We start from the raw sequence: 144,179 nt of genomic DNA, 5'->3' as shown, positions 1-144,179 counted from the left end.
CACCGTTTGTAATAGCTAAAGCTTGGAAACAGCCCAAGTGCCCATCAACTGGAAACTGGATAAAGAAGATGTGGTTTTTTATAAAATGGAGTACTGCTCAGCCATAAAGAATGAGAAACTAGAGTCATTTATAACTAAATGGATGCATATTGAGGCCATACTCTTAAGTGAAATAAATAGCATACACATATGTAAATACCGAATAGTTTCTCTGGTGTGAGAAACTGAAAGTGTAAATAAGGATGAAAATGATTAAAACAAATAATTGACAATTTGAAATAGGAAAAGGTCCAAAGGGGTAGAGGTGGCGGGAGGGAAAGGGGAAAGGGAAGAAGGGAAAGGAAAAATTATGAGAAAGAAAAAAAAATGGAAACAAAGTCTATGTAAATAGGGAAGGGTGGTGGGGGTGAAGGCCACATAGGTAATGGGGAAAAAATAAGAACTAAGATACATCACATACAAGTACAAACACCCAATGATAAATGTAAATGTATTGTATACCTAAAATGTACCAATTAATATATAAATTTTTAAAAAGAGAGTAATTTTCCAATGTGTTTCTCTTTGTATATTGTATTCCTTTCAGAATAAGCTTTGAAGTTTCAGGAAGTAACTTCTGTAGCCTAATTTTCCTAGTTCCTAAGACCATTTGGCAGCCTTCCTTGGTATGTGTTTAGTAGGTCTGTTTTTGGTCTTCTCTTCTGTCCACAATGCTCACCCGATCCAGCTTGTTGACTCTTATTTATGATTGGCCAAGTGACCTACCCAAAACTAGGAAATATTTTATTCTCATATTTCATGTATTTTAAACTTTGCTTTGGACCAGGGTAGTTTCTTTCCAAGGGTAATATTTTAATTACTGAGTAATTCCTCAGCACAGACACTGATCATATGAAACATCAACCATAAACAACAGTTACGTCTATCTCAGAACATCCAGATAAGTATCTGATTGTATATTAGCATTTTCTGGGTAATTATAGAGCTAATTGCAAATACTGATAGTCCAGAAGACCTATAATGAAGAGTTACACCCAATCCTTTAAAATCTGTGTTAAAACGAGATGGAAAATAAAATGTAATCCATTGCCCTTCACTGAATTTCCAAAGGTTACTAGTGCCAGGCCTCTGACTACTGATCCACTGCTTGCCTTCCTAGGCAAGGTAGGAAATAGTCTTAAAAATATTAAGATGCGGTACACCTCCTCAACCTGGCTTTTCTCCCTTTCACATGGAGTCCCTCCCCCCGGTACTTTTGAGATGCTCTGGAGGAAAGAAGTAAACTTGCCACCACTCCTTATCCTGCTGCTTTCCACTCTCACAGCCCAGAGCACCATAACCTTGACCCAGGGAAGCTGTGTTTCATGACGACCTGGCCTGCCTTTTATTAATGCCCAAGAGTATCTGCTCCTTCTTTTATTTGAAAGATCCAAATAATTTTAAATACCACCCATAAGGTTGCAGCTGTCGCTAAAAATGGAATTCTAAGTGAATTCCTACTGCTCCTTTAAGAGCCAACTTAAATGTCACCTCTAAATAATAACTGCTGACATTTACTCAGCGCTTACTCTGAGTCAGGCACTTTGCTAAGGGCTTCTCAGGGATTTTCGTATTTCATCCTGAAGGAGAAAAAAACACTCTGAGGTGGGTGCTAGTATCGTCCCCATTTTACAGATGTGGAAACTGGGAGGTTAAATAATCTGCTCAACACAGCATAGCTGGTAAGTAGAAGAGGCAGCCCTCCAACTGCATCCTAGCACTATTACATAGTAGACATTCAATAAACAGCCTGAATAGTGGATACAGGCTGTTTCTCTTTGCACTGCATCCTAAGCATTCCTGTACAGCAGCCTTCACATTTGCAAGGACTTACACAGCACCTATCTTCCTAAATTTAACGAGGCCACCACAATATGGTGGTACTGTGCCTGGCATATTGTAGGTTGCAGTAAGTATTTTCAGAAGGAAGAGATAAAGGGGGGAAAGAAGAAAAGAACAAAAATGCTTTCTAGTTTGAAATTTGAAAACTACAGTGACCAGAAATATACTTTTGAATGAAAAGAAGCTATGTTACTGATGGTTGCACTGGCCTCAGGCTAAACCCCCGAGTTGCAACCCCAGCTCCACCATTTACTAGCTAAGTGATCCCATACACATTATCTGACTTTGAGCCTCAGTTTCCACATCTCATAAAATGCTTTTATATTTTGTAGTTATAAAAGTTAAATGAGATAACATACATGTATGAGCATAGCAAAGCGCCTACTCCTCAATAATTGTTGATTGTGAACTGTCAAGAGATCCAGGGATGAAGTTGGCATATTTCACATCATATAGAGGGAAATACAGCCATCACTTATATATAGCATATTGCAGGAGACCGGTCTCTGTTTAGTTCAAATGTCTATATGTCTAAACATTAAAGAATGACTTATGGAAGTATCATCAGGAACATCTGTTTGTGTCTCTGTGTCAGTTCCATAGAGTATCTGTTTATATTTATAATGCAGATGCATTATGCTATTCCTGGTCAGAATAGTTCAAACATCTCTTTTTTTCTCCCCACCTCTCTGTCTCCCAAGAGTACTATTCTTTCCCCATGCTCTCCCACCTACACCCTTCATCTGCCTGTCACTTTTCAAAGACAAGCTTCTCAGAATGAGATCTCTGCTTTCTTTGTTTTCCTGGTTTCCATTTTGTATCCTAAAATATTCACTCCAAGTTCCGCTTGACAGACGTCCCTAATCTAATCTTCACGTCTGCTTTCTAATTTTCACAGTCAGGATAAAACAAATAGGTTGGAGTTAATTGCTGGAGCAGCGGCCAGAGCTCTGAGCTGTGATTTATGAGCTGAGTGCAGGCGCTCTGCAACACATTTTTCTTAATTTATTTTTAATGAGTCTCTCAATTAATTTTCTTGGAAACATCTTAATGATGTTGGAGGCGGGTGTTAATGAGGTCTGTACTAGCTCCTAATTTTGCATATTTGAAAGTGCCTAAAGTCATCTTGCACCCTTTCTTTCCATTTCAAAAAGAGATGAGGGGTGAGATTATTGTTAAATGGAGAATTTTCACTTTTCATGCCTCAGTCTTTGCTTAACCTTTCAGACTTTATGGGATTATGGTGTGTCTCAGAACAACCACATGCTCCCTGCTCCCCTCCCCCACCCCAGCTCCTAGGCATGCTAATCTGAAGAGCTGCAGCAAGCAAGGGAGGGGAAAGGCACAGTCCCCAGGAAAGTTGAGTTCTGGGTAACAGTAGCCCTGTATAACAATGTCTAGGGTGTATATTTTAATTTATTTTTTATTAGTACATGTTTACAATATATAATGATTACATTTATCATGGGAAGTTGGTACATGTTCATAATATGTGTTAATTCCTTTTTTTTTAATCCCATACCCCTCTACTCCTTCCTGCTCCTTCCATGTCTTGGTCTCCTTTCCATTTGCAAACTTTACTTACTGTCCTAACCTTTCCTAAAGCAGACAGTGAATAGAGCGAAGTACAAGTGGAAGAGGCAACTCATAGAATGTCTTATTAGCATATGGCCATTTGTTCAAAGCCTCAGATCCTAAATGTCTCTGCAGAGCTTGGACACCAGATCTGCAGGGTTGCACCCCTGTCCGTGTTGTGTTCTTCTAAGGCCTGGAGAACAGTACCAGAGCCCTACTACTGTGTCTTAGACCTCTCTGATACCTTCCAATCCAAAGTCAGTCACCAGTAAGTCTTCATCGATCTTCTTTCTGTATTTGTTAGTTAGAGCTTATTTTTCCAACTAGTTATTAAATGCTTATATAGAAAAATTGGGCAATGCAAAGAATAGATCAAATAAGGGAAAAGTAAGTTTACTGCCTAAAGACAGTTATGGTTAAAATTGTGCTGTTTCCTTCTAGACATTTTTCTTTTCCTCTTCATAGACTTTTGGTTTTATGTACTTACGATGATACTGAATATCAATTTTTTCCACTTAATATTATAACATAAGTAACAATTCCTTTCAAACATCATTTTAAAAGTCTATTTAATATTGTATCTAGCAAATTTATGAAGCTAACTAAACCATTCCACTGTAGCTGAGCTAAGCTTAGTGGGTAAGCTAATTCTTAAACTTATCACAAATAATTTGTGATGTTTTTATACAGAAAGTTTTAAAAAAATAATTAGGAGTTATTCTCTATGGAATAGTTGAAGAATTAATGATTTAAAGATTATAATTCTTTGTAAGCCTCTTAATCTATATGTCCAAGTTACTTTCCAAAAGGTTATGCCAGCTTACTTTCAACCGTAAAACATGAGTATATCTGTTTCTTTAATCATGGAGTACTACAATTATAAAATATTATTTGCTAAACTGAGTTTTAAATGCATGTCTTTAATTTCTTCATAAGTCTCCTCTTAGGGTATGTTTCAGTAAACCCTTCACAGGCCTTGAATGGAAGGGAACACATCATCAGAAGTCTAAGGCCAAATGACTCATCCATTCTGCACTGTTTTCTGTCTTAGCTGAATACTCTCTGCACCCCATCACCTCTCTGCTGATGACTCCAAAATTATAATTCACCTTTGTTCTTTATCTAGAATGCTAGCATCAAATCTCATCTCTATCTGGATACTCCCAGTGGCCTCTCTGCCCTGGTGTTTCCCAAACTGAGTGTATATCTCCTCTCACATTTTCCATCTGGATTGAAGATGCTCCCATTGAGCAGCTGCCGTAGCTTCAGACAGGGGAGTCTCCTGCAGAACAGCCCCCAACACATGATTGTTCAGTCCATGAGCAGTCCCTCGGCACCCTTCCATTCCTGCATCCCCACTTCAGACTCTTTTCTCCTCACTAGGGTAGTGAAAAAGCCTCTAGCGGTCCGGGGATTTAGCTCAGTGGTTCCACCGCCTGCCTCACAAGCGCAAGGACCCAAGTTCAATCCCCCGTACCAAAAAAAAAAAAGAAAGAAAAAGCCTCTAGTCTTCTGCTTACATTATTTCTTTTCCTGTATGTGTTAGCACTTTACAGTGACCAAGTGTTGTCTTTCTAATATAACCAAGAAGCCACATAAGATCTTCTCCTCTTGGTATGTAAAATGTACTCCTTTTCTCAAATATGCATGTACTTTGTTCAGATTCTTTCTTAATCTTGGATGCCCTTTTCCATTCCTATGCAGCCATTCTAGGCCACCTCCTCTGCAATTGCCTATTCACCACTGGGACTTCCCTATGCTTAGTGCATACTTTGCACATGGCAGATGGCTAGTGAACATTTGGCAGATGAATGTAGGACTAGAATGTGCTGTTGTCATTATATGAGGTGTGATCAAAAACTACAGTGAATATCTAAATTTTAAAATATTTATTACAATAAAAAACACATTGTCATTATTCCCTCTCAAAACACTCCCCTTTGCTTTGAATATACTTATCACATCATTCTTTCCATTTTCTAAAGCAGTTAGGCAGTCCTGTTTCTTTATGAAGGGTTTTGGTTTTTTGTTCTTTTGCATAATCATGGCTGCCTCAATGTCCTGAATCAATTCAAAATATTTACTTTTTGTGGTCATTTTGATTTAAGGAAAGAGCCAGAAGTTACATAGTGCCAGATCCAATGACTACAGTGGACAAAGACACACTATAATGTTTTCACTAGCCTACCTTTCCATTTGATAGCACTTGACAGCAGCATTCACTATATTTTTTTATCATACTTTGTAAAGACACTTAAGAAAGAGGACTTCCAGAATTGCATCAGAAGGTAGCAAGAATAATGGGGTAAGTGTATTTGAAGCAAGGGGAAGTATTTTGAAGATTAATAGCAATGTGTCTTTTACTGTAATAAATTTTTATTTAAATATTTATTGTACATTTTGATCACACAATGTATTTTCTGGAATGTTTTACACACTAAGATTTTTTTCCCCTGCTATGGGGAATCGAACTCAGGACTTTGCACTTGCCAGGCATGTGTGGTGCCACTGAGCTAAATCCCCAGCCCATGACACTAAGTTAAATGCTTATGTTTGAAATTTAAAAGAACCCTTCAATTGGGGTTAGATGTTTATATTTAGAATTTTAAAGATGACATCAACCCGCTAAAAACTTTTCTCAAAACAGTTCTGTTTTCCTGTGGATCCCATTGAGATGATCATATGGTTTTTGTCCTTGACTCTGTTAATATAGTGTATTACATTTATTGATTTATGAATGTTGAACCATCCTTGGATCCCTATGATAAATCTGACTTGGTCAGGGTATATGATCTTCTTGATGACCCTCTGTATTGTTTGCCAGTATCTTGTTGGGGATTTTTGCATCTATGTTCATTAGGGAGATTGGCCTATATTTCTCTTTTTGGGTTGGGTCTTTCCCTGGTTATGGAATCAAAGTAACACTTGCTTCCAGGAATGAATTTGGAAGTATTACTTCCCTTTCAATTTCACTGATGAGTTTAAAGAATAATGGTGATAGTTCTTCTTTAAATGTCTTGTAGAATTCAGCAGTGAAGCCATCAGGACCTGGGCTTTTCTTTGTTGGTAAATTTTTAATTATGTTTTCAATTTCACTCATTGTAATCGGGGTGTTCAGAATTTCTATATCTTCTTCATTTAACTTTGGCAATTTGTATGTATCTAGGAATCTGTCCATTTCTTCTGTCTTTTCCATTTTATTAGAGTACAGGTTCTCAAAGTAGGTATTGATGATCCTCTGGATTTCTGCTGGATCTGTTGTGACTTCACCTTTTTCATTCTTATTTACATGGATTTGGGCCTTTTCTTTCCTTTTTTTTTGATAAGGTTGGCTAAAGGTTTATTGATTTTATTTATTATTTCAAAGAACCAAGTCTTTGATTCATTAATTTTTTGTATCACTCTCTTAGTCTCCATTGCATTGATTTCTGCTCTGATCTTTATAATTTCCTTTCTTGTATGAGCTTTGGTTTGTCATGCTCTTCTTTTTCTAGGAGCTTGATGTTCAGCATTAGGTTGTTTATTTGAGCTCTGTTTTCCTAATATGGACCTTCACTGCTATGAATTTCCCATGTATAACTGCTTTCATTCTGTCCCATAGATTCCTGTATGTTGTACTGGGATTATTATTTACTTGTAGAAATTGTCTGATTTCTTCTTTAATTTCCTCTGTGACTGATTGGTTGTTCAGGAGAGTGTTATTCGAATAATTTCCATGTGTTTGGGGTGGTTTTGTGGTTTCTTATGCTATTGATCTCCAATTTTATTGCATTATGGTCTGATAATATACAGGGAGTAACTTCAATTCCTTCACATTTACTTAGACATGTCCTATGAGCTAGCATGTGGTCTATTCTGGAGAATGACCTGTGTGCAGCTGAAAAGAATGTGTATTCTGATTTTGTGGGGTGGAACACTGTGTAAACATCTATTAAGTCCATTTGTTCAATAGCTTGGTTCAGTTCTAGAATTTCCTTGTTACTTTTTTGTATAGATGATCTGTCTATTTGTGATAGTGGGGTATTGAGGTCCCCCACTACAATTGTGTTAGTGCTTATTTGGTTTTTCATGTTTATTAATATTTGTTTTGTATAGTTGGGGGCATTCGTATTTGGTGCATATGTATTTAGGATTGTCATCTCTTCCTCTTGGATTGTTCCCTTCACAAGGATGTAGTGACCATCTTTGTCTCTCTTAATTAGTTTTGGTTTGAAATCTACTTTGTCTGCAAATAATATTGCTACCCCTGCTTTTATCTGGGTTCCTGTCATGTGGAGAACTGTTTTCCATCCTTTTACTTTCAGTCTATGAATTTCTTTTTGAGTTAGGTGTGTTTCTTGTATACAGCATATTGCTGGGTTTTGGTTCTTAATCCATTCTGTCAGTCTGTTTCTTTTGATTGGTGAATTGAGGCCATTTACATTGATGGTTATAACTGATAGATATTGACTCATCCTTGTCATGATGTTTTACTTTTGTTGGCTCTTTTATTTATTTTTCCCCCTTTCCCTTTAGTTTCTTACCTTGCCTGGTGGCTTCCCTCTGTTGGGCCTCATGGAGTTGTGACCTTCACTCTCTTTTTCTGGGATATTGTTTAGAGTTGCTTGTAGTGCTGGTTTGGTGTTCATGAAATTTCTCAGGTGTTCTTTGTTGTGGAAGTATCTAATTTCCCCATCGATTTTGAAAGATGATTTTGCAGGATACAACAGTCTACCCTGGAAGTTATTTTCTTTTAGGGCTTGAAAAACTTCACTCCAGGATCTCCTTGACTTGAAGGTTTGTGTTGAGAAGTGCGCTGTAATTCTGATGGGCTTTCCTTTGTAGGTGATTTGTTTCTTTTCTCCAACTACCTGTAGGATTTTGTTCTTCTGTTGGGTTTCTGGGATCTTGACTATTATATGTCTAGATGTAAATTTTTTTTTGATCATGGCTAGTTGGAGTTCTATATGCCTCTCTTATCTGTATGTCCAATTCTCTACCTCTGTCTGGGAAGTTTTCTACTGTTACTTCTGTGAACAGTTTTTTATGTCATTTGTACTTTCTCCTGCTTTTTCGTAGACTCCTATCAGTCTTATGTTACTCTTCTTTGCATCACTTAGCAGCTGCTGGATTGTTTTCTCATGGTCCCTTACTATTCTTAAGAAATCTCTGTTTTCATGGTCCTTAACTGCAATCCTACCATCTATATCTGATATTCTATCTTCACATTCCTTTAATCTGCTGTGAATACTTTCAATGGAGTTTTTAATCTCCTGAATATCTGTTTGAATCAGTTTCATGGATTCCATTTCTTTCTTATGTTGGGTGATCGTGGTTTCCATTTCTTTCTTATGCTGGGCATTCATGGCTTCCAGCATGGTTCTGAGCTCATCTATTTTTTTATCTGTTTCTGTTCTAGAGCGTCTAATCATGTCTTTCATTCTGCTCACCATCTCTGTAGTTATCTGGGAGATTCTTTCTGCTTTGAAGTTTTCTAGAGCCTCATTCATCTGTTTTGTTACTTCCTGTATTATCAGTTCAGGGTGTCCAGGTGGTTGATTATCAGAGTTTTCCACCTCATTTCCCCCAGAGTTTACCCTTGGTGGGGTGGAAGTCTGAGTTTGGGCCTTACTTAAATGTCTTCTCATTTTTGTTTTTGGTACTGTCCTTGGTTTAATTCCTGGGTTGATACTTCAAAATTGCTTATTGTAAATATCTTTGTTGCTTGTAATTAGAACCCTTATGGAATGATTGCTTCTCAGAAGTGTCTTCCAGATATTGCTGGTCTTTAGGATTTGAGTCTCTAATGACTCTGAGGCTATCTCATTTTCATTACACCAGGAAAGACCCCTGACTAGATCAATAACAACACCTTAGCCCAAGTGATACAATCAGCAACACCATAGCATCAAGTACATCTTAGAAAATGACAATTTGTGGTAGTTATTAATCTATCACCTTTAACTGTGTGAATTAAATTAAAATCGAGGACCGACCCAACATAGGTTTATAGCGAATAAACTCTTTAATATGGCAGCTTTACCCTTCAGGATGGGTAGTTATAAGGAGTTGGGGAGGGAGGGATAGGTAAAAGGATAGGGGAAGGTTAGCAGTGAAGCCAGAGGACACAGGCAAGAGAAGGAAAAAGAGAATAAAAGAAAAATAAAGAAGAAATCTGAATTAGGGCCAGAACTGGAACAAAAAGGGAGATGAAGAACAATGTGGGACAGCAAGAGAGTGAGTGTGAGAGAGGGAGAAAGGAAAGAGAAAAGAAAGAGGAGAAAAACAAAAATTTTCAAAGAGTAGGGAAAAAATAAAAATAAGAGAGGGAAAAAAACCAAATCAATAATACTAAGTTTGGAAATAAAAAATAAAAATGAAAATGAAGGGCCTCCTTCAGGGTATGTCTCTGCTGTCACAATAGACAACATGGACAGCAGTATGCAGCAGATTTTAGTCAATGAGTCTCACCAAGCCAGTCGCAGACCCGTGAGATTCAGGCAGTTTTCTGGCTGCAAGTCCCAAGTTGAGCTCCCTGTCCTCCTGTAGGGTTGAACTCTGCAAGGTTGTACTGCAGGTTCCAGCTGCCCTTCCCCTGACGATGGTCCAGGTTCCGATGGGAGGTGATGATCCCTCCAACTTACCCAGTATGGTGGTCTAGTGGTCTGGTGTCCCCTGTGTCTTTGTAGTGTCGAACTAGGTGGCGGTACAGCCAAGAGGCTGGGGCGGGGCGGGGGGAGGGTTCTGCAAGGGCTAAGTGTATCGCAGCTGTGGGCGCAGGCTGAATGGGGCAGGGCTCCCTGCGACCCGGGACCTCTCTCTCTCTCTTTCTGGAGTCCCGAGGATGTGCCTGGCACGGGCTGGATGGGGCGGGGAATTCCATTGATTTATTGCTGGACATTTGTTAAATTTCATTAGAGGGTCTTTTGAGTGTTTTCTCACTAATTCCTTGTGCTTAGTGTAACTATTGTCAGAATATTCCCTGAAAAAAATTCCACAGATTCTAACTTTAGGGACTGTTGGCTTAACTAAGATTTGTACCCAGATATGGACCTAAATATCCAGTAGTCTTACAGTTAAGACAGAATCTTTCAAGAGTTGTCTTAAAGCTAAAGGATACTTTTAAAAGCTTGAGACCAACAGCAACAATTCAACTACAGCTGTGTAATTCTGGTCTTTGGCCTCAAACATTTATCAGATAAATCAATAAGCTACCAGTGAAGCTCTGACATCAGAGATACTGTTTTTGAGATACTTTTAAGTCCTGGATTTATACAGGAAAATTGGGGGGCTGGAAGAAAGCCCAAATGAGATAGCAAAGGTAAAACCCATAGGATTAAATGTGATGTTAAAAATAGTTGGCTTTGAATATAATACATAATGTTACCGTTATTTCTGGTATTGGCCACTGTGCTTTAGTTACTTTCAAAACTCCCATTAAATGAATCTTTCACTTCATTTTTGTTTTAAATTTTTCTAGCGAAGTATATTAGTCATGACAGGTTTTACAATAACGGCCTCCAATTTCAAAGACTTGACACAACAAGAAAAATTATTTCTTGGTTACACAAAGTTTAAGGTAGATATTTGTAGTAAGATGATGCTCTGAGCATCTCCCCAGTGAGTCAGGGATTCAGGCTCGAATATCCCCTTGGGTATTCTTTCTTTTTCTTTTTCTTTTTTCTGGCCTTTTGAGACAGGGTCTTACTATGTAGTCCAGGCTACACAGCCTTGAACTCACTATGTAGCCCATCTTAGCCTTAAAGTCATTATGATCCTCCTGACTCAGCCTCCAGAGTGCTGGGATTACAGTGTATGTTACCATACATGGCACCCCTGGGGCATTCTTGATGTCGTCCCTGGATCCTCTTGTGTTGAGCTGGCCCAGAGATGGGATGGGGATCTGAGAAAATAGGAAGAAGAGAAGTGGGGAGCAGGGAGTAAGTAAAAATGACCAGGATACAATATGTGTATGTATAAATCCCCCAAGCTGAATGTGATCTGTATGTATCACAAACATATACTAATAAAAAATGTTTAAGTGAAAAATTATATGAGAGGGAGAGAGAGACTATGAAGATCATACTTCGTGTCTTAGGGACCAAGCATGGAAGTGGCTTACTTTATCTTAGTGGTGTGCTAGGGCTAAGTCATCACAGCTCACAAGAGTGGCTTATTAAATTTTCAGGCATTTTTCAAGCTGGTGGTCAAACATAGACATTATTTGAAATTGAATTATATAAGCATACAATTAAATAAAAACAAATCCAATGAAAAACAAAGGTAATAATTATTCAAACCTCATCTTTTCTTTTTCTATTTTACCTTTGTGTAAACTAGAGATTATTTATGTCTCTTGATCTGTAGATCAACAGAAAACATTATATGATGATGATTACAGTGCATCTTTTCCTGACCCTCTGTTTTTTGGTACCAGGAATTGAACTCAGGACCTTGTGCTTGGGAGGTAGGCATGGTGCCAGTGAGCTAAATCCCCAGCTCTTCCTGACTCTCTTTAGTGACAGCATGTTAGTAGTTTGAAATCAACCATGTGGAGGTATTTACACCATTGAAATTGGCAAACACTATAAATGGGAGCTTGATTTAGTGTTTTATTGATTTTTCTGGAGATTTTTAAGTTATAAAGTTTTAGTTAAAATATGGCTGTATCTGTAGCCATTATATTGAGAACAGCACAAAATACTGAGGAAATAGTCTTCTAGTATTTAAAAACTGCTGATTTAGCGAAGAAGTTACTCATGTTGTGGATAAACAAGTAAATTTTGACATTTATCTTCATTATTTCACTTATTAATGTAAAACCAATGTAAAAAGCCAATATTCATGTGAATACACTCATTTATCTACACTCATCCATCAATTGTAAGCATATGCTGGCTACAGTGCAAGGACTGGTAAAAATCAATGACAGCATTCTAAACAAATCAATCAACTACATGGTATTGTATATTTTAAATGTAATTATATTATTAATTGAAAATAATGTGCTGCTCAACTCTTTTATCAGCAAATTTATCATACCATCAAGTATATAGGCGTATATTGTTTTCTGGAGAGCCACCTGTTAAACATTTACCAGCACACCATTGCCTCCACCTATGTTACATTAGCCAAAACTCAAAACATGGTTTCATGTAGATCCAAGGATTGCAGAGTTATTAGGTTAGCTGTGTGTCCAGGAAGGAGATAACCTGATATAATGAATACTACCCATCTCTTTCATAGTCCACCCTCCTGGTCACCAAATAGTCTTCCTACATGCAGAGCACACTCACCTCTTCACTGCATTTCTGCTCAAAATCCAGAATCTCTGGATGATGCAAATATTTCTCTATTATGGCATGACAGCCAATGGACTAAAAGAAGAAGCTATCTCTCTCTCCAACCTATGTATTATAATAAAGTAAATGACTCAAATAATTGCAAATTTCATTATAAAAAGAATGAAAAGGGAGAATACTATAGTCACTCATTCTTAAACTCTGTATTCTTATGGACAGGAAGTGTGAATGTCCTCCATCCTGATAAAAACCCAATTCTAAACAAAAACAAAACAAAACAAAAAAACAATTCTGTTCTCTGAAAAGAAATCCTTTTGCCTGTAGGTCACATCTCAAATGAGCATTGGAAAGTTCTCTTTCCTTCAAGAGTTGTATAAATTTAAAGACTACGGTCTGCTTTCTGCAGAGGAGATTAAATATATTTTATGTCTCAAACAAAAGCTTCTTTAATCCAGACTAACTTTTTAGCAGTATAATCCTCTCAAAAATTAGCATAAGTTTTAGGTCTGTTTGCTTCCTGGCCAGTAGCGTGTGACAGTAACTACATCAAGTTGTATCCTAGACACGGTTTTCAACCCTGCCTCATTTCTCTTTTCTGGTACTGGGGATTGAACTCGGGACCTTGTGCTTACAAGGCAGGCGGCAGAACCACTGAGCTAAATCCCTGGCATCCCTGCCTCATTTCTGTTTGCCATTTATCTTCTGTTGTCTGGGGTCTGGAAGCAGTGAAGTTTTTCAACCTTTTGACTCTGCAAATGTCTAGACTCTTTTTAATCCCATTTATTTCTGCTTACAAACTTGCTAATTTTCTCCTGAGTTCATCTCCTTAATGGCTTAGCAAAGGCTGCCAATAAAAACAAACACACATCACTAATAGTCTGCTTCCTAGACTCTTCCTCTATAGCTGCCAGCTTGCGAGGAGACCTTGTGACTACTGAATTACCACAAGAGAATTTCCCCACTCCATACCATGAGCCTCATCCTTCTAGCCACCTGTAACAGTGTCCTGGCCTCCCTCCCACTGCCTGACCACTAAGCCAGTGCCATAAATTTAAGGTTATTCAGGCATCACCTCACTGCAAGACACCAATTTCTGTATCATTCACATACAATAGACTAAGCTGTGAAAGCAATGAAATTCTAGCCTCTTAATGTAATAAAATAAGCAGCTTTAACCCAATTATATCATTTCCACCTAATGGAAAGCTTATGCAGACTTTCATGATAGGGAAACTTTTTTTTTTCCACATAATGATTCTGGAAAAGACGCTTCTTCCACTGAGTAGCATCATGTCCTCTGGGTTCTCCTTGGAGTCCTGAACACTGGATCCCCTGTACTCAGGAAACCAACAAGCAAAGAAAGAGCATGGAGGAGCATGGAGGGCATTTTAGGGGCAAGACCCAGCAGGAGTATACATCACCACCCTGATACCACTGGCCATGACTCAGTTACATGGTTCCATGTACATACAAGGGAGCTATGTGCCTTAGTAGAACACCAGAAAGAGAAAAAATAGACACTGGTTAGCAATAACATCTATATATACACAGAGAATAGAGTTAATTAGTATCTTTATCCTCTTCCTGAACAGACCGAAGTTCTTTAAAATGCCTGAACAGCCAGATGTGGTGGCATACATTTGCATCCCTAGCACTCTGGAAGTCTGAAGCAAGAGGATTACAAGTTAAAGCCCAGCATGGGTGACTTAGTAAGATCCTTTCTCAAAATAAGAAATTAAAAAAGAGCTGGAGATGTAGCTCCATATAAAGGCCCTAGGTTCAATCCCCACTACCACCAACAAAACAACGACAAAAACAACCAAAAAAGGCCTGAACTTTCTAACTTCTTCCACTCATCTGCTCTTTTACAATTTTGTCATATTTTAGTTACACCATCCTTTTCATAAGCCAAATGTTTTTGGCTAGATGAATGCTTGTTTTTGCAGTTAACACTTATTTAGTGTACTGAAATGTTTCGCCTATTTCTTTTTTTCATTGTTTTTTCCTGCATTCCCTTCTCTTCTGACTTAATTTTTCTTCTTGAAACTGTTTCTTCTATTTGCTCTTTCAGCAAGAGTCTAAGAAAAATTGACTCTTCATTTTTATATATCTGGAAATCGGGGGTATTTCTACATAATTTGGGGGAAATTTATTTCACAATTAAAATTATGATTAGGCCTAGTTGTCCTGCCTACAGGCCAGCTATGGCATGTCCAGACATAACTCCATTTTCGCCTCTGTTTGCAGCTAAAACCTCACTGTTCGGGTAATACTTTCATTCTCCACGGCAAGTTTACACCAGCTGAAGACATCCTGGGGAGGAACAAAATCTTCATCTGCATAGTTCCTCATTGTTCTAGGATTTGCCCAGCCGCTTCCTTCTGAATCACCTTTTACATTTGTTACTCCAGATGTACCAAACCCACTGCCCTCTGAGTCACCTCTTACATTTGTTTCTCCCTGTGTACCAAATAAAGGTGTGGTAAGCTCAGGTCTTTCCTCTTTGCCTCCCAGAGCAACATTGATCAGCCGCAAAGCTCAGCTTCTTCTCTAAGTCTCATTTTTGTATCTTTTCTGTCTAATTAATTAATTCATCTTATTCTGTTGTGGCTAGGACTTACTGCATAGATTCTAGTAACATCCTCTTTCCCTGTTCCCTACAGGAAATGTCTTTATATCATCTCACTTTTTGATGATAATTTAGTTGGGTAGAGAAGTCAAGGTTGTCAATTATTTTTCTTAAGTATTTTGAAAATTGTTTTATTATCTTTTTGATAAATATTCAGATTAATGACTGCTCTTTGTAAACTAACTACAAGGAGTTAATAGCTTCTGACCAATTTTTGTGGCAGTTTGTAGATTCCAAATTTCCATACATCGTGGTTCGTAAGGGAATTTCCCCTCACTACAGTCTCCCTCTCACACACACCCATGCTGGAGGTACTGATTTCTCAGAGTTCTTTCTATCCACTGTCCATCAACACTGCATCCTGAGGCTGACAATTTTTCTGACTATACCATTTTTTTCACTGTTTTCAAGGAATCTCATTCCAAATCATCTTAGCAGCTATGCACAAGTAGGTTAAACTCGAGGTCTTAAGGCATATTTTTTCCACTCCTTTTTGCCTATGTGTTCAATATTTACATTTTTATTTATTCTAGCGTTTCTTTGTGTTTCCACACCAATTGAGGTAGCCAAGTTGACATCAAAGAAATACATGCAGAGTTAAATACTCAATAGTAGCAAAAACTTACAATGAAAAACAAGTCTCCTTCCTACCCCTCTTCTACATACTACTATAGTTCTGCTCCATAATGGTGATCAGTTTCAACACCTCTAGCTTATTCTTCTGATAACTGCCTATATACTTATACATCATATATTTAAACTGCTATTGTAGCATGAGAAATTAACCAGTGACTTCATATTATGATAAATTCAAACTTAGTTATCATATTCCACCTTATATTATTTGTCTTGTTAGTTACATATTCAATTTTTATACCAATACTATTATGTTGGTACTGTTGAACCCAATAGTGAACTTGATTGTATTTTTTTCTAGTACAACTTGGAAATTCTGTAATTTACTATTTGTTCTTTATTTACAAACAATGTTATTTACATACAGTGTTCCTACTCATCTTTTCCCCCCAAATACTTCATTATATCAAGTTTTTACTGAACTCTTTTATATTACCTATGGCTGTGTAACAAACTGCGCCCAAACTTTGCACCTTAACACAATGAACATTGATTATCTCACAATTTCTATGGAAAACCAATCAGACTTGGATTAGCTGGGTCCTCTAAGTCAGACTTTCTCACAAGACTGCAATTAAGGTGGCACTAGGGCAATTGTGAACTCAAGGTTCAACTAGAAGATCTGCTTCCACTGTCACTTGAGTAATTCGTAGGAAGATTTGGTTCCTCCTAAGTTTGCGGAGGGACCTCCCTCACTTTATTGCCATATGGCAGTCTATTTATCCTTCTCCACAGGGCAACTCACAACGTGGCAGCTGGCTTACATCACAGTAAGCGAGAGAAAGCAAGCAACATGGAAGCCAGTCTCTTTTTAAATTCTCACCATGGGATTGATATCCTATCACTTTTACCATATTATATTTATTACAAGCAAATCACTAAGTCTAGCTGCAGAGGAGAGCACTATATAAAAGCATGACTACAAGGAGTCTAAAATCATTAGAAATCATTTAAGAAGATATTTACCACACCCTTTTGATTTTTCTGAGAGCTCTTGCTCTCTCTCGCTCTCTCGCTCTCTCTCACTCTCTCTAATCTGGACCAGTTAATTTCTAGTCCTGTTCTCAGTTGACATCCTGAGAATTCCCTTCACCATTCTCCTGAGTTGGAATCTGTGACCATTAACTTTGACAGTCAACTTGACTGGATTAAGATATGCTAGCAGATTAATAACACATGTTTCTGGGTATGTCTAGGTGGAGCAATAGGCATGACCCTGAGGGCTGTATCTACTTCTTAGCCCTTTCCTCTCTGGCACTCTTTCCAGCCTACTCTGCTTCCCAGCCACCATGAAATATGTAGCTTTTCCCCATTTCTGGTACTGGACACTCCATATGCCTTTTCAGCCAGAGGTTTGTGCTCTTAGATTTTGCAAATTACTCACATCAAATTACTCTTGTATATTTTCCTTGATAACGTCCTCTTTTCATTGTATCTCTTCTCTCTTTAAAATGGGATATTGGATTGTCCAGATCAGGGGTCAGCAAATATTTTTTATAAGGGGCCAGGTAGTAAATGTGGGCCACAAGTGGTCTCTGCCTCATATTCTTCTTCTTCTCATTCTCATTCTCTTTCTCTTTCTCCTTCTTCTTGTAAATACAGCCCTTTGTGAATTTAAAAGCATTCCTACATGCCTTGCTACTAGGGTTCTATGAATTGAGATTGAGAATTGAGAGAAAGATCAAACATTCTGGTCACTGATCTTATCCATACCTTTGCCCTGACCCCAAGTCCTTCATTCATATCACTTCCTAAAGGAACTTCAGGGCTGTGAATTCTTTACTAGTTATCTGCCTTCTAATCTCCAAAAATCTGTTAAACTTCTTTATCCAGTAAGTCACCTCTTTCATTCTCTCTTTTTTTTATTAATTTTATTGGTACATTTTAGGTATGCAATATAATGACATTCATCATTGAAAATTTGCACCTTTACATACTCTCTTGGTTCTTATTTTCCCCCCTTTCCCTACCCTCCCTTCAACCCCTCCAATCCTCCCTATTTACAAAGACTTTGTTTCCATTTTTTCACTTTCTCATATTACTTTCATTCCCTTCTTTCCTTTCCCCTACCTCTCCTGCTTCCCCTTCCCCTTTGCCCTTTTCTCCCTATTTCACATTATCTGTTATAACTTTTAGTCCTTATTTACACTTTCAGTTTCTCACACTAGAGAAACTATTTGGTATTTACACATGAAATGTGTGCTATTTATTTCCCTTAAGAGTATCGCCTAAATGTGCATCCATTTAGCTATAAATGTCTCAAATTTCTGATTTTTTATGGCTGTGTAGTACTCCATTTGATAAAAGACACACACACACACACACACACACACACACACACACACACCATTTTCTTTATCCAGTCTCCAGTTGATGGGCACTTGGGCTGCTTCCAAATTTTAGCTATTACAAATTGTGCTGCTATAAACATGGGTGCACATATATCACTGTGGTATGATTCTTTTAATTCTTTGGGGAAGATACTCAACAGGGGAATAGCTGGGTCAAATGGGACTTCCAGTCCTAGTTCTTTGAGGTATGTCCATACTGATTTCCACAGTGGTTGCACCAGTCTACCCTCCCACCCCCAGTGGAGCAGTGTTCCTCTTTCCCCACAGCCCTGCCAGCATTTGTTATTGGTTGATTTCAAGATAGCAGCCATTCTTTCTTGGGATGAGTTGGAATCTCAGTGTTCTCATTTGCATCTCTCGAATGACCAGAGATGTTGAACATTTTTTCATATGTTTATTTGCTATTTCTACTTCTTTGTCTAAGAAATGTCTGTTCATTTCAGATGCTTATTTTTGGATTGGGTCTTTAAATTTGGGGGGTCTGATTTTTTTAAGTTCTTTATAGATTCTAGATAGCAGACCTTTGTTTGAGGAACACCAGGTGAAAAATTTTTCCCACATTGTGGATTGTCTCTTCACATTGTTGGTGGTTTCTCTTGCTGTGCAGAAGCTTTTTAATAAGAAGAGATCCCACTTGTTCATTGTTTGCATTAGTTCACAGGCAACTGAGGTTTTGTTCATACAATCTTTTCCTACACCAATGTCTTCAAGAGTTCTACCTAACCACTGTTCGAGCCAATTCAGTGATTCTGTTTTAATATTTAGATCTTTGATCCATTTCAATTTTAGTTGAGTGCATAGTGAGAGATATAGGTCTAGTTTTAATCTTTGGCAAGTTGAAACCCAATTTTTTCAGCACCATTTATTAAAGAGGCTATCATTCCTCCAGTGAGGGTGTTTGGCTCCTTTGTCAAAGATGAGGTGGCTGAGTGTGTCTGGCATTGTTTCTGCATCTTCTAATCTGTTCCACTGGTCCTCAGGTCTGTTTCTTTGCCAGTACCATGCTGTTTTTATCACAGTAGCTTTGTAGTATAGTTGGGGGTCCTGATAGCCCCTGACATGTCTCTGTTGCCTAGGATTGCTTTTGCTATTCTAGGTCTATTCTTTTTTCTTCTTCTTCTTCTTTGGTACCAGGGATCAAACTCAGGTCCTTGCACTTGCACAGCAGGCAGTGAAACCACTGAGCTAAATCCCCAGCCTCTAGGTCTATTCTTGTTCCAAATGAATTTTTGGATTGTTTTCTCAAGGCCCATGAAGTATGCTGCTGGGATTTCAATTGGGATTGCATTGAATCTATGTAGCAGTTATGGAACTATGGCCATTTTCACTATGTTGATTCTTCCTACCCAGGAGCAAGGGATGTCTTTCCATTTTCTGATATCATCTTCAATCTCTCTTTTCAGAGTGCTATAGTTTTCAGAGAAGAGGTCTTTGATTTCTTTCGTTAGGTTGATTCCTAGGTATTTCAGGGTTTTTTAATGCTATTATGAAAGGAATTGTTTGCTTTATTTCTCTCTCAGTGAGCCTGCTGTTCATATAGAGGAAAGCTATTGATTTTTGTGTGTTGACCTTGTATTCAGCTACTTTACTGATTTTGGTTATTAAGTCTAGAAGACTTTTGGTGGAGTTCTTGGGGGCTTCTATATAGAGTATCATGTCATCTGCAAATAGTGACAATTTGACTTCTTCGTTTTCTGGTCTTATTCCTTTTACTTCTTTCTCTTGTCTAATTGTCTTGGCTAATGTTTCCAAAACTATATTGAACAAGAGTGGTGATAGTGGACTTCCTTGTCTTGTTCCTGATTTTAGTGTGAAGGATTTCAGTCTTTGACCATTTAGTATGATACTGGCTGCTGGTTTTTCATAGATGGCTTTTATCAGATTGAGGTAGAGATCATCTATTCCAATCTTTTGTAGGGTTTTTATCATAAATGCATGTTGGATTTTGTCAAATGCTTTTGCTGTGTCTTTGGAGATAATCATATGGTTTTTGTCCTTGGCTCTATTGATATAGTGTATTACATTGATTGATTTGCGTATGTTGAACCATCCCTGCATCCCTGGGATGAATCCCCCTTGGTCATGTTGTATGATCTTCTTGATGATCTTCTGCATTCTATTTGCCAGTATCTTATTAAGGATTTTTGCATCTATGTTCATTAGTGAGATTGGCCTATTCTCTTTTTTGGTTGGGTCTTTCTCTGCTTTGGGGATCAAGGTGATGCTTGCTTCCAGGAATGAATTCAGGAGTATTTCTTCCCTTTCAATTTCATTGAAGAGTTTAAACAGTAGTGACACTAGTTCCTCTCTAAATGTCTTGTAGAATTCAGCAGTGAAGCCATCAGGACCTGGGCTTTTCTTAGTTGATAAGTTTTTAATTATGTTTTCAATTTCATTGATTGATATTGGGTTGTTTAGAATTTTTAAGTCTTCTTCATTCAACTTTGTTAATTCATACATATCTAAGAACCTGTCCATTTCTTCTGTTTTCCATCTTATTGGCATATAGGTTCTAGAAGTAGGTATTGATGATCCTCTGGATTTCTGCTGGGTCCATTGTAATTTCATCCTTTTCATTCCTAATTGCATGGATTTGGGCCTTTTCTTTCCTTTTTCTGATAAGGTTGGCTAAGGGTTTGTCAATTTTGTTTTTTGTTGTTTTTGTTTTTGTTTTTGTTTTTTGGTACTGGGGATCAAACTCAGGACCTTGTGCTTGCAAGGCAGGCACCGGAACCACTGAGCTAAATCCCCGGCCCAATTTTGCTTATTCTTTCAAAGAACCAACTCTTGGCTTCACTGATTTTTTGCTTTCTTAGTCTCCATTGCATTGTTTTCTGCTCTGATCTTTATAATTTCCTCCCTTGTATGAGCTTTGGGTTTCTCCCAAGCTTCTTTTTCTAGAAGCTTGAGGTTCAGGATCAGGTTGTTTAATTGGGCTCACTCTGTTTTCCCAATATGAGTATTCACTGCTATGAATTTCCCTCATAAGACTGCTTTCATTGTGTCCCATAGATTCCAATATGTTGTATTGCCATTGTCATTTAATTGTAGGAACTGTCTGATTTCTTCATTAATTTCCTCTCTGACCCATTGTTTATTCAGAAGTATGTTGTTCAATTTCCATGTGTTTATGAAATTTTTGTGGTTTCTTTTGCTATGGATCTCCAATTTCATCACACTATGGTCTGATAATATATAGGGGATAATTTCAGTTCCTTTGCAGTTACTTAAACATGTTCTATGAGCGAGTCTGTGGTCTATTTTGGAGAACGACCCATGTGCAGCTGAAAAGAATGTGTATTCTGATTTTGTGGGGTGGAACACTCTGTAAACATCTGTTAAGTTCATTTGTTCAAGAGTTTGATTGAGTTCTAATATTTTGTTGCTTTTTTTTTTGTCTAGTTGTTGTATCTATTTGTGACAGTGGGTATTGATGTCCCCCACAACTATTGTATTAGTGTTTATTTGATTTTTCATGTCCATTAGTATTTGTTTTATATAATTGGGTGCACTAGTGTTTGGTGCATATATGTTTATGACTGTCATCTCTTCCTGTTGGATTGTTCCCTTTACAAGGATGTAGTGTCCTTCTTTGTCTCTCTTAATCAGTGTTGGTTTGAAATCCACTTGATCTGCAAAGAGGATAGATACTCCTGCTTTTTTTCGGGTTCCTGTCACATGGAGTATTGTTTTCCACCCTTTACCTTTCAGTCTATGAGTTTCTTTTTGAATTAAGTGTGTTTCTTTTATGCAGAATATTGTTGGATTTTGCTTCTTGACCCATTCTGCCAGTCTATTTCTTTTGATTGGTGAATTGAGACCATTAACATTGATGGTTATAACTGATACATATTGACTTATCATTCTCATGACTTTTTCTTTTTGTTGGATTCTCCCCCTTTGCATTTAATTTCTTGTGACACCCAACAGATTCATTCTGCTGTACTTCCTGGGGTTGTGATCCTCATTGTCTTTTCCTAGTATACGGTCTAAAATTTTTTGGAGTGCTGGTTTGGTATTCATGAAGTTCTTAAGGTGCTCTTTGTTATGAAAATATCTTACTCCTCCATCAATTTTGAAAGATAGTTTTGCAGAGTACATCAATCTGAGTTGGAGGCTGTTTTCCTTTAGGGCTGGAAATATATCACTCCAAGCTCTTCTTGCCTTGAAGGTTTGTGTTGAGAAGTCTGCTGTGATTCTGATGGGCTTTCCTTTGTATGTGATTTGTTTCTTTTCTCTCACTGCTTGTAGAATTTTGTTCTTCTGTTGGGTTTCTGGAATCTTAACTATTATATGCCTATGTGTAGATTTTTTTTGATCATGGCTAATTGGAGTCCTATACGCCTCACTTATCTGTATTTCAAGTTCTTTTCTCCTGCTTGGGAAGTTTTCTGCCGTCACTTCTGTGAATGGTTTTTTAATGTCATCTGCACTCTCTCCTGTTTCTTCTTTGACTCTTATCAGTCTTATGTTATTCTTCTTTGCATCATCTAGCAGCTGCTGGATTGATTTCTCATGGTTCCTTACAGTTTTAAAGCAATTTTTCTTTTCCTGGTCACTAATTGCAATCTTATCTTCTATATCTGAAATTCTGTCCTCACATTGGCTCATTCTGCTGCCTAGACCTTCAGTGGAGTTTTTAATCTCCTGGAAATCTGTTTGCATCTGTTTTATGGATTCCATTTGTTTCCTATGTTGGGATTCCATCATGTTCCTCAGCTCCTCCATTTTTTATCTGTGTCCTCTCTAGATTTATTAATCATGTCTTGCACTATGAGCACAATCTCTGCTGTTATCTGAGAAATTATTTCTGATTTCATTTTTTCCAGATCCTCTTTTGTTGCCAGTTCAGGAAGTCCAGGTGGTTGAGTATCAAATTATTCCATCTCATTTCCCTTTGGGGTTGCTTTAGGAGATCTGGGAGTGTGGTTTTGAGACTTGTTTACGTGTCTTCTCATTTCAATTGGAGGGGATGCTCCTGGCACCTGCACGGCTCACCTCCTCAGCACTGGGGCAGCTCTGCTCCTTGGCACTGGGGGCAGCTGAAATCTTTAGTCTACTTCTGTTATGAAAGCTGATGTTGACATGTCATTTGAATATCACCTTTAGTATTAGAGCAAGTGAGAATTTGCAAAATTTGTCTTGCCCTGAGATTTACTCTCAATATTGCTACCATTTCCAGGAAAGCACATTGTTAGAAGATTGGATTATTTAGATATTTTGTAGTACTCTCTATACAAAATCTTTTGTGAGAATAAAAATATTTAACACTTAAATTTCATATCATATCATTATAAAATTAATTCAGTAAACACTGATTGAGTACCTACTATGTACTGGGTACTGTTGTAGACATCAAGGGATCCATAGTGAATAAAACAGGCATAACCTCTTCCCTCTCAGGGATGATAAAGAATAAACTAATCATTATAAGTCAGGTGTTAGTAACAACTATGAAGAAAAATAAACCAGAATAAGGTAGGATGAGTGATAGAGTGCTATTTTTAAGGTGATCAGGGAAACCATCTCTGATTATGTGGCACTTGAGAAGTGACCTAAATGATTTTAACTTCTTATGACATTACCAAAGAGAATGTATAATCATGAATTAACCCCTAACACATACACACTAAAGTATTATAGTTGATAAGAGCTTTTAAATTTTTGTCATTCGTTGTTCTTCAGGTTGATATTGTCACTATTTGAGTATTCATCTATGTCATTTTCTCCTGTGTTTAACCCACATGATTTCATTTCATTTTATTCACATTAATAATTGTTGTTTCCTGACAGAGACTGAAATTTTCATCCAAAGAAATCAGTGTGCTTAAATTAATTAGCTCTCAGGAGGATTTGCATTATTTTCACTTGATATATGAGGAAACTGAGACACAGAAGTCTAAAAGCCCAGAAGTCTGTGATAAACCACATATAAACTGAGCCTGAGCCCAGTTTGTTTCATAAGACCTCAGTCACCATGTTACTGTAGGGCTTGAGTAAAACAACTTCTCTGAAAGCACCTGGCACTCACTTGAGAGGATTGTAGAATTTCTTTCTCCTTCAGTATCTTTTTGTTAATATCTAGCTTCTATGGTAATAAAACCACACCTTACCATCATTAACCACCTATAAAAGATTTTTTTCGGCTGTTTCTAGCTCCTCACAGCGTATGGTAGAAGATATCTCGGTCATTTTGGGCTACTGATGAGTTAGTTACTGGACCATTTTCATGAATATGGCCATAAGACTAACTTAACATGTCACTTGTCTCCTGAACTACTGGCTAGCACTGCTCCTGCTATAGTAGAAAAGACTTCGTCTCCTCGACACTCTTTGTTTTGCTTTGAGTCAACCATTGGTGACCCAGTAACCACAGAAGTGAAATTGTCCCTCATTTCCTCACAGCCTGTCAATCTTTGTTAAATCAGAAAAGGGTGAATAATGAGCTCTTTGTTGTCCCTGTCCAAATGTGGCAGCTGTTTAATTTCAATTAGCAAAGCTTGAAGAAGAATATTATGCCAGAAGTAATTAAAACAGGAGGGAGTTCCTTGCTCTCCTCTACACTTCCTCCTAATTGAGGATCTGTGGTATCCCCCAGCAGAGCTGTGAAGTTTGGGCTCTAGGGAATTCTGGCACCCAGGGCTTTGATATAGCTCTCTCTTCAAACAAGTGACAAACACAGGAAGCACAACCCTCCAGGAAGGATTCATTTCACTTTTTAAAGTCTAAAAATTAGCTGTACAGATCAGACTTCCCTATACCAAAACGCTAACTTGATCAGTTCAAGCCCTCGCTTTTCCCTCTCTGCAAGTAGTCTATTTTCAAAGCTCCTCTTCCTCTCCTGCTAGGGCATGCCAATCCCATTCTCCTCTATCAAACAAGTATTTGTTCAGGTTGACACATTTGAATCTCTACCAACAACCAAACCCCCTACCTGCAACTTCTTAAGTTTCATGGTGCCAGTCGGGGTCCCTCCAGGAAACAGAATTCACCTATAAAGGTACAGATGAAGAGAATATAAAGAAGGAGCTACTGACAGAGAAGTGGATGGGCTAAAAGAACAAGCAAGGGAAGGCCCCCAGAGATAGCAACAGCAGGAAGCTGTTACTACCCTTAGGATGGAAGGAAAAACAAAGACCACAGTGTTATTAGAGCCAATGAGAGCTCAACGCTGGGTGGCTCAGCAGAAGCTGTAGTCATGGAAGGATATGACCCACCCAGGAAAACCAAAATGGGGTAAAAATAGGGGGGGAAATGCCCTCCAGTCTCTCAGTCTCCTACATGTGCCTCTAGTGGCCAAACCGCCTTTAACAACTCATTGTCATTTCTTGTGTATAAGTCTTGTATTCCCAGTTTGTATGTGGTCAACCTGAGGGCCAATAATATGTTTTATATTCATTGATGTCCCATGGAGCTTAACCTAATACTAATACTGAGCATATGAGTGCGCAACAAATGTTCTTATTAGATTATTTGAATATAATTATTATGTTGTAAAAAACTGAGAAGAGAGATGTCACTGTATATTTTATTATACATATATGTTAATATATAGTGATAACTATGAAAATATGAAAGGTAACAGTGTAATCAGTCAGCATGTCTCAACTGGAAATATAGAGAGGACCTTCTCTTAAATAAAAGTAAGGAAATAGTAAAGCCAATGTGAAATGACAGTTAATGAGTGTTTGGCAACAGCTTATACAATACGCAAAGCCAACCTACATAAGATGCTTAGAGTATGTACTGATGCCCTATGCTCCTGATTTTCTGGATATACAAGTGTTACATGAGGGGTATTCTGAGGTCCTCTTTAAGAGGTTAAGTGATGAAAGAAATGTGGTTCCCAGGAAAAAGGCTCCCCAGGGCTGAGTGCCCAGGCTCAGCTGGCTATGTGGTATCTATTTAAGAGCAGAGGTATTGAGGGGATGGGGACAGCACTGGTGAAGCATGAAACCAGGATTCTAGCAAGTGGTCTGCAAGCTCAAAAAGAACTTCATAGCTGGGCATGGTGGCACATGCCTGTAATCTCAGCATTTGGCAGTCTGAGGCAGGAGGATTGCCATGAGTTTGAGGCCAGCTTGGGCTACACAGTGAGTCCGAGGCCAGCCTGAACTGCATCAGCCAGCTCATCATTTGACCCAGCTGATTAAACTGCAGGTTTCTTTACCCCTTCCAACCCATCTGCCACCAGTGCCTGAAAGGTGTACTTCCCTATATTTCATTAAATAAACTCTAAGACAGTCAGCACACTGGTAAGAAATAGATACATTCTGCATGAATGATAGAAAGCTGTAGATAATGCAGAGCAGTTAATTTTGTCCTTCTAAGCAGCATGCACCTTTATCCACAGCACATTTTAGGTGATGAGCTAGACTTTTTTTTGCCTCAAATTATTTCTGAACCACCTGCCTCTGCCAATAGTTGGTATAGCTGCCAAAATGCAAAGTATCTTACATTTACCTTTAAACAAATATAATTAGAATGGAAAATTGTGTATTCAATTTAATAACATTCTGGGGAGAGAATAACAGAATGAGTGTCTTTATGGATGGATTGGTAAAGAAAAGTTAAGTGAGTTTTCCTTTGTCATTTAAAGAAATATTAGTTGACCCTGCTGCCCCTTCAGATTATGATGGGATTTTTCCCCCATTTCTGCCTGCCAACATTCCCAAGTGTGTAGTTTGCGTCTTCTGCATTCTTTCCCCCAACATACATTTCTTCCTAAGCCCTCAAGAAGCTGACTTCATGGCATTTACAGTGTTTATTTTATGTGTCAACTTGACTGGGCCATGGAGTGTCCAGGCAGTTGGCCAGACATTATTTTGGGTGTATCTTCGAGGCTGTTTCTGGGTGAGATTAACATTTGAATTGGTAGATTGAATAAAGATCATTGTTTCCCCAGTGTAGGTGGGCCTCATCTAATCAGTTGAAGGCCTGAATAGAACAAAAAGGCTAAGAGACAGTTCCTCCTGGTGGTCATTTGAGCTGAAACAGCCTTTGAACTTAGCTTGAAGCCTTGGTACTTCTTGGGCCATACGTATGTCAGCTTTTGTACTAAAATTTATGTCATCAATTCTCCTAATGTTCAGATCTTCAGACTTCCACTGAAACTACACATTGGCTTTCCTGGGTCTTCTGCTTGCTGACTACAGATCTTGGGGCTTCTCAACCTCCATTATCATGTGAGCCCATTCCTTATAATAAAGCTCTTTACATATATGCAAATATATGACACACACCTACTGGTTCTCTTACTCTGGAGAACCCTGACCGTATGCTCAGATGTTACCAATGATCTGCTGGCTCTCTGGCTGGTCTCCGGGTTCACCCTGACTGATGCTCTTGGCTCTCAGTTCTTCTCTCATAGCTTTTCCTAATTCTCACCACTGCAGTTCTTCCATTTCTCTAGTAAATCACAAGCCTGAGTTGTTCTCTCCCTTTCAGCACAGGTCCTCCTACCATCTTTTAGCTATCACAACTTAATGCCCCTGTCTCATCTAAAATTCAATGAGTCTCAATCTTCTTTCCTTTCAAATTGTCTCTTCTTTCTCTTACTTCTTACTTCTGGTGAAAATTTTCAATATCTGCTTTTCCCTGGGTCTAATTAATCATAAGTCCTACTGGTTTTCCTGTCATTTCCTGACATTCATTTCTTTTCATTTCCCTCTACTTCTGCCCTGACATAGCCCTCATCCTCAGAAGCAATAGCCTTATTACCACCACCCCCTTCAGTCCATTTGTCATCTGCTTCCCCCTGCATACCATTGCCACACTGACTGAAGCAGAATATCATTGCAATCTATATTTCCCCTCCCAAAAACCTCCAGTGACTCATGGAAGAACTCAAGCTTCATTACTGAGCCTCTAAGCCTGTCTGCTACTGGCCCACAGTTCCAGGCTGGCTATCAAGACAAAATAGGGCTCCAGATAATTGGAGCCACATTGCATAGCACTGCCTTCTTCACCTACCTTGCTTTCCTTCCAATACTAAATATTAAAAAAGTAAAGAACTCTAGCAAGTTAAAGCTGGGTATTAAATGACTTATAAAATTTGTTGAGAAAGCTAACAAAACAGATACTAGTTTGAGCTTTCAGGAATGACTCTAAGCAACAGGCCACCAAGGAAATTGCTGCTTCCTTTGTGATCAGAAAGCCACCATAATCAGCCACCATGAAAATTTAATATTTTCAAATTAAATATTCTTCTCAATATACTTTTTCAAAAAACCGAGATCACATACCTTCTGCATGAAGAATGATCCACATGAAGTCCTCTATAAAACTTCTAGAGACCTAAACATTTCCTAGCCTGCTTTAGATGTTATTAATATTAGTCATCATTACCCCCATTGAATTTAGCTAAATGCAGTGCTCTGGAAGGCAAGAGTTAACAGTGTGGTCTCTCAAACCAAACACCCTGGATTTGGGTCGCAGCTCTACAACACATAGTCATTGTGGCCTTAGGCGAGTTGTTTAACCGCATGGGCCCTTAATCATCTACAAGTTGGAAATAACAATAATCACAACCATAGAATTGCTGTGAGGTTTCACAAAAAAAAAAAAAAAACCCTTTCACAAAAAGGGTTTAGACCAGTGTAAATGTTCATAATAAAGGCTACATGTATTTTATCTATTATCACACTATAACTCATAGTGAGCTACAAGCAATGCTGGAATTACCTTATCCCATGGAACTGCCTCCTAGAATGCAATGCCATGGCCATGCATGAGTGAGTGGCAGTCTGCCTCTGTGCTACCACAGCCCCACACCAGCCTTTTATGGCTACAGGAAGTAGGGAATGTCCTTCATTTCTAAGAAGTCACATCACTTTTAGAAATTAAAGGAAAGAATATTTGAAAGCTAGTCTCCCCATGAAGCTTCCACTTCTCTGTCTTTCTCCTGAGCTGTAAGGTCCTGTCCTGGGGCAGGCAAAGTCCCAGCCCAGAAATACCAAGGATGACATCTAAGGCATCCTGGCTTGCCACAATGAAGTGAATAGTTAGTGAAGAGGACCTCTGTGTCCACCAACTAGTGCGTGCTCTCTCTAGTATGGTACCCCACTGACCACGGAGGCTACCCTGATTTAAATTAAACAAAATTTAAAATCCAGTTTCTCAATAGCCCAAGCTACCTTTCAAGTGCTCAACAGTCACCTGTGGCTGGGGGTTACCTCCATCATTACAAAGAAAGTCGTCGTAGGCAGCACTGCTGCTCCAGTGCCATCATTTAAACTGGCATAAAGTCTTTTAAAGACCCTCAAAACCACTTGAAGGCAAATGATTAAAACTGGTGCATCTGTATGTACATCTCTTCCTCTGTTCATTCATTTATGTCATGAGTGTTGTTGTGCGCCTGTATACACAAAGCCTGACCAGGATTGGGACTCTTGAGACCTACCAAAACAATTCAGACTCAGCTTCTGCTTCTAAAGGGATGACAATTTTGTTCAGGAGATAAGAAATGCACGTAAGTAACAATAATGAGTAGAAAGTGATTGCTTCCAAAGAGAAGTGTGCTGCTCAAAGAATTCAGAGAAGGAAAAACTGCTTCCAGCTGGGTGAAAGGAGTAGTTCTCAAAGGGGCTTAGCACAGGTGGAGGAAAGACCATCCCAAGCAGCAGGAAGGGCATGAGTAAGGCACAGAGGCAGACAGGGTCCTCCTCTCTTGGAACATCCAGCCTGAGGCTCTGTGTAGGACCCCTGCTGACTGGCTGATTACCTCAGTACACCCTGCTGAGCGCTGGGGGATTAATGTCCTAGCCCAATTGCACTCTGCTTTGATTAAGGGTCAGTGTAGGGAAGAGAATTCACTCTAGCAAGTTAAAGGAGGGTATTAAATGACTTACAAAATTTGCCACGAAAGCTAAAGAAACAGACACTAGGTTAAGCTTTCAGGACTGACTCTGAGCACCAGGCCACCAAGGAAAAACTGCTGCCTCGTTTGTGCTCAGAAAGCCACCATGATCAGGAGGAAGTATAATCAGGAAGTGGCTACCATCCATGATTGCCACAGAAAATTCCTACACAGCCATGATGGTGCTTTTGGAGAAATAGCCCCATGAGTTCTGACTCACTTTTCACCTTCCATGTTTCACTTGGATATCTCTGACTGCCAGAACTATAAGTACAAAAAGCACCTGGGTCACAGTACTGAAGAAAAAGTACATGGAAAATAAAAGTGTAGAAAACAATGGTTGCTAGCTTTCTGGCTCCAAAGTACAGAAAGGAATGTTAGAAGTGGGAATCCATTCCACTGCCAACCTGCCACATACTAATTCACTGCACCACTACCACCACCACCACTCCAGCCCAGTGGTGGAGGATTACGTGACTCCAGGGTGACAAGGTAAGCTTTCACAGGTCAGAAGCTGAGACCTTTTCAGCTAAAAGCAAACAGCAGGAGACACAATCACATAAACACATTAACAAGAAAGAAAAATCTAGAAAATATTTTAAGGAGACTGGGTTTTCTTTATACATCAAGGGTTCAAGAAGTGCACAACATCTTCATTTCAGTGCAGCCATTGCAATTCCCATTTGCAAAGAACTACAGGAATGGGTGGAGTTGTAGAATATCCTACCTAGCTGCACACACATGCAGACTGTGGGAGACTATTTTTAGGGTGAATTTCCAATTCCAAAAAAATGCCAGAAAACCAAAAGAAAGAGACATTAGATTGAGTTTTCAGGAGTGACTCTGAAAGTTGGCACCCAGCTCCAGGTTTTGTTTGTCATTTCAGTCCCTGTTGAGGAAAGCAAACAGCAGGTAACTGTAGAACACACCTGTCTGTAGCAGCTGTTTGATGTTATCAGGCTTTGATTGTGAACTGAGCAATTTGCTTAGGATTTGGAAACAAAGGAAGGAGATTGTCATAAGCCAGAGGAGCAGGTGACACGCAGCATGTCCATGTGCTTCCAGCAGTCTGGAGGAGAATGCATCAGTGAGAGATTGGCACCATAGGTGCTACTCTTTGGGAAATTGACAGCCTCCTATGGGGCAGCAAGGGGATCTCTGCAATAAAGCACCAACTCCCTATTGTTATGAAGTTTTGATGTTGCTAAAGACCATGCTACCAGTAAATAAGAATAACTGGTGTCAGGGTAGGACCTGAGGGTGGAAGGGAGTTGTTTGGTCCTTAGCATGGTCAGAGAAAAACATCAGCAAGGAGTTCATGGTTTCAGGGCAAAATAGTTTATAGTGACCGATGTATTACTGAAGAGTGTCTACCTCCCTGTTCCTCAAATTCCAGCTCCAGCCCCAGTGTCAATTCATTCATCCATCCTTTCATTCAAAGGTGTCTGTTCAGTACCTTCTACGTATAAGATGTGTAATAAACCATGCCAGTCATGAGGACTACAGGGAGATGAATGAAAGAGATATCTTAAAAATAAGTTTGGTCTACTAGGGAGATAGGATACAAATAAATAACTCTAGTACAAGGTACCCAGTGAAATAAAATGATGTGAAAATTCCAGGATGGGAAGGTTGCTTCAGTTTGGAGAGAAATGAAGATAAGAATCTGGAAGAGTTTCCAGAGAAAGAAATAATCTCAGTGAGTTTGGTTTTTTTGTTTTGTTTTGTTTTGGTACCAGGGATCAGACTCAGGACCTTACGGTGGCAAGGCAGGTGGCGGCACCACTGAGCTAAATCACCAGCCCCTCAGTGAGTTTTGGTAAGCAACGGTTGTTAGGTAGTCAGTCCCTTTGAAGTACTAGGATAGTCTGCCATGTAGCCAGCACCTACTCTACACCACACTGCATTGTAGAGTAAGTTGTTCAATATGTCTGATTTTTTTTAACTTATATTTGACTTAAATAATAGGCTTCAAAAATGTTTTACTGAGAAACTCACCCTGTCCCAGTACCCGGAAGGAAGCTCCCCCGCTGCCATCCCAGGCTCCTAGGGCCAAGAAGGTGAGCCGGTCCCAGCACCCGGAAGGAAGCTCCCCGCCTCCATCCCATACTCCTAGGGCAGTGAAGCTCAGCCGGTCCCAGCACCCAGAAGGAAGCTCCCTGCTTCCATCCCAGGCTCCTATGGCAGAGAAGCTCAGCCAGTCCCAGCACCCGGAAGGAAGCTCCCTGGCTGCCATCCAAGGCTCCTAGGGCCAAGAAGGTAAGCTGATCCCTGCAACCAGAGGGAAGCTCCCAAGCCTCCATCACAGGCTCCTAGGGCAGTGAAGCTCAGCCGGTCCCAGCACCGGAAGGAAGCTGGGACAGAGGCGTCAGGGCCCTGAGCAGCAGACCAAGCCAGTGTATGCAGAGTGCAGCCTCAGAAGACTCACCTGAGTCGGTGCTCACTTTCTGTGCCGGGTATTGGAAGTGTGGGCTCGCTGTCTCCCCCAAGGCTGAGTGAGCTGCTTCTGGGGTTGTTGGGCAGCCAGTGACCAGCAAGCTCTCCGTGTGTTTGCACCCGGCTGTGTGCAGAGCAAAGGGCTCCGACATTTCGCATCACTGTTGTCCCAAGCTTGGCCACAGAGATCCCAGCAGATGCATTTGGCTTCTGAGGTTGCCACTTGGTTCCCCGGGCTCGCCTCACCTGCCGCACCCCGGCTGGCAGCTGGAGGGCCATGTGGCCCTGAAGAGTTTCACTTCACTTCCCTCTGTTTTGGTTTTGCCGTCAGGGCCTCATTTCCTCTTATTGCTTATAATTCGCTGTGTTATTTCATCAGTGCATGGTGAGGTCAGTACATTTAAAGCATGAAATGCAAATCAGACCCCACCTGGGGCTTTGTGGGGAAATCTGTAAACTGTGGATTGCTCTCAAAGTCACTTCTATGGAGCACACAGTCCCTGTACCCTGGCGTTGCCAGCTCAAGGCCCGGCTCTGTCTGGATGATCCTTTCTTTGTGGCCAGTGCTGTGGGCGGTGGGGCACAGTGTGAGGGCCCAGCAGCATCTGGCCAGGATGGGGTGCGTGTGTACAGTCAGGGAGGGATTCCAGGACAATCTGGTGCAGTCAGGAGCCGCAGCTGTGCGTGGACACCGGAAAGATGGTTCCCGTAGCTTTGCAGGCACAGCTCCGGCGTGGGGCTGTGTGCAGCTTGCAGCCTGGTGCAGGATTTGGGGCCCCAGGAGTGAGGTCACCCAGGGACAGACTCACCCTGCTCTCTGCCCAGCTCAGCATGTGGAGAGGAGGAAAGCACTTGGGGACTGTGCACACCAAGGCAGTGTGGGAGGGAGGTCAGGTCTCAGCCTGTGGTCACCTGCCCGTGGTCACCCGCCCAGAATGACGTCACTCACCTGGCACGAGGCAGCGACTCACTGGCCTCTCAGGGAGCAGCACCCCTTCTGGTGGAGCCCATAGCCCTAGCCAGGGATGCTGAGCTGACCCAAGCATTAATGGTGGACACCCAGCCATCGGGATCCATTCGTTTTTCAGAGCCACTCAGTGAAGCCAGGTGAGGTGGTGCAGCTCTGCTACCCAGCACTCTGGGAGGCCCAGGCTGGGTGATGACGACTTAATGAGAAGACTGTGACAATCACAATCACACATTAAATGGGCTGCTGATGTGGCTCAGTGAGAAGGTCCTGAATTTAATCCCCAGTATTGAAAATAAGTTTTACTGATTTGTAAAGACCTCAGTCCACGGGCAGGGCTGGACCATACACCCCCAGGAACCTCCAGCCTCTGCTGTCCAGGATGCTCTATGGTTTCATATTTTAAAAGTAAAATTTAATAGAGATGGAGAGAATATTTGTCCATCTCCAAGTAGGCAGGCTGGGGCTGTGCTGTCCTGTCCCTCTGCCCTCTGAGCAGAGACAGACAGCAGCCAGAGCAGACTGTCCCCGGGTGAGCCCCAAGACCTGCAGAGCTGATGTCCGGGAGGTCACCTGGAGCTCGGCCAGGATGGCGTGCTCTGCCCTGCAGACTCCGCAGAAGGAGCCCATCGCTGGCCCCACTCCTGTGACTATGACCCAGGCTCCCACCCTAAAAAGCAGCATGGATGACACAGACACCGGGGACCCTGGAACCAGGAGGGCAGAGGCTGCTGAGCCAACCGTGTCACTGGGGCCCTGAATGTGTGGGGTTGAGCTTGACAGGCCAGGTCCCCATGCACGTAATGAGATGGTAGGAGAGCTGAGGCCTGGCACACCCCCTCCCAGCAGGGAAGACACAGACTGAACCCCGAGATGCAGACAGGGAGGGGGCGCCTAGGGGAGGCCATGGCTCAGTGGGTTTCCTGCGACGGTGCCCTTTGCCTGTCCTTCATTCAGACTGCACATGTTATCTTACTGTGATAAATACATCCTGTCTGGCAACACAACCTGGATTACCTACTGAAGAAGCCAATGAAAAATGGCCGGGATCTTTCTAGGGTTTCCCCTTCTGCATAGCGCAAGATTCATCAGCCCCTCCCACAACTGTGTGGCTAAAGGCAAGTCCGACTGCACTGGTGTGAACCCTGTAGGCCAGGTGCCCGTGGGGACACGAGAGGAGCAGTGGCCAGGGGCGTGGGCAGGAGCCACCAAGCACAGTGCTCTGGGGATGGGCGCACACGGAAGAAGGCACTTCAGGCCACCACGCTGACCCTTTTAAACACTAAAATTTTAAGTTTTATTAAAAGCTAGTTCTATTACTTATATAAATCCAAGAAATACCAAAACAAGAGCCAGCATAAGTGAGGGAAACAGTGGGAGGGGCCAGGAGCTGGCCCCAGGCGGAGCTCAGGAGGTGACACCAACCGCCGTGCAACCACCAGGTGCCCCAGCACTGCAGCAGGTGAAGAGGCTGCCACGGACTCTGGCTGTGGTCCCAGCCTGGGCAGGAAGCTGCAGGTGGAGCTGGCTCGGGCTCCGCACGTGGGACTTCAGCTGGGGCTGGAGCTGGTCCTGCAGTTCCAAGAGAAGAAAAAGTCACCAACTGTCCATGTTCCCTCCCAGGGCAAAACCTCCCCACTGCCCATCAGACAGCTCTGCGCACAAAGCCTCCCCAGGAAGTCCTCCCAGACCGTGATGGCTGAGCTCTCAGTGATCCCAGGTCACCCCAGCACCCGGAAGCTGTCTCTGTGTCTAAAGGCCCATCCCTCCCCTCATGCCCACAGGCCCACACCCCGTCCTCCTCACCCGTGGGCTGTGCCTCAGTGGACTCAGCTTGCTCCAGCTGGGCCAGGAGTTCAGCTGGTGGATTCTCCTGGGAGTGCAGCTCCACCAAGAAGTGGAGGACAAAAAAGGAGGACCTGGAAAGGCAGGAAGGAGGCAGAGTGAGAGGCCTGGCCTTTCCTCCCATGCTGCCTGCCCAGAGAACATGCGGAGATGGCCAAGTAGGCCTACTGCCCTGGCTGCACGTGCTCCAGCCCCACCCTCTCCATGCCCAGTGGGGCAGTGCTGGGCCAGGCAGCCTGAGAGCCTAACAGGAGGCTCCGTGCTCTGCGGTGCGACCACCTCTGCCTTGTTCAGGGCAGCCCAACACACCGTCTCCCCACCCGTCCCCACTGTCAGCTGCATGAGGACAGAGTCTGGTGTCTGCTGCGTGTTACACTCAAGGGCACAGGGCCACTGCTCTGTAACGATCTGAGACGTGGGGGACAGTGGGCATCTGTCCCTCCCACCTCTCCTCAGGCTTTAGCTCTGTAGCACTGTGCTGCCCGGTGTCTATGCTGCTCCTGGGCTCCTCTTGCACTGCTGTGGATCCACATCTAGGGAGACCGGGAAAGTGCCATCTACTGCAGTGCGAGGAATGCTTGCTCAGCTGTCCAGGGTGACTGAGGACCCCAAATAGCACTGAAGCCCCAGAGGGCAGGGGTTGCATCTGCTCTGGCTACTGGCGATCACAGCCGACCCCTGGGAAAGGTCTGCACACAGTGTGTCTTCACATACGCCCATGGAATGGGGACCCCACCTGCTCTTCCCTGATGTCAGTGGGCCTGGGCCCTTCACATCCCCACAGACTCCTGCTCTGGGAAGACCAGAGGCCTGCCGAGTCACTCTGTGGTCTCCTTTACAGGGAACGGACAGCCTTCCCCTGTGCAGGGCTCAGTGGGGCAAAGCACAGCCGGCCAGGGATAGAAGGGAATCCGGCAGGCCCGGGTCAGCACTGCCCTGGAGACCCCAGTTCTGCCCCGCAGTGATGCCAAGAGCCCGATTTTCTCAGCACCCTGCTGCTCAGAGTTGCAAGCAGGCTGAGGCAGGGCTCATACCTTCCAAAGACTTGGGGCCACAGTGGCCAAGTGCCCCTGGGTGCCGACCACAGAGCTCGCCTTCGCACCATTCCCTCCTGCAGGGCGGGAATGCAGGCCCCAGAGGGGTCCAGGAGGGAGTCTGTGCGGATGGGGCGGCTGTCCAGGAAGTCCCGTTCCGGGGGCTCCCTCAGGGGCCGCTGCATGCCTGCCAGCGCCGTCCTCACCATGCAGTCCTCTGCCCGGCTCTCCTCCCGTTGGGCCCCAATCTGTGACGGAACAGAGGGGAGACATGGAACTGGGGCCCACCCAGGCCATCAGGAGGGCTGGAGGCCGAAACCCAGACCACTCTGCAAGTTGCCATCATGGCTCGTACCAGAAGGGGCACAAGTGGGCCCGGCAGAAAAGCGATGCATGTTAGAAGATAATTTCATAAGGGACACACAGAAATGCTACCGATTCATGGCTCATTAACAAGGAGAGGTCATGGCCTGGGGCATGAAGAGCCCACCCAACCTCAGGTCCTGTGGTAGAGAGAGAAACCGAGGCTCAGCCTGGCTCCAGTCTTCCAGGCCAGGCCAGCATGTCCCTGGTGTCTGTTAACGGCTCAGAAACAGTCAGGCCCACTTCCTAGTCCTGAGAGGCTGCCCAGCTGTGCTCACTGCCACCTTTGCAGGTCGTGTAGCCCCTGTGGGTACCACATGGCCCCTGGCCAGGAGTTGCCCTGAGGTGACACGGCAGAATAAAGCCATGACAGGACAGAAGTGACACAGTGTCCTGTGTGCAGCTCTGTGGGGACAGTGCCCAGCAGCTGGCAGCAAGCACAAGGCTCTGCCTAACCACGGTTTGTGCTGTTTCTGCCCTGGGTAACCTTGTGCTCCTGAAACACAAACAGCTCTGTCTCAGGCTTCTACCCCAGAGGACAGGAGAAGGCCCTGCGGGCTGCGGATCATCCCTGGGCACTGCCCTTCTCCTCCTCTCAGCCCCGTCCTGGGGGCACAGGCCAGGGCCCTGGGCTCACAGCCTCCCACACCTGCCCCTGCCCAGGAGGGGCCTCCCTCATGACCTCGTCCCCCACCCTCCTCAAAGTGAGGAAGAAGGGCGGGAGTTACACAGGGGACTCACAGTGGTGGCCAGGCCTAACTGGACCTGTCCTGGACTCGGTGGGCCCAAGTGTCTGGTGTCCAGGTCCAGGGAAATCTGCCCTGGGCTCCCGCTCATCTCAGGTCCCCAGGTCTCCGGGTCTGGTGAGACCCGCCCTGTGCTGCCCCTGATGGCCAGGCAGTTCCTGGTGAGTGGCCTGAAGCACGGGGACTTAGCGATCCATCCTCTCTCTCACGCCCAAGTGCTTTCCCTGCGCAGGGTCCTGTTGCTGCAGCTTCAAGGCCTGGGAAAGCAGCACAGCATGATTGCTGCTGACTCTCTCCAGCCAAGTGACTGTTAGGCAGCCGTCACTGGACTGTGGTGCTCAGTGACTCCAGGGTTCCGAGTTCTGTTTGGACCTGTCGCCAAGGAAGTGAGGTTGCAATGCTAGGGTCATAAGCCAAACCACCCCCTCTGATGAGAAGACCCCAGGGCATAGTGGAACACATCTATCTGTATGCTCCTTAGAAACAGCAATGAGAAACCAGAAAAGCTGCCTGTGATGTTAGAGTTTGATGAATCAGAAGTTTTAATTTGGCACATGTGTAGATGCTTAAGATGCAGCAGGCACAGGGAGAAGTGTGCTTTCCCATCCAAAGGGTCCATTCTCTCTCAAGACAGTGCTCATGTCAGCACTTAGAGATCTGATGGATTTGAGGATGATTTTCTTTCCTGGGTTGACTTCAATTGCCTTTCAATTCCAAAAGGGACTATGGAGATGATCCCAAAAATGTCCAATATAATTTTCTTTAAAGGATACAAAAGTTTCAGCTGATAACCCCTGGGTGGCCAGGAATGGAGGATTCACAGCAGGTCATAACTTTCAAGTGAACATGGATAGCTACGTAAGCACAGATACCGAACTCAACACAAAGTGCAGTATGCAGTGCAGAGACAGTGTGAGGGGACAGCAGTCTTTGTGAAACCTCCCACCCAGAGGCGGTGCAGAACACTTTCACACATCACTTGGGATCGTCTCTTGTGGTGCTGCTATCCCCTCCTGTCCTCTCATCCCAAGCTGACCACGTGCTTTTTGTCCCTGGTGGAGTAGAGAGGGTGGAGCTGGAACCATTCAGTATAAATGTTTCCGGCAGGTCTTCGTCAAGCAGTAACACCAGGCTGGGATCCCTGGGTGCTGCTCCTCCTCAGTGGTGGCACCGTCATGGGGGTGGAGCACAGCTGTCCTGCATCCTCTGCTGATGGCCATTCATTCGGCTCCCAGGGTTGACCACTGAGCAGTTCCCACCAGCATCACCCAGGCAGGTGTCTTTTCAACCATGGATTCTTCTTCCAGGAGACACATTTGCATGTCTGTTTATTTGCTTTATATCACTACTTTTTGCCTACTTTTTTATTTACAAACTTTCATTCCCCTTTGATGTTTCTAATGAAATCTAATAATAAATTTGGGTTATTATCTTTTAAAAAAATCTTTTACTGAATTGAGATAATGTATAAAAAAGGGTGTTATGCCCTTTAACGGATACTTAATAAATAGTAATTATCCCATTTTTGAGGTAGAAATAGGCCTACAGGGAAAGGCATATGTTGGTTAAATATAAGCTGAAAATACAGTGAGATCTCTTGAACAACTTAGATGTTAAAGAATTGGGATTGGCAGCTTTGTTTACATTCCTTATTTGTTTAGAACCAGGCCGTCTGTACCATGGGAATGGGTTCATTATCAGGTTCAGGAGAATTACTCTGCAAAATCACTGTTTCTAGCTATGATTTTCAGAGGAAGGATACATGATCTTAATTGAATTAAAAACCAAATGTAATGTGGGAGTTGTTGAAGATCTAACTATTGGGACTGAAAAGAATCTATAATGAAAATGTGAACATGGTTCCTATAATTTTTGTACCTCTTAAACCCTACTTTAAACTAAAATCCAAAAATGTATTATTCTAAGAATAATTGTTCAGGAATCACCCCACTGCAGACAGGCAGGTCTGCCCACACCCTACCGAGGTCCCCAGTCCCGCGGAACACGCCGAATCAGCCCGCTGCAGACGGTCAGGTCTGTGCGTGCCCTGCGGGTCACGCGCAAGACGCCGAGTCACCCCACTGCAGACAGGCAGCCACCTGATTCCACGTTACCAAGGCGCAGAGGACACCAGACCACCAGAACAAGGTACTCAGTCCCACTGTTCCCGGCCCAGAGGTAGGGGCTTCTGAGCCATCGTCCCACTGCTCCTGGTCCAGAGGAGGGGGCTTCCCGGTCACCATCCCTCCCGCTGCTCCCAGCCCAGAGGAAGGGGCTTTTGGGCCACCTTCTGTCCCGCTGCTCCTGGCCCAGAGGAAGGGGCTTCCGGGCCACCATACCTCCTACCACGCCTGGACCAGAGGGAGGGGCTTCTGAGCCACCATCCCACTGCTGCTGGTCCAGAGGAAGGGGTTTGCCGGCCACCATCCCTCCGGCTGCTCCCAGCCCACAGGAAAGAGCTTTTAGGTCACCATCCCTACCGCTGCTCCCGGCCCCTGTCCCACCTCACCCAGCTCAGAGGAGGTAATTCATGCAGGCGCTAACAGCCCCCAGCCCCAGTGGAAATGAGAAAACACATAAATAAGTCTCAAAGCCAGACTTCCAGATCACCTACAGCAACCCCAAAGGGAAATGAGATGGAACACTCTGATACTCAACCACCTGGACCCACTGAACTGGCAACAAAAGGGGATCTGGAAAAAATGAAATCAGAAATAACTTCTCAGATAACAGGAGAAATTGTGCCCCTATTGCAAGACATGATTGATTAATAAATCTAGAGAGGAGCTCAGGAACATGATGGAATCCCAACATAAGAAACAAATGGAATCCATAAAACAGATGCAAATAGATTTCCAGGACATGAAAAACTCCATTGAAACTCTACACAGCAGAATGAGCCAGTGTGAGGACAGAATTTCAGATATAGAAGATAAGATTGCAATTAGTGACCAGGAAAAGAAAATTTGCTTCAAAATTATAAGGGAACATGAGAAATCAATCCAGCAGCTGCTAGATGATGCAAAGAAGAATAACATAAGACTGATTGGGCTCATTGAAGAAACAGGAGAGAGTGCAGATGACATAAAAAATCTCTTCACAGAAATAATGGCAGAAAACTTCCCAAGCAGGGGAAAAGAGCTTGACATACAGATAAGTGAGGCATATAGGACTCCAAATAGCCTTGATCAAAAAAATTCTACACATAGGCATATAATTGTTAAGATTCCAGAAACACAACAGAAGAACAAAGTTCTCCAAGCAGTCAGAGAAAAGAAACAAATCACATACAAAGGAAAGCCCATCAGAATCACAGCAGACTTCTCAACACAAACCGTCAAGGCAAGAAGAGCTTGGAGTGACATATTCCAAGCCCTAAAAGAAAACAGCCTCCAACCCAGATTGATGTACCCTGCAAAACTATCTTTCAAAATGGATGGAGAAATAAGATACTTTCATGACAAAGAGCACCTTAGGAACTTTGTGAATACCAAACCAGCACTCCAAAGAATTTTACACAATATCCTAGGAACAGACATTGAGGATCACAACCCCAGGAAGCAAAGCAGAATGAACCCATCTGGCATGACAAGAAATTAAATGTAAAGGGGGAGAACCCAACAAAAACAAAAAGTCATGGCAATGACAAGTCAATACATTTCAGTTATAACCATCAATGTTAATGGTCTCAATTCACCAATCAAAAGAAATAGACTGGCAGAATGGGTCAAGAAGCAAAATCCAACAATATGCTGCATACAAGAAACATACTTCATTCAAAAGGAAACTCATAGACTGAAAGTTAAAGGGTGGAAAACAATACTGTATGCCCCAGGAACCCGAAAAAAAGCAGGAGTAGCTATCCTCTTGGCAGATCAAGTAGATTTCAAACCAACACTAATTAAGAGAGATGAAGAAGGACACTACATCCTTGTAAAGGGAAGAATCCAAGAGGAAGAGATGACAATCATAAATATCAATGCACCAAACACTAGTGCACCCAACTACATAAAACAAATACTAACGGACATGAAAAGCCATATATGCACTAATACAATTGTAGAGGGGGACCTCAACACCCCACTGTCACAAATAGATAGATCAACTAGACTAAAAATAAGTAATGAAATACTAGAACTCAATTGAACTCTTGAACAAATGAACTTAACAGATGTTTACAGAGTCTTCCACCCCACAAAATCAGAATACACATTCTTCTCAGCTGCACATGGGTCATTCTCCAAAATAGACCACATACTCACACATAGAACATGTTTAAGTAAATGCAAAGGAATTGAAGTTATCCCCTGTATATTATCAGACCATAGTGCCATGAAATTGGAGAGCCATAGCAAAAGAAACCACAAAAATTTCATAAACACGTGGAAATTGAACAACACACTTCTGAATAACCAATGGGTCACAGAGGAAATTAAAGAAGAAATCAGACAGTTCCTTCAATTAGATGACAATGACAATACAACATATGGGAATCTATGGGACACAATGAAAGCAGTCTTACAAGGGAAATTCATAGCAGTGAATATGCATATTAGGAAAACAGAACGAGCCCAATTAAACAACCTGATGCTGAACCTCAAGCTTCGAGATAAAGCAGAGCAGGACAACCCCAAAGCTCATACAAGGGAAGAAATTATAAAGATCAGAGGAGAAATCAATGCAATGGAGACTAAGAGAACAATACAAAAAATCAATGAAGCCAAGAGTTGGTTCTTTGAAAGAATCAACAAAGTTGACAAACCTTTAGTCAACCTTGTCAGAAAAAGGAAAGAAAAGGCCCAAATCCATGCAAATAGGAATGAAAAGGGTGAAACTACAACAGACCCAGCAGAAATACAGAGGATCATCAATACCTACTTCCAGAACCTATACGCCAATAAGATGGACAACACAGAAGAAATGGACAGATTCCTAGATACATATGAATTACCAAAGTTGAATGAAGAAGACCTAAAAATTCTGAACAACCCAATATCAACCAATGAAATTGAAAATGTACTTAAAAACTTATCACCTAAGAAAAGCCCGGGCCCTGATGGCTTCACTGATGAATTCTACAAGACATTTAGAGAGGAACTGCTGCCACTACTGTTTAAACTCTTCAGTGAAATTGAAAGGGAAGAAATACTCCTGAATTCATTCCTGGAAGCAAGCATCACCTTGATCCCCAAAGCAGAGAAAGACCCAACTGAAAAAGAGAACTATAGGCCAATCTCACTAATGAACATAGATGCAAAAATCCTTAATAAGATACTGGCAAACAATGCAGAAGATCATCAAGAAGATCATACAACATGACCAAGGGGGATTCATCCCAGGGATGCAGGGATGGTTCAATATACAAAAATCAATTAATGTAATACACTATATCAATAGAGCCAAGGACAAAAACCATATGATTATCTCCATAGATGCAGAAAAAGCATTTGACAAAATCCAACATGCATTTATGATAAAAACCCTACAAAAAATTGGAATAGATGGTCTCTACCTCAAACTGACAGAAGCCATCTATGAAAAACCAACAGCCAATATCATACTAAATGGTCAAAAACTGAAATCCTTCACACTAAAATCAGGAACAAGACAAGGATGTCCACTATCACCATTCTTGTTCAATATAGTTCTGGAAACATTAGCCACAGAAATTAGACAAGAGAAAGAAATAAAAGGAATAAAGATAAGAAATGAAGAAGTCAAATTGTCATTATTTGCAGATGACATGATACTCTATATAGAAGACCCCAAGAATAATTGTCCAGCATAATTTATGTGTACAAATTAGCATTTCATCATCCTCTCAAAGAAAGGTCTGAAAACTGAGGACTAAATTTTAGCTTTCCCAACAGACACCTCGCCATCAGTGTTAAAGCATTAGAGGAAATAGCTGAAAAAGCAACAATATAGACACAAAGTATGTGTCTAGGGCAGGCTTGAGAGTTCTGTAAATCTATCTCAGAGGGAGGGTAGACACAGGGAGTTATTTAGGCTGCAAAACATAAATTGAGGAAGAATAAATGCATAGTTATCCAGACATAGGTTTATTAGCCAGTTAAAGCACCCACAAAGACAGTCTCTATATATGTTACCAGCAGCATGCAGCAGAATCTAGGCCCACAGATAACTCCTCTCTTCCCCAGGAAGATTGCTGTTCCCCAAGGCCTAGTAGAAAATACCCAAGAAGACATGACAGTTTTGCTCAGGCAGAGCCCATCACTAAATGGATTTTGGCCTTTGCCTCCCCTGTATAGAAGAGAAAGGAGAGCACCAGATATTATGCTAAATCTGGGATGCATTTAATCTTTATGTGTATTCCACTAAAGCCAAAACCTTGTGCTTTCAGACACAAGTAGACTGAGAGGAACCTCCCAGAGGAACCTACTCTTGGAGATGTATTAACACTGCTTCCTTTAAAGTGTCCCATCTGGTTCCACTGCTCCCAGCACAGAGGTAGGGGCTTCTGGGTCGCTGTTCCACCTCTCCCAGCACAGAGAAAGGGGCTTCTGGGCCACTGTTCCATGGCTCACAGCAGAGGAAGGGGCTTCCAGGCTGCAATTTCACTGCTCCCAGCACAGAGGAAGGGGCTTCTGGGCCACTGTTCCACTGCTCCCAGGGCAGAGGAAGGTGCTTCCGGACTGCCATTCCACTGCTCCCAATGCAGAGGAGGTGAGCCATGCAAGCGCCAACAGCAACCCCCTACCCCCATTGAAAAGAGAAGACGCATAAACAAGTCTCAAAACCAGACATCCAGATCACCTACAGCAACCCCAAAGGGAAATGAGATGGAACACTCTGATACTCAACCACCTGGACTCCCTGAAGTGGCAACAAAAGAGCATCTGGAAAAAATGAAATCAGAAATAACTTCTCAGACAACAGCAGAGATTGTGCTCATAGTGCAAGACATGATTAATAAATCTAGAAAGGAGCTGAGGAACATGATGGAATCTCAACATAGGAAAAAAATGGAATCCACAAAACAGATGCAAACAGATTTCCAGGAGATTAAAAACTGCATTGAAAGTCTACCCAGCAGAATGAACCAATGTGAGGACAGAATTTCAGATATACAAGATAAGATTGGAATTAGTGACCAGGAAAAGAAAAATTGCTTTAAAATTTAAGGGACCATGAGAAATCAATCCAGCACCTGCTAGATGATGCAAAGGAGAATAACATAAGACTGATCAGAGTCAACAAAGAAACAGGAGAGAGTGCAGATGACATAAAAAAACTGTTCACAGAAGTGATGGCAGAAAACTTCCCAAGCAGGGGAAAAGAAATTGACATACAGATAAGTGAGGCATATAGGACTCCAAATAGCCTTGATCAAAAAAAACGACACATAGGAATATAATTGTTAACATTCCAGAAACCTAATAGAAGAACAAAGTTCTACAAGCAGTTAGACAAAAGAAACAAATCACATACAAAGGAAAGCCCATCAGAATCACAGCAGACTTCTCAATGCAAACCCCCAAGGTAAGAAGAGCTTGGGGTGACATATTCCAAGCCCTAAAGGAAAACAGCCTCCAACTCAGATTGATGTACTCTGCAAAACTATCTTTCAAAATTGATGGAGGAATAAGACACTTTCATAACAAAGAGCACCTTAAGAACTTCATGAATACCAAACCAGCCCTCCAAAAAATTTTAAACAGTATCCTAGGAAAAGACAATGAGGATCACAACCCCAGGAAGTACAGCAGAATGAATCCATTGGGTGCCACAAGAAATTAAATGCAAAGGGGGAGAATCCAACAAAAGGAAAAAGTCATGACAATGATAACTCAATACGTATCAGTTATAATCATCAATGTTAATGGTCTCAATTCACCAATCAAAAGAAATAGACTGGCAGAATGGGTCAAGAAGCAAAATCCAACAATATTCTGCATACAAGAAACACACTTAATTCAAAAAGAAACTCATAGACTGAAAGGTAAAGGGTGGAAAACAATACTCCATGCGACAGGAACCCAAAAAAAAGCAGGAGTATCTATCCTCTTTGCAGATCAAGTGGATTTCAAACCAACACTGATTAAGAGAGACAAAGAAGGACACTACATCCTTGTAAAGGGAACAATCCAAAAGGAAGAGATGACAGTCAAAAATATCTATGCACCAAACGCTAGTGCACCCAACTATATAAAACAAACACTAATGGACATGAAAAGTCATATATGCACTAGTACAATAGTAGTGGGGGACATCAATACCCCACTGTCACAAATAGATAGATCAACTAGACAAAAAATAAGTAATGAAATACTAGAACTCAATCAAACCCTTGAACAAATGAACTTAACAGATGTCTACAGAGTGTTCCACCCCACAAAATCAGAATACACATTCTTTTCACCTGCACATGGGTCATTCTCCAAAATAGAACACATACTAGTTCATAGAACATGTTTAAGTAAATGCAAAGGAATTGAAGTTATCCCCTGTATATTATCAGACCATAGTGCAATGAAATTGGACATCAATAGCGAAAGAAACGGCAAAACTTTCATAAACACATGGAAACTGAACAACACACTTCTGAGTAACCAATGGGTCACAGAGGAAATTAAAGAAGAAATGACAGTTCCTTCAATTAGATGACAATGACAGTACAACATATCAGAATCTATGGGACAGAATGAAAGCAGTATTATGTGGGAAATTCATAGCAATGAATACTCATATTAGGAAAACAGAGTGAGCCCAATTAAACAACCAGATGCTGAACCTCAAGCTTCTAGAAAAAGAATAGAAGGACAAACCCAAAGCTCATACAAGGGAGGAAATTATAAAGTTCAGAGCAGAAATCAATGCAATGGAGACTAAGAGAACAATACAAAAAAATCAGTGAAGCCAAGAGTTGATTCTTTGAAAGAATAAATAAAATTGACAAACCCTTAGCCAACCTTATCTGAAAAAGGAAAGAAAAAGCCCAAATCCATGCAATTAGGAATGAAAAGGGTGAAAGTACAACGGACCCAGAAGAAATCCAGAGGATCATCAATATGTACTTCAAGAACCTATACACAAATAAGATGGAAAACACAGAAGAAATGGACAGATTCCTAGATACATATGAATTACCAAAGTTGAATGAAGAAGACCTAAAAATTCTAAACAACCCAATATCAATCAATGAAATTGACAACATAATTAAAAACTGACCAACTAAGAAAAGCCCAGGTCCTGATGGCTTCACTGCTAAATTCTACAAGACATTTAGAGAGGAACTACTGCCACTATTGTTTAAACTCTCCAATGAAATTGAAAGGGAAGCAATACTCCCAAATTCATTCCTGGAAGCAAGCATCATCTTGATCCCCAAAGCAGAGAAAGACCCAACCCAAAAAGAGAGCTATAGGCCCTTCTCATTATAGAACATAGATGTAAAAATCCTTAATAAGATCCTGGCATATAGAATGCAGAAGATCATCAAGAAGATCATACACCATGACCAAGGGGGATTCATCCCAGGGATGCAGGGATGGTTCAACATACACAAATCAATCAATGTGATACACTAAATCAATAGAGCCAAGGACAAAAACCATATGATTATCTCCATAGATGCAGAAAAAGCATTTGACAAAATCCAACATGCATTTATAATAAAACCCTTAAAAAATTGGAATAGATGGTCTCTACCTCAAACTGATAAAAGCCATCTATGAAAAACCAAAAACCAACATCATACTAAATGGTCAAAAACTGAAATCCTTCACACTAAAATCAGGAACAAGACAAGGATGTCCACTATCACCACTCTTGTTCAATATAGTTTTGGAAACATTAGCAACAGCACTTAGGCCAGAGAAAGAAGTAAAAGGAATAAAGATAGGAAATGAAGAAGTCAAATTGTCTTTATTTGCGGATGACACGGTACTCTATATGGAAGACCCCAAGAACTCCACCAAAAGTCTTCTAGACTTAATAACCAATATCAGTAGAGTAGCTGTATACAAGGTCAACACACAAAAATCAATAGCTTTCCTCTACAAGAATGACAGGCTTACTGAGACAGAAATAGGGCAAACAATTCCTTTCACAATAGCATCCAAAAAACTGAAATACCTTGGAATCAACCTAACAAAAGAAATCAAAGACCCTTCTCTGAAAACTATAGCACTCTGAAAAGAGAGATTGAAGATGATATCAGAAAATGAAAAGACATCCCCTGCTCCTCAGTGGGAAGGATCAACATAGTGAAAATGACCATACTTCCAAAACTGCTATATAGATTCAATGCAATACCAGTTGAAATTCCAGCAGCATACTTCATGGACCTTGAGAAAACAATCCAAAAATTCATTTGGAACAGGAAGAGACCCAGAATAGCAAAAGCAATTCTAGGCAAAAGAGACATGGCAGGGGGTATCACAATCCCCAACTTGAAACTATACTACAAAGCTACTGTGATAAAAACAGCATAGTATTGACAAAGAAACAGACCTGAAGACCAATGAAACAGATTAGAAGATGCCGAAACAACTCCAGACACAGTCATCTCATCTTCAATAAAGGAGCCAAACACCCTCACTGGAGGAAAACTATCCTCTTTAATAAATAGTGCTGGAAAAATTGAGTTTCAACATGCCAAAGATTAAAACTAGACCTATATCTCTCACTATGCACTCAACTAAAATCAAAATGGATTAAAGATCTAAATATTAAAATAGAAATGCTGACTTGGCTGGAACAGAGGTTAGATAGAACTCTTGAAGACATTGGTATAGGAAAAGATTTTATGAACAAAACCTCCGTTGCCTGTGAACTAGCTCAAACAATCAACAAGTGGGATCTCTTCTTACTAAAAAGCTTCTGCACAGCAAGAGAAACCACCAGCAATGTGAAGAGACAACCCACAATGTGGGAAAAAATCTTCACCTGCTCTTCCTCAGACAAAGGTCTACTATCTCGAATCTATAAAGAACTTAAAAAATCAGACCGCCCAAATTTAAAGACCCAATCCGAAAATGGGCATCTGAAATGAACAGACATTTCTTAGACAAAGAAGTAGAAATAGCAAATAAACATATGAAAAAATGTTCAACACACTGGTCATTTGAGAGATGCAAATGAAAACAACGCTGAGATTCCACCTCACTCCAGAAAGAATGGCTGCTATCATGAAATCAACCAATAACAAATGCTGGCAGGGCTGTGGGGAAAGAGGAACCCTGCTCCACTGCTGGTGGGAGTGTTGACTGGTGCAACCACTGTGGAAATCAGTATGGAGATACTGATATCAAAGAACTAGCACTGAAAGTCCCATTTGACCCAGCTATTCCCCTGCTGGGTATCTTCCCCAAAGAATTAAAAGAATCATACCACAGTGATATATGTGCACCCATGTTCATAGCAGCACAATTTGTAATAACTAAAACTTGGAAGCAGCCTAATTGCCCATCAACTGGATAAAGAAAATGTGGGGTTTTTTATAAAATGGAGTACTACTCAGCCATAAAAAATGAGAAATTAGAGACATTTATAGTTAAATGGATGCATATTGAGCCAGTACTCTTAAGTGAAATAAATGGGACACATGTAAATACTGAATAGTTTCTCTAGTGTGAGAAACTGAAAGTGTAAATAAGGACTAAAAGGTATAATAGATAATGTGAAATAGGAAGAAAAAGGCCAAAGGAGAAGGGGAAGTGGGAGGGGTAGGGGAAAGGAAAGAAGGGAATGGAATTAATATGATAAAATGAAAAAATGGAAACGAAGTCTTTGTAGCTAGAGAGGGATGGAGGGGTTGAAGGGAGGGCAGGGAAAGGGGGAAAAATAAGAACCAAGAGAGACTATGTAAAGGTACAAATTTTCAATGATGAATGTCATTATATTGTATACCTAAAATGTACCAATAAAATAAAATTTTTAAAAAATAAAAATAAAAATAAAGTGGCCCACCTATTTTTGTCAGCTCATCAAGTCCTCTCATTTGAGCAATGCTTGTCAATTATAGAAACATTAGTATCATAGGAAACTTTAAAACTCCTTAAGCCTTAGAAAGTGTGCACTAGGCAACTTGGCTGAAATAAAGGAAAATGTTGCCAAGGTAAGGCCTTATAGGCGAGAAAAGCACAGTCCTGTGCTCAAATGCTGGCTCTATCATTTACTAATATGTAACCTTGTATAAATTTCTTAGTCTCTTAATGCCTCAGTTTACTCATCTGTAAAATGGAGTTCTGCCTACTTTATAGGGTAATAGGACTAAATGAATAAAATTTATAATGTGATTAGAGTGGTGTCTGGCCCCTAGTGAGCATCATAGAAGAGTTAACTATTATGACTGCTGCTATTGCTATTGTTGCTGTTGTCACTGTACGCCTTCTATAGGCAACTGAGTTTGTAACAGAGGATCCCAACTGAGAAGTTTGCCATGTCCTCCCTGTCACCACCCCCCAAAATTTGTAATGCAATGTGGGGAGACATTTTTAGTGACTGTGACTGGTTGGGGGGTGTGGTGCAGGGCACCATTAGCATGTAGTGCATAGAGATCACAAATGCTACTAAAGCATCTTACAATGCACTGGATAATCCTCACTAGAAATAATTATATTAACTATGCTGAGGTTGAGAAATGCTGGCCTAGATGCTCCAGGCATGCATTTCATTCTGTTGTCTTGCCATTCACCTAGACCTGTTGAAAATCTCAGATTTCAAATCCCCTCTGCAGTCAAGAATTCCAGGCTTTCTCTCCTCTTCACCTCCTCCTTTTCTCTTCATTCACCCTTTCCAACTTTGGGGAATCTCTTTGAGGCCCTGGGGAATTCTTCTGCCTTCATCTTTCTTCAAATTAAGTGATACCACACCTATTTGGAGGACAGATCATAGTGTTTAACTGTCTATTCACTGTTACATATTTAGCATTACCAGCCCCTAGGGAATAAAATACCAATAGTACCTCCCATTACTTTGAACTACGAGTAAAACCAATCATATACATTTCCAAATCCCCCTTTGGGCCTGGTATCACCCCTTTTGGAACCATTTTCCTAAGAACTTAAGCTTTAGTAATACGGAAGCATGAAAGACTTTTGATGTGCCCTGCTGCATACTTCTTCAGAGCCAATGACCAATCTAACTGTTCATCAAAACAGAGAAAAAATAGATTTATATAGTTCGATACTATTCAGCCACCTTCAGGTTACGTTCTGTAATAGACATCAGCACCAGTATCCATGGAAACTTCAGGTAGTACAGGGACATTTTGTCTATCAGCCAAATAATCCTTAAGCTTGATGTTTTGATGATGCTGTTTCCAAGAAGCCTTTTTCATGTATCCGCATTCCAACGTTCTACTAGGTTAACGTGTCTATCAGAGATCCCTGACTCTCAATCCAGCCTGATTCCTTCCCTATATCACCAAGGACAGGTTAAGGAAGAGAGGTTGGAACTGGGGGAGACCCACCAAAAAGTAAGAATATCTATTTCCTTCAATATTTTGCAGATGAAAATGCAATGCAACTTGATAGAGTTGAGATGGCATAATTTTTTTTGCTTAAATTCTTTTATTGGTACATTTTAGGTGTACGATACATTTACATTTATCACTGGGGGCTTGTACCTGTACATGATGTACCTTGGTTATTTTTTTCCCCATTACCTGTGTGCCCTTCACCCCCTCCACCCTTCCTTATTTACATAGACTTTATTTCCATTTTTTTTCTTTTCTCATAATTTTTCCTTTCCATTCTTTCCTTTCCCCATCTCCTCCCACCACCCCTACCCCTTTGGACCTTTTCCTATTTCAAAGTATCAATTATTAGTTATTAATCCTCTTAATCCTTATTTACACTCTCAGTTCCTCACACTAGAGAAACTATTCAGTATTTACACATGTGTGTCCTATTTATTTCACTTAAGAGTATGGTCTCAATATGCATCCATTTAGCTATAAATGACTCTAGTTTCTCATTCTTTATGGCTGAGTAGTACTCCGTTTTATTAAAAAACCACATCTTTATCCAGTTTCCAGTCGATGGGCACTTGGGCTACTTCCAAGCTTTAGCTATTATAAACTGTGTCGCTATAAACATGGGTGTGAGATGGCATATTTTTTTTAAAAAATTTTAGTACATGGGCTGGGGATTTAGCTCAGTGGTTTCGCCGCCTGCTGCACAAGCGCAAGGACCTGAGTTCAATCCCCGGTACAAAAAAAAAATTTAGTACATGTATGCAGTACCTAATGATTACATTCATCATGGGAATTGATACATGTACATGACATATCTTAATTATTTTACTCCCTTCCTTTCCTTCCCTCTCCTCCCTTGTTCCCTTCCAATTGAGCATTTCCTTCCTACATCCAATATCTATTATCCATTTTGGTCTTTATTTGTGCTTTTGGTTTCTCACACAAGAGAAACAATGTGATATTTAAACATCCATGTCTGATTTATTTCACTTAAAAATATGGTCTCAAGGTTCATCTGTTTACCTAAAAATGTCTCAAGTTTAACCTTCTTTATGGTAGAGTAGTACTCCACTGTATGTAAAAACTATGCTTTCTTTATCTATTCATCTGTTATGGGCATCTGGGTTGTTTCCAAGATTTAGCTATTATAAATTGTGCTGCTATAAACATGGTTGTGCATATGTCACTGTGTTATGATGCTTTTAACTCTTTCAGGAAGATACCAAGAAGGGGAATACAGGGTCAAATGGAACCTCTACTTTCAATTTTTTGAGGAATTTCCATATTGATTTCCATATTGGTTGCCAGTTTGCACTCCCACCAACACTGAAGAAGGATTCTTTTTTCCCACAGCCTCACCAGCATTTGTTATTGGTTGATTTCTGGATGATAGCCATTCTTTCAGGAGTGAGGTAGAATTTCAGTGTTGTTTTAATTTGCATTTCTCAAATGACTAGTGATGTTAAACATTTTTTCATATATTTATTTGCTGTTTGTACTTCTTCATCTGAGAAATGTCTATTCATTTCAGATACCCATTTTTGGATTGGTCTTTAAATGGGGAGGTCTGATTTTTTAGAGTTCTTTTTATATTCTAGATATTAGTCCTTTTCTGAGGAATAGCTGGCAAAAAAAAAATTTCCTGCCCTGTGGGTTGTCTCTTCACTCTGTTGGTGGTTTCTTTTGCTATGCAAATGCTTTTTAATATGATGAGATTCCACTTGTTGATTCTTTGTAATATTTCCTAAGCAGTCAGAGTTTTGTTCATGAAGTCTTTGCCTTCACCTATGTCTTCAATAGTTTTACCTATTTTATCTTCCAGCAGATTCTTTCAGTTTTACTATTTAGATCTTTGATTCATTTTGATCTTCGTTTAGTGTGTGGTGAGAGATATGGGTCTACTTTTAATCTTCAGCATGGAAAGCCACTTTTCCCGGTACTGTTTATTAAGGAGGCTATCTTTCTTCCAGTAAAGGTGTTTGGCCCCTTTGTCAAAGACAAGGTACCTGAGTGTGTTTGGAGTTATTTCTACATCTTCTATTCTGTTCCATTGATCCTTGAGTCTGTTTTCTTGCCAGTACTGTGTTGTTTTTATCACAGTAGCTTTGTAGTATAATTTCAAATCAGGAATTGTGATGCCCCTTGCCTTGCCTTTGCTGCCTAGGACTGCTTTTGCTATTCTAGGACTCTTCTGGTTCCAAACAAATTTAAGGATTGTTTTCTCTAGTTCTGTGGGTATGCTGTTGGTATTTTGATTGGGATTGCATTAAATTTGCAAAACAGTTTTGAAAGTATGGCCATTTTCACTGTATTGGTTCTGCCTATCCAAGAACAAGACATATCTTTACATTTTCTGATATCCTCTTTGATCTCCTTTTTCAGAGCACTATAGTTTTCAGTATAAAGGTTTTTTTACTTCCTTCATTAGATTGATTCCCAAGTATTTTGTTTCTTTTGATACTATTCTTAAAGGTGTTATTTCCCTAATTTCTCCCTCAGTGAGTTTGTTATTTGTGTACAGGAATGCTATTGATTTTTGAGTGTTGGCTTTGTATCCTGCTATGCTACTGAATTTGGTTATTAAATCTAAGAGTCTTTTGGTGAAGTTTTTGGAGTCTTCTATGTAGAGTATCATGACATGATATATTAGTCACTTTCTTATGGCTGGGACAAAATATCTAACACCCTCAACTTAAAGGAGGAGAGGTTTATTTTAGCTCACCTTTTCAGAGAGTTCCGCCCATGGTTGACTGGCTCCAAGGCAAAAACAGTATGATACAGGGGCATGGCAGAGGAAAGCTGCTCCTGGGAGCTAGGAAGGAGGAAGATGGGGGAGAGAAGAGAAGAAGAAAGGGGGTGGGCTAGAGATAAGAATATACCCTTCTGGGCAGGGCATTTAGCTCAGTGGTGCCACTGCCTGCCTTGCAAGCTCAGGGACCAGAGTTGGATCCCCGGTACCAAAAAAAAAAAGAATATACCCTTCCACATCATGTCCCCAGTGACCTACCTCCTTCAACCAGATCCACCTCCTAACAGCATATTCAACTATGAACTTATCAATTGTTCAAGAATCAATGGTTCAACTTATCAGTGTTATCAATGAACTATACGCTGATGAGTATAGACTTTGGGGGACATTTGAACACATGAGACTTTGGGAGACATTTTAGATTTAAAACTTACCACATTTTTACATCAAAACCACAAATTCCACCTTCACTCCAAGTCCCACTCCTTCTGAGGTAGGTTTGTACAGCAAGCTTCTTGTAAAGAACGAGACCTGCCTTCCATTTTGCTAACAAGATTCAAACTTCCCAAAAGTGTAAATTGGGTTGAGTTGCTTCCATTTAATCTGGAAAACTCTATTGGGCAACTGGTCCTTTCATGATCAAACCACAGATAATTAGCCTCTGCTCTAGCACCAATCTCCTTCCATTCACTCATGAACTAGTTCTTTCCAAAACAGAACTAAAGCAAATCATGCAGGAAAGAGCTTCTTTGGGCTGTTTTGTTCAGAACAGACTGTAAATGGCAGGCACTTTCTGTGTTAGCTTTTTGTCATTGTAACCAAATAGCTAAGAAAAACTAAGGGAGGAAATATTTATTTTGGCTCATGGTTTCAGAGACTTCAGTCCATGGTTGGCCAACTCCATTGTTTTTAGGCCAGTCAGAAACATCATGGTAAAAGGGCATAGTGGAGGAAAGCTGCTCACTTTGTGGCAGCCAAAAAGCAGATAAGGCTGGAAAGAGCCAGAGAGGAAGGGGCCAGGTCAAAATATCGTCCCCAAGGTCATGCCCCCATGACCCACTCTCTTGATTAGGCCCCATCTCCTAAGTTTCTATTACCCCTCCCCAACAATGCCATCAAATTATGATTTTCTCAATGGAATAAACCACTTGGTGAAGTTAGAGCCCTCATGATACAATCACTTCCCTAAAAGTTCATCAGCTGGCAACCAAGCACATGGCACATGAGTTTTGGGGGACATTTCAAATCTAAACCAAAACGACACCCTACCCCTCTGTTTTTTCAATATGTCATGATGGTAGAAAGAGCACTGAACCAAGTATCTTGAAATCTAGCTCTTGTCCTTTAATCTATGAGAATTTGTCCTAGCCCCAACCTTTCTAGATCTTAATTTTGTCATTTGTAAAACGCACTCCACCTATATCATAGAGTTGCTCTGTAGTTCAAATAAGGTAGTAGTTACAAAAGTACTTTGAGAAGCTGTAAGAATTGTAATAATGTTATTCCTTGACTACAGATTAATGAACATAATAAAATTGCTATTGCCAGTATTAGCATAATAGCACAGATTGTCCTTCCCTTTAATGAAATTCATCAGAGATAAAATGCTCCAGCTTTTTCCTGACATTCTCTTTCTTCAGTAGGAGCCCATGAGGCTCAGTGTTCCCAGGCATGTACCCTGAATTGGTGTAGTTTCCAGAAGGTCTCTTTAACTAGGGACATTGCTTAGATGCAGATTAGACACCCTATGGTACTCTATGGCGCTACCTGCCTGAACAGCTCTGTGAGAGATCTGCAAGTAGTTTAGACTAGTGAGTGTCAAAATGATGCTTTGGTATAAATCAAATCAGTTTTGACAAAAAAAATTCAGTTTTGTGAAAGGCCAGACAATTTGCCAGTTTAAGGACAGTGCTTCCTTGTCCTAGCTGGAGGGAGCATCTACTAGCTTAAAGGGTAGGAGCTAGAAGGCTGGCTACACCTGAGGGTGCCCTGTAGCTCAACTCTGTGGATGGTCAGAGGTGGGGCGAGGTTGTGTAAAAAAGGCCTTCCAGAGGCTCCGTCACAGCAGGCCAGGCACAGAGCTGTGTACACTATCAACAGTTTCCCATGTGGTTTTCTCTCTCCAGATCCAAATGTCACGCTGCTGATATAAAATTCATTACAAGGCTTCTCTTCATTTCCTCTCTGGCTGCTTCTCTCTCACAGGCTCCATGAAGATTTCCATAGTTACCAAGCTCTCTGTGCAGCATCAGCTCTGACCAGCAGCAGCAGTTTCCTCTTCTCTGAACGTTTCCACATTTCCTATTCCTACACAGTGTTGGAACAATGGCTTGGTACTAGCTGAGTAAGTGATTTGCAACTATACCCCCACCTCCCATAGAGGAACCTCGCTAATAAAGAAGGCCACTGCAGAAACTACTCTTTTTCTTTCTCAAAAGACCTTTCCAATAATCTCCTTATGTTTTTAAGGTTCCTTTTGCCTGGCCTTCAACATGGACTTTCTGAGACCTGGACTCTGCTTTGTCTCCCTTTAGCTATTCATGCAGGTTTTTTGTCTTTTTTTTAAGTGGCATTCATAAAGAGAGGAAGTAAGTAGAGGGCTAGAGTCACGCAGACTGTCAGCCAGGAAGGACATTGCCTCCTGCCTCAGAACACAGGCAGACTGCTGACAACACCTGAACCAATGGGCGAGAGGTGACCTTGGGTTGGAAACAAAGGGCAAACCCCTAGAAGCATGCTTCCTAGTTCCCTGCAACAACACAGCAACTCACCCTGGGCAGCACAAGAGTGCGGAAAACAAAGGCTCATTTGGCATCTCTGATATCATCTTTGCAAGTGAATAAGACAAATAACTTAAAAGGGGCAGGGGAGATCGATGATGCTGCTAACTTGAGACTGTCCATATGAGAGTCTCTGATTTATCAGCCTTCATAGGAGCTGATAAGCTCTCGAAATGAGTGTTCTGTGATCAGCGGCTGTACCTCCTAGTAGTCTGGGTTGCTTTCCAGGTTGGGGGAAGGGGGGAGGTGACTATGACAAGGGACAGAAAATAACTCATTATTCACTGATCCATGGGTTTGTCTTATTATGATGGAGCTGCTAATTGTGGTATTCCAAAGTGCAGTCCAAAGCTACCAGGAATTTTATTTCAGAATAGGTTTGGGGTAAGGGAAACAAACTATTGCTGAAAGTGGAGACGTGTCATGTTTTTATTGGTATTATTATAAAGGCTGTGTTCCTTGCATTAGCAGACAATCAGAGAAACCGTGCAGCCATTCGGAAAGGAGGAGGGCAGTTCTCCCCAGGGCATGGGGATGTATGGGATCCAGCAGGGAGAGGGAAGCTATTATTAAAAATAAGAATAAGAAAATAGAGCTGTAAAGTGGGCAAGTAGCCAGGCTGAATATTGGTACCGAACAGTGTCTGAGCACAAGCTGAGGCTGCCTGAGTAAGATTAAAATCTGCAAGGAAATTTTGTTCCTTAGCACTGGCAGAAATTAGGAATAAATTCAATTGCATTCTGCACAATAGCTGGAAGCGATTGAGGTTAAGTGGCCTCGCTCTCTGATGTGTTAGTATTACTGAGCACTCTCCACTCACGTGACTTGGTGCGATCTGCTCTTGGAACACGTCGCCATAGCAACTGATGATTTCTATTACAGTACATTCAAGTTCACATTCTAGGCCTGTCATATGCTTGGAAATTTCCAGTTAAAATATTTATTTATGAAAAAGGCAAAAGAAAGAAAAGAAAAGAAAAGAAAAAGAAAGAAAGAAAGAAAGAAAGAAAGAAAGAAAGAAAGAAAGAAAGAAAGAAAGAAAGAAAGAAAGAAAGAAAGGCAAAGCTACTCCCAGACTCTTTCAGGGATAGAAAACAAAAAGATGGCCCTCATACAAAATGATTTATCTGTTGGCAAAAAGAGAACGTTGCATATTCTCTTAGCTATTGCCAGCAAATAAAAAATTTCCCATGGGGTGGCCAAGTTTGTTGCGGACAGGGTAAATTGGAACCTTGCCTACTGTGGTTTGGTGTGCAGGTATGCTATCAGACTGAATACAGAGTGACAGAAGCAGCCTAGAAAAGCTGCAGATCAGAGTTCCCATTTGACTCTCTGAGGCACATGGTTCCAATTTCAGCTTCCCACTAAGGTTCTATACCACTTTCTCTTTGTCAACCCTCAGCTAGAAAAGAGCTGTCCTTACATACCAGCCCCACAGAAGGGGTGGTGGGAACTCTCATTGGATGGGTCAATATTCTCAGGTCCCAAGGGATTTCTCAAGGCTGCCCCTGGTAGAAGTAGAGGGCAGCCTGAGCCATAGCATGGCAGACTGCTCTCTCATGAAAGCCAAAACCTTGTCCCATAATGAAGTTCCATGAGGCTTCCTATGCATCCCTCTAGGCACACCCATGGGGGTCTCAGAGATCCCTAGCCTTTTTAGGATGGCTTATACATGTCAATTGGCTTCTCCCTGGAGAAAGACAGCCAAGGGTTAAATTAAACCTTTCCTGAGACAGAAATCATTATTTCTGGGCCATGCACTATGCAGGGATGAGTTGCTAACAAGGCCTCCTAGGTTCATATATTTTTTCCCCTTGGTCAAGCATATTAAATATGTTAATAAAAGATTCCCCAGTGCTTTCTCTATCAGAAGCTTCCAGGTGGCTGCACTGACCCTAGGTGTCCAATTACCTGGTGAGGGCATCCCATGACTCACAGATGTTCTCTCTCTAGCTATTAAAATCCCATGATCTCTTTTTTGCACTGTGGCTTCTGCTGAGTCTGGTTGGAATCATACTCTGGATCCTAGCTGGGACCTACTTTGTACAGTGGGTCATGCCTGGCTATAAAAGTCACTGGGATTCTGGTTTAAAATATGTATTTCTGAATTTACCCCAGACCTTCTGAATCAAAATCTCCAGGCCAGAAACCTAGAATTCTATATTCTCACAATCAATCAAATTTGACTAGCACTGTACATAGGTTATGGAGCCTACCAGCAATATTTGGGCTATTTTTCAAAAATTATTCCACTGACATCCTAAGGTCTCTATATAACACACTGGATCAGAAGTCTTCTGGAAAATTCCTGTTATTGGTATGGAATAGTATACAAAAAGACAGAACACTATTCTTTTAATGTGAACAATGGTTTGATGGTTGTAATTCCAGAGATTTCCTAATGGAGACATGAATGAATTCAGACCTATTAATATGAATGTATTTTCTATGCCACCAAATAATCATCTCCTGTGTAAGAAAACAGTTTCTTCTTAAAACTCAGATTAACCAATGCACCAATCCAGCTACTCCAAGAAAGGAAGATTGTGCATGTGGAATGGATATGACTGATTAGGTGTGGAGATGAATTGCATGGTTAAATTTTTAGTCCCACTCAGCAGCTTTGTCTATGAGAACTTACAAGACAGGTGTTATGTTTACAGATTGCTGACTGCACATGGAAGGGGCGTAGAGGAGGCAGTGTCAAAGATGGCAGCATTAAAGCTAAAAGCCTGGATGCGGATGTAACTGTCTGTGTACAGCAGAGAGGATACAAAGCACAGAAGAAGCCCTATGTCTCCCTTGTGTGCTAACTCACATGAGTGCTGTCTGGACATGCAACTCTTTTGAGGGAGTCTAGGTAAGGTTTTTTGGCGTCAATACTCCTTGAATCTTGCTGAGTTGTTCTGTTGATCCAAAAGTATGAACAGTCATGTAAGGCAAACTTCTGGGTAATTAGAGAAAGTAAAATAACCACAGTTAATTCCTGAGTCAATTTTAGAGTTCCTGAAAACTTCCTCATACATGCACGTGATTCTGTAAGCTCAGGGAAAGAGAGATTGATTTAACATACTTTCCAAAAGTCCAGAAACCTAGATCCAGAAATTACCTTTTCAGATTCTTGAGTGGATTATGGACCCATAGGCCCTATCCAGCCAAGGAAAGGCAGGAGCCCCAACCCAGGATGGCTCTGGCCAAGCCCAGCTCAGGCTGCTGCCTTTGTGTGGGGCAGCAGCATCACCTAGTGATGCAGCAGTTTAAGTACAAGCTCTTTTCCTGGGAACTATCCAATTTGATCCAACTGTAATAAGATCAATTATCCCTATTAATGAATTAGAATAGTAGTATATGTAATCTCAAACTAGAGGTGACCCCCAATTCCATTCTCATTTAAGTTGGAATGCATTCTGTGACGATATAGCATTTTGGTTTTCCATAAAGTAACATGAAAGAGTGTATGGCTGAGCCCATGCCAGACAGAAGAATAGGGGAGGAAGATGAGGTTAGCAAGGTTAAAAGAAGGCTGGGTTCTTGTGTTGGTTCAGGTCCTCCACGAAGCAGATGCCAAGATAGCACTAGCAGTACAAGAGATTTAATGAGAGATAAAGCAGAGAGGGATCAGGGTAGCAAGGGAGAGCCTTCATTCTGCCATGCAGGTCTGACATCTGTCAAAAGGAGAAAGGAAAGGAAGGCAGATGAGGTAGGAAGAGCCTTGGACTGCAGTGAAGCTCAGAAAACAGCTTGGGGAACCCAGCAGGGAAATCCATCATAAAGATCACCTATTGAGCTGGGGACTTAGCTCAGTGGTTCCACCACCTGCCTCCCAAGTGCAAGGACCCAAATTCAATCCCCGGTACCAAAAAAAAAAAAAAAAAGAAAAGATCACCTATTGAGGAGTCCTGCCAGGGACAGAAGGGTGGCCCCTGGTACCACCACTGTGCTCAGTCATTGGCTAAAAGCTGACCTGGAGTTACAGCTGGAGGCTGTCTGCTAACTGCACCCTTTGTGGCAGGTGCTCTCTTGAGGGAGACCTGACAGCCCACCTCCAAGGCTTCTGCAGATGTCTTGTGAGCACATGTTTACCTGCAAATCCCTACGTCCACACACAATCAGAAGAAACACTGTGAAGTGATTCGTCTAAATTGATGAGTGAAAATTTAGCACCTGTTCTTTCATTCCATTAGCTAATGTAAACTAGAAAGAACTCCTGAGTAGCATTTACTAATCTCACCTTTCTAAACAGCAAGCTGCTTACCTTCCTCCGTATGTTCTCTGCTCAGAAAACCAAGTTCACTGTCAACAACCTGAAACACCAATGGTACTTAAGCTTCTTTGCTGAGGAAACGTTTGGGTCTGAAAATATATATATCCTGCCCAAGGCATGGACAATGACTTTACATCATCTCTACCCATTTCTCTCTCTCTCTCTCTCTCTCTCTCTCTCTCTCTCTCTCTCTCTCTCTCTCTCTCTCTCTCTCTCTCTCTCTCTCTTCCATAAACAGTCTTTGATCCTACTGACCCGGAACTCCTCTGCCCAGGTGATATGATCTGATCTCTGTATTTGAAAACATTAAGAAACTTGCTCAAGTTCAAGGATTTTCAGAAATCCAATTTGGGTGAATTAAGAGACTCGGATAGCACTACAGACAAGGGCACAAAGTTTTCAAATCACAGTTAAGCCACAAAGGCTTAGGATACCTTGAATGAAAAATGCAAAGAACTGCTTGACAAAGAACCTTGAAAAGATCTAAGGGTGGAAGAAGGCCCACTGGAGAAATAAAAGATGAGGAAGAGAGAAAAAAGAAAAGAAAAAATGAATGTACCAACTCTTTCTAAGGTTCTCTCAAGGAAAGAAAGATAATAGCAGATGACAAGCAGAATGAGTTAATACTGCCAAGAAGGTTAGAGGCAAGGCAGATGGGCCAGGGAGGAGGAAGCAAGGGCTATAAAATAGCTGGACTAATAAATGAGAAAGGGAGTGAAATTAATGATGACTCTGAGTGGCAGAGATACTGAGCTGCTCTTTTAAATTGGTCTTTGACAAGAAAAATAAAGAAAGGGAGCATAGATAATTAGGAAGTAATGAAGACCTTTAAATATAGATGTTGAAATAAACCAGGTAAGGGAATACTTGAAAACATGGCATAATATGTAAAGCAGCAGGTCCAGATAATGTGCATTCCCCAACCTTAAGGGAATTAGTTAATGAACTAGCTGAACTGCTAGCCATTATTTTCAAAGGCTCTGAGAGACCAGGGACTATAAAATGAAAATATTTGACCAGTTTTTCACCAAATAAAAAATGGCCTTGGTAATTACTATACCTACCACTATACATGCTCACCCTGCACCTCATGGGAATGTTGTAATGACAAATGGAATTACAGATATTAAATCACCTGGAGGAAAACACAGGGAAGTGGAAAGTTAGCTGGTGATGGTATGAAAGTTCCATGTTGATAAGTTGGAGCTGGGGCATACAGTATATGGTCAAGGGTAATACAGATATTTGACTTTTTGCTCAATGGAATGTATTTGAAAGTTATGTAATTGTATTTCTGTTTTTCAGGATGACATAAAAATCAACTTACATCACAGAGAGCACAGCAAGGGAGAAAAAAATCTTCATAGTAAGTATCAATCTTTGATGTTAAATTTTTCAAGTATAATCTACAGATGGATAGATAGTCAAGTATAGGCAGTATCAAAAAAAATCTCCCAGCTCTCTGTTTAATAAATAGACTGCAACAAATTATTCTTTATTCTATCAAAATGAGTAATTTATGCTTCTTAAAGAAAAAAAATACGGATAACCAGTGATAACCATAATTACCTAAAATCTTGCCATTGCTTATAGAATTTACTGTATTTGCACCCATAACTTCTCCCATGAATATAAATATGGAAATTATTTTTATAAAAGTTGAATGGTGCTAAAAATAGGATAGTCCACATACATGTTATATAGTTGTATTTTTCCTACTCTCTATAACATGTACATCTTTTCATTTTAAAATACTGTGTAGTTATTTAACCAACAACTTTTGAATATTCAAATTATTTCTGCCTTACCTTTTTGCTATTTTCAGTAAGTGTACAGTTAACATCCTTAAACAAACATCTTTGTATTCTTTTTTTTATTTTATTTTTTCCCCCCATTAAGTTTATTGGTACAATCTTTGTATTCTTATTCTATACTTCCCTTAAAATAAAATCTTACAAGGAGAATTGCTGAACCAATTGTACTTTTTTTAGAAATTTTGTTCCATATTGCTAAATCACTTTCAAGAAAGAAAGCAATTAACATTTCACAAACAATAAAGGAAACCGCCATTTTCTTCATATGCACACCAACTAGATTTAATAAATTGTTTAATCTTTCAATACAGAAACATTTTTAACATCCTACAATAGTTGAATTTGGATCATCAGATAGAACAAAACACCTGAGGAAATTTGTGTACTTTCTATACTAGTTTAAACTATTAGGTGGAATTGTGTGTGTGTGTGTGTGTGTGTGTGTGTGTGTGTATGTATCTTTCTCTTTTATCTCCCTCCCTTAGAAAGATACATTCATATACAATAAAAGGATTTTTAATCAAATAAATAATAGACATTCAGGACAGTGGTTACCTCTGAGGGGAGAGGCAGGGATTAGAAGAATGAAAATGGAACACAAGTTCCACCGAATCAGCAGTGTTTAAGCTCCCAGAAGGATCACATGTTCATTTTATTGTCCTACTTCATAACTTCTATATATGTTATATTCATCTGAATGTATCAGCTACAGAGAAGGGATTATGTATTGCACACTCAGTAGTTAGCAAATTTCATTTTCTAGTATGTCTAGTATTTAGAACATGGTGTTCTAAATGTCTCCAAAGAGCATATGCAGTTTTTCACTGCTAAAACAAGGCCCAATACCTTACTGGCTGGGTGCTTGCCACTGAGAACGCAGTATAGAGCCTCTCTAGAGGATTCTACCATCCCCCAGAGAAGTGGCTGTGTCCTTTCCTTCAAATGGAGAATTCCTCCCCTCTAGTTATCAGGAAAGGAGAGAAATGAGCCAGAACATACAACACACACAACTTCTAGAGGAATCCCTAAGGCTCATGGCTATGACCATGCCCATTCTCAAGCCCTTTTTAAAAATAGATCCCCAATTCTGGTAAACTATTAGAGGAAAATAGCCTATTTTTAAAAGAGAGGTCCTAAATAGCTAAATCATTTTGCTTAAGCAATGAGCCAAGTCACTTCTAATGAGGTTGTGGCATTACTGGAAATAAGAGATATATTTAAATAGTCTATACAATACCCCCAATAAATCACTTGGGAAATATTCTCAAATGTACTAAATGTATTTTTAGTGGCATGTGCCTGACCTTTCTGGAAGAGGAAAGATAATGCAGGAACATTTTGTGAATAAACATTTATCCAGATTAGTAGTTAAGTCACTTGTAAAATTGTTTTACATTTTCTTAACACCTTTAACTATATCCCATGCCTCAGAAATCATTTTTTTACCCTTAATAAAATACAGAATCTGTCTGTGAAGTAGCAGGAATATGAGGGCAGAAACTTTTCTGATGACCCAATGAGAAATCCTATAATGGTCCTATTACCTCCCGGCCTCAGGCAGGATAGATATATGTATTTGCAACATTTCCTAAAATGACTTGCAGGTCATAAAATTTTTGTTTTTATGACTATTTCTGAGTGCTTTAAAATCAGTGCCATATTCTTTTTTATAATATTCACAATAAAAATGTAAATAAGACCCATTTATTCAACAAATACACCAAGAACCTGCTTTTGCCTGGTACTCTACTGGATGTAGACTGCCCTCAAAGTCCTCATAGTCTGGAGTGACTTATGAAGGCCCTGTATTAAATCAGCATAGGATCCTCTGTATGTTATGCTCCACTGCCTGAAAGAAATAATAATTGTATTGTGCTCCAGAGATTGTCAGGCCAGGGGTCTGCCAAGAAGTTCCAAACTTCCGTTGTGCTGACCTCACTGCCTCTCCCACCCCATCTTTCTGTCAGTCCCTTGTTCTTCATTTCCTCCTGCCTCTGAGCCTTAGCTAGGCTATCTTCCCTTCTATTCTTTTTCACTCCCTCTTTTTTGCTCTCCTGTCTCTGTCTCCCCTGTTTTCTGTTTCTGTAAATTTTCTAGGAGTCACACCACTCCCCTCCGAGAAATTCTTCATTCACTACAGTGTCCCCAGTCTTTAGTTCCTCTGACCTTGTCATTAGGATCAGCAGTGGCTTCCTAATCTCTCAAATGTCCCATTGGTTTTTCCCATTTTACTTGACCTTCTGCAGCAGCTGATGTAAGCCTTGCCATCATCCCTCTGCCTTTTCCCTTTTCGGAGGCCCCTCTCTGGTTGTCCACCCATTGGCCCCTGCTTGACCCACTTGGCCCATTCTCTTCGCATCCCTCCAGGATTGGCACTCACACTCCAGCTGCACCTCCTCTTATTCTGCTGCTGCTCTGGCCACTGGGGTTCTCTTTATGGGTCACACAGTTACTCAACGCCCTTTGACAAGCTCATCCATGCCTTGAACACTGTCCTTTTTATTTTCATCTCACTAGTTCTCCTTTCCTCCATCTTCCTGATTTCCATACATCTTCCTGTGACTGACTTAAAGGGAAGGCAGCATGTAGTGGTTGAGGGCATGGACTCTGGAGCCAGATAGTATGGGTCCAAATCCTGGCTCTGCATTGATGAGCTGTGTGACCATGGGCAAGTTATTTAACCTCTCCATGCAAAATGAACTACAGAATGAAGATGATAGTAATCTTTCCTCTGGAAATTGTTAGGAGAATTCATGAGTTATAATTAGAAAGTCCATGAAATGGTTCCTGACATGCTACAAGTACTTTGTGTATTTGTTTGACAAAAACAGGTCAGCACTAAAAGTGTTTTCCAAATGTCCAAGCCTTTTAATCACCTCTTCCTAGCCCATTTATCACCATCTATATTCTGTTTCCCTAAGTGTCTCCCTGGTACCCTTTGTGCTCCCTTGTTCAGGGTCCATATTCCAGTCACCTCTGTATCCCAGCTGGCACAAAGCAGCCCTTGGTAAATGTTTGTTTAATAAGTGGGAAATTCAAGGGGTTAGTTTTCTGTGGCAAATTAGAGATTGTGTCCCTAAAATTTCCTTGGGAGGTATTTTGGCAGGGGGTGTGGTTGGAGTACTTTCCACTCCAACAATTTCTTCAGCCCAGTAAACTGATCAGGTGAGAGGAGCCCTAACTGTGCCAAACCCAATTAATCCAAACCAGAATGGCATGCACCGCACCTTTCTGTATCACATCAGTTGAGTTTTATTTTCCATCCTTCATACCTCTTTCCCTCTCTATGGGTAGTTAATGAGCTTTATATTTAAAACATGAAAATCCAGTAAAACATGAAAACCACAAATCAACAGTTCTTTGTTCAAGAATATCCTATTTAATCAAGAAATGTTCCCAAGTAATGTCCTCAATTCACCCACCAGGTGCCAGGTGGCAATAGGTGCTTTAAGGAGGAGGGCTAGGGAGCATGTAAGAGAGACAAGCTGTGTTCTCTGCCCTTCAGGGGCTCACTTGCCATATATGATTAGAATACATCATTCCCCTCCCAGGCAAGCATCTTTAGAAATCAAAGATGTTCCCATAACCCATTAATGCATATATACCTTTAATTAGCCCAATTGAGCATATAACTCGCTAAAATCTCTCACCTCTTTTGCTCCTTTCAACTAATCTCTGAACACTTCATTTTCTAGTAAGCTTTCACTGCATAACAAGCAGTAATGAAATGACCAATATTAACCCATTGTTTGATTAAACAAAGTACATTATTGGCTGATGGCCTTCTATATCACTGGGGCTTGAAGTGAGTCCTATCCTATGATGAAAACATTTGGTATTTGCCTAATGAGACCATTCTTGTACCTACCAAAGAAAAAAGATATTGTATTAAAACAATTCATGTTAACGACAGCATGTTCAGCGCTTTCCGCTCACAGCCACATCTGTGGGGTAGGCAGGTTTCTCGATATTAAATGCCACAGTTGGGCCCATGTTCTTAGTGAAATGTCTGATTGGCTACTCCCCAAATATAACTTAAATTGGCTTAAAATAGAACAATCACATGCTAACCCCGTAGCATTAGCAACTCTATTAACAGCCAATTTCACATCCACACCAGAGGGAGTAAAAGGTAATTTGCTCATTATCAACACCCTCCGGCAGTGGAAGGAAATGACTGTTCATCAAAAAGTATTTTCCAGCATAACAATAGCAGCACCCATATGTAACCACCTCACTCTCCCTTCCTTTCCACAATGTGATCATTAAAAAATAGCTACAAGGAAAAAGATTTTGGAATATAAACTGGTTGATATGTATGGTCTACTCACCTACCCCCTTAAAATTGACCTTATCTTCATCTCACCTTGACACTGTAGGGCTACAGAGGAAATATTGGCAAACAATCCTACAGGATATAGTGTGGATCCTACTACAACAGGAATTGCTTAGAACAAAAAGCTTTCCGAGTCCTGACTACTCTAGTACCTCAGACTACTTTAACTCAACCAGTTGAATGCAGACAGTTCTTGGAGCCCATTTTAGTAGAACTAAACTGTAGACTCCTCTAGTGACTGAAGAAAGTGAACCATTCAGAAATACAACATTGTACCAACATGTTATTTTAAATTTCATCTGCCAACAGACTTCATTTAGTAAATATTTCTTCAGAAATCAAGTTCTTTGTTTAATTGGTGCTTAACAAACTTCTATAGGATGTATTTATATGTTTGAACATTATATTATACTATTGTAGTGACAAATTAAAGAAATAGATTTCTAACCTATTATTCTGCTCAACTAGCTCTTTCACTTGAGAATAGTCATCTCCTAAATCCTATCTAGTCTTCTAGGCCTTCCTCTCTTCTTCCTACTGCTGTCTACTCTGTCTCCTCTACACAGAGATCAAGCTAATCTGAACGAAGCAACTTTTGATGTGTCACTCCCAGATCAAAAAGCATTGCAGGGTTTCCTTTTGCCTCTAAACAAATTCCAGATTCCAGATCTTAGTATCTAAAGCTCTTCACAATTGTGCTTATCCTACTCTTCTAGCTCCAGTTGGAAATTTTTATTTCTCCTCAATATCCTAGAATTCAGCTCATCTTATATGTCAGAATCAAAGGCAAGATCAAATACAATTCAATCATAAAATCTTTCATAATTTATGATCCACTGTACTTCTAAATAGCAATAGTCCTTTGACCTTGCAACTTCAAGGTGGATTACAGAGGGCTTCTCCTAGAACTTAAAAATAAGAAAAAAATTATTCTGGGAGAGCTATCCACACCCAGAGTCATCTTAGACAGACAAAATAACTCTCAGATCTGCAAACCCTGACTGGAGCATAATAGACTGTATAAGGAAAGAGCTTATCAATCTCATGATGCAGAGAAAAGGGAAACAAGAGTTACAGAGGAAATGATGATCCTTCTTAGGGATGTCCAGGAGAGAAGGAGCCTTGGCTGACAGACTGAGAGTATCAGCACCTTTGGAAAGACCTTTGGTAACTGAGATAGTCACATGATTCCATCCTAGCCAGTTGGTATTCAATATTGGATTATTTCAAGGTCCTTTACTTCTAATTATGTCACCCCAAAATTTCTTTGGTTTCTCATGTTGTGCTATGAAGAGAAATGTTGGTCATATGGACCAAGAATATTCAAGCTCCCTTGACAATGATTTACTATAAATTAGTTCATTGGTTCTTTATTCCTTTAGTAAATATGAGTGATCAGTCATCTACTATATGCCAGGTACTTGTATGCTCATTTGAGATAGATGGTAAACAACAAAAATAGTCTCTAAATCTATGGTGTCTACAGTCTAGAGGAAATACAGACATGTATGCCCACAATTATAATACAATGTGACAGGGCCGCGGATTTTACTCAGTGGTTTCATCACCCACTGCGCAAGCCCAAGGACCCGAGTTCGATAGCTGGTACCAAAAAAAATAAAAATAAAAATAAAAATATAATATAATATGGGCCGGGGATTTAGCTCAGTGGTTTCGCCACCTGCTGCACAAGCGCAAGGACCAGAGTTCAATCCCCGGTACCAAAAATATATATATATATAATATAATGTGACAAATGCCCTATTAGACAGGTTCAAAGGTCCTTGCACATGTTTAGAGGAAGAACTCAGGCTTGAGAAAGCAGAAAATATTTTGTAGAAAAAATGATGTTTACCCTGAGCCCTGAAGGATCCATTAGAGTCAGCCCCGAAGATGATGAGAAGAGGGAAATGGAATGATGAATGTAGCACAAGCAGCATGGCCCAGTGACTGGGAGTATATATGTCTGAGAACTGATAAGAGCACATACTACCCTTGACCTTAGCCTAAAGGCCAAGAAGCAATGTGTCAGAAAAACTGAACACAATTCAGTAGAGCTGTGGAGGGGAATATGAAGAACCGCAGGAATGAGGGTCAGAAAACAGGACTCAGATCAAGGAAGGACTTCTAAGCCCTTTTACCTAAACTTTACCATAAAAAAAAATGAAGAATTACTGAAATGTTTTCATCAAACAAAATGATATGGTCATATCTCTGGTTACTGGGAAAATGGGTATGGCAATGGAGTTGATGAAAAGAAAGCCAATAATTGATTTATTTAGAAGGTACAATTGCCAAGACTTGGCAAGTAGGAATGAGGGGACTGGGAGTAGGGGGGAGAGGAGGAAAGGGGGAGATAGGAAGATAGGAGAGAGGGGGGAGGCGAGGGAAGACAGGGGAGGCCAGAACAGGACAGGACAGGAGAGGAGAAGGGGAGAGGGGAGAAGAGAATCAAGATAGTGCTTGGATTTCTGGCTTGGACAAACAGAGTAGGTGGTGGTGAGGCAGCAGATTGAAGAGGTTATAAGCACCACCTCCAGGGTTTAGCTATCTGATGAGTTTCAATCCCTGTTTTATTACATACTACCGTGTAGTCTTGGGCAAGTTACTTAAGCTCCGTGTGTGTCAGTGTTCCCATCAACAATGAAAGTAACCAGAGCACCTACATCATAGATTTGTCATGCAGACTACATGAGTTAATAGTGAAGTGTTCAGGATAGTGCCTGACATACAACACATTTATATGTGTTTGTTAAATAAATTAAATAGGTTACATAGGAAGAAAAGCAGGTCTGGAATAGAGGATTTTGGGGGGGGGGGCAGGGCCTCACTATGTCATTCAGGCTGGCCGTAGACTCACTAAGTAGCTCAAGCTGGCCTTGAACTCATGGTGATCCTCCTCCCTCGGCTTCCCAAATCCATGCACTACCATCTCCAGCTGGAGTAGAAGATTATTATGGGTTTACTTTTCAAAATGCTGAATTGCAGAGATCTGTGAAACCATTATATATAGCAGTCTAGAAGGCAGTTGCATATATAGATCCATCTAGAGCTACACTAAAAGAGCTATGCTGGAGATTTTGTTTTGGGAGTAATTCTCATATGAGTAGTAACTGATATCATGATAATAGGTGGAATAGACCAGAAAAGATGTAGGAAAAAGTAGGAGGAGGGCAAGACAAGAGAGAATCTTGGGAAGAAATCAAGAATGGGCAGGAGAGGTACTTGCAAAGGAAAGCAAGGAGCAGTCCAAATAGCAGGAAGAAAATCAGAAGGACTCACAAACCAAGGACAGAGTGTTTATAGAAGGAAGTGTTTCTAGTGATTCTGTAAGTAGCCACTGATATCAAGTTTTTTTAAGTACAATAAAGACCAAAAATGCTGATTGGATTGGATCTGATAACAAAAGTTTGACTTTCAGCCATCAAAGTTGCTGGAGCCAGGAGGAGACTGTGAAGTGGGGTGGGAAGCAGTTGGTGGAGGAAATATCAAGAGACAACAAATATAAAGAAGTCATTCATGAAGACATGGTGAGAGGTGAGGAGGTGAGAAAGCAGGCAGATAGAGGTCAGGAGACTTGGGGGGTTTTTTTGTATTACAGATTAAACTCAAGTCCTTCACACTGAACTACATCCTCAGCCCTTTTTATATTTTTTGCTTTGAGAAAGCATCTCACTAAGTCACTAAATTGCCTAGGCTAGCCTTGAATTTGCAATCCTGCCTCAGTCTTCCAGAGTATTGGAATTACAGGTGTAAGCCACCACACCTTGCTGGATTTTTTATAGTAGATAATACTTAAGCATATTTAACTGCTGTTAAAAAGTGAATTGCCTCCTCAAGATTCATATTTGAAGTCCTAGCCCCCAGTACCTGAGAATGTGACCTTATTTGGAAATGGGGTTATTGCAGTTATTGTTAGTTAAGATGAGGGCATACTGGAGTAGAGTGGGTCCCTAATTCTACATGACTGGTCCCCTCATAAAAGGGAAATTTGGAGACAGACTTTCACACAGGGAAAATGTCATGTAAAGATGAAGACAAAAATGAAGGTGATGGGTGTACACTAAGCAATACCAAATATTACCAGCAAACCACCCCAAGCTAGTGGAGAGGCCTGGAACATACTCTCCATCACAGCTGCCCAATGAATCAACCCTGCTGTTACTGTGATCTGACTTCTAGCCACCAGAGCTGTGAGACAATCCATTTCTATTGTTTTGAGCCACCTAATTTGTGGTATTTTGTTACAGTAGCTCTAGGAAATGAGTATTGCTGCTAATGAGCCTTTCTACCATTTACCTTATTAATCAGGATCCCAGCAGGAAGTAGATGGCATGCTCAAGCTGAGTAATTTATGGGTTATCTCACAAAGGTGTGGGTGTGATGTGAGGAAGCTACACAGTATCATGTAGTGCCCATGTGTATCCCTGACTAACTCCAGGCCTCAGGGGCCAGCAGAGGAAGGGAGCAGCATTGAAATGGGCAAGAGAAGCTGCACGGAGAAGACCCTGAGCGATGAAGTCTTGGTCACCCCTAAGGATCTGCCAGGGCAAGTGTACAGGCAAACATGCAAATTCTGCACATCCATAAACCCTCTGATCTCCTGCTGTTGCTCTGCATTGGCCAAACAAACCAGAAGCCACAGTGCAAGGAAGCAGCTTGATAGAATGCAGAGGTCTACCTCAGAGGCACAGAACAGAGGAGAGAGTGGAGACAGTGTACATGAGGAGCAATTGGATTGCATGAGCTCAATGCCTGTTCACACTATGGAACCACATGACCTCATTTAAACTTTAAACTTTAAAAATGCTAATAAGAAAAACCATCAGGAGGGAGAGGCTACCAATTACAATGTCATTAAAACTCTGCTTCATTTAATTTATACTGGGTTCTCAAGCACTCAGGAATTACTGAATAAGTTAATATTTATAGTCTCTGTTTCTCATTTTCCATCTTTGAAAATAGCTATCAAGAGAGATGTTTCATATGTCCACCAACAGATGAGTGGATAAGGAGAATGTGCTATTTATAAATAATGGAGTATTACTCTGCTATAAAGAAGGATACATTTGAATCATTTGTAGGAAAATAGATGCACCCTGAGACCATAATGTTAAGTGAAATAAATCAGACACACAAGCTTAAATATCACATGGTTTCTCTTCTATGAGAAACCCACAGTATAAATATAAATAAAGATAGATAATAGGGAACAGGCAGATAGATCTTTTGCAAATAGGAAAGGGACCAAGAGATGAAGGGAGGGTGAAGGAGGGGAAGGGAACAAGACATGAAAAGAATTAAGATGCGTTATTTACATGAACCAATTCCCCATGATGAATATAATCATATACTACAAACGTACTAATAAAAACTAAATAAGGAGTGAGAGGTTTCCTGCTATCACCTAACCTCTAGACTTTTGAAGTGATGAAGGTACATCTCTCTTTTCCTAGCATATTTTGGAGATATACCAGTGACTATAAGAACAGGCTTGTTTGGAGTTAGGGCTCATACGAGGCAGGATGGGACTCTAAGGCAAGCTTCTGTCTATAGCACAATCTATCTCTTTTATCTATGATTATAAACATGTATTTAACTAAGCCTATAAGTGGCTATATTATCAAAACTAATGTGTTCACATTCTAGTTTTTTACATGATTCTATACTAGATTTAGCCAGTGTTTTGTTTCATATGTAATCCTAATTCATAACAGAAGTTAGCATGATCATCATTGATAAGAATAATGCCTTTTATAATGAAGGCTGGTGTTCACATGTTCATAATGGTTCACTTTTGGGTTTTGAAACTTGAAGAATTTTTAGACCCTCAAAGGAGGACCAGATATGTTTGAGTCTCTGGGTTGGCTCTTCTAAGTGAATCTAAGGATTTGTTTTATGACAGTCTGCCTCAGAAGTCTTCAGTTTCTCATTGCATAATTAGGGCTATAATCCATTGGTTCACTGGTTTTTGAAGCAAAAAGACCAAATTTGGAAATCAGTCTAACTCATGCGCATATCTGCACACTATATTATTTATGTCTGATGGAAAGAAAGATGCAATAAAATATAGATATTTTCATAACAGGAAAAGAAAGGTGCTCATGGGTATGTCATTTGAGGAAAATCAGAGTTGAGCTTTGACCCAATTTCTCCCTCATATGAATAATAAGATTAAGAGGAGGAGAGAAAATAGTCCTCAGAGACCATCAGTGGTAGAAAATGAGGAAACCAGATGAAGTAGAGACATGACAGGTAACCTAGAAATACAAGATTCAGAATCTTCCTAGGAAAAAGTGGACAGAATTATGGGAAGAAAACTTGTGAAGCACTGAGAAAAAGAGATAGCTAATAACTTTAAATATATACATAAAAATGCAAAATACAAAATGGAGAGGAAGTACAGAGTGCTCCACAGTCCAAGCTATCTTCCAATAAAACACATTTCCATGATGATCAGTAATCCTTGTAAATCATTTCTAATTTTTATAAAAGTCATGCCCAAATGTTGCAATGCACAGGAGTCTTTCATTTCTTTCATTCATTTTCGCGACAGAAATTGCTTTTGAAGCTTCCTTGTTATCAGAACCCTGGGAGCACTGGGGTTTCCTCCCTGGTCGCCACTTGTGCAGTTGATGCACTCTTTTTTTTTTTTTTTTTTTTTTTTTAATGCACTCTTAGTTACAAAACACTGGACTGCTGCTGTCTTCAGTCAATCCGTTTAGCCAAAGGCCTCTGATTTGTTCACATTTACTACAACACATACAGAGGGCTGGAGGACTTTTTTTTTTTTTTTTTTTACTATTGATCTGGTGCTTTAAGAGGGGAAAAAATCTCCTTGGCTGTCTAAACACTATCGATCCCTGCTTGGGAGTCACAGCAGAAGTGTAGAAAGGGCGTGGATGAATTGAAATTTCATTTCCGACAACTTGTTCCTGTTATTTTTACCCTTTTGGATGGGGAGAAACATGTTGCTGCGGCTTCAGTCAATGTGGTCGATAGCTCCACTGAGAAACCCAACACAGCTTCTGCCAGGGGTTGGGCAATGAGACATGATGTTGGATTTAGAGTGTATGAAACTGAAGGAGGATGGTGAAATGCACGAGGTCTTAACACCAACCAGAAGCAAAACAAGTGGCTTTCGATTCCAGATAACCTACAGGAGCTGTGGCTTCGGATAAAAGAAGGATTATGGAGACTTAACAACACCTCTGTTTGGGAAGGGCCCTGAGTATCGCCAGTGCCTGACTTCTGACTCTTGGCTGGCTTTCTGTAACAACCAAGGGAGACATCCTCTCTAGCCAAAGCTAAGTTTCAGTCCTCGAAGAAGAGCATTACATCGAGCTTTTATAGGAGGTTACTCAGGATCTGTCCAGGAAAGGACCAATACAGAAATTGAAGCTGCTGACCTGTAGGGAACTAGGGTATGACACTGGGTATGCAAGGGTATGCATCTGCAGCCAGTGGCCACAAAAAATATTCCCACCCCTTAAGTACACCAACAAGGAGATGTGGTTTGGTGCCAGCTTTGTTCTTTTATTAGATGTTAAAAGAACACAGGAGAGAACCAGGGCCTTCTTTCTAATGGCAACATCTGGCATTTATGTAGCTGTATACCTTTGATCCTTAAGGATCCCAAAGCACTTTACAACCTGATGTAGTGCTAATGGCTATAGCAAAGTTCTTATAGTAAACTTAACCAAATAGCTCCTATACCAGCCCTCTTCTCAATTTTGCAGTGTACAAACAGTTCTTGCTTCTGAAGGAAAGATACCAGTTTGGATCCCAGATGCTCCTTTTGCTTGTTATTTTTTGCAGAGTTTGTTTATGGCTGCCTCTTTTTTTTTAAGTACTTCATAACCATTTCTTAATAAACAGTACTTTATTTCTATTTCCAATTATTTTATGGGTCCATTTCTTCCCCTCAACCCCATCTCTCTCATTCCAGAGAAAGATGGAAATGTTCTTCTCTCCTGGGAGCCAAGAATCTGCATTGCTGATGAGGTTGCAAATTCAGACACAATAAACAAAATTAAGAAAAACTGAGCTGGCATTTGACAGAAATTGTAAAATGACACTCAGAAATGTTGCTCTTGTGGAAATTACTGATATTAAAATATAAATCAGTGTCTTGTGTTTCCCGTAGCACCAGGGGCTCTATTAGGTTATGCAGTTTGATTGCTGAGCTGAACTTAAGAGAGTTGGCAGTTCTGCACTGAAGTTATCACAAAGTATTTAACCCTTATTTTGCTGGAGATCAGACATCTAAGAGAATTCCAGTTGATAATAACACTTCCAAAAGGCCTTGACTTTGTCAGTGACCACTTTGAAGCCCAGGAGAGGCAAAGAGGTACTAAGATGAGGAGAGAAGATAAAAGAATTTGGAAAATGCTTTCTCAGGACAGTCTTGTTGCATAGAATCAGGCAGAAGGTTGCTGAGGGCAGCTCAGGGAGCAAATTCCACCATTAATAAGGCAAAGAAGAAAGGCCTATTAAATTTTAAAAATATTACCCTGTTATTTATGGGTTATTTATTTTATTTCCATGACAACACTATAAGGTAGATATTATTATTCCATTTGTTTCTAAGTAAGGAAACTGAGATTTTAAAATGTTAACTTGCCCGTGACCACATGACTTGAATCAAAATGTGATCCCTGGCTCCCTGAGGAATTGGCTGGGGAAGGAAAATGCAAGATCACCCTGGAGTGGTTTATGGCACCAGAAAGTAAGGAAGTGATCAAGAAAGGATGGATGCTGTTGAAAGGGTACAGTGGCCAAAGCTGGAACAGTTGGCCAACAAGATAAATAGTAGTATTAGATTATAATCCCATAAAATAAAATAGATAACCCTGAGTTCGTATGGCTATAAACAATTAACTAAATGGGGAGAAGGAGCAACTCTTCTTTCCAGAAGAATTCCAATGGATAAAAGAGGAAGAATAAGGAAATTAGAAAATCTCCATTAGAATATCACAGTAGTAATTATTGCAACTGAGACCCACCTTGCTAAAAATAGCAGGTAGAAGTTTGAAGAAAAATGAGATATTTGTATATTCTCAAAATGTCTCTCCTTGAGATATTTATTAATTGTAACAGGAAAAATAGTAACTTTACAGTAGATAAACCCAGTAGACATCAGCATAAACAAGTGACCCAAGGTTAACATCATCAGTGATAAAATATATTGATATCATGTATCCTGTGATATGATTCACTAAGAAGATATATATACCACACTTGCTCAAAATGCATAACATGAGAAAACATCAGGCAAGTCTAAATTAACAGTCATTCTATAAAATAACTGAGTATTCTTCAAAAATGTCTGTTAAAATTATGAGAAAAGAAAAAAAAATGGAAAAGAAATTTGTGTAAGTAGGGAAGGGTGGAGGGGGTGAAGGGTGCACAGGCAATGGGGAAAAAATAAAAACTAAGATACATCATGTACAGGTACAAGCACCTAATGATAAATGTAAATGTATTGTATACCTAAAATGTACTAATAAAAGAATTTTTTAAACATGAAAGCTTTGAAAGCAGTCAGAATAATGGAAGCAGTTAAGATGATGAGGAAAGCCATACAAAGGTAGAAAGGCCATGGGTTACTTGGGGATATTAAGGAGTTACATAGGTGATGGTAAGTGGGTATAGGGTGGTATACCACTTGCCTGGCCAAGAAATTAAAATGGGACATTGAGGGCTGCAAAACTCATTGAGGGTAAGAAGTAGTGGAAATAGAAACCAAACCATCATGCTTCCTTGATTCATGGTACATGGATAGGGAAGTGAGTAGATGTTCATAAGAAAAGATGTACAGTTAGTAGAAAAAAATCTTTGAAATCTTTCCTTTCACATAAATCAAAGGGAGAAAGGCCAGTACAAGGAAAAGGGAGAGTGTATTTTGATGCTTCTTGAAAATAAAACAAGAGTGCTAAGAGGATTAATAAGAGGGTTAATAAGGGGACAAGGTTTGATTTGTTTGAAAACATACAGTATGATGTCTGTCCTAGGTTGGGTCAGTGGGGTGGGAAGTGGTGAGGGTGAGTAGAGAATATCTTTTCTATATTCCACTATCCACTTATATATGAGACTAATTCCATACATTCTTTTTAAACTTATTTTTTTGTAAAAGCTAAAAAATAAAACTAATCTTGTGCTAAGTTTATTCAACAAAAAAAAAAGTCTATGTTATGTAAGACAAGGAAAGACTGAGGAACTATCACGGATTAGAAGAACCTAAAGAGACAGAGAACAGCAAAATGTTCCTGGATCAGATTCTACAACAAAAAAGGGGCACTTGTGGTAAAACTTGTGACATTCTAATAAAGCATGTGGTTTTATTAATAGTTTCAAACCCATGTTAATTTCTTAGTTTTGATCTTTGTATCATTATGTAAGATACTAACATTGGGAAAATAGGGAAAAGGTTATATAGGAGTTCTTTGTACTATCTTTGCAACTTTTCTGGAAACATAATTATTTCAAAAAGGTCTGCATGTTCTTGTTCTTTCATAGGAGACCACCACTACCTTACTAGAGAGAGAAAACGAATCACCAACAGCAATAATAAAGTCAGATGTTTGTGTTAAAAGCCATAAAGAAAGATAACGTGGGTCAGTTGTAGGAAAATGAATGTACCTTGAGACTGTAATGTTGAATGAAATAAATCAGAAACACGGGCTTAAAAATTATGTGGTTGCTCTTATATGAGAAACCCAAATTATACATAAAGAGCAAAATAAAAGATAGGGAACAGGAGGTCAGGAGATAGATCTGTCTCCTATGGGAGGGGGTTCAAGACATGGAGGAAGGAGAGAGGGAAAGGAGGGAAGGGGAATGAAAAAGGAATTAATGTGTGTTATGTACATGTACCAACTCCACACAAGAAATGTCAATGTGTACTAATAAAAAATTTTTTAAGTGGTACTAATAAAGTGTTGTTGGGGGAGAGGGAAGGTGTCACCTACCTTTCAAGTGCACTGTGAGAGTTAACTGTATTGTTTTGTATTGAGAATAGTGTCTGGCATATAGAAGCTGCCATACAGGTGCTAATATTACAAATAGTCACAGAGAAGATGACAGAACTGGAAATTAAGTTGGATCTTGAAGGTATATGATTGTTGTTGTTGTTGTTGTTGTTGTTGTTGTTGTTCCCAGTACTGAAGACTGATCCCAGAACCTTTTCCTTTGTCTTTTTAAAAATAGATTTTAATTTGAAGCAGGATCTTCCTAAGTCACTGAGCTGCCCAGACTGGGCTCAAACTTGGAGTTCTCCTATCTCAGTCTCACGGAGTACTGAGATTCAAGGTATGAGTGAGTGATTTTTGATAGACAGAAAGAATATACCTCATAAAGGAAACCATAGAGCAAGCAGAGGAGAGAGTTTTCTCCATGTCAGTCAATGATCATGGCAACAAAGATTAGATTTAGAGTGTGTACTTTGAAAAGGAAATTTTACTAAATGGCATGAGAATAATGGTGGTGGGAGTAGAAAAGTTGGATATGTTACTTTCTCCCCCACCCTGGCTCCTCATCCTATTCTACATAGCAAGTGAAGAAGCAGTGGAAGCAAAGGACTGATAGATCAAGAGAAAAACCAAGTCAAGTCAAAGAAGGGAAGGCGCATTTGAGAAAAATGTCTATAGAGATCAAAGGCCATCCACAATGTACAAAACATACCATCTGTGGTGCATTTTGCAGCTAGTAGAAGTCCTAGAAATGAGGAATAAATCATAAAAGTGGTCTCTCTGAACACAAATAAGGGTACTTTGTCCATTTTCGTTAAATTCAGCTGCATGAAGCAGAAAAAAAATAACACTGACTTAAACAAGATAGAAATTGCTCCCTCTGTCCAGGGCTGGAATGATCCATGCTCCTTCCATCTCCATTAAACATCTCTATACGCATTTTCAAAATGGCTGCTGGAGCACCAACCATTAAATGAACATTGCAAGCAATTGAGGAGGGAAAGGACAAAGAGCTGTGTACTACCTCTCTTTAGATTTCCAGAGCATCCCTAAGATACTTCTTATAATTCATTGACTGAAACTTAGACACATAGCCATACCTAGCTGCAAGAGAGGCTGGGAGATATAGTCTTCTATTTGGGATAGCTTACTTGGAATCTACTTATTGGAATATATGGCTACTCCAATAAAATTATAATTCTCTTACTAAGGGAATTAAAAGTAATTAGCAGCCTTTGTAAAATGTACAAAAAGAGATGGCCCAAGGAAAATTTTTCACCTAGTACAATGAGTCTTATAAATCATGGCACCCCTTCTTTCGCTCCTCAGGCTTCTTATTTCATCTGTCATCCCAAAGGCTCTTTCTGAGGAGATTTGACTTGCCTCACTTTGTCTCCAGAAGAACCTCTATCTTAAAGTTGAACTATGACCCAGACAATAAGCTTGCATCAGATTCCCATTCCCTAAATTACTTTGCAGGACCCCAAATCTGGCAAACCTAGCATCATCTCCTCTTACCACTTCTTCTACCAGACATGCACTACAAGACCAGGAGTTTTCTCCTTTAGAACTAAGTCTAAAAGAGGTATACTCTCTGTATATCAAGCTCTAGACATTATGGCTTCATCCAAATATTCTAGGTAGAAAAAAATTATTGTAAAAGGAGCATCTTGGTCCATTACTGGTGCTCACATATTGGTAAAAATAGAGGAAAATGTTGAATATCCTCTCATTATTTCAATAATTAAGAGCTCTAGGATTTGTTACATTTTTTCATTGGTAGGAGGTAAAATACTAGAGAAAAATCTAAAACCCAGCATAAGTAGAGTCTTTTGGCTGAGTGTAGGTTAATCTAAATTAGTTTCAATTAACCTCCAAAGAGATCTCTAACTAAACTAAATAGCATCTCTTTCCCTAAAAACCCAGAAATGTGTTTTAGGTGATTTAGGTGATTCCTGATACTCTTCTATTCAAGTCAAGAAGGAGAAGGAATAGACAATGTTGCTCTAAGACTAATAGCCAGCTGTATACTGAGATAATTACCTGTTCTTCATCAATCAATGAGTATGGCATTTGCATAACCTGATGTGGACAGCAAATGAAGTACTAGCTAATGTGCTTCCTATGCTGACCCACTCAATGTGTGTTTCATTGAACTTGCTTTTATCCTTTTTCCTTTCAATCCCCAGGACTAAACAATGGCCATCTGAAACAGAAAAAAAAATAAGAAAATTAGACCCTGGTGAGATCTAAAAAATGGGCCAAAAGTGGAGGAAAATGGTAAATCACTGCATCGTTTTAGCATTCCAGTGGTAGAAGAACTTTGATCAATACCAAGAATTGAGCAAAACTCTGGCATCCTATCTACCTTTCAACACAATACACAGAACTTCAGTAGGACAGGTCTAAGAAGAGAGGGCCTGAAACTACACACATGTGCTAGCATCATGAACATGGAAGAATAACTTCCAAGAGTGAGAGAGAACTAGCCAAACCAAAGCCCTTAGAATAAGAAAGATGCAGCTTATGTGGCCTATTTGCAATGGCAAAGACATCTCAGGATACTCCAGCTGGGAGAGATCCCCATGACCATGGGCCAAAAGCTGTCCCTGATGCCAGGATCCAACCTAAGAATTTATATGCACTTTGAGAGGTCTTAAAGAGCTTGAGGAAATCATAAACTGATTTATGTTTAGCCTGAAAATGATGGCACTTTCTTAGCAATGACTAAGACTTTGATTTCTACCGTATGGTGGAAATGAAGCTCAATAAAGAAGCTAAGTGATAGAAAACAGTTACTTTCTTTTCACACCTCAGAATATGACTGCTACATTGGCCACCCATCTGAGAGGTAGTGTTGAGTGTTTCTTGAATATGCATAAGGTGCTCTGAAAGTGAACTGCGGGGAAACATAAAACGTGACTATCTAAATGAGGACTTGGAACGCACTGGTTGCTCCTATCTGATGCTTCCTGACAATTTAATTCTTTTTATCTGTAGTGATGAATAGATATCTTAGAAAATATTTTCTTCAGAAAATATGATTCTTGTTTTTTTTAAGTTTAATTTTATTGGTACATTTTAGGTATACAATATAATGACATTCATCATTGGAAATTTGCAACTTTACATAATCTCTCCTGGTCCTTATTTCTTCCCAATTCGCCTGCACTCCCTCAACACCTCCATCCCTCCCTATTTAAAAAGATTTTGTTTCCATTTTTTCATTTTCTCATATTAATTCCATTCCCTCCTTTCCTTTCCCCTACCCCTCTTCTTCCCCTTCCCTTTTGCCCTTTTCTTCCTATTTCACATTATCTATTATACCTTTTAGTCCTTATTTACACTTTCAGTTTCTCACATTAGAGAAACTATTTGGTATTTACACGTGTGTGTCCTATTTATTTCACTTAACAGTATCACCTCAATGTGCATCCATTTAGCTATTTCTAATTTCTCATTTTTTATAGCTGAGTAGTACTCCATTTTATTTTTTTAAACCACATTTTCTTTATCCAGTCTCCAGTTGATGGGCACTTGGGCTACTTCCAAGTTTTAGCTATTACAAACTGTGCCGCTATGAACATGGGTGCACATATATTGCTGTAGTATGATTCTTTTAATTCTTTGGGGAAGATACCCAACAGGAGAATAGCGGGGTCAAATGGGACTTCCAGTCCTAGTTCTCTGAGGTATCTCCATACTGATTTCCACAGTGGTTGCACCAGTCTGCACTCCCACCAGCAGTGGAACAGGGTTCCTCTTTCCCCACAGCCCCGCCAACATTTGTTATTGTTTGACTTCATGATAGCAGCTATTCTTTCTGGACTGAGGTAGAATGTCAGTGTTGCTGTCATTTGCATCTCTCGAATGACCAGTGATGTTGAACATTTTTTCATATGTTTATTTGGTATTTCTACTTCTTTGTCTGAGAAATGTCTGTTCATTTAAGATGCTCATTTTTGCATTGGGTCTTTAAATTTGGGGAGTCTGATTTTTTTAAGTTCTTTATAGATTCTAGATAGTAGAACTTTATCTAAGGAACAGCAGGTGAAATGTTTTTCCCACATTGTGGGTTGTCTCTTCACGCTGTTAGTGGTTTCTCTTGCCATGAAGAAGCTTTTTAGTAAGAAGAGATCCCACTTGTTGATTGTTTGTGCTAGTTCATGGGCAACTGAGGTTTTGTTCATAAAATCTTTTCCCATACCAATGTCTTCAAGAGTTCTACCTAATCTCTGTTCCAGCCAAGTCAGCGTTTCTATTTTAATATTTACATCTTGAATCCATTTTGATTTTAGTTGAGTGCATGGTGAGAGATATAGGTCTAGTTATAATCTTTGGCATGTTGAAATGCAATTTTCCAGCACCTTTTATTAAAGAGGCTACCTTTCCTCCAGTGAGGGTGTTTGGTTCCTTTGTCAAAGATGAGGTGGCTGAGTGTGTCTGGAGTTCTTTGTGCATCTTCTAATCTCTTCCACTGGTTCTTGGGTCTGTTTCTTTGCTAGTGCCATGCTGTTTTTATCAAAGTAGCTTTGTAGTATAGTTTCAAGTTGGGGTTGTGATACATCCTGCCATATCTCTGTTGCCTAGAATTGCTTTTGCTTTTCTGGGTCTCTTCTTGTTCCAAATGAATTTTTGGATTGTTTTCTCAAGGTCCGTGAAGTATGCTGCTGGAATTTCAATTAGGATTGTATTGAATCTATATAGCTATTTGGGAAGTATGGCCATTTCCACTATGTTGATTCTTCCTACCCAGGAGCAAGGGATGTCTTTCCATTTTCTGATATCATCTTCAATCTCTCTTTTCAGAGTGCTATAGTTTTCAGAGAAGAAGTCTTTGATTTCTTTTGTTAGGTTGATTCCTAGGTATTTCAGTTTTTTGGATGCTATTGTGAAAGTAATTATTTGCCCTATATCTCTCTCAGTGAATCTGTTGTTCGTGTAGAGGAAAGCTATAGATTTTTGTGTGTTGACCTTGTATCCAGCTGCTTTACTGAATTTGGTTATTAAGTCTAGAAGACTTTTGGTGGAGTTCTTGGGGTCTTCTATATAGAGTATCATTCATCTGCAAATAATGACAATTTGATTTCTTCATTTCCTGTCTTTATTCCTTTTATTTCTTTCTCTAGTCTAATTGCAATGGCTAATGTTTCCAAAACTATATTGAACAGGAGTGGTGATAGTGGACATCCTTGTCTTGTTCCTGATTTTAGTGTGAAGAATTTCAGGTTTTGACCATTTAGTATGATATTGGCTGTTGGTTTTTCATAGATGGCTTTTATCAGATTGAGGTAGAGACCATCTATTCCAATTTTTTGTAGGGTTTCATCATAAATGCATGTTGGATTTTGTCAAATGCTTTTTCTGCATCTATTAAGATGATCATATGGTTTTTGTCCTTGGCTCTATTGATATAGTTATTACATTTGTTGATTTACATATGTTGAACCAGGGCTGGGGATTTAGCTCAGTGGTTTCGCCGCCTGCTGAGCAAGCACACAGACCCAAGTTCGATCCCTGGTACCAGAAAAAAAAAACATATGTTGAACCATCCCTGCATCCCTGGGATATATCCCCCTTGTTCAGGGTGTATGATCTTCTTGATGATCTTCTGCATTCTATTTGCCAGTATCTCATTAAGGATTTTTGCATCTATGTTCATTAGTGAGATTGGCCTATAGTTCTCTTTTTCAGTTGGGTCTTTCTCTGCTTTGAGGATCAAGGTGATTCTTGCTTCCATGAATGAATTGGGGATTATTGCATCCCTTTCAATTTCATTGGAGAGTTTAAACAGTAGTGGCAGTAGTTCTTCTCTAAATATCTTGTAGAATTCAGCAGTGAAGCCATCAGGATCCAGGCTTTTCTTAGTTGGTCAGTTTTTAATTACATTTTCAATTTCATTGATTGATATTGGGTTGTTTAGAATTTTTAGGTCTTCTTCATTCAACTTTGGTAATTCATACGTGTCTAGGAATCTATCCATTTCTTCTGTGTTTTACAACTTATTGGAGTATAGGTTCTAGAAGTAGGATTGATGATCCTCTGGATTTCTGCTGGGTCCATTTTTCATTCCTAATTGCATGGATTTGGGCCTTTTCTTTCCTTTTTCAGATAAGGTTGGCTAAGGGTTTGTCAATTTTGTTTATTCTTTCAAAGAATCAACTCTTGGCTTCACTGATTTTTTGTATTGTTCTCTTAGTCTCTATTGCATTGATTTCTGCTCTGATCTTTATAATTTCCTCCCTTGTATGAGTTTTGGTTTGTCTTGCTCTTCTTTTTCTAGAAGCTTGAAGTTCAGCATCAGGTTGTTTAATTGGGCTCACTCTGTTTTCCTGTATTCAGTGCTATGAATTTCCCTTGTAAGACTGCTTTCATTGTGTCCCATAGATTTGGATATGTTGTATTGTCATTGTCATTTAATTGAAGGAACTGTCTGATTTCTTCTTTAATTTCTTCTGTGACCAATTGGTTATTCAGAAATGTGTTGTTCAGTTTCCATGTGTTTATGAAATTTTTGCAGTTTCTTTTGCTATTGATGTCCAATTTCATTGCACTATGGTCTGATAATATACAGGGGACAACTTCAATTCCTTTGCACTTACATGAATATGTTCTATGAGAGAACATGTGGTCTATTTTGGAGAATAGTCTGTGTGCAGCTGAAAAGAATGTATATTCTGATTTTCTTGGGTGGAACACTCTGTAAACATCTGTTAAGTTCATTTGTTCAAGAGTTTGATTGAGTTCTAGTATTTCATTGCTTGTTTTTTGTCTAGTTGACCTATCTATTTGTGACAGTGGATATTGAGATCCCTCACTACTATTGTATTAGTGCTTATTTGATTTTTCATGTCCGTTAGTATTTGTTTTATATAGTTGGGTGCACTAGTGTTTGGTGCATAGATATTTATGATTCTCATCTCTTCCTCTTGGATTCTTCCCTTTACAAGGATGTAGTGTCCCTCTTTGTCTCTCTTAATCAGTGTTGGTTTGAAATCCACTTGATCTGCAAAGAGGATAGCTACTCCTGCTTTGTTCAGGTTCCTGTCGCATGGAGTATTGTTTTCCACCCTTTACCTTTCAGTCTATGAGTTTCTTTTTGAATTAAGTGTGTTTCTTGTATGCAGAATATTGTTGGGTCTTGCTTCTTGACCCATTCTGCCAGTCTATTTCTTTTGATTGGTGAATTGAGACCATTAACATTGATGGCTACAACTGATACATATTCACTTATCATTGTCATGACTTTTTCTGTTTGTTGGCTTCTCCCCTTTTGCATTTAAATTCTTGTCGTGCCCAGTGGATTCATTCTGCTGGGCTTCCTGGGGTTGTGATCCTCATTGTCTTTTCCTAGAATACTGTCTAAAACTTTTTGGAGTGCTGGTTTGGTATTCATGAAGTTCCCAAGGTGCTCTTTGTTATGAAAGTATCTTATTCCTCCATCAATTTTGAAAGATAGTTTTTCAGGGTACATCAATCTGGGTTGGAGGCTGTTTTTCTTTAGGGCTTGAAATACATCACTCCAAGCTCTTCTTGCCTTGAGGGTTTGCATTGAGAAGTCTGCTGTGATTCTGATGGGCTTTCCTTTGTATGTGATTTGTTTCTTTTCTCTCACTGCTTGTAGAATTTTGTTCTTCTGTTGGATTTCTGGAATCCTAACTATTATTTGCCTATGCATAGATTTTTTTTGATCAAGGGTAGCTAGAGTCCTATATGCCTCACTTATCTGTATGTCAAGTTCTTTTCCCCTGCTTGGGAAGTTTTCTGCCATCACTTCTGTGAAGAGTTTTTTAATGTCATCTGTACTCTCTCCTGTTTCTTCATTGACTCCAATGAGTCTTATGTTATTCTTCTTTGCATCATCTAGCAGCTGCTGGATTGATTTCTCATGGCTCCTTACAGTTTTAAAGCAATTTTTCTTTTCCTGGTCACTAATTGCAATCTTATCTTCTATATCTGAAATTCTGTCCTCAGTTTGGCTCATTCTGCTGTGTAGACTTTCAGTGGAGCTTTTAATCTCCTGGAAACCTGTTTGCATCTGTTTTATGGATTCCATTTGTTTCCTATATTGGGATTCCATCATGTTCCTCAGATCCTCTATTTTTTTATCTGTGTCCTCTCTAGATTTATTAATCATGTCTTGCACTATGGGTACAATCTCTACTGTTATCTGAGAAATTATTTCTGATTTCATTTTTCCCAGATCCTCTTTTGTTGCCAGTTCAGGGAGTCCAGGTGGTTGAGTATCAAATTGTTCCATCTTGTTTCCCTTGGGAGTTGCTGTAGGTGATCTGGAAGTCTGGTTTTGAGGCTTGTTTACATGTCTTCTCATTTGGACAGGGGTATAGGGGTGGTGCCGCTGGCCCCCATGGCTCACCTCCTTTGAGCTGGGAGCAGTGCTATGGCAGCCCAGAAGCTTCCTCCTCTGTGCTGGGAGTGGTAATACCAGGAGATTTCAAGTAAGTTCATAGAGGTTTCAATCTATAATCAGCTGGCTCCAACCCAGAGATGGAAAACAAGCATCACAGAGGAGAAACAACATGGCACACCCAAGATAGCAAAGGCAACAAGGGAGGATTCTTGTATTTTAATTGAAGTTTTTCTTCTGCTGGAACTTAGACGTGAATTTATGTGTTTCTCTTTATTGTTTATAAAGAACATACATTTCTGGCTGTATTAAAAAACATGACTATCTAGATTATAATCATTTTTTAGATTTTTAGATCAATTTAGATTATAATCATTTTTCTGGGCACATATGTCACCAAAAGAAGGCCTACTTTGAAAAACAGATGGTAAGACTTTTGAAAACAAGAAAGCAGTTCCCTGGGCTGATGTAGCAAACGAGATGTGAAGAAGTGAAGGTCTCAGCAAAAAGGTAGGAGTCAGAAGATGTAAGAGCAAGGGTATGAGAAGAGAGATGACATTAATGAAGTCCTGGGACCAGAGAATCAGTAATCAGCCACACTCCTCAGACAGTGTTGTGAGGGTCCACAGGATCACTTCATAAAGCATAAAGGTTCTCTCAAAGCTCTGTCTCTCTAGTCCATCTGGCAAACATTACTGTCATATGCATCAAAAATTTATCATATTTTTTCACCATAAGCACTTCCACATTGCCCACTGCTATTACCAATGACTCACAGAATTCCTATGACTTGCTCATAGAACAAAATTCATCTCTATTTTTCCTCTAACTTATTTTACTTAGTAAAGTTCAATATATTTTCATGCAAATATTAGAACCTATGCCTTCTACTTTCCCTTTGAAATGCTCTTGGCCCTTGCAATGATAGCTGTGTAACTCCAAAGTGCATGAAACCATTACAATCTAGAAAATCCTTTTTTATTTTGGATATGATTTTATTTAAAACTTATCTGCTGGCTATCCAGTGGATCTCTATGTACAGAATTATTCTCCTCAAGGATACATTTGTTCCATTACAATTTTGTGAGAGGCTCAGATTGAGTTTATAGTTCCCACCAAAGAATGGTGTCCATCTGGTAGAACATCTGGTAGAATCAGTAAACTTTAGGGCTAATAAAGACCTTAAATGTTGCTTGCTACAACCCCTCAGTTTCCAGAAACAGAAATGAAGGTTCAGACAAGTGAAGGCCTTCTCAAAGGACACTCTTCAAATTAGCTACTGAACTAGTGCTTTGGTAACCCAGAGCCCTGTTTAGTGTTCTTTTATGCCACATTATTTTTAATCTTCTCACTAGCCTAGTGTGAAAGTCATTTGTGATGTTCACCAATATTTTCTTTGGAGAGAAAAGGAAGTTAAGTGTGGCCATGTGATTTGTTTTGGCCAAGGAAATGTGAGAAGTGAAGTGTTTTGCTTCCACTTTAAGAACCAGTATATAATTTGCCAAGATCCCTTTCTGCTGCCATGGCAACAGGCAACATACTAGATAATAGAGGTTCCACCAGCTGAGGACCATGTAAAGCAGAGCCTCAGATGACTCATAAAGGATACATAGCATGAGTGAAAAATGAATCTTCATATCCTTGAGGGATTTGGGAGTTGTTTGTTACTGCAACATCACCTAGTCTATCCCTCCTGGTAAGTCTGAGCTTCATATCATTCCCATGATGCACCTCAATGCACAAAGACTTAAGAATGTACTCAATGCAGAAAAGCAGAATACAGCTCTATAAAACATTCCAAATTCCATATATCACCAGGATTCTTTCTTCCTCTTGGCTTATATTAAGGGTGAGGGATGTACTTCTTTACAAAGAATGAGTATTTTGATAGCTTCTCATTCTTTGAAATATTCTGCAGGTAAGTGCCTGATAGAAATTTCCTTTAGACTTTGAGTTAGAAACATAATGAATTAGATTATTTTAATGAGTTCAGTACATTATGACTTCAAATGCATCATCCTGTACTTATGTACTCATACATGTGCAAAAATCTTGGTTTTCTTGGAAGCTTTTTATCTAGATAATTCTCACTCCTTTTAAGGTTTTCTAACTTTATAAGCACCAATGTTATGTCAAGATGATGCTTCAAAAGCATGATTTGACATTTCAAAGTAAGTTATAAAATGAATGAAAGATTTTCAAGAGTAGTAAGAGAACCTAGGTGACTTTGGATAAGTCACTCAGCCTCCCTAGGACCATTTCTCCCTTTGTGAAATGAGGACAGTAATAGTACATGCCTCCCAGAGTTATTGTGAGAATGAAGGTGGGCCATTCACACCCTGAATGGTTCATAATAAGTGCACAATGTTAACTGCACATTATCTGAGCCATAGAATACTTAGAAATCTAGAAAGTCAGCTCAATTCAGACCTTTCGCTTTCCAAGAAGGTTGAATTCAGAAACTATTTGGTCCACAAATTGTGGTTTTCTGGAAAAGATGTAGAAACTATTGTCCTGCCTCCCTGATGAAGGTTTTAACACACTTTTGAAAACAGACATATGGATAAGAGGGTTATTATTGCTAACAGTTTAGGAAAAATTTCCAAATGCCCCACCAAGGGCATAGATCCAGCTGAGAAAATCTTTAAAGGACTATGCTCATTTATACTTTTTCCATTTTAAACACTTGGACTTTTTCAGATTTACACCAAAGCTCCCAAAATGCTAAAGCTTAAAGGAGAACTGAGAGCTTCCAAGGGACTGAAAGGTGAGGTAAGGCTCCTTCCTGACTTGTCTACATACCTGGAGTTGAATCTTTGTTACAAGGGACTTCTTTTCAAGTTTCATGACTTAGAATTCCAGGTATAAACACCACAAAATACCACAGACAGAAAAGAGCAGCAGAGCATAGTGTTCTTAAAAGCCCAGACCCAGCTAGGTGGGTCTGGGTCTGTATCCAATGGTAAAATGATATTGGGAATGTTGTTTACTCTTTCCGAACTTTCTTTATCTTTCCCAAAAATATGAATGATGAGCATCTATTTCAAAGACTGGCTAGGAGGATTATAAGACACTGCATGTAAGAAGCACCTAATATTCAAGAGAGGCAGATGAAAACAACACTGAGATTCCACCTCACCCCACAAAGAATGGCTGCTATCAAGAAATCAATCAATAACAAATGCTGGCGGGGGTGTGGGGAGAAAGGAACCCTTTTCCATTGTTGATGGGAGTGCAGACTGGTGCAACCACTGTGGAAATCAGTATGGAGATGCCTCAAAGAACTAGGGCTAGAGGTCCCATTTGACCCAGCTATTCCCCTGCTGGGTATCTTCTCCCAAAAATTAAAAGAATCATACCAAAGTGATATATGTGCACCCATGTTTATAGCGGCACAGTTTGTAATAACTAAAGCTTGGAAACAGTCCAAGTGCCCATCAACTGGAAACTGGATAAAGAAGATGTGGTTTTTTTATAAAATGGAGTACTACTCAGCCATAAAGAAAGAAAAACTAGAGACATTTATAGCTAAATGGATGCACATTGAGGCCATACTCTAAAGTGAAATAAATAGGACACGTGTAAATACCGAAGTTTCTCTACTGTGAGAAACTGAAAGTGTAAATAAGGATTAAAATGACTAAAATGAATAATTGATAATTTGAAATAAGAAAAGGTCCAAAGGTGTAGGGGTGGTGGGAGGGGAAGGGAAACAAGGGAAAGGAAAAATTATGAGAAAAGAAAAAAAAAGGAAATGAAATCTATGTAAATAGAGAAGGGTAGAGGGGGTGAAGGGCTCACAGGTAATGGGGAAAAAAATAAGAATCAAGATACATCATGTACAGGTACAAGCAACCAATGATAATATAAACGCATTGTATACCTAAAATGTACCAATAAAAGAATTTTTTTAAGAAAGAAGCACCTAGAAGGAAGCTCCCCCACTGCCATCCCAGGCTCCTAGGGCAGAGAAGCTGAGCCAGTCCCAGAACCCAGAAGGAAGCTCCCCCACCGCCATCCTGCGCACCTAGGGCAGAGAAGCTGAGCTGCACGGGCACCAGAAGCAACCTCCACTGTGGAAATGAGAAGACACATAAACATACCTCAAATATAGACTTCCGGATCACCTACAGCAACCCCAAAGGGAAAAGAGATGGAACACTCTGATACTCAACCACCTGGACTCTCTGAACTGGCAACAAAAGAGGATCTGGGAAAAATGAAATCAGAAATAATTTCTCAGATAACAGCAAAGATTGTGCTCATCGTGCAAGACATGATTAATAAATCTAGAGAGGACACAGATAAAAAAATAGAGGATCTGAGGAACATGATGGAATCCCAATATAGGAAACAAATGGAATCCATAAAACAGATGCAAACAGGTTTCCAGGAGATTAAAATCTCCATTGAAAGTCTGCGTAGCAGAATGAACCAATGTGAGGATAGAATTTCACATATAGAAGATAAGATTGCAATTGGTGACCAGGAAAAGAAAAATTGCTTTAAAACTGTAAGGAGCCATGAGAAATCAATCCAGCAGCTGCTAGATGATGCAAAGAAGAATAACATAAGACTCATTGGAGTCAATGAAGAAACAGGAGAGAGTACAGATGACATTAAAAAACTCTTCACAGAAGTGATGGCAGAAAACTTCCCAAGCAGGGGAAAAGAACTTGACATACAGATAAGTGAGGCATATAGGACTCTAGCTACCCTTGATCAAAAAAAATCTATGCATAGGCATATAATAGTTAGGATTCCAGAAATCCAACAGAAGAACAAAATTCTACAAGCAGTGAGAGAAAAGAAACAAATCACATACAAAGGAAAGCCCATCAGAATCACAGCAGACTTCTCAATGCAAACCCTCAAGGCAAGAAGAGCTTGGAGTGATGTATTTCAAGCCCTAAAGAAAAACAGCCTCCAACCCAGATTGATGTACCCTGAAAAACTATCTTTCAAAATTGATGGAGGAATAAGATACTTTCATAACAAAGAGCACCTTGGGAACTTCATGAATACCAAACCAGCACTCCAAAAAGTTTTAGACAGTATTCTAGGAAAAGACAATGAGGATCACAACCCCAGGAAGCCCAGCAGAATGAATCCATTGGGCGTGACAAATTAAACGCAAAGTGGCAGGATTCAACAAAAAGAAAAAGTCATGACAAGGCTTTTAAAACTTTGAACTTCATCTCCCTAATGAGTGTGTAATTCAATCTTGTTATTGTACTGATTAGTATTTTTCTGATTCTAGAATTGTACACCTTTCCTTGTGCTATACTGGCTATTTATCATCTTCTTATGTCTACTTTTTAATTGGGTTGTCTATTAATGAGCTCTAAGAATTCTTTATATGTTCTGGTCATAGGTTATATGCATTGTAAATATGGTCTGTTGAAGGACTACTTTTCATTTTAATGATGTCATTTAAAGTTCTAAATTTTGATGGAATCTCATTTATCCATTTTTTTCTTTTATACATCATGTTTTCTGTATCCTAGGTAGTTCTTGCCTACCCTAAATTCATAAACATTTTCCCTTATAGTTTCTTCTTAAAGTTTTATATTTTTAGGCTTTCATATTTAGGTTCATAGATCCCTTCAAGTTATTTTCATGTATGGAAATAAAGGGTTGAGGTTAATTTTTTATATACAGATACCAGGTGTTCTAGTACCATTTACTGAAAACACTATCTCTTCCTCGGCTCTTGAATTGAGTTTATATCCTATAAAAAGCTAATGTTAAATAATGTTTCAAAACTCAGTGGACCATATATTTGTGGTTCTATTTCTAGATTCTCTGTTTTATTCAAATGATGTATATGTCTTTCCTTACACCAACACTGCCTTGATTACTGTAGCTTTAGAAGAAGTCTTAAAATTAGGTACTAAACGTCTTCCAACACTGTTTTTGATTTGTTTGTTTGTTTGTTTTTTGTTTGTTGTTTTTTGTTTTTTAACTTTTCTAGGTCCTTTGTACTCCTACATAACTTTTAAATTTCAATATCCAAATCTTCATTTATAGCAAGTATACACAGACCTGAATTTTTATATATACCTTGTGTTTTCTAATGCTGCTAAATTCAAATACAAGTTCTAGGGGCTCCTAGAGATTTCTTAGTATTTTCTCTGTAGATGATCATTTCATCTACATATAAAGATTTTGCTTCTACCTTGCCAATCCTATCCTAATTGTGTCATTTTATTGCCAGACTATTTTGATTGGGCCTAGGTTTCAAAGTTTAATAGACAGAGAAAGAGTAAGCACATCTGTCCTTGTTCCCCATCTTAAGGAGAAAGCATTCTATCTTCTCCATTCATATAAGGCATTCTCACTGGAAGTATGGAGTACATGTCTTTAATCTGTTGAGAAGATGGGGCTGGGGATTTAGCTCAGTGGTTCCAGCGCCTGCCTCGCAAGCGCAAGGACCCAAGTTTGATCACCAGTACCAAAAAAAAAAAAGGAGAAGGTTCTGTTCTACTTCTAGTCTCCTGATAGCTCTTACCATGAACAGCTGGTAAGATACTTTTTCTCCAACTAGTGACAGGATCATATGGCTTTTTCCTTTCCTCTGTTCAAATGATGACTTTTGGGGGTGGATCTTCCAATGCTGAACCAACACTGCCATCCCTATAATAAAACCACTTTCTACAACCTGCCAGATCTGACTTCTAATTGTTTTGTTAAAAAAAATTTCTATGTTCATACTTTTTTCTTCTATTATCTTTATCCAGTTTTAGGATTAGCACAATATTGAGTTCCTAAAATGAGGGGAGAAGTGTTCCTTCTCTTTTCTGCTTTAATTGTTTGATATAATTTATCAGTTAAAATGTATATGAGCCTGCTGTTGTCATATAGGTAGGTTTTCAAGCTAGGAATATACTTTCTTTAATAGGTCCTATTCAAATTTTATATTTCCTCCAGAGTTAGTTTCATTAATTTGTCTTCCAAGGTACTTCTTAGAAGTTGTCAAATTTATTTCAAAAAAGATTTTTGTAATATGCTTTCTATATCCTTTTAAATTCTGTAAAGTCTGTGGTAATGTCTCCTAATGTTGATATTGTAATTTAAAAATGTATAATTGATATTGTTTAATAGGAAGAAAGGTCTAAAGGAGCAGGGGTAGTGGGAGGAGTAGGGGAAAGGAAAAAAGGGAAAAGAAAAAATATGAGAAAAGGAAAAAAATGGAAACAAAGTCTTTGCAAATAGGGAAGGGTGGAGGAGGTGAAGGGAGGGCAGGGAAATGGGGAAAAAAATAAGAACCAAGATACTCATGTAATGGTACAAGATCCCAATGATGAATGTAACTGTATTTTATACCTAAAATGTACCAATAAACTTAATGGGAAAAAAAGAAGCACCTAATAAATATTTACTATTGTTGTCAACATTCTTTTTATCTAGAATGCTGTAATATGGAAATGAAGTGCTCTGATTTGTCTAGTAGTTTGGTGAAATGATGTATGTATTCCCTGACTTGTTCCAGAAAGTACTGAAGGGGCCTGTTTGGGTTAAGACAGAGGTGACATATGGGTTTTAACAGACCTCCTACCAGGAGGTGAGTAGCTTCTAAAATAGGAATTTCTGCTGCTCTCTCCTGGGTAACTGGAGCCCTAGGGGATATCAGGGAACAAGGATAAGGTATGAATTTTCTAGAAGACCATTCCTTCATTTCACTGATATCTTTGGAACACCTTTGATATGTTAGCCATTGTTCTAGGATCTGGGCACATCAATTAAGCTAAAAGGATGAACAAAATAGACTAAGATCCCTAGGCTCTTGGGGCTTGCCTTCTAGTGGAATAATTTCTCCAGGAATATGATGGCAAAAAGTATGTGGCAATTGCCCAAGTGCCAACAAAAGTCAGCCCACATTCGATGGCTGATATCTAACATGCCATGTGTATACTAAACCATATACAGTGTGCCAATGTCTAAAAAGTTTAGAAGACAATAAAATATTCTTGTTCTTCACTATATGAACATAATTGATTCCAAAATTGTTGCGCACAGGCAAAATCCTGTATGAATATCCATTAATTCCCATCATAAGTAATGCAAAAAGCACAATGTTTCTATAACCATAAAAGCAAATTCAGGAATCTGGTTAGTAATATCAATGTTAGTGTTTAAATTTACTATAGATAACTGTAAACTCTATTATTACAAAAGTAAAAAGTAAAAAGTAAAAATTCCTGTAGCATCATTAGTTTTAAAGGCCCCCTGCTTTTTAAAGCATAATTCTCACTATAAATTGATATCTGTTGAACAGTCATGGTATTCATGGTGGTTGAAAGTGTTTTTCCATTGTTTGTTGAAGAATTGTCCTCATCTTCAGATAAGTAATTTCCCAAAGATAATGACCTTTATAGTGATGTCAACTCCAAAATTCCTGGGGAAACTGCAGGCCAATTTTCACCAAGCTTTCTTGATCAAGTGCCAAATCTCTGGGAATGTTGCCATTTTGAATCTTGTAATGCTCTTGAACTCTGAAAGTGCTATTGAATCACAAGCTTAAATTTAATCTCAGCTCCATCTCCCTCAAAAAGAAGCATGAAACTACCTGTCAATACTTTGAAGCCTACAGCAAAATTTCTTTCCTCCTTTTGAGAAATATGTTTGAGAAGGCATGCTCCTTGACAAAAGACCCATTTAATCAATACAGAAAATTTGCCTCAGTGAGTAACCTATTTTCTATTAATTATCATGAGTATGCTAGCAACTGCAGTATTAGGACTCACCATTTTGCCTGTGGGTTGGTAACTTGACTGATGTCACATGCTACTAAGCAGAGTGACCAGGTCCCAGCCTTATATATGCAAAAATTGAGTATCTAAGTACATGGCTTATTTAAATGAAAGCCACCTAGTAGCAGAGGCTTGTTATTCCAGCCCTCACTAATGATTTCAGACCCAGAACAGGATCAGATGGGCACCTAAGGGTCATCATTATGACTCTCAGTTCATCTCATGGCCCAGTACTGGTACAGAGAAATGAGTGATAAAATGTCAGATTAAATGTATTCCTACTGCATATTGATATTCAAAAGGCATCTGCCTGGAATTTAGTATTCGTAAACTAGATAGAGGTATAAATAGATTATGATTAATATTTGTGCAAGATGCTAGCAAGAAAGTAGATTTGCTTGCCTTTCTGGGGTTCATAGGTGAGCACAAAATCCTCTTAAAACTATCTATAGTTAAATATGGAACTAGGTTTGTGGAAATCATCTTATTGCCCTTCAAGCATTTTCACTCCTGTTCTAGTACATTAAAACCCCTTTATGACTTGGTCTTTAGCAATGAATGGTTAAGTTTTTATTTTAAAAGCAAATTTCATTTGATATCCAATAAAACACATTTGTTATTCAACTGGTTTAGGGAATCTTCAAAGAAAGATAATTTATCCCCAACCTCTAGCTTTATAAATGAAGAAATTTCCTCGGATATTCCAAGCCAATGCTAAATATCCAAATTAGATGAGATCATCTACATCAAAGAGCCAATTCTGTAGTCCCAGTGCCATAAAGGAATAAGATTGGTAGGTCTTCAACTCCAAACACATCTAAAACGGAAGAGAGGGGATTTTTTTATTAGCCTGAGAGAGAACATCTGTTAACTTAGGCAAGTTGTATATCATTGGCATTTTGTTAGTGAGTCCACAGTGTGCTAGGCTCCACATGGAGAAATCTAGTCATGTGCTCCTCACTTTAAGACACATATGTTTGGCATGAAGGCAAGAGTACAGAGAATTAGGCTATCTGGTAGGGTAGGCATGGTGTCATGACCTCATTTGCTCATAGAGCCCAAAGGAAAATGGTTCTGTGGCAAGAATAAATGGGGGATCCCTGTGGCCCCATTCCCAGGGAGGCTCCATACCCTATTCCTAATGTGGCAACAATGACTACAGGGATCAAAAGCGTTAGAATCAAACTGCTACTCCTTATTGAGTCAAGGATTTTGTTCTCAAGTTAAAAACATTGTGTGCACACCATTTTTTAAAACCACTCTACACATATTCTCTTAAGAGAGTCCCTGGTAATTGTCTTAATGGTAACTACATGCTTGGGGCAGTTGACATCCACTGTTATTTTTCTGAAAGTGAGGGACCAGGGACAGAAGCAAGAGAGGAGGAGGGAGAGTTTAGAGATAATGAAATCCTTTTAATGATAGAGCCATGCCGTTAACCTAATTAAACTATAAAGTGGTAAAAAAAAAAAAAAAAACACCTCAGGTACTAAATGGAAATGAAGAAATAAATCAGCTGAGACAGCAGCACTTCTGGGAAACCTTCTGATTTCTGGATATTCTGACACTGCAGTGTCCTATTCTCACGTTGTGCTCTGGCCCCCCTTGGCCTTGTGCAGAGGTCTCTTAAACTGACCTGTCCAATAAGGCTTGATTTATGATGTCCATATCAGGTCTCCAGTTCCCCTGGGAATGTGTATTCTGTAGCTCATATATTTCAGAAGCCAGACCAGTCTGTGAGATGTGGTGGTAGAGTACTGGCTATATGGTCAGAAGAATATGCTTTCCCATCTGTACTGCTAAGCAGATATGGAATTTTGAACACTGTGGCTCACGTTCCTGCACCATTTCTATGCACTCATCTCTGCCTTCCCTCTTAGAAGAATTCCCCTGAGACAATTGAGGTCACTTTGCCTATAGGAACAAAGAGCCAGAAGTTCTTGGGAGCTTACATCCCACGGGGCAGCCCTCAGCTGTTAACTGGCTGGTGCCAAATTTGACAGCTTTCATTGCCATCACTCAAGATGGGCTGTACAGTGTAACTTATATTCTGTAGGGTCAGGCCAAAGTGATCCACAGGACTGTGCCTGAAATTGCTTGGTTTCTCCTCCTTCCCTGTCCTGCTTCCCCTTCTTCCATCTTGATTTCTCTTGGGAGTGTTTCTTTAATAGATATCACAAATCTTCACATAAGAAGCCACTTCTGGGCATTCTAACCAGAGAGATGAGCACCTCCCATATGTGTTTCAGCCTCAGTTCGAAGGTCTAAAGCTCAGAGGTGATAACACCTGTGCTCAGTGTGATTGAAACCCCAGCAGAGTAATAGGACTGAAGCACTGCATAGGTTCACAGAGGGCTTTTTCCTAATTCCTTTCTCACTTGCCACCCATAACGCTGTGAGTGAAAGCAGCATTGTGATGTGTTGAAGAACCCACCCAGCTACCAGATCTTTGCATCCCGCCTTCTCCCCACCCAAGCTGCTACACTCCATAGTCTCTATTTTGATCTCAGTCACTACTTTCCATCCTGACTTAGCAACAATTAGCTAATCTTTTCCACTCATAATCAAAGACAGGGATCTTACCTGCTTAGCCTAGAGATTTCACTTTTGTTCCCACTAGTGAACCCCTGCAAAGGAAAGCACTGGGTATTATAAGTGAGGAAGATTTTGGTTAATAGGTAAAGAGAAAAAGACTTCAGAATCCCACATCAACTCCATCACTGATTCATTCACTACAGTCTTGACAAGTTCGTTTGACACCTCAATATGTTCATTTCGTCAGTGGCAGAACCATTAATATTTATAGACAGTTCACTGGGTGCCTCAAATTATTCTAGACACTGACTTCCTCTTGAAAAATAAGGGAATTGTCTGATGCACCCACAGCAGTGTGGTGAAGATTAATTAATATAAATAAGTAATTGTCTGAATAATGTAGAGCACTCAGACACCTTACAAATGGATACTGTGTAAATGTTACACAGGATGAGTAATAATAGCAACGACGACTTGATGGACAAATTTCCTGCAAATTTAAAGTCCTGTCAACCTGTTAAGTGAGGGAAAGTAAGCATTTTCGTGAGAGTTTGTAATTGTTGCTTTTGTTTCTCTGGCTGCCTAGGTGGGTGAGAGAGACAGAGAAGTGGAAAGCCTGAACAGTAAGCTCCTGAGCCTACAACTTGACATCAAGAATCTGCATGATGTCTGTAAAAGGCAAGGGAAGACTTTGCAGGAGAACCAGCTTTGTGTGGAGGAGGCCATGATGAACAGCAGCCATGTAAGTAATTAGGCAGTTGCTACCTACCTCTGCTCACTTGACTACTCCTGCTCCTTTGGGCAGGAGCAATAGAAAGTTTTTCCATTGTCATTCAAGGGTACTAATTGAGCGAGCAAAGAGAAAGAGTTAAACATATGCACCCTAACACACAGAAAATGCCATTCCTGCCCTCAGGATTTTTCTAGCTGTCTACAAGCTCATCTACATCAGAGACATCGTCTTTTTTTTAATCTGGCCTTTAGCACCTGGATTTGTAGCCCATTGCTCTGAAAATACCAAATCAGAGTAACATAAGGAAAGAAGTGTCTCCTAGTGGAGTCTAGACAGACTTCTGAGTTAACTATGAAAATGAAAGCCACTGTACCTGTTCTTCAGTATCACTGCTCATCATTTACTGCTGCACCTGCCTCTCACTGGCTTTGAGCTTTGCTTCTGAGGCCAGGACCCAGTCACAGGACAAGCCTAAATGCAAAAGGGTTAATGCCCCTAGAAGCAGTCCTCAAACAATAACAAATAGGGAGATGGGTGATTTAAAAACCTCCCTCCCCTTCCCCTTAGTCAGAGATAACTCATGCATGCTCTTTATTCTCCCAGAATTCCTCAGTGGAACTAAGCCCTACTGCTAACAGTAGCAAGCTTAATAACACACTCCTCATCAGTTTCCTTCCTTTCTTTGTCTATTTTCCCAGGTCCTCCACCAGAGATTCCTATGATCACTGCCACATAAACTACTACTTGATACTCAAATCCTTGTTACAGGGCCTGCTTTTGGGGACACTCAAGCCAAGACACTCAGTAACACTTATCCTACAAATGTGTGAGCAGTGAGACCTCCTAGCATGACCATCTTCCTATGATTTTGAACTAATACTGACCTGTAGTCCAGGCAGTTCACCAGCTGAGGAAGTTTCATTTCACCCTGAGATTTTCTCTCTCTCTCTGGAAACTCTAAACCTAAGGTCTTTAAACCAGTATAAATTTATCCACACAAGCTGGGGAGCCTGCTGGAATGTATTTTCCCACAGCTCTCTAAAAACTGGGTTTCTTCCTTGTGGTATTTTTTTCTGTTCAGTAACTTGAGATCTATGTACACTTGAGGCATAGGCCTGCACTACACCCCCAAGTTAACCTCTTAACCACTGTATGAGCGACCACTATGCTCATTGCGGGCAAGGACCTAGTTTTTTTCACCGTGTCTGTTAGCATTCTCCTAGGAGTTGCCACCTCACTGTACAAACCACAAATTGTTCTCTGTAATGCCCTAAAAATGCTACCAACAAAGCAATTCTACCTCATCTGCTGAGCATTGCTATCCTTTCCTCAGGAAGTCACAAATATAGAAAAATCCATTGGTTCTCCTAAATGAATCTCAGGAAGAAGATTATCATAATTTACTTCTTTCTAAATATTAACGTCTTAGTATATTTTCACCACTGCTGTTGTGAGTTTACTTACTCCCCCACTCAGGGAAAACCATGTGGCTTATAAATGTACCTGGCAACTTGGAAGAAGTAAAGTATTAAATTGCATTTTATTATTCTAATTGCCCAAAAGAAGTTCTAACAGCTTGAAATAAGCTTTAAAACAAGCTCTCTTTTTTTCCTAGCACTTAGTGCAAAATTTAAATTGCAGACTATGCATACAAATACACAATTACACGTAGACCTATACTCATCTACTCAGAAAAATCCCTTTAAGATCTGCCCTCCGTGAGGAAATGTAATATGGGAACAAAGCAGAAACCCAAGGCTTTCTGAAATTTTGACTAATAACTGACACACAGCTGGGGAAATAAGCAGAAGGTTATGGTTCAGGACCACATTTATGAGAGAAAAGTAAAATATTATATCAGATGTTATGTGTAACAAAAAGAGTGAAAAGGAGGCAGTGGGTGGTAGGAAAGAAAATGACATGACCCTGTAAATCAATAACACATTATGCTCTGAAGCCCAAGAACATAGCAGGGACTAACGTGAAACAAGTGAGGTGCACAGGGTGCAGAATTTATGGGCACTCACTCAGCAAATACCAACTTGAACTTGCTTGAACATAAGACTGCGTTCCTCCTTAAATTGTGCACCTCACTTCCTTCACTCTAGTCCTGGCCCTGCCCAGAAACACAGAAACAAAGTCTCAAAGTGAAAAGAGAAAAGAATAGAGATATCGTAATAAAATGATGATCAAATCAGAAAAGGAAGACCTTCATGAGCAATTTTCCAAGGCTCCTTTCCCTGTTGGAGTCACTGGGAACAAACCCTGTTATTCAGTAGAACTGATTGTCAAACTAATCTTTAAGGGGTATGGAAGACATTATTTTTAGCATAAAACTACTTCAGGTGAATTTTCTGCCTGAAGATAAATGTAATTAGCTGAATATATAAAGATTAGTAGAATCCTGATGGACATAATCACACAGTATTATTTTTAGTCATTGGTTATGAAAAATATTAAGTGAATCTGCTAAATCCAGGATTGTGGAATCCTGGATTGAATCCTAGAGCAGAAAAGAAGAAACATGTTAATGGAAAAACTAGTGAAAACCAAAACAAAGTATCTAGTTATATTCAAAATAATCTACCAACGTTAATTTTTTACTTTGGACAAATATACTAGCTTATGTAGGAAGCACACACCTGTGATCCCAAGCACTTGGGAGGCTGAGACAGGAGGATAACAAATTCAAGTCTAGCCTACCCAACTTACTGAGACTTTGTCTCAAAATTTAAAAAATTAAAAAGGACTGGGGATGTACCTCAGGGCAAAAGCAATGGATTCAATACCCAGTACTGAAAAAAAAAAATTAAGGTGGGTGGATGAAGAATCTATAGGAACTCTCCTGTGCTACTTTTGGAATTTTTCTATAAATCAGAAATCACTCCAAAATAGTTTATTTTTTTAAAATAGTAAATCTCAAGTAAATAGAGATCACAAGTGAGAAGAATGTCTAAACCACAAAGATATATCCAAAAGAAATGCATGTCACCTAAACACAGAATCCTACAATCTACCAGTACAAGAAATGTAACTGATAGAAGACGTAAGAAGCCTAAATATAAATCTATCTAAATGATATAAGGCTAACCTAGAGTCCCAGGAAATATCCCACTTGAGACTTCAAAGATAGAAAATGAAGTTCCTGACAATGACTTAAAAAAAAAGATAGACATTATGGTTCTTCAATTTTTTAAAAAATCGCCAGGGATTCAGTTATGAGAGCAATGTTAACCAATGATAAAAGGGAACACAAACTAGAATAGGGAATAAAATGGTTAAAAGATATTGCAAAAAGCTGGCTTTAGGCAAATCATCAGGGCCTGATGACATTCTTCTAAGAGTACTTAAGGAATTGGCAGGTGTTATTACATAGCTGCTAGTGATTATTTTTGAGAACTCAAGAGGATAAAGAAAGTCCCTGCAGACTGAAAAAGGGTAAATGAAGTGCTCATCTTTTTAAAAAGGGAAAAAGGACAATCCTGGTAATTATAGGCCTGTCAGCTTAACTTCAATATCAGGGAAAATATAGAACTTAACATCAATCAATTAGCATCAACTTAAAAAGCACAAAGTATTGGGTGGAAACCAATGTGACTTTTCAAAAGGCAAATCATACCAGGCCAATTAATTTCCTTCTGTGATCAAGTGGCCACAGTGGCAAGGAAGGAGCAATAGCTATAATCGCTTTGACCACAAGTAGGGCTAAAAGGTTGGCTAAATGTGGGGAAAAGTTTCTATGTGTGCCCAGCACTTTCTGTCTTTCTAGGTGGTGGATGCTAAGGCATAAATGTAGCTGAGAAGCCTGGTTGACCTCCAAGTGGTAGCCTCCACCATCACACCCAACTCTGAATAGTCGTCTTAAGAACTAATCTTACTTCCATTAAATTGTTTCCAACTTGCTCATTTTCTTCAGATCTCAGTGTAAAAGCAAAGAAGAATATAAGATATCTGTGTCTTCACTAGGGAAAAAAAACTTTTAGGAAAGAAGACAAAGAATAAGAAATGCATTGGTTCCTTTCTGAAATTGTACTTTGGCAGCTATATAAGTGAAATGTAGATTTAATCCATGGCATGTCATTTTCTATTCATTTAGAATTAAGAACGACAAATTTTTGATTCATAGGATAAATAAATATAAAGTTAATAGGTCTTGAGTAAGTTTAGGCATTTCTCTGGGTCTTTGAAATTTGATTCCTCCAAACCCATAGGTATTAGTGTGCAAATGTTTAAAATTCTCACTCAAGAAAATTCCAATTTCTCTGTAGATATAAGCTGTTCTTAGATTTTTATAATGAAGTAAATTAAGTCAGGACTATATTTGTCCCTGTATTAGAAGAATTGAGAGAACTCTCATCATTTGGCTGGTCCATCATGTTACTTCAGACAAAAATTAAATCCAGAAGATTCAACATGATCTCTGGGGAAGAGAATTTGTTCATCAGGATCATTGCTAGGCTGCTAGCTTTATATGCACCATTTAGGAAAAGACTTTTCTTACCCACAGGAAACTTTAAAGCCAAAGAGCAATTCTGAACACAAGCATAGATGATATACTAGGTACTGTAAGGGAAAACCCTAAAGAAAGTCTTTTACTTAAAGAATGTTTCTCTCATTCCTTTGGGCGATGAAGAGAAAATAAGAACATAGAAAGAAGAAGAAGCAAAGAAAGAATACACATGAGACCATAGTTGGTTTTCAGTTGGGTCATATATGTCCAGAAGTGAGGAGGCAGTTCCAAAACAAAAGTTACACAAAAATACTAGAAGCACTAGGACTCTAGTTTCTTAATCCTGAGAGATTAGTTCACCTTCAATGAAGCCAAAAGAAAAATGATTTGGGCAAAAATGATAAGGATTTTATTGAGTATATGCTTCACTAAAATAAGCCCTTGTGAATTAACCCTATTCCTGGGATGTTGTTCCTTTGCTTTAGTTCTATCCATGTTAAGTATTTATTTGTCATCATTTTTTTTCCAAGCATTTCTCCATTTCCTCAGCTTATCTATGTAGATAGGAGGATTTGGGCTCCTGAGGACTTCCCTCTTATGTGTGTGTGCATATATAAATACACAAGCACACATACACACACAACACTACTTCCTTATTCCCTTTTCTCTAAATCTTATTCGCAAATGAGTTTTAAGAATAGCATTATTCTTACCCTGGAAAGAATGAAAACACAAAGAAACAATATTTAATAGAAATGTTGAGACTTATAGCTACACAAAGTAAATACAAAATTCAATTTTGTTTGGCTTAGGAAAGAAGTCTCATCAACTTCCCTCTAGCCACATACATCAGATATTTAGGCCAAAAGTACAGCTTGACTTTATCTAGGATTTTTGATGCCTGATGATCAAAGTGGTCTATTTTCTCTGTCAATCTTCTCAATTCTAAGGCATTTAGGATGAAATAAACTTCCAAGGAAACTGGAAAAGAGTAATTCAGACTGAAAAGACACAATCAACTATTGTCTTTCTGGATCTGAGCTGGGTTAAGTCTCCTTTCCTTTACTTGTGCTGACACCACCCACTCTCACTAGAGAAGATTGTCTCTCTTTCAGATATCAGCTTAATCTCATTAAATTCCATCTCTCCAGTTACTCAAACCAAAACTCTGAAGTCATCTTGTCTTAGATGACTATCATTTCCCAGCATTCGGCATATAACTCAGCAGTGAATTATGCGGATTCTACTTTCCAAATATATCTAGAATCCAACCACTTCTCCCAACAGCCACTGTTCCCACCTTGATCTACCCATCTTTTCTTGTCTCAATTCTTTTAATAGCTTCCTCTATGAACTTCCTGCTTCTGTATCTGCCTCCTTACAGTTGATTTGCAATAGAACAGCCAATGTGTCCTTTATAAAATTTAAAAGAGGCCATGTCACTCCCCTCCTCATTATTTTCCAATGGCATCTCATGTCTCTAAAAGCAGTTGGAGTCTTTAGAATGGCCTCTATGACCCAACAGGACCTCACTTCCTTTTCTTTTCTCACATCATCTGGCATCATTCTCCTCCCTCATTTTCTCTACTCCATGTAGAACAAAATCCCTGGCACTCTCTGGGGATCCTCAAATACCACAAGGCATGTTTCCACCTTCATGACTTTGTGCTATTATCTCTCTCTCTCTCTCTGGTGCACACTCACTGCACATTTCTATCAGGCTCCTCCTCTTTCCTCCTTCATGTTTTGCCTCAAATTTCATCTTCTTAATATGGCCCTCCATAAAAACATTTAATTCAAAATTATAAACTCTCCCATCTTGGCATTCCTCATTTTTCTCCCCACTTTACTCTTCTCTGTAGCACTTTTTCCTTCTAATACACTGTATAATTTACTTGCTGTAATTGTTTTCTCTTCCTAATAGATGCAAACTCTATGAAGGCAGATACTGTGTTTATTTTATGAACTGCTGTATTCCTATTACCTAGTACAGTACTTAACATAAGTATTCCTAATCCTAGTCAAACAAACTAATTATATGAAAACATCACATCCACACAAAGACTAATATGTTCATGTTTATAGCAGCATTAATAGCCAAAACTGAAACAAATGAACAAATCCTGATTCTTGCTGCAACCTGAATGAACCTCAAAAACTTATTCTGAGTAAAAGAAATTAGACATAAATGATAACATATTATACAATTCCATATTGGACATGGATAGAAGATACAAATCCATACAGGTAGAAAGCACATTAATGATTGCCTGGCCCTAGGGGTAGGAACAGGAGTGAACTGCAAATGAGCAGTTATAGGGTGGTGGTAATATTCTTTTTTTCTTTTTCTTCTTCTTTTATCTTTTTGGTACCGGGAATTGAACTCAAGACCTTGTGCTTGCGAGGCAGGTGCAGCACCACTGAGCTAAACCCCTGGCCCTTGCTGGTAATATTCTAAAACTGGATTGTGATGATTGATGTAGAATTCTATAAATTTATTACAAATTATTGAATTGTATACTTAACAATGTTATAGTATATAAATTATACCTCAATAAGACTATTTTTTAAAGTTAATTGTTTTAAAAAGCTTGAAAGCTGTGATGTTAAATAAGTACTCTGTTGATGAAACCAAGTCCACAAGCTCAATTCCTGGAAGCAAATGAAATTTTTTAGTCTCTATTTTCATTCCTTTCATCTAATACATAGTGATGTATGAATCTCTAATCTAGGAACAATAGGAGAAGACATGGTCCCTGCCCTCCAGGAGTTTATAATCCAATCAGCATAGGTACAGAATGAAAAATGAACATGCCAGCAAAGACTCTGGTACTGATGCAAAGACAGCTGTTCAGAGAAAACCAAGAACAGGATTTGAACAGGGTCTTCACCACAAGCAGAAAGATAATAAGCAGACATGGGAGCTTAAGACTGCCCTCGTGCTGTCCTCTACCCACCTCTCTTTCACATGTCATCATCATATGGGATAATGGGCAAGAAAATATAAAAGCATCAGTGCAAAACTTCAATTATTCCAGAAAAACAACTCAGGGAGGTGTCTTACCAGCCGAATTCCTGGTACAGAGTAGGTCCTCAGCATATGTGAATGCATAGAAATGGAGGGCAGCAGATTGTGGATTTGCAGAGAAAGATCACACCACACACGTGTGCATGCATGATGCATGTTCATGTACATTCACACACACACACAGCATCTGTAGGGTTACATCTTTGGGAAGGAGACAGAATCAGTGCACAGATATGAACGTTATTTCTGTCTTTTTCCAGCATTCCAAAACCTCCAAGAATTCATCCTTGCCTCCTTTCAATGCTCTTTTGCCTAGATATATTTTTTTATATTAAATTCTTTTATTGGTACATTGTAGGTATACAACACAATTACATTTCTCATTGGGAATTGTACCTTTATATGATGCATCTTGGTTCTTATTTTTTCCCCATTCCTAGCCCTCCCTTCATGCCCTCCACCCTTCCCTATTTACAAAGACTTTATTTCCATTTTTTCCATTTCTCATCATTTTTCCTTTCCCTTCTTTCCTTTCCCCTGTGCCTCCCACTACCCCTACCCCTTTGGACCTTTTCTTCCTATTTTACATTATCGATCATTCATTCTAATCATTGGTACATTTTAGGTATACAATGTAATGACATTCAGCATTGGAAATTTGCACCTTTACATAGTTTCTCTTGGTTCTTATTTTTCACCCTTGCCCAGCCCTCCCTTCAACCCCTCCAGTCCTCCCTATTTACAAAGATTTTGTTCCTATTTTTCCATTTTCTCATATTAATCCCATTCCCTTCTATCCTTTCCCCTAGCCCTCCCACTTCCTTCCCCTTTGCCCCTTTTCTTCCTGTTTCACATTACCTATTATACATTTAGTCCTTATTTACACTTTCAGTTTCTCACACCAGAGAAACTGTTCGGTATTTACACATGTGTCCTATTTATTTCACTTAAGAGTATTGCCTCAATGTGCATCCACTTAGCTATAAATGTCTCTAATTTCTCATTTTTATGGCTGAGTAGTACTCCATTCTATTAAAAAAAAAAAACCCACATTTTCTTGATCCAGTCTCCAGTTGATGGGCATTTGGGCTGTTTCCAAGTTTTAGCTATTACAAACTGCGCTGCTATGAACATGGGTGCACATATATCACCTAGATATTTTTAATACCAAATTTGGTCCATGAACCCTGACCAAAAACCCATTTCCTTCTGAGTTGATTGTGTTCTGTATATTTGAAGGCAAAACATTACTAGTGATGCATATGTCTCTCTGGATCCTTTGCATATATGTTTTTTATTTTGACTTATAATAAGCTTCTGATAGGTAAGAACTTTCTTATAGACTAAGACTATAAAGTACTGTATTTTTCTATGAATAGAATGAAATGTTTAGTAAAAGTTCTCTTTGGATGAAAATAGAAAAGGGTAGATGGGCATTTGTGAATGGTTGAACAAATGAAAAAATTCAAAGAATCACTGCATCCTTAGTGATGACCTAAAGCCTTTTCTGTATATTCTACCTGTGTTATAGAACAGGAAGCAGGCACAGACATTAGTAATTGAGGAGTCCCAGATTGATTTTGGGTCTGTTAAAGAGTGTCATCTGAGACAACTTCAGCAACTGAAGAAAAAACTGCTGGCCCTTCAGCAAGAACTGGAGTTTCGCACAGATGAGTTGCAGACTTCCTACTGTTCTCTCCTGCAGTATCAGTCCATCCTGGAGAAGCAGACTTTTGACCTGGTTCTTCTTCACCATCACTGCAAGCTGAAAGAAGATGAGGTATTGCTATACTAACTATAGAAATGTCCACATGCCCACCGACCTAGAGAAATCAGGACAGCAATCCAACCCTGAGAGAAAGTAAATGCTAGATTTAATGAAGAGAGCTTCACCACATCTTGAGCAGGCTTTATAAATTTTCCCTCTTTGATTCTTGATCTTTTTGAAGCTAAGCAGAAAAAAAACTAAACATAATGCCACAACTGGGTTAGATCTCCAGAGTTAATGCATGTAGGACATGTGAGCTGCATGTCCGGGCCTATGTGTATCACTGTGTGTACATATGAGTCCATCCTCTCCAATCTATTACCATTGCAAATGAAATGCAAAAGACTCTAAGTCTCTGAGGGTTATTTAAAAAGATATAAGGTCCATTAAATCAACTATTTTTAGATAAATCAGGTCTTGATGATATATAAATTCCTGGCATCTGCACAGTTGATAAGAAAACTGACAGTGAATCTGAGTCAATCACTGAGAGTGCCAGATCATTTTTTCAGACTGGAGTTTAGATCCTCTAGAATTAGCCTAAGTATATTCTGGGCATTCATTTATATTCATGTTCCAGACAGTATTTTTTAAATAGTAGCATCCCTATAGAATCCCAAGTAAATTCCAAACATCCAAAGCTACAGAACTAAAACCAGTTGAACATTAACAGAAATAATATCATGGTTCTGAGTAATGGGGACAGCTGACTTCTATCTGGGGCTTCCCTTGGCATTTTCTTTCTTCAGATTTAAGGGAAATTCCAAGAAGTGTTTTAGACAGTGTTGTTCTATAGGGACCAACTGCAGGGACTTTATGAGGGGCCTTAGAAAGCAGAATTTTTTAAAGGGAATATTATGCCTGAAGGAGAATTTGCTAGAAAGCATTGGGAAGGGAAGGAACAAAGAAAGGTTACCCTAAAAAATGTAATCTAGGACAAAGCCTATGAGCATAAACTATGGTTTAATAAAGCTAATGTGGAGGTATTATAAAAATGGCTGGTTCACTCTAACTTAAACAAGAAAGTCCAGCCTAAATAAAGCAACCCTAGATTCACTGAAATAGCACATAGTTGCAAAGAACAGCAAATAAATCACAGTTTACTTCTGTGTCATATAAAAGAAGATCAGAGACAGGTGATTATTACCATAATGGCAACTGCATGTGTCACATCAGCTCAAGGCTTCCTCTAGGTCACCTGGGGTGGCTATTGGAACTCCAGCCATCATATTCTTGTTCCACAATCCAGGTGAAGAGGGGGGTGGGAAGAAAAGCACACCCTTTCTTTTCAAGGACACTTCTCAAAAGCCCCCACACAACACTTACATATCACTGGCCAGAATTAGTCACATGGCTACAGTTAGTTCCTAGGAACCCTAGGAAATAGAGTGCTTCAGGAGGTGTACTGCCTCTCCCAATAAAGACAAGGTTCTACTGGGGGAGGGGGGAACGGTGCAGCAAACAGATATGCAATTCAGCAAGTAGTAGTCATTGTCACAGATTTTGAACTGATAAAGCATTGCAAATTTGATTTAGGCCTTCTGACAAGTTCCTCCAATGCTTTGTTACACAGAAGCATCAAACTTTTACCTACCTGGGTTCTGTCAACAGCAGACCCCACAGTGGTGGCTAACCTATGGCACACATGCTGCAGCAGGCTGTTTGTTATCCCTTAAAGCTTGCCATCGCTGGTAAGACCACAATGTGAGTACAAGGGTGAGTTAATTCTGGAGGCGATTCCAGAAAATTTGCAGGGAGGTGAGTCAAAGAAAGGCAGGAAGTACATGAAGGAAGTTGCTATGGATCAAATACAACTGGGGTTTGATGCTTCTGGGGAGCTCTGGGAGATACTAGAACATATGTCAGAGTGAACCCACCGACCCACACCAGTCATTGCTAAGGGCTTCTCCTAGAGATGTTAACTCCCCAGCACATCTAACCTCCCATGCCTTAGTCTTCTGAATAAGTGAGCTCCTGGGCCAGAGAAGCCCGCAGGCAGTCAAAAATGGTTGCAGTTGAATAGGTTTAGTGTGCAAAGAAATAAGTGTCAAGGGGATGTGAGTAGGCCACTGACAACTTCTGTTATAAACATTTGAATATAAAATACTCCTCACCTCTTCCTCTTACCTAATAAACACCTTAAACTAAATGACCTTTTCCTAAGAAGAATCTCAACTATTAGGCAGCAAGTATAATCAGCTTAAAACTAATGGAACATGTTCTATCAGAACCGGACTATTTGAACAAATATGAAGCCTTCCTCAAAGGATTCTCCTATTAACCCCTTGAACACACACATTTCGAGTCATATAATTTAGTGCACTCAATTATATACAATTTGCTAATTTTAAGTCTTATGTCCTGAAAATTTTAAGTTTTAAACTCTTTGAGAGGTAGCCTGTGTCTCATATGTATGGATTCCCTCTGCATTCAACACAATGTTCACAAGCTTTCAATAAATATCTGTCAATTGGATGACTAATTGATTAGAAAGGAAAGAAACCTAAGTAAGGATTATGCAAATCTCACAGGAACTTTGGGTCATGCTCCCCAATATCTCTTGGGAACATTACTGATGTGGACCTGTGTGAATGAAGGGCTCTACATTTTCCAAATTAGATCTCTAGAGAGTGCTTAGGAAAGAAAGAATGCTGGAATTTCAAGCCTTAAAAATATGGAGCAGTACAAATCCATTCCTATTAATCAATAAGTATTTATTGACTCCTACTACATTCTGAACAAAGTGGGTAATAGACATGGTCCCTGCTTTTAAGAAGCTTGCCTCCAAATAAGACAATTTTCTTAATTTCTAATCATTCACATCTTGATATCACATACGGGAGCTTTTAGGTCTGTACTTTATTATGTTCATCTGGGTTTCTAGTTTCAATATAGGACCACTCTGTACAGGGTCTTAAAACCATATTCTTTCCTCATTAGATGTTTCCAAGGGTTCAGTATGGTTTCATTCTTACACTAACAGGTGATTCTCTATGAAGAGGAAATGGGAAATCATAATGAGAACACAGGAGAGAAGCTTCATTTGGCACAAGAGCAGCTTGCCTTGGCTGGGGACAAGATTGTCTCCCTAGAAAGAAGCTTAAACCTCTACAGGAATAAATATCATACTTCCCTAAGCAACATCGAGTTACTGGAGTGCCAAGTGAAGATGTTAGAAGGGGAGCTCAGCGGGCTCATCGGTCAGGTAGGACTTGAGCAGACCTCACAGTCCACGAGTTCCTGCAAGCTGACATGCTCCTAAGTGGCTTGCTCTTGTGGTCCCAGCCTCCTGCACTGGAAATTCAATTTCCTGCCCTTGAGTTTTGTAGCCATTAGCTCTTGGATTTCTAGCTTTTGCATCTCCTTTATGATTACTCGTTAGAAGTTTTGAAGCTGCTTAATGAATACAAAGCACTTCCATTTCAAATAAGGCAGAAGAATTACCAAATGAACCCCCTAGTCTTCCATGTTCTCATGGAGGTCAGGCAATGAGCTCTTCCGGGTCACAGGCTCATGCGGACCATGACTTCAGGATCAAGCAGGAGGAGAAAGTCATAAAATTTTTCCATTCCATGGGAAAGAAGAGCCAAAAGACCAGAATTTTCTTCTTTTTTCTTGTAATTGCTTCTCAAGTTACACAAATAATGCAATTATATAGGCTCCCCAGACAGAAATATGGAGAGTAAATGTGAAAGTCTGTCTTCAGCCTCTTCCCCCTCCTTTTCCTTAGGTAATCACTTGAATAATGTGTTAGAAATCTTCCCAGGACTTCTATATGGTTACATTTACAAAAGATAGAGTTCTCTTTGTACATACATTATGTGGACATTAGAAATAAGGTTTTATGACTTGCTTTTAAAGTGCACATCTTAATTTCTTTTTGTCGCTGCCTTGTGTGTGGTTTTTTGTTTTTGTTTTTGTTTTTTGGTACTGGGGATTGTGCTTGTGAGGCAGGTGGCAGAACCACTGAGCTAAAGCCCTGGCCCAAAAGATCTTTTCTTTCTAATTTTTTTTTTTTTTTTTTTTTTTTTTTTTGGTACCAGGGATCAAACGCAGGACCTTGCGCTTGCGAGGCAGGCAGCAGAACCACTGAGCTAAAACCCCAGCCCTACTACCTTGTTATATAGTATGGATGTACCATCTGTTGACCTTTTGTCCTCTGTTACAAACTGTAGGGGGTGGGGATTTAGCTCAGTGGTTCTGTGCCTGCCTTGCAAACACAAGGTCCTGAGTTTGATCCCTGGTACCGGAAAATAAAATGTAGAACAAACTTTAATAAGCATTTTTATTTCTAGAGAATAATTCCAGAAGTGAGATTGCTAGATCAAAGCATATGCTTATTTTCAATATTTAAAGTTACTTCTAAATTGTATACCAAGAAGGTTCTACCAGTTTACACTTTTACTAATATATGTAATGAAGAGCTTTTTCTCCATTCTACATGTTTTATTCTTTTTAGGGTGTGCTAAATTTATGGGAAAGAGAGGAAAGTATGTTTTCTCATTACAATTGTCATTTTCTTAGGGCTGGGGATTTAGCTCAGTGGCACTGTGCCTGCCTCAGAAGCACAAAGTCCTGAATTTGATCCCTGGTACCAAAAATAAATAAATAAAAAGGTGTGAAATATACAATTGTCATTTTCTTTTTTTTGTTTTTGTGGGACCGGGGATTGAACTTAGGGCCTTGTGCTTGTGAGGCAGGCATGGTGCCACTGAGCTAAATCCCCAGGCCACACAATTGTCATTTTCTTTAGTTCTGCTAGTTGCTAGTTGGGTTCCCCAGGAAGAAGACTCCAACACAGGTTAGCATGCAGGACATTTTAGGGAGGGCTGTTAGTATTAGCACCTGTGAAAGGAAAGAGAAGGAAGTATGGCTGGGCTGTAAGAGAGAGGTGAGATATGATCTCACAAAGGCCTCAGCCAACCCCATGGCGAGATGAGGGGCTAGAGGAATCTTCAGAGTTGTCCTAAGTTGAGGGAAAAGCACCTGGCCTTTGTACCTCCCTGTTAATCAAGTATTGGCTATCGGCCACCCCTAGGTAGACAGATGTAACCCTGGGTAAAGCAATCTTCTTCAGCCCAGGCAAATCCTAAAAAGAACTGATGGCTGGCAGCTGCCCTGGCAGCCACTCGGGCAGTAAGTCTTTTATTGAGCAAGGGGCTCTGGAGGAGCATCACAGCCTCTACCACATGGAGGAGACGACGAGCACTGTCCACGTTGTGGAGTTTTACTTTACAAATTACTTGTTTTAATTCTTACCCCATTTTTAACTGGGTTAGTATTTTCTATATTGATTTATAGGACTTTCTTAACATATTATAGGTAATCTTCCTTCATTACATATGCTGCAAATATTTCCCCCAGTCTGTAACTTTTCATTTTACTTTATTAATATTATTTTTCACCACACAGAATTTTTTAGTTTTTATCGAGTTGAATCTGTCAGTTCTTCTTATAGATTCTAGGCTTTATGTCTTGATAGGAAGTTCTCTATTCCCAAGATTATAAACGTTTATCTCATATTTTCTTTTAGCACTTCATAATTTTGCATTTTTATGTTTTTATCTTTAATCCATCCAGAATATAATTTTAATATACTTTTAATATTTATATAATGAGATAAGGCTCTAATTTTATGTTTATCTAAATGAATCTCCTGTGGTCCCCAGACCATTAATTGAACATTCCGGCTTTTCCCTACTGACTCAAATACCAACTCATAATACTGATTCCTCTGTACATATAGTTCTTTCCAGATTCTATTCTTTTGATCTGCCTTCCAGTTCTGGCACCAATGTCAGAGTTTCCTAGTGATTTTATAACTGATAACATGTTTTGTAGCTCCACTATTCTGTATTTCAAATTTTTCTTTGCCCTTTCTGTACATCTCCTCTTGATGAAATTTAGATTCATGTTGACTGACTTTTTCACTACATATTAACTTCAGGGAAATTGGCATACCCCGTGGAACATGGCATACTTGTACTTTTATTCAAATTTTCTTATGTGCCCTTCAGGAAGATTGTATGCTTTTCTTTATAGAGCTCAGATACTTCTGGCTAAGTTTATGTCTAGATATATTACAGTTGTGCTTTTATGAGTAGGAACTTTCATACATTTAATCTTAAGAATTATTACTGATGTATAGGAAAACATCTCTTACTCTGCCACCTTACTAACTCTTTTAATGGATTTTCAGTTAAACATCTCAGATTTTTCTAAATTGCTTTCACTTTCAAAATTTATACAATAATTTATTTTCCAACTTATTGTATTAACTAGAATCTCCAGAACAACATAAAAATATAGTATCGTTGCCTTGCTCTTCACTCTAGAGGAAATGTTTTCAGTATCTTACCACTAAGTATAATGCCTGTTCTTGGCTTCTTGTTAATACCTTCTTTCAAGTTTAAGGCATTACTGTATCTAGCTTATCAAGAGTTTTATATAAAAATGAGTGTTGAATTTTATCAAATGTTTTTGTTAGCATCTATCCTTTAATGAGGTAGATTATATTTGATCATGATATGTTACTTTAATAAACTTATTTTTATTAAATTTTTTAATCTTTTATTTTTTGCATCTATTTTCAGAAGTTAGATTAATTTTATGGCCTACATTTTTGTGTTCTCATCTCATAGTGATGTATGAATTATGCCATCCTAATATGAATTGGAAAGCTTTTCACCTTTTTTAAATCTCTGAAACTATCCATATAACATAAAAAATGTCTACTCCTTTAGTACTGTAAATAAACCCAACTATAACTTACTACTTCTGCACTCCTGGACTTTTCTTTTTGCTCTAATAATTTCTTCTTAATTCTTTCCAAAACAATTGTGGGTGGCCAAATATCTCAATATCTTTATATCTGAACAAAGTTTATTTTGACATGATTCTTGAATGCTAGTTTGGCTGAATATACAAACTTTCAAAAGTATCTTCCCTTAAGTCTTTATTGCTGTATAGTCTATACTACCCAGTACTAAAGATCAGTTGTTGAACATCAATCTGTTTCTCATTTTCTATAGGTCCTCTGTTTCATCTCTTTGAACTCTGGAATACGTTTTTAGGCTAAGGATGTTTTTAGTTTATTTTTCATTAAGCCTCTCAACACTTAACTGACTTTTAATCGGAAGTTCTACATTTTTCTTCTATTCAGAGAATTTTTCTTCTATTATTTTTAAATCAATTTCCTTTTTCATCCCATAGTATTAAGGAGATATTAGAATCCACAGATATCTTCTTCCTCTTTCTTAACTTTTCTATTTTATTTTCAATTCCTTTGCCCTCTTATACACTAAATTATTTATATAAACATCATTTGTGGTAAAGTTTAGATTTCTGGCTGACCTTTCTGCAGCTTGCTCATGGGCAAGTTTCATGCTCAATGAACATGAACTATTTCTAACTTGGCCTGGAAAAGCCCGATTAGGGAAACAAGTTTGATGGGGATGGGATCTACTATCCAAACTAGAACATTTGGCTCTTTTTACACTCTGTGCATCAGTTCACCCTACATTAGAACAGGCCAGTAGAGGGTAGTAACCTTCATGCATGATTTCAGATGATCTAAGAAAAGATATTTTTTAAACAAAAATAAAAAACATAGTTCTTAGAAATCACTCATACTCAGATTAATGAGAGTATCAAATGTTAAAATTTCTTTGAAGGACAATTATACAATATCTATCAAGTTTTAAATATGAATTGTATTCCTACTTTATGAATTTAATCTACACATTTACCAAAGTAGGTACTCAACAATTTGTGTGCAACTGAAGTAGGTACTCAACAATTTGTGTGCAACTGTATTTGTTTCAACTTCATTTTAGGGGAAAAAACTAAAAACAATCTATGTTCTATCATTAAAAAGCTGGATAAATATATTTAAAAGCACTTAAAAAGTACAGTATAGAAGTACATGCACTAATATGTATAAATCTCTAAAATAGCTTAACTTAAGAATCCATTTTTATGTTTTAAAAATCCAATATAATCCATATTTCATAGATTCATCTATATTATGTGACTAGATAAAGTTCTAGAAGGATATGTACAACTTGACATCTCTGGGAAATCGAAAGGGCAGGAGATTAGAGGTAATGATCAAGGAGAAAGTTAGACTTACCTGTAATGTTACGTGTTTTAGAACAATAATATAGACATTATTATTCATGTAACTTGAAATTAATTTTAAGAGTAAAGTAGATCCACAAATAACAATGTGGAGAATATCCTAAGTAAATTGTAACATGAAAACACAATGTTTTGAATAGTGTGTAGAAGATTCTCATTTATGTAAAGAAACAAGAGGGGTTATATAAATACACATATATGTGTATACAAACATGCACAGAATATCCCTGGAAAGATTCCCAAAGAACTAGTAACCCAGACTGTCCTGAGGAGAAGACCTGAGTCTTTTAGGTTGATGTATTTTCTTACGACCTATTTCGACATTTTACTCTATATCTGTAGTAGTTAATTTTTTTTCTTTTAAGGAAACCATATGTTCCATATATCAGCATATACTTTTAGTACATTAGTGTAGAGACTTTCTATGCATATGGAATTCTAATGTCAACTCGCCAACTGTAAATGAAACCAACCCATTATTTTTAAATATCCCAGGAACCAGAGAACACGGGTGATCACCCAAAAGTTCATATATACACTTCTTCCTGCATGATTCAAGAGCATCAGGAGACCCTGAAACAACGCTCTGAAGTCTGGCAAAAGGTCTCTGAACAGGATGATCTAATCCAGGAGCTTCGAAATAAGCTAGCCTGCAGTAATGCTTTGGTAAGTGCCTCATTCCTGAGAGGCCGGCAACAAAGCCATGAGGAAAGAAAGGTGGGAAAGAGTCACTTAAATTAATCTCTTTCACCAAGACTCCTCCAATGTCATATAGACTTGCCCTTCCCTTTTGTTCATATTCTCTATGGCATGCATCGCTCCTACTCATTATTTGGTTTGAGATTCTAAAGATACTTATAGTCTTGCACACAACAACCTAGGTGCTCATCAGTAGATAAATGGCTTAAGAAATTAAGAGAAATGCTCAAAGAGATATGTGTGTTATGGAATGATATGCAGCCGGTAAAAGAATGAAACATCTTTAAGAGCTGCAAGGAAGGATCTTTGTAAGGCTGTGTTGAAAATAAGTGGATAGAATCTTGTGTTTCTTTAAAATCTCTGGTCATAATATAAAACATATACAAATTTTCAATTGTGTCTTCCCTCCCTTAGTAGAGTAGAAGTGAGAGAGGGCAGCAGTGAAGAAGTTTTTGTTTATTTTCAATGCTTGAGTTTTGTCTGAATTATTTTCTACAAATTTAGAAAACCATGAAATTGAAACAAAACTTTCATTTTTTTTAATTTTAAAAAAGAAGTACATATACTATAAGAAACTTCTTAATTCTCAAACCCAGAATCTGAACCTTGTCCTCTGATAGATTAAGTACATGTTTATCATAGCCTCTAGAGAACCTTCTTCTGCCTCATAAAGTACGTCTCCACCAAAGTTCAGGAGAGTCCTTAATGTGGCCATCAATAGACTTAAGACAAATCACTCTCTGTGCCCTAGGAAACTTTGATAGAAGATTGAGATCATAATTCCTTCTCCCTACCAATTCCACAGAAAGTACACAATGAGCTACATAATGATACAACAAACTTATATTGCAGAAAGGAACACCCTGCAAAAATAGTAATAAGACTATGTGACGTTAACCATTCACCCTAACCGACTTATGCTCATTTGCAGGTTCTGGAGCGTGAAAAGGCTTTGATAAAATTACAAGCAGATTTTGCTTCCTATACAGCCACTCACAGACCTCCTCCTAGCTCCTCAGAAGACTGTGAAGACATAAAAACGGTGGGAGCTCTCTTACTAATTCATGTCTGGTGGGATCAGGCTGAGCTGGATTTGCTTATGGGGTTTCCTGATTATTTTTTTTTTTGTAATGGAAATTGAACCCAAGTCCTTTGCACTGAGCTATATTCCCAGCCCTTTTAATTTTTTCTTTTGAAGCAGTCTTGCTAAGTCACTAAACTGCCCATGCTGGGTGTGAACTCACAATATTCTTGCCACAGCCTTCCAGAATGCTAGCAATACAGCACCCCATACACAGCTTTACATATTATTTTTTGTTTTTATATTATAGTTTATATTTGTATGATCTTGATTTGCCCTACCACAAGGATAATCTGTATAATATATGGCAAGTTCTAAAGATTGTGACGGCATTAGATTTTGGAATTGCATCTACCTCTTAACCTACTTCTAACAGTACACTTAAACAAGACAGTATTCCTGTTGGTTTCATTGATTCAAAAGGACAATCCAGCCTTCCAGTGTCTGGCTGGAGCTGAAAAGTTACAAATTTATGAGAGATTATTAATGCAGGTTCATTATCTTCTTTAGCAAATTCTGTAAAATTCAAAGCAGTATCATTGACTCAGCTGGGTGCGGTGGGGGCACACTTGTAATCCTAGCACTCTAGATCGATGCAGGAGGATTGCAAGTTTGAGTCCAGCAAGGACAACTAAGTGAGATCCTGTCTCAAAATAAAAGTACAAATTTAAAAAGGGATGGGGATGTAGTTCAGTGTGAAGGCCTTGGGTTCAAGCCCCAGTAGCACCCTAAAAATAATTCTAATAATAAATTAGTAGTTAATCCACATAGACAAATAGTAAAATTTGACAAACCAATCACCAAAATTTACTCAGGTCACCTAAATAAGGTTCTGTCTTCAGTCAGTCAGTCAGTCATGCCTAAACTTAAGGTACATGGCAAAGCCAACCACTGGAGACCATCAGAGCAGGACAGGTGATGGCATTCCTGCATGGGCCAGGACAGGATGCTGTGAAAGGGACAACACAAGCAAAGACAGTAGCAACACATAACGCTCTCCCAGGGGTTCTCCAGTTAGGAGACAGAGACTGCTCATTTCAGGACTTCCAATCCCAGAAAGCTAGATGAGTGAGGAATCAATATCAAACTTTGTACTTCCTCTTTGAAACTACAAATATCTGTATTTATTTTAAATGGTATTCACATCCTGAACTACAGCAAGATCTCATAATAATTCCCCTTTTAAATGATGCTGGCTTCTCCATGGTTTTGTTTTCTGTCCAAAGTCTTCATGCTCCCTTGGATATTCTGTTAGGAATGAAGGGATTCTTGTCACCATTTCTTCCCCGAGTCCTCTCCTCCCCTCAGTTGGTACAGCCCCTGCAGGGTCCACATTGGATCACATGGTGATTGTCCTATACTTCAGCTGTCACTTCCTGGCTTCATGCTGTAGCTCTCTTTCCTGCCAACTCAGCTCACATAAACAACTCTCCTGGCACCATCTGAGGCCCGGGCAATGAGTTGCTCCTTCTCAGCTACAAGTCCCTACCTCCTCTGGGTGAGGAACCCATTCCCTTGTCCTTCAGAACAGAAGCCAAAGTTCTTGCAGAGGGACTACCATCCCTGTATAGTGTGGTCACCAAGAGGCCTGTCACCTCATCTCTTCCTACCGTCCCATCCCTAATCCCATCCTGTCCCCACCGGTCTCCTTTATATCTTCTCCCCAAGACATCACTGGCTAGTCTGTCTTGCAAAGTTCTTGGCTCAGATGCCTACAGCACTGCTCACCCTCGATCTTCTAGCAAGTCGCTTCTCAAAAGCCTCCTTTTCAGTGAGATCAACCCACACTCTATTTAAAATTGTGACACATATCCCCCACTCCTGCCCCAACCTCCATGGCCCTTTTGCTCTTTTATTTCTCCCACAATACTTGTCCATGTTTAACATTTTCTAGAAATCATTATTTTTGCCAGCTCCATGCAGGCAAGGATGTGTGTCTCTGCATTTTGCCCTCCCCTCCTCAGCACCTAAGATAGTGCCTGGCATACAATACATGCTCCATAAATGACTTATCTACTACAGAGAGGAAAGGGTGGTTTCTTTTGTGCACATTTTGTATGAGAAGTCTGCTGTATCCATTTTTAAATATTTTTTAAATTGATATATAATTGACAAACCATAAAATTCACCTTGCTTTTTAGTATATTCAAGAGGTTGAGCAACCATGACCACTGTCTAATTCCAGGACATTATTTTCACCCCAAAGGAAATCCCACACCGTTTGCAGTCACTCCTCATCCTCCTCTCCCCAGCCTTTGGCAACCACTGTTCTACTTTCTGTCTCTCGGGGTCGTTCTGTTCTGGATACCTGGCCTTTGAGGACACATTCTTCCCTGAGTCCTGACCCTGCCCTGCTCTTCTTCCAACTGCCAGATCCTGAAGCACCTGCAGGAGGAGAAGGACAGCCAGTGCCTGCATGTGGAGGAGTACCAGAACCTCGTGAAGGACCTGCGCATGGAACTGGAAGCCGTGTCGGAGCAGAAGAAAAACATCATGAAGGGTAAACAGGGTAGGGGTGTCCTGCAGTCAAGGAGCCTGAAGGAAGCAGAGGCAGCACCCTGCCTTGCCCTCCTGTTGCAGACATGATGAAGCTCGAGCTGGAATTGCATGGGCTGAGGGGGGAGACATCTGCCCACATCGAGAGGAAGGATAAGGAAACCACCATCCTGCTACACCAGCTGCAGGAGCTGCAGTTGCAGTTTTCAGAGACCCAGAAGCTTGCTTTGAAGAAATACAAGGTGAGACAACATTAAGGCAGGTGTGAGGCCAGGCTCGGCCAGGTTCTGCCTTCTCCACCTTCTGTGATTGCCTGGGCAGCCTCATCACATGCACAGCAGGACTGAGCATCCCCAGGGCCAGCTCTAAGGCCTCTTCAGACAAATGGGTATGGTCACGGCCAGACCGTAATAGAGGCATTGACCCTTTATAGGGTCAATATGAAAGAGGTTCTTCCCCAGCCCTGCAGTGTCTCAAGAGATTTGGGGACATACTTACTTGTATTGTCCCCTTGTACTTCCTTATGCTTAAGAATGGGAGGAAATTCTATTAAATAATATGCAATCTTATTAAAAACTCCACCTTTTAAAATTAAAAATATCAGGGCTAGAGCTATAGCCCAGTAGTACACTTCCCTAGCATTTGTGAGGTCCTGAGTGTAATCTGCAACACCAAAAAATTACAAATATCTTAGGAATACACAAATCAGGCAGCTTGAAAGTGTTCATGGTGCTATGTCCTAGAGACCTGAAGTTGCTAACATAAATCAAGTTCCTGAAAAAGCCTAGAAATGGAACCAAGAACAGAAAGCTTGTGAAGGCAGGGCAAGTGTTTATAGTTAGTACTATTCCAACTTTGAACTTTTATCAGAGCTATTAAAAATAATCCAGTGGGCCTTCATCTGGAGTTTCTCTCCGTGGGTTGGCCAAGCAGCCTGAGGCTCCTCAGCTGTGTTGCAGTTCCTGTCCACCGCACGGTGGGGTCCCAGGAGCGGCTTGGAGCCCCGCCTTCATCCGGTGCTCCACTTAGCCGTGTGGGCACCTGCAAGGCCCAATTCCATATCTCTCTCCCGAGCCCCGCCTTACAGCTCTTCTGCTACCTGATCCCTCACTACAGAGGCACAGGGTATTATACTTCACATAGTTAAATGTGATAGATTAATAACTACCACAAATTGTCATTTTCTAAGCTGCACTTGATGCTATGGTATTGCTGATTGTAACATTTGGCCTAACATGTTGTGATTGATCTAATCAGTTTTCCTTCCTGGTATAAGGAAAATAAAATAGCCTCAGAGTCATTAGAACCTCAAAACCTAAACACAAGCCATATCTGGAAGACACCTCTGAAAAGCAATCATTCCACAAGGGTTTTAAACACAAGCAACAAAGATACCTGCATTAAGCAATTTTGAAATATCAACCCAGGAATTAAACCAAGGACAGTACCAAAAACAAAAATGAGAAGACATTTAAGCAAGGCACAAACACAGGCTTCCACACCACAAAAAAGGAAATTCTGGGGGAAATGAGGTGGAAAAGTCATATAATCAACCACCTGGACACCCTGAACTGATAGCACAGGAAGTAACAAAGCAGATGCGTGAGGCTGTAGAAAAATTCAAAGCAGAAATAATTTCCCAGATAAATACAGAGATGGTGAGTAGAGTGAAAGACATGATTAGAGGCTCTAGAGTAGAAACAGACAAGAAAATAGATGAGATCAGAAACATGCTGGAAGCCATGAATGCCCAGCATAAGAAAGAAATGGAAACTGCGATCACCCAACATAAGAAAGAAAAGGAATCCATGAAACAGATTCAAACAGATATTCAGGAGATTAAAAACTCCATTGAAACCATGCAGAGCAGACTAAGAGAATCTGAAGACAGAATATCAGATATAAAAGACAGGATTGCAGTTAAGGACCAAGAAAACAGAGATTTCTTAAAGATAGTAAGGGACCATGAGGAATCAATCCAACAGCTGCTAGATGATGCAAAGAAGAATAACATAAGACTGATAGGAGTCCATGAAAAAACAGAAGAAAGTACAATTGACATAAAAAAACTGTTCACAGAAGTAATAGTAGAAAACTTCCCAGACAGACGTGAAGAATTGGACATACAGATAAGTGAGGCACATAGAACTCCACCTACCCACAATCAAAAAAAAATCTACACCTAGGTATATAATAGTCAAGATCCCAGAAACCCAACAGAAGAACAAAATTCTACAGGCAGTTAGAGAAAAGAAACAAATCACCTACAAAGGAAAGCCCATCAGAATCACGGCAGATTTCTCAACACAAACCCTCAAATCAAGGAGAGCCTGGAGTAAAGTATTTCAAGCCCTAAAAGAAAATAACTTCCAACCTAGAATGTTGTATCCTGCAAAATTATCTTTCAAAATTGATGGGGAAATTAGATACTTCCATGACAAAGAACACCTGAGAAATTTCATGAACACCAAACCAGCACTCCAAACAATTTTATGCAGTATCCTAGAAAAAAGACAATGAAGGTCACAACTCCATGAGGGCCAACAGAGAGAAGACGCCACGCAAGGTAAGGCACTAAAGGGAAAGGGGGAAAAATAAGAAAAGAGCCAACAACAAGGAAACATCATGGCAAGAATGAGTCAATATCTCTCAATTATAACTATCAATGTTAATGGCCTCAATTCACCAATCAAAAGAAACAGACTGACAGAATGGATTAAGAACCAAAACCCAGCAATATGCTGTATACAAGAAACACACCTAACTCAAAAGGAAATTCATAGACTGAAAGTAAAAGGATGGAAAACAGTTCTCCATGCAACAGGATCCCAGAAAAAAGCAGAGGTAGCAATCTTATTTGCAGACAAAGTAGATTTCAAACCAAAACTAATTACGAGAGACAAAGATGGTCACTACATCCTTCTGAAGGGAACAATCCAAGAGGAAGAGATGACAATCCTAAATATTTATGCACCAAATACGAATGCCCCAACTATACAAAACAAATATTAATGGACATGAAAAACCAAATAAGCACTAACAAAATTGTAGTGGGGGACCTCAACACCCCTCTATCACAAATAGACAAATCATCTAGGAAAAAAATTAACAAGGAAATTCTAGAACTGAACCAAGCTATTGAACAAATGGACTTAAGAGATGTTTATAGAGTGTTCCACCCCACAAAATCAGAATACACATTATTTTCAGCTGCACATGGGTCATTCTCCAAAATAGATCACATGCTAGCTCATAGGGCAAATCTAAGTAAATGTAAAAGAATTGAAGTTATCCCCTGTATATTATCAGACCATAGTGCAATAAAACTGGAGATCAATAACATAAGAAACCTCAGAACACCCACAAACACATGGAAATTGAATAACACTCTCCTGAACAACCAATGGGTCACAGAGGAAATTAAAGAAGAAATTAGACAGTTTCTACAAGCAAATGATAATGCCAGTACAACATACAGGAATCTGTGGGACACAATGAAAACAGTTCTATGTGGGAAATTCATATCAGTGAATGCCCATATTAGGACAACAGAGAGAACTCAGTTAAATAACCTAATGCAGAACCTCTAGCTCCTAGAAAAAGAAGAGCATAACAAACCCAGAGCTCATACAAGAAAGGAAATTATAAAGATCCGAGCAGAAATCAGTGCAATGGAGACTAAGAGAATGATACAAAAAATCAATGAATCAAAGAGCTGGTTTTTTGAAAGAATAAATAAAATTGATAAACCTTTAGCCAACCTTATCAAAAAAAGGAAAGAAAAGGCTCAAATCCATGCAATTAAGAATGAAAAAGGTGAATCCACAACAGATCCAGTAGAAATTCATAGGATCATCAATACCTACTTTGAGAACCTGTACTCTAATAAAATGAAAAACACAGAAGAAATGGACAGATTCCTAGATACATACAAATTGCCAAAGTTAAATGAAGAATATATAGAAATTCTAAACACCCCAATAACAATGAGTGGAATTGAAAATGTAATAAAAAATTTACCAACACAGAAAAGCCCAGGTCCTGATGGGTTCACTCTCGAATTCTACAAGATGTTTAAAGAAGAATTATCACCATTACTCTTTAAACTCATCAAGGAAATTGAAAGGGAAGCAAGGCTTCCAAATTCATTCCTGGAAGCAAGTGTTACTTTGATTCCAAAACTAGGGAAAGACCCAACCCAAAAACAGAACTACAGGCCAATCTCCCTAATGAACATAGATGCAAAAATCCTCAACAAGATGCTGACAAACAGAATACAGAGGCTCATCAAGAAGATCAAACACTCTGACCAGTCAGATTTATCCCAGGGATGCAAGGTTGGTTCAACATCCATAAATCAATAAATGTAATACATTATATTAACAGAGTCAAGGACAAAAACCATATGATCATCTCAATAGATGCAGACAGGCATTTGACAAAATCCAGCACCCATTCATGATAAAAATGCTACAGAAAATTGGAATAGAAGGTCTTTATCTCAACCTGATTAAGGCTATCTATGAAAACCAACAGCCAACATCATACTGGATGGTCAAAAACTGAAACAATATTGTTCTGGAAACATTAGCCATAGCAATTAGACAAAAGAAAGAAATAAAAGGAATAAAGATAGGAAAGGGAGAAGTGAAACTGTCATTATTTGCTGATGATGTGATACTTTACATAGAAGACCCAAAAAACTCAGTCAAAAGCCTTCTAGACCTAATTGACAGATTCAGTAGAGTAGCTGGATATAAGGTCAACACTCAAAAGACAATAGCCTTCTTATACACAAATAGCAGACCCATTGAGAGAGAAATTGGGGAAATAATTCCTTTTACAATAGCATCTAAAAAAATGAAATATCTAGGAATCAACCTAACAAAGGAAGCAAAAGACCTCTACACTGAAAACTACAGCACTCTGAAGAAGGAGATCAAAGATGATATAAGAAAATGGAAAGATATCCCTTGTTCCTGGGTAAGAAGAACCAATATAGTGAAAATGGCCATACTTCCAAAACTACTATATAGATTTAATGGAATATCAATTGAAATTCCAACAATATACTTCACAGAACTAGAAAAAACAATCCAAAAATTCATTTGGAACCAGAAGAGACCTAGAATAGCTAAAGCAATTCTAAGCAACAGAGACATGGCTGGGGGGTATCACAATCTCCAACTTGAAACTATACTACAAAGCTACTGTGATAAAAACAGCATGGTACTGACAAAGAAACAGACCTGAGGATCAGTGGAATAGATTAGAAGATGCAGAAACAACTCCAGACATACTCAGCCACCTCATCTTTGACAAAGGAGCCAATCACCCTCATTGGAGAAAAGATCACCTATTTAATAAATGGTGTTGGAAAAACTGGATTTCAACCTGTCAAAGATTAAAACTAGACCCATACCTATCACCATGCACTAAACTAAGATCAAAGTGGATTAAAGAGCTAAATATCAAGACAGAAACAGTAAACTTGCTGGAAGATAAGTTAGATAGAACTCTCAATGACATTGGCATAGGAAAAGACTTTATGAACAAGACTTCAGTAGCACGGGAACTAGCACAAAGAATGAACAACTGGGACTTCATCTTATTAAAAAGCTTCTGCACTGCAAGAGAAACTACCAACAGAGCTAAGAGACAACCTACAATATGGGAAGAAATTTTTAGCAGCTGTACCTCAGACAAAGGTCTACTATCTAGAATATATAAAGAATTGAAAAAAATCAGACCCCCCAAATTCAAAGACCCAATTCAAAAATGGGCATCTGAAATGAACAGACATTTCTCAGACAAAGAAGTAAAAACAGCAAATAAATATATGAAAAAATGTTCAACATCACTGGTCATTCGAGAGATGCAGATGAAAACAACACTGAGATTCCACCTCACCCCAGAAAGAATGGCTGCTATCAAGAAATTAATCAATAACAAATGTTGGTGGGGGTGTGGAGAGAAAGAAACCCTTCTCCATTGTTGGTGGGAGTGCAGACTGGTGCAACCACTGTGGAAATCAGTATGGAGATGCCTCAAAGAACTAGGGCTACAGGTCCCATTTGACCCAGCTATTCCCCTGCTGGGTATCTTCCCCAAAGAATTAAAAGAATCATACCACAGCGATATATGTGCACCCATGTTTATAGTGGCACAGTTTGTAATAGCTAAAGCTTGGAAACAGCCCAAGTGCCCATCAACTGGAAACTGGATAAAGAAGATGTGTTTTTTTAATAAAATGGAGTACTACTCAGCCATAAAGAACGAGAAACTAGAATCATTTATAGCTAAATGGATGCATATTGAGGCCATGCTCTTAAGTGAAATAAATAGGACACACATGTGTAAATACCAAATAGTTGCTCTAGTGTGAGAAACTGAAAGTGTAAATAAGGATGAAAATGATTAAAATGAATAATTGATAATTTGAAATAGGAAAAGGTCCAAAGGTGGAGGGGTGGCAGGAGGGGAAGGGGAAAGGGAAGAAAGGGAAGGAAAAATTATGAGAAAGAAAAAAAAATGGAAACAAAGTCTATGTAAATAGGGAAGGGTGGTGGGGGTGAAGGGCACATAGGTAATGGGGAAAAAATAAGAACTAAGATACATCATGTTCAGGTACAAACACCCAATGATAAATGTAAATGTATTGTATACCTATAATGTACCAACTAATATATAAATAAAAATAATAATAATCCAGTGATTGACTGGCTGGTCATTAAAACCTCCTGTTTCAAAGGATGCCAGAAACCCACCAGTCAAAATAGAGGCATTTGGAGAGATGGCAAATTGAAGCAAGGAGTCTGATAGACACCTTTAAGTCATTCACACACTCGGTCAACAAATATTCTTGAGCACTTTCAATATGCCATGGTCTGTTTTAAACACTACGAATATACCAAGATGTACAACATCCCTGTTCTCATGGGGAGAAAAACAATAAACAAATAACAAAATTAATATGTAATACCTACATATTGATGCCAGGAACCAATAAATTCCTGATGGTTATTTTACATATGGTGTAGTAGTAGTGGAAGGCTTTTCTAGTAAGATGACATTGGGTCAGAGATTTGATTTGAGTGAGAGACTCACTCCAGCAACCTCTTGAGAAAGAACATTGCAGGCAGAGGGTGTGGCAAGCACAAAGGCCCTGAGGTAGAGTCTGCTTGAGCTGCTCTGGGAGGCCAGCTGAGGCCGAGAGAGGTGGGGGTGGCTGATAGACAGGCATCCTAGGCAGGACCAGAGCATGAGCATCTCAGAAGGTCATTTTAAGGATCTGGGCCTTTTTTAAGTGAGATGGAAGCCAGCAAGGGTTTTGAACTGAGGCAAAAGAGCAGACTCCCACTTTTAAAGGGCCCCTCTGGTGATTTTCTTGATTACAGCCTGAGGGACCAGTGGTAGTAATTGAGAGCACAGATAGGAGGAGGCTCTTGCAGTATCTAGGGAAGAGATGACAACAGCTTGAACGAGGGCTCAAGAACAATCCCCAACTGATTTCACCTGCCGCCACTCAGGCCTTGCTCAGCATCCCCACTTTGATCTCCCCAGTTGCTCCAAGAGAAGGATAAAATGCTGCATGAGCTAGAGAAGAAGCTGAGCCACATTCAGAACTATTTCAGGAAGAAGGAGATGGAGCTGGAGAGCCAGCAGTGTATAACGAAGGAACTCGAAATGACCAGGAAAGAGGCAAACAAGGACGAGAGCAAAGTGGAGTGCGAAGCCCTAAAGGCTGATGTCCAGAAGCTGACAGACAGTCTGGAAGAGGCCAAGCAGCAGCAGAGGCTGGCAGGTGAGGCCCCAGCAGGCACCACCCTACCACCCTTCCAACCCAGGAGGCTAGAGTAGCCCCCTCCTCCAAATGGACCCCTCCACATCTCACTCCACCTTTTCTCAGCTTGCATCTCAGAGATGTTCCCACGGCCATCTTGAAGTCCTTCCCTCACCCCTCAGCTCACCTCCTCTCTGAAGGCTTGGCTACAGCTTGGGAAAGTAGCTGCTGAACTCATACAACTGCTATTTTCTCAGCCGTCTCAAATAAAGATCCCATCCCTCCCTGGCCACAGGGAGGGCAAGGCTCTGCATTTGCTCCTTTGCAGCATGTTCCGCTCCATCTTCTCCAGGCCCTTCAACACAGCTCACCTCTCCCCTGCTGGTTTTTAATTCTGCCCTCCAAACGCATTCTCTTCTGCATAGCTTTCAATGGAGATCGTGTCCTTGACCCTCTGTGGAGACCACTTTCTTAGGTCTTGTGGCCTTGGGTACAGGATTTCTTTGGGAATGATAAAAATGTTCTTGAGTTAGATATTGATAATGGTTGCCCAACTTTGTGAATATACTAAAACCTGGATTGTCTATTTTTAAAGGGTAAATTTTATATTAGGTGATTAATTATTAGTTTAAGAAGGTCCCAAGTTTGGCTTCCCCCCTCACCCTCCTTTAACTTTGTCTCCTGACACCGTTAGGCACCAACATTCAAATTTCATTGCTCAGCATTTCCTCTCATTCTTCCCTAAATCTTATCACTGTTTTCTCTTTCTCCCTCCTGCTCTGACTATGGCCATCTACCCCTCTCTCTCCCTCTAAACTCACTCTTTGGTGAGCTCCACTCCTCCTCTTAGTTATATTTCTCTGTTGATGACTCCAAATCTCGGTGCCCCAACACTGACTTTGCAGCTGTGGCCAGTCTTGTCTTTAGAGAACTTCCCCTGGGCAACCCACCCACACTCCTCTCTCAACAATTCCAAAACTGAACTTTTCTCTCCACTACTTAAAAAAATCACTCCCCCCCTTCCAAGATATGTCGCTATTTCAGTAGTGACACCATCCTTCTTCCTATGCTGAGAGACTTCCTAGAAGCAAAGAGAGAAGAGTGACATTTACAGTAGAAAGTATAGGGTGAGGGACACATTTTGTGTGAAAGAACCCTTACTGAGATGCTTTCGCCTCAGGGGAGGCAATGACATGGGATGAAGGGGTCTTGCTGAGAGTCTTGCTCAGATGCATCCTAATTTTCCTAAGGCACTCTTGCCCTCATATCAGTTATCTGTTCACTGAATAAAATATAAACATTTCTCTTAGGCCTTTAAAGTCCATGAAGCCTTTTCTAATCCACCCAGTTACTGACTCTTTAGCCTATTAGACTTTTTAGCTCATGATCTCTCTCGTTTTCCTTTCCAATCAAATTGGTCTCTTCCTGTCCTCCACATGCCTTCTCCATTCCCTTCCCCAAGCATTTGGTCTAACAATTGCCCACCTGAAACTCTCCCCTACTTCTTCCTCTAAGGCTCAACTTCTGTCCCTCCACAAGTCCATCTCCAACTGTCCTAACCCCTTGGATCTCTCTTCCTGAGTTCAATTCTCCTGGGTTCTTCGGCTAGAGGTGTAGCTCAGTGGTAGAACAGGTACTCAGCATGTGCAAGGCTCTGGGTTCAGTCCCCAGCACTAAAAATAAATATATAAATACCATTCCATTTTGTCTATGAGAAAGGGACAATGATAGTTCCCTCACTAGACTCTAAACTCTGTGAGGGTCAGGATTTGCCCCTAATGATAAGTCACACAGGAGATACTGAGTAATTTCTACCAATCTGTTTACTTTTAGTCAAGATAAAATCCATGGCTAGAAAGTAGTTGAGAACAGATAATTAACACAGCTCCTTAGGACTAACATGAAATGAAGTGAAGGCAGATTAGAAATTGAAGTATCTCACACAGTGAAATGACAGATGCTTTAGCCAGTTTTGCGAGTCCAATCTTCACACATGCTCCTTCATACATGTCTTCCATCATGTCCGGCTTGTCTCTTGGCTTCTGCAGCTCAACAAGCAGCACAATATAAGGAAAAGACCAGGCTGGCAGAGCAGAACCTGGACGGTGTTGAGAAGAAACTTCAGAGCTGCATTTATGAGGACAAGCAGAAGGCAAACACCATCCAAGAGCAGCAAAGAGAGCTGCAGAAGCTGCAGAAGGAGTCCTTGCTGGCTGAAGAGGAACTGTCACATAACAGGTACCTCTGGATCACTGCCAGAGAAAGGATCTGTCCTTGAGAGCCAGCCAGGACCATGTGGGCAGATGCCAAGGGTGGAAAAGCAAGGAGTCCCCAAAGGGCCAGCTCCACTTGGCCAACATAGGCACTGAAATCCATCTTCCTGTTCCCACTTTGCCTTAGGAAACGGGTAGAAGAGCTAACCTCAGAAGTTGCTGAGATTCTAAAGAAGTTGGAAAATGCAGACAAGGAAAGGAGAAAGCTTCAGAAGACAGTGGCTGAGGACGAAGTAAAAATAAATGAATTACAAGATCAGGCCAGACACTTTCAGCACCAGGTATGAAGGGCAAGTGGGCAGCCAGGTGTGGCATCTATCCTACCTGAATCAAATATGTTGGTATTTATTTGGGAAGATGTCACCCAAACCATGCAAACTGACTGTCTAGGATTTGTGTTAGAATGCTGCACCAGCCACTCTGCAACAGTTCCCAGGGCCAGTAATAAGCATTTTCAAGAATTAAACACAAAAATAATCAAAGGATGCATAGCTCTTTCTGGGATTCAAAAGCTATCCTTGTCAGTCAATTTAAAGTCTTTGATCTCTGAAATATTCTTTTTGTGCTTTCCTAAGATTGCTTAAAACTTTATTCAAAAAGGTTTTTGTGTCAAAAGATTTGGTAAGTAAGTGGGAGAGAAGGATTATTCTGTGGGACTTGGATCTATAAATAAAATAAATTGGTCTAATTAAACAAAGAAAAAATGTTGCAGAACATCAAAGCAAAATTTTTATTACACATACCATAGAACTAAGAAATTATCTTCACACTTATTTCAGCCTTTCCCTGGGTGCAATTGTCTGGATTTCTTTTCCAAAATATAATACAGGCTTCCTACCAGCCTAGTCTTTATTTTTCCAGCACAAGGACCTATTATCTGCCAAAAGCAAGCTAGAAGATGACATTCAGGAGGTAAGGAAGTTACTGGAGGAGAAAAAAGAGCAGCTGAAAAAGAGCAAAGAACAGGAGAAGCTGCTGGAGGAAGAACTTGAGGTTGTTCGACAGGAAGAAAAAAAGAAGGACAAAATGGTGAGGAGAATCTTGGCAGAGACCGATAATGAATCCAAAGCCAGGCATGGACCTAGCTGGGCCAGGAGCGATGCAGAGGCCAGGGGTGCTCAGAGCTCAGGAGGGAAAGGAGGGAAAGAAAAGTTCAGGGAGTAGGAGAACAAGGAGGCCAGGACACCATAGTGCACCGAGGCGCAATGGGGAGGAAGGAAGAGAAAGTGTTGATAGTAGTCTGAGGTTAACAACTCTTTTCCGGGCTTTGCTCTTTAATGTGGAGAGCAGTTAAAAGAGAAGCTGAGAAAGCTAGAAGAGGAAAACGAGAATCTCCGAGAAGAGTTGGTGCATTATTCTACACAACTGGAAGCCTCTATCAGCAAATACAATGCCACCCAGCAAGTCATTCAAGAATTGAACATACAGGTAAGCAGACAGGAACCCCCAAGGGGGTGAGGAACTTGAATGCTGTGACAATTGGCTTGAAATCTGTTACCTGTGTCTCCTCCTCCACAGCAGTGCAGCTAAGTGGCTCAGCCAACTGCATCTGGTGCCACCTGCAGCTCTATCTCTCTCCTTAAGAGAGGGACAGGTGGCCTTCAGGACCGGGCTTCTAAGCCAAAGAAATGTTTCTTTCCTATGTGGAAAGTTTTATTTCATACCTGGTATTCCATAAGTTTCCAGGACAGATGTAAAAGAAACATCTAACTCTGAATTGAGAGAGCACAACTGACCAAAGAATGACTCAGGCAAGTCTAGCTTGGCAGATAAATGAGTTTATTAGGGGTTATGTACAGAGCAGTGGATGACTTATGCACTGCAACACTACCTAACTCACCAATCTTCCTTTGCTAAGTACTGGTTTTATAGGGCTCTATGGTAAACAGCAAGAAGCAAAACACTAGAGTCCTTGGGGAAAGTCATGCATATTCCATTCCCATGCTGCCCTTGTCAAGAACTCCACTGGTCTCAGCAAGCACTGTTCTTCCACAGTAGTAGATAACCTTGGGCAGCATCAGGCACACAGCCTCAACACTTGGCAAGGGCCCACTGGACAGCTAAGCTAGAAAGTTGTTTTGTTTTGTTTGTTTAATGTGTAAGCATGTTCAAACTTTTTAAAAGCATACCCCAACTTTTAAAAAGCATACCCCACACATAATAAACATATTGAATCAATTGAAATAGCCATTAGAAATAGGTTTAGTTGGGCCGGGGATTTAGCTCAGTGGTTCGACTGCCTGCCTCGCAAGCACAAGGACCCAAGTTTGATCCCCGGTACCAAAAAAAAAAACAAATAAAAAAAGAAATACTCTTAGTTTCACCCAGGTGTGGTGGTTCACACATGTAATACCAGTGCTCTGGGAGGCTGAGGCAGGAGGATCGAAAGTTCAAGCCCAGCCTGGGCGACTTAGCAATTTAGTGAGAGTTTATTTCAAAAAAGGAGGTATAAGGAAGGTTAGGATGTACCTCAATGGGAAGTCCCTGTGTTCAACCCCCAGTAGCACAAAAAAAGGAAAGATAAATGAGCTTAGTTTTGCTTTCTAAAATCCACTTCCTTTAATCAATTTTCCACACTTTGATTTTAAAATTTCCCATCCAAAAACAAGGCAATATGTCTTGAGACTCTCCATTTATTTTATTCTAGTATATTTTTCTACTATATTTTATACCTTATTATAGTTAATAGAAAATATCATTCATTTATAAATCCTACATTTGGATATCTTATTAAACTCACTTATAAGTTATAATAAATTTTCAGTTATCATGGATTTTAAATAGATATCATTTTCAAGCAACAAAACTTTTCCAGCTATTTCTTTGCAACATTTATATATATTTTATTTTTCTGGTCTTGCTGCATTGGACTACCTTCAGTGTGATGTCCAATGCCAGGAGTGTTAGCAAGCATCTTTTCTTGCTTTTAACAGAATGCATCTGTTTCAGCATGATGTTCCTTGAAGGCTTCTTGTTGCTCTCCTTTATCAAGTTTCTTCCATTCTTCAGTTACTAAGGATTTTCTCAGTATGGATGTTGAATTTTATTAAATGCTTTTTTAAAACCATCAAGATGATTATATCATCTTTCTCCTTAAATCAGTGATGTAATGAATAAAATTAATTAATCCTAATTTGCACCCATCCTTGCATTTTGAGAATGAGTCCTGATGTGTATCATGTATCGATCTGTGTGTGTGTGTGTGTGTGTGTGTGTGTGTGTGTGTTTTACTGGAGATTTCTTGTGTCAATCTTTTAATGCATACTTGGCACACTCTAGGAAGTAAAATAAGGCTAGTATGACCGGAGTGTACTGATCAAAGAAGGCATTGGCATGGAATAAGATTATGAAGATAGGCAGACATTATGACCTCTTTTAAGCAATTTGGGGTAAGAGAAATGCAAAGCTGTTGATAAGATTTCCTCAAAGGGACAAGAGAGATGATTTGATCTTATTTAAATTTTGAAAATATAACTCTGACTAATGTGTGGAAATGGATTAGGGGAGGAGTGGATATGGAAGAAAAGAGACTAGTTAGGAGGCTACTGTTATTCTGGATAGAATGGCATCAGGGAAAATTCAGTGGCATAATTGATCAGACTAACTGATGGAATCACTGAAAGTGAGGATTCCAGAATGGCTAGTGGAATTCACTTATAAAACCATCTCAACCTAATACTTTTGTTTGCTTGTTTGCTTTTTGAGACACATGTCACTATGGACCCCAGACTGGCCTTGAACTCATGATCCTGCTCCTTCAGCTTCCCTAATGGTGGGATTATAGGTGTGCACCACCACACCTGGCTAAGAGTGGATGTTTATGAGAACCTTCTTTAGAACTCCTGATTCTGTAATTTCCATCTATGCAGATTTCCATTATGTTTTTCTAAGCAAAATCATTTATGTTAGCAAAATTTAAAATAAAGTTTCCATTTTAGCTTTTTTTTTCTAAACCACCCTCCATGGTGACATTTTTCACTTCAGTCACCATTTATCAACTACTTACAGTGACTGTAGTTTCTCCAGTGACTCCCCTGGGTTACTGGGAAGACCCTGCTGATTCCATGGATTGGTTTGGTTTGATTTTATTTTGTTTCATTTCATTTTGTTTTGTTTCAGAAATCCCTAGGAAAAAAATGTTATTTCCAGAAGAACAAATTATTTCATGTCTAGGAATCATTTCACCACTTGGGCATGTAAAATAAAGGGTTAAAAATGCAAACCAACACTTTTCATCTCACTAATTCCTAGGGCTGAAGATCCTCAACATTCATCTGCAAAAGTAATATGTTTGTTCAGCACTAAGCAGTTACTGCATATAAAGCAAGAAAACTCAAAAGAGTATGTAGGTGTCCTGGAATACCAAAGAACAGAAGTCAGATATATGACTTTTTAAGATTTCCCTACATTTCCAGACTTAGAAACAAATCTCTGTCCTGGACTTAAAGTATATAAGATGGGTCCCCTATGTTTATGATAATAACTCACAGTCATAGAGCAATTGACACCTCACAAAGTGCTATTCATCTCATTTGGTCATCACAAAAACTGTATGAAACAGTTGAAATTACTGTATCCCAATTAGTGGAAGCAGAAACTGAAGCCTAAGAAATAAGTAAATGACAGAACCTGGACCTCAGCCCAGATCCTTTGACCCCAGGCTTAACTCATCTAAATTTAAGACATAGTTGCTTTTAAACAAATGTCTACTAGAACTGTGTGTTCAACTGATCTCTAACTTCAAACAATATTTGGATCTTTAACTCCAAACAATGCAATATTTCATTCCAGTAATTTGTTTTAAAAATTGATTTGGTATTTATTATGTGCCATGCTCTGAGCTATAGCAATAGGGGAACAGCAGTGAAACACACACCTAGTCCCACTTCCATGGCCCATCCAGTCTAGTGAATTATGCCACAAACTAGGGAAAGCATAAAACACAAATGAAACACTATGTCTAGTAACCTAGAATTGGATTCCAAATCTGAATCAAAGGCCACAGAGTCTAATGAAAGAGACTTTCTGTGTAGTTCCTTGTATTTGGAGAATGTGCTAACTAAAAGAGGAAAGGTAGGTGGAGGGATGCAAAGGAGCCTAGAAAGATAACTGTACATTTATAGCAGTGATTTGAAGATGTGAGTTAATACAGACTGCTTTGAAGGTTCTTGTGGAGAGCAGAGAGCCCAGCTGTTGTCCACTTCCTATAGTCATGGAGAGTGTTTCGGTGGCCGGAAGCTGGGGTCCTGACAGTGACATTCTTGCTCCCTAAAGATAACCCACCAGAAGGTATCCATAATGAGTCTGAAGACCCAGCTAGAGCAGGCCGTGAAAAAAGAGAACCATTATCTCCAGACCATGGTCACTAAAGAAGTCTATGAAGACTTATCCCGGAAGTCAGCTGCCTGCCAAGATGACCTGACACAAGCCCTGGAGAAGGTGAGACCGTACCCTCTCAACTCCCAGCTAGTTTTCAGACAAAAACAGGGTGATGTGAGAGGTGCAAGAGCCAGTTTCCTGCATGACTGACTATCTCGAAAGCATCTCAAACCCTTACTTAGGCTGGGGTATCTGTCCACAGAAGGCCTGCTTCTTCTTAGCGAGGCTTTTTCAGGACCGGGGTCGGGGGAGTGGCCAAAGAGGCTGAATCTAACAAATCTTTCTGTACATGAGTGACTTGGGGGCAAGGTTTTACCAAAGCCCGGATTGTCAGGGAAATTCATGCCCTGGAAAATAAGAAATGGGGCAGGGAATGGATGGCTGGGGCTGGAAGGCTGCAGAAAACCAACAACTGTCACTTCCTACCCGTCTCTGGAACCCTAGGTGAGGTAACCATCTGCACCCCTGGGGCAGAGGACAGGAGGGATTGAACCCTTCTCCATTCAGGACCACACAGAAAGGGCCAAAGGGCTGTGGTGACCACTCTCATCCTCATTGTTTTTACTGGAAGCTCAATCATGCAACCTCAGAAACCAAGAGCCTGCAGCGAAACTTGTTACAGACCCAAGAGAGGAAAACTCAGCTGGAAGATGAAATTCTTGCTTATGAGGAGAAAATGAAAAAGCTCAATGTGGAATTAAAAAAACTGCAAGGCTTCCACCAGGAGAGTGAGATAGAGGTGAGGAAAAGCCAGGGGCTCGAGCTGCTTTCCTCTTGGGGGTTCATGAGGCCACCTTTTGTATCCAGAATTATTTAGCGCTAAACCATACCCTTTGGCTAATGGGTTCCCTTCACTTTTTTGGCTTCTCAAACTTCAAACAGAAGCAGCAAAGGTCAGAGCAGGGGCGCCCTCTGCTGGCCACTGGGAATAAAATACCCCCAACAAGTCCAAGGTTGAGAAAGCACCCTTTGTCCTTGTCATTGTGTCCCCTGGTTTCCTTCTCCTCACTTTGTGCTCCTGAGCAGGTGCATGCCTTTGACAAAAAGCTAGAGGAGATGAGCAACCAGGTGATGCAGTGGCAGAAGCAGCACCAGAATGACCTCAAGATGCTGGCAGCGAAAGAGACTCAGCTCAGGGAGTTCCAGGAGGAAATGGCCACCCTGAAAGAGAACCTCCTTGCAGATGAGAAGGAGGTGGGCACTTCTGTTGCTTCCTCTTGATCCTTCCTGGCACAATAGACTGTCCTTTATGGAGTCCAGGTGCTGGGAGCAAGGAAAGGACACCTTACCACTCCAACAGAAGGCAGGGGTGGATATTACAGGACCAAAGTAGCTGTTTCAACCCAACTCTATTCTTGTGGTTTTGTTGATAGAAAGAGACTAATCAAAACAAAGGTCCCATTGCAGAGAAGAGACTGCAGGGTACCTCAGCCACCCCTGACTCAGAGAACCCACTGGGCAGCACCTCCAGTTCATCCTGACACATTCAGTAGACCCAGACCCTGCCGTAGAATTGGATAAGTGATCTTCTGGATAGGTCTTCCATGCAGCTCCCTGAGCAGTGAGTTTATGGCAGGAGGCCTCAGGACATCTGAGTGGCCCTGGAGCCTTTGTTCAAATTAGAAAGAAGCCATCTCTTCCTCCAGATATCATTTTTCCATCTGTTAAAAAAAAATAGCTTAGCATACTTTTTTAGGACAAGTCATTCGGTGCCTTTGGCCTGAAAGTCATTATTTTAAGTGTATAAATCTGCTGTGCCTCTGCCATAAATGGTGCCTCCTCAGAGATACCACCTCCGTGTGGGTGCAACCTGCACAGTGGAGGTGGAGGTGCTAGTATGACCTCTCTGGCTTTGGGTTGAACAGCAGAGCAGATTTTCCTTCTCCCACGAAGAGAAAAAAGATCTAATTTGGGAGGAGAGAGGTGACAGGTCTGTGCTCCCATGCCCCTACTGTCTCAATTTCTTCCTGTATGAAAGCCCTGCTGCCTGCCTCCTCGATCTGTGCCCAAAGACCCCTGTAGGCTCCACCGAGACAACGATCAGATTATGTGCAACATGGAACAGTGGGCAAAAGAGCAAAAGTAAGTAAAAGGGAAGGTTCCAAGGCCCAGGATGAGGTGAGGAACCACACATGTGCCAGTGATGAGTCTCTCTCTCTCTCACACACACACACACACACACACACACACACACACACACACACACACTCTGTGCTCCCAGGAAACTGATCCCGTCTCAGCCTACACCCAAGGGTTGAGAGTTAGATGGAGGGGGCCCAACTCTTATGGCAGGTTTGAAAAGTCCTGTGACGGGATAGGGCAGCACCAAGATGGGAGGGGTGCTTCTGAGGGGTCAAATTTCCTCTGCCCAACCTGGAATTAGTTTCACCTGGATCTTTTGAACTCATTCCCTGAACTCACAGTGATTTATTTTACACAGCAGTTGAGTACAGAGAGTCCATGGGCTAGGAAGGCTCTAGCTCTGGGACAGGGTGGTTGAAGTATGTGAATCTAGGATCCAGCAGAAACCTTGCTAAGAATATCCAGTGTCCCAGCCGGCCAGTGTGTGTCCTCCTTGCTTATGGGAGTCTGTGGAACCAGTTGCTGTTCTCTTCTGTGGATTCTATTACAGGATCACCAATGAGAAACTAGGAAACAAGCTCCGTGAACAGGTCAAATACATCGCTAAGCTGACTGGTGAAAAGGAGTAAGTCATCCCACCCCATCCTGGCTGCTTCTTGGGATCTAATGAGCCAGGGCTGGCTTTGTCATTCAGTATGTGGTCAGATCCCAGGGGGAAAGAGGCCTAGTACATTGAACGGATGCTTGAGTCCTGAATCCATATCTACATGACAGTGGGCACATCACTAGGGCTTACTGGGCCTAAATTCCTTTCCCAAAACAAAGGAGGTGTAACAATCTCCATGCTCCTTCCTCCTCCCACCTGTGAGAGGGGAGCAGGCACTGAGGCAGGTGGGACTAGTCAGGGTAGGGTGTGGCTGCTGTACCAGAGATCCCCAAACAAAGGCACACAGAAAAAATATCTTTTCATGGAGGAGTCTGAAGTGAGCAGTCCAGGATGGGGGTTCCTCTGTCCCCCTAGACACATATGTCCCTTGTACCTGTGGCTACAGCCTTCTCTAAATCTTGCCTCACCTGCATGGTCTGAGCTGGGTGTGTGGAGAGTGGGGTGTGAGAGTACAGAAAGCTGGAGAATAGAGGTGAAGGAATTGTCTTAGTTACTTTTCCTCACTGCTAAGACAAAATACCTGACACCCAATGTTAAAGAAGGAAAGGTTTATTTTGGCTCACAGTTTGTAGAGGTTTCAGTGCATAATCAACTGACTCCACAGCAGGGTGGCATGGCAGAGGGGCATGGCAGAGGAGAAACAGTTCATGGCAGGCAGAAGACAGCAAAAGCAGCAAGCAGCAAGTGACAAGCAACCAGAGACCCTCTTTCTGTCCCTTATACTTATCCAGGCTACCCATCCTTAGAGTGATAGCACTCATACCCAGGGTGGGGCACTCTTAATCCTACCCCAAACTATGTCAAATCAATCAGTGAACTAATTTAATAATCACACACCCTTGATCCCAGCATCACCCGCTCCAGATCCAGCCACCTCTGAAAAGCCCGACCTATGACCACGTGAGGCTATGGGGGTACATTTAGACACAAATCTTAACAGGTTAAATATCCAAAACAGAGATTTGGGGTGTGTAAAAAACCAATGATGACAAGCCCTAGGACAGTGCTCCCAAGCTTTTGTCAGGGAACACTTAGAAAATGACCACATGTGTTTGGCACACAAGGGATGTGTGTGATGGGCCTACGTGGGACAAAGTTGAACAAGGAGCAGCTGACCCAAACCCTGCTCTGAGGGCTGAAGGCATCAGTGCCTTGGCATGACTGGAACCTATTTGAGACTTCCAGTTGGAAAGCTCTCCTCCCAGCTTTGACCTTAGGTAAGGTAAACGGAAGGGGAAGACAACACCACTGCCATAAGTAGGTCAAGGACCCAGAGGCCAGGACATGGACGGGCAGAATGGGATATTCAAGGCATCAGGAATGCTGGCATGAGAGCAGAGAGAGTGACAGAGAGCCAGGGACTGAGGGCAGTCCCAGCATCCCACTTCCAGCCCAGTGGCACATGGAGCAAGGCACCACAGGGGAAGAGGTGTGTTCAGAGCTGGCCAGGTTTGTGGAGAGCAAGCGAGTGACACATACACCCAGAGAAGAGGTTGAGGATTCATTTCTTTGATTTCCTCCTTAAAGGAATGTGACATTTTTTCACTGTACAAAAGAACATTTTCCAAGGAGATTAACTAAAAGTTGGCAGAATCTGACAAGTACCAGATAATTTCAGGCTTTTTCTTATATTGTGCCAAGTTCCAGGAAGTTCTGTTTCACAAAGAACTCATTTTTGAGTTTTGCTTGATCCTATTTGAAGGAAATCTTTTTTTTATTTCCTGTGTTTTTATTTTGTTTTAGGTAGCAGGGATTGAACCTAGGTCCTTTACACTGAGCTACATCCCCAGCCCTTTTTTAAAAAATATCTTATAATTAAGTCACTAAGTCACTTTTTATATTAATTATATATATTAATTCACTAAGTTGCCTAGGCTGGGCTCAAATGTGCAGTCCTCCTGCCTCAGCCCTCTAGAGTGCTGGGACTACAGTTATGCACCACCACACTCAGGTACCATCTTTTAATGATAATAGTAATGCTCGACTTATATTTATTGTTAGCATACGCTCTAAGTGCTTTACCTGCATTAACATTTAATCTCCCTAAGACCTCAGTGGTTCAACATACAGATGCTCCTTGACTTAAAATGGGGTACTCTGGGATAAGCCCATCATAAGTTGAAAATATTAAATTGAAATGTGCACCTCACTTACCAAACATTACAGCTCAGCAACACAGTGCCCTGTAGAGTAGCAGTTGTTTCCCCTCATGATCCTGTGGCTGATTGGAAGCTGCAGCTCACTGCCACTGCCCAATACCTCGAAAGAGGATCCTACTGCATATCACTACTCAGGGAAAAACTCCAAAGCACTGTTTCTACTAAATGTGTATCATTTTCCCATCACTGTGAACTTGAACCATGGTAAGTCAGAGACTGACTGCAGGTAGAGACGCCATTTATAGATGAGGAACTGGAAGGCTAAGGAACTTGCCCCTGGTCTCACAGCTAGTAAGTGGGAGAGCCAGAATTCCAGTTCCAGAAGTTCTGTTTCAGAGCCCACTATCCCCCACTGCTGTCAACATTAATTTAGAGGAATATAACTACTAATAATAGCCGCCATTTATTGAAATGGCTATAGGAAATAGGTTTAATTATCTTTCCCTTAACCTACATTACAGCCTCTTATTTCCTCATCTTTAAAATGGAAATAATGAGCTACTCAGGAGTCTGAATCAGGAGAATCACAAGTTCAAGACCAGCCTGGACAACTTAATGAAACTGTCTCAAAATAAAAGGGCTGGAGATGTAGTTCTGTGATAGACCACTTGGTCAGCAAGTGCAAGGCTCTGGGCTCAATCCCCAGGACCACCAGAAAAAAAAGGAAATAAGAAATTTGCCCAAGTTCTCAACAGAGCCTGGATCCTCTATGCTCCCTGCTCTTCAGCAAAGGGAGGCAGAGAGAACTTGAAAAACTTGGACTTTGGTGTTAGCACTAGAGTAGGCTTTCCTAGGAATGACCATGAGAACCCAAGGACCCATGATCAGAATTGTTCTTAGCCTTCTGACTCTTCATATTTCTTTCATTTGTCAAACTGGATCCTTACATGCACTCCAATAGTCAGGTCAGGCCCAGAGCTGACAGAGTATGCCAGGACATACGCACAGGCCTCCATTTCCATGCAGCATCAGAACCCAGCTCTGAAAAGAACTGAGCATCCATGCCCTCTTTCCTGAGACACCTTTATCAGTTTTTTCCAGTAGTTCAAGCATACCAAACACTAACCTGTCCCTTCCCCTCCTCTTCACAGCCACCTCCATAATGTAATGGTCCATCTGCAACAGGAAAACAAGAAGCTGAAGACTGAGATAGAAGAAAAGAAAATGAAAGCCGAGAACACAAGGCTGTGCAGAGCCCTAGGCCCGAGCAAACTGGAGCCCACACAAAGAGGGAAAGTGTGTGGTGCATTGGGCTGGAGGGGGACAGCCCAGGACACGGGCTGGAGAATGGGCATCACCAAGTATGTTGGGATGCCCCAGTGCTCAGGTACATCTGCCATGTCTTTTGTTACGGTGATGTTCCCCTTTTTAGTCCCATGTGCCAAAACAACAGTGTGATATTATTTTTTCAAAGATCACTAGATGGAGAATTCACAGAAGAAAACAGGTCAGTCGTGATCTCAAGTCATTTGTTTAGCTACCCTGGACCAATGATAATTGGTCTCTGTAGAGGAAAGAAGCAAATTAAAGCCCATTCTGATGTAAGACTGTTGATGATGCCCTGGTACCTCATATCTCAGACCCATCCCCTCCCCTGACCCAATATTTTTTGAGAAGTGTGGGCAAAGAGAAAACAGGCATCATCCTCCAGTTTTGAAAGCCCCGCAAGAGCATCCCATCCCCACCCAGCCTGGTCCACAGCTACTTTTCCTGCCACTTCTAAACAAAATGTTACACAAGAGGGAAGAAGTCACCCCGCAGCAGAGCTGCCTGGCCATGAGGCCAGTCCTTGAGGAATCACATCATTAATTTCTCCTCAAACCAAAACTCTCACTTCCTCCCTGTTCCTCAGGTTCCTCCTATTGCTAGAATCAGCATCTTTTCCCTGAGCATCATTTCTGTCTGAGTTTTCAAAGGACCATGAGTTCCCATTGTTCTTGATTTGGATCAGCTCTTCCGGGAATATATCAAGGTCCCAGCCGATTTTGCAAGATGCTAACATTTTACTAAGTTTCATCCACTTCATGCAAGGGAAGGAGCAAGCCTTGAAACCATACTTCCACCTCCAGGCCCAAACTCTACAATAAAGACATGAGCACAGCAGTTGTCAGAGTGCTTGGTTCTTGCAGACATCTCTGCCCCACCAGCCCTCAGGAACACCGTTGTCTCTTTTTTCTCCAGATTCTAAGATACTGGTCCAAAGCAAGCTTCTGAATTATCTGAATTCATTTTTAAACCAACAAAGTTAACTCCTTTTATTTGTTCCATCTCTTAAATAGAAAAAAAAAAATCTACAAACCCTTTTTCCAAGAAAGAATGTAATCCTGAGACCCAACTGAAAGCAAAAGAAATAAGGGATATATTTTCCAAGGAAGAGAGCAAGAGGAAGCCATCTGCTTCCTCCCTGGCTGCCATATTACGTTCCTCTTTTTAATAATTTCATTTTTCTCCCCAGCCACCTCAATACAAGTAAAATTCCATTATAACAAACTCTAAGGACAGGTAAACTATTTTATTGTGGTAGGATTTTGTTTAACTGAGTACATGTCTAGAATTTGTATTTCTAGTCTGTAGGAAATGGAAACAAATAGCTACTAGGGTAAAGAATGAAAAAGCTTGCATTTCTGAGGAGGCAGGAAAAGCGAAGGAAGAAACCTAAGCTTGACAATGATTCTTAAATATTCCTTCCTCCATCCCCAGCCAAATAAACACCAAGAAAATTCACCACTAATAGTCGCTTGTTTCATAGAATGACCCTTCCAGGACTTGGAAAGGGCAAGTTCAGAAGTGTGAGGTAGGGTGATGAGCATCTCTGGTAGTTTCTGTCTCAATGTGGTTGTCTGTTTATGTGCTTTTGACTGTCTCATTTGGTTTAGACTGGAAAACTTGGTACTGTTGAAATTGCTGCGTAGTCCTAGGCATGGATCATTTATTCAAACAAAAATTCAAAGTCATTAAAATCCCATCTGGTCTACTAAAAAGGTACTTTATCTCTTTAAGTTCCAAAAAGTTTCATGTATGTTGGCTAAAATTACAACCCTTGGGGATTTTGAATGTACTTTTTTTTCAAAGTTGATTTTTATTCCTTGTGGAGTGATTACACCAAAACAAAGCAGATAGTATGTTATGGAGAGCAAAGTGGTAGAAAAATATTGATATCTAACCCAGACATCTGGCTGTGAAAGCCCAGGCAGGCAGAAAACTGAGTTCAGAGAAATGTAGTTTCTTTAAATATAGGAGGAAGGCAGGGATGCTCAGTGTTGCCTGCCTACAGTTCTTTTTAAAAATAGGCAAAGAATTGAGTTCCTACAAAGTAATTTGAACACCTGATAGTAAAAAGAAATATTTACAAAATGTTTGCAAAATTCAACAAACTAGGAATGGAAGGAAGCTATCTCAATATAATAAAAACCGCATATGAAAAACCCACAGCAAACATCATATTCAATCCCAAAAGACTACAAACTTTTCCTCTAAGATCAGGAGTAAAGCAAGGATGCCCACTTTCATCACTTCTATTCAACATAGTACTGGAAGTTCTTGCCAGAGCAATTAGGTAGGAAAAAGAAAAGGCATCCAAATTGGAAAAGAAGAAGTAAAATTATCTCTGTTCACAGATGATATGATCTTACATGTGGAAAACCCTAAATATTCCACACAAAACTGTTAGAATTAAACATGAACTCTACTGAATAGCAGAACACAAAGTCAACACACACAAAATCAGTTGCATTTCTATATATTAACAAAGACCAATCTGAAAAGAAACTTATAAAAATAATTCCATTTACAATAGCATCAAAAAGAATCAAATACTTAGAAATTACC

At 40.0% G+C, this 144,179-nt stretch overlaps 2 protein-coding genes and 1 long non-coding RNA gene across 8 annotated transcripts; 1 reads left to right on the top strand and 2 right to left on the bottom strand.

Annotated features, from left to right (window-relative positions):
• Nucleotides 1–34,913: 34,913 nt before the first annotated feature.
• On the bottom strand, nucleotides 34,914–38,034 carry LOC147830621 (uncharacterized). Its single transcript, XM_087190607.1, has 4 exons — nucleotides 37,597–38,034; nucleotides 36,493–36,740; nucleotides 35,420–35,532; nucleotides 34,914–35,185 (listed from the first exon to the last, which is right to left on the bottom strand). Exons 1-4 carry the CDS (start codon nucleotides 37,690–37,692, stop codon nucleotides 34,914–34,916), a joined length of 729 nt encoding a protein of 242 aa, XP_087046733.1. The 5' UTR covers nucleotides 37,693–38,034.
• Nucleotides 38,035–88,111: 50,077 nt separating this feature from the next.
• On the top strand, nucleotides 88,112–143,452 carry Pmfbp1 (polyamine modulated factor 1 binding protein 1). 5 transcript variants are annotated; one of them, XM_087211040.1, is made up of 22 exons: nucleotides 88,112–88,244; nucleotides 89,027–89,098; nucleotides 98,201–98,356; nucleotides 107,357–107,605; nucleotides 110,577–110,798; nucleotides 116,228–116,398; nucleotides 117,363–117,473; nucleotides 119,886–120,012; nucleotides 120,093–120,250; nucleotides 127,572–127,812; nucleotides 129,840–130,029; nucleotides 130,192–130,345; nucleotides 130,926–131,093; nucleotides 131,355–131,492; nucleotides 135,339–135,503; nucleotides 136,015–136,182; nucleotides 136,470–136,637; nucleotides 137,422–137,525; nucleotides 138,076–138,150; nucleotides 141,443–141,678; nucleotides 141,766–141,798; nucleotides 142,204–143,444. In XM_087211040.1, exons 2-21 carry the CDS (start codon nucleotides 89,048–89,050, stop codon nucleotides 141,771–141,773), a joined length of 3,060 nt encoding a protein of 1,019 aa, XP_087067166.1. In that variant the 5' UTR covers nucleotides 88,112–88,244; nucleotides 89,027–89,047; the 3' UTR covers nucleotides 141,774–141,798; nucleotides 142,204–143,444. The 5 variants fall into 5 exon arrangements, 4 of the variants coding, with proteins under 4 accessions (XP_087067166.1, XP_087067111.1, XP_004842981.2 ...); XM_087210985.1 differs by having other exon boundaries at nucleotides 141,443–141,798; nucleotides 142,204–143,446; XM_004842924.3 differs by having other exon boundaries at nucleotides 141,443–143,452.
• On the bottom strand, nucleotides 92,789–107,363 carry LOC110348773 (uncharacterized). 2 transcript variants are annotated; one of them, XR_002394307.2, is made up of 5 exons: nucleotides 104,098–107,363; nucleotides 98,721–98,818; nucleotides 97,663–97,706; nucleotides 96,716–96,878; nucleotides 92,789–95,896 (listed from the first exon to the last, which is right to left on the bottom strand). It is a non-coding gene; the product is annotated as an uncharacterized LOC110348773 (long non-coding RNA). The 2 variants fall into 2 exon arrangements; XR_002394308.2 differs by lacking the exon at nucleotides 96,716–96,878.
• Nucleotides 143,453–144,179: the final 727 nt, after the last annotated feature.

This window comes from Heterocephalus glaber, unplaced genomic scaffold (genome assembly GCF_053883595.1).
Source record: "Heterocephalus glaber isolate CG9 unplaced genomic scaffold, H.glaber_assembly_v1.0 deba00000071, whole genome shotgun sequence".
Lineage (NCBI taxonomy): Eukaryota > Metazoa > Chordata > Mammalia > Rodentia > Bathyergidae > Heterocephalus > Heterocephalus glaber.
Note: the sequence above shows the minus strand (reverse complement) of the source record. Positions and strands in the feature narration are given on the sequence as shown.

Excerpts from the sequence above, each read along its gene's own strand:
- LOC147830621 (XM_087190607.1), bottom strand. The coding sequence starts at position 37,692 with ATGAGCGGGAGCCCAGGGCAGATTTCCCTGGACCTGGACACCAGACAC. Across the intron at positions 35,533-36,492 it reads TGGCCCCAAGTCTTTGGAAG|GTCCTCCTTTTTTGTCCTCC; the intron begins GTATGAGCCCTG and ends CTGCCTTTCCAG. Across the intron at positions 35,186-35,419 it reads CACTGAGGCACAGCCCACGG|GACCAGCTCCAGCCCCAGCT; the intron begins GTGAGGAGGACG and ends TTGGAACTGCAG.
- Pmfbp1 (XM_004842924.3), top strand. The coding sequence starts at position 89,048 with ATGCTAAAGCTTAAAGGAGAACTGAGAGCTTCCAAGGGACTGAAAGGT. Across the intron at positions 117,474-119,885 it reads ACTGTGAAGACATAAAAACG|ATCCTGAAGCACCTGCAGGA; the intron begins GTGGGAGCTCTC and ends TCCAACTGCCAG. Across the intron at positions 130,346-130,925 it reads CCAGACACTTTCAGCACCAG|CACAAGGACCTATTATCTGC; the intron begins GTATGAAGGGCA and ends TTATTTTTCCAG.